This window comes from Lepus europaeus, chromosome 10 (assembly GCF_033115175.1).
Source record: "Lepus europaeus isolate LE1 chromosome 10, mLepTim1.pri, whole genome shotgun sequence".
Lineage (NCBI taxonomy): Eukaryota > Metazoa > Chordata > Mammalia > Lagomorpha > Leporidae > Lepus > Lepus europaeus.
In genome coordinates this window covers 44,108,301-44,252,479 of record NC_084836.1, presented here as the reverse complement: position 1 = coordinate 44,252,479, position 144,179 = coordinate 44,108,301, and the positions used below count along the sequence as shown (strand labels likewise).

At 39.1% G+C, this 144,179-nt stretch overlaps 1 protein-coding gene and 1 pseudogene across 3 annotated transcripts; one reads left to right on the top strand and one right to left on the bottom strand.

Annotated features, from left to right (window-relative positions):
• Positions 1 to 27,677: 27,677 nt before the first annotated feature.
• On the top strand, positions 27,678 to 141,945 carry ZDHHC17 (zinc finger DHHC-type palmitoyltransferase 17). Of its 3 annotated transcripts, XM_062203172.1 has the most exons (17): positions 27,678 to 27,828; positions 64,261 to 64,364; positions 75,536 to 75,658; positions 77,996 to 78,073; positions 78,622 to 78,766; positions 91,959 to 92,023; positions 92,600 to 92,762; positions 99,256 to 99,381; positions 120,598 to 120,740; positions 122,065 to 122,167; positions 129,508 to 129,630; positions 130,435 to 130,497; positions 134,343 to 134,436; positions 135,214 to 135,297; positions 136,608 to 136,765; positions 137,078 to 137,172; positions 139,147 to 141,945. In XM_062203172.1, the coding sequence occupies exons 1-17, from the start codon at positions 27,736 to 27,738 to the stop codon at positions 139,283 to 139,285; spliced, it is 1,899 nt and encodes a 632-aa protein (XP_062059156.1). In that variant the 5' UTR covers positions 27,678 to 27,735; the 3' UTR covers positions 139,286 to 141,945. The 3 variants fall into 3 exon arrangements, with proteins under 3 accessions (XP_062059156.1, XP_062059157.1, XP_062059158.1); XM_062203173.1 differs by lacking the exon at positions 99,256 to 99,381; XM_062203174.1 differs by lacking the exons at positions 91,959 to 92,023; positions 92,600 to 92,762; positions 99,256 to 99,381.
• On the bottom strand, positions 38,857 to 40,362 carry LOC133767434 (zinc finger CCHC domain-containing protein 17-like; annotated as a pseudogene).
• Positions 141,946 to 144,179: the final 2,234 nt, after the last annotated feature.

Sequence of the window (144,179 nt, the reverse complement as noted above, 5' to 3'; positions counted from 1 at the left end):
TTTCTTTTTCTGTTGTATCTTTTTCTGGCTTAGGAATTAAGGTGATGCAGGCTTCATAGAGGAGTTTGGGAGGATTTTCTCCCTTTCAATTGTTTTGAGCAGCTTGAGAAGAATTAGAATTAGTTCTTCTTTTTTTAAGATTTATTTTATTTTATGTGAAAGAGTTACAGAGAGAGGTAGACAGAGAAGTCTTCCATCCACTGGTTCACTCCTCAGATGGCTGCAATGGCTGGAGCTGCACGGATCTGACGGTCTCCCATGTGGGTGCAGGGGTCCAAGGACTTGGGCCATCTTCTGCTGCTTTCCCCAGCCACAGCAGAGAGCTGGATCAGAGGAAGAACAGCCAGGACTAGAATGGGCACCCATTTGGGATGCCAGCACTTCAGGCCAGGGCTTTAATCTGCTGCACTACAGCACTGGCTCTAGAAGCAGTTCTTTAAATATCTTGTAAAATTTAGCAGTGAAGCCATCCAGTCCTGTGCTTTTCTTTGTTGGGAGGGTTTTATTACTGATTCAATTTCCATTTTGGTTATTGGCCTGTTTAGGTTTTCTATGTCTTCATGGCTCATTTTAAGTAAGTTGTATATGTCCAAGAATCTAAACATTTCTTCTAGTTTTCCCAGTTTGTTGGCATACAGTTCTTTGTAGTAATTTCTGATGTTTTTTTTTTATTTCTGTGGTATCTGTTACATTTCCTTTTACATCTCTGATTTTATTGACTTGGGTATTTTCCCTCTTTTTTTTTTTTTGGTTAATTTGGCCAATGGTGTATCAATCTTAGTTGTTTTTTTTTTTAAAGATCTTCATTTCACTGATATTTTGTATTTTTTAAGTTTCAATTTCATTTGTTTATTCCTAATTTTAATTATTTCTTTCCTTCTATTAATTTGGGGTTTGCTTTGTTGTTGTTGTAGGTCCTTGAAATGCATTGATAGCTCACTTATTTGGTACCTTTCCAATTTTTTCATGTAGGCACCAATTGCTATAAACTTTCCTCTTAACACTGCTTTTGCTGTATCCCATAAATTTTGATATGATATACTGTCTTCATTTCTTTCCAGAATTTTTTAATTTCTTTTACAACCCACTGTTCATTCAGGAACATGCTTTTCAGTTTCCATGTGTTCACATAGGATCTAGAGATTCTTGAGTTGGTGCATTTCCAGCTTCCTTCCATTGTGGTCCCAGGAGATGATACATGGTATGATTTTAATATTTTTAATTTGCTGATACTTGCTTTATGGCCTAGTATATGGTCTATCCAAGAGAAATTTCCATGTACTGGTAAGAAGAATGTGTATTCTGTAACTGTGGGGTGAAAAGTTCTGTAGATATCAATTAGGTCCATTTGTTCTATAGTATCGATTAGCTCTATTGTTTCTTTGTTGGTTTTCTGTCTAGTTGATCTGTCCATGGATGAAAGTGGGGTATTGAAGTCTCCCATTAATATTGTATTAGAATCCACCCAAAACAAGTGGGATTTATCCCTGGTATGCAGGGATGGTTCAATGTTTGCAAATCAATCAATGTGATACACCACATTAACAGACTGCAGAAGAAAAACCATATGATTCTCTCAATAGACACAGAGAAAGCATTTGATAAAATACAACACCCTTTCATGATGAAAACTCTAAGCAAACTGGGTATGGAAGGAACATTCCTCAATACAATCAAAGCAATTTATGAAAAACCCACAGCCAACATCCTATTGAATGGGGAAAAGTTGGAAGCATTTCCACTGAGATCTGGTACCAGACAGGGATGCCCACTCTCACCACTGCTATTCAATATAGTTCTGGAAGTTTTAGCCAGAGCTATTAGGCAAGAAAAAGAAATTAAAGGGATACAAATTGGGAAGGAAGAAGTCAAAGTATCCCTCTTTGCAGATGATATGATTCTTTACTTAGGGGATCCAGAGAACTCTACTAAGAGACTATTGGAACTCATATAAGAGTTTGGCAAAGTAACATGATATAAAATCAATGCACAAAAATAAAAAAAATATTGTATTAGAGATTATGTCTCCCTTTAGATCCATAAGCATTTCCCTTAAATATCTAGGCACCCTGTATTTGGTGTATAAACATTTATTACAGTCACATCTTCCTGTTGAATTGATCTCTTAATCATCACATAGTACCCCTCTTTATCTCTTTTAAAAGTTTTTATGTTAAAGTCTATTTTGTCTGATATTAGGATGGCAACACCTGCCCTTTTTTGCTTTCCATTAGCATGGAATTTTTTTCCATCCTTTCATTTTCAGTCTTTGTTGGTAGGTATGTTTCTTGTAGGCAGCAAATAGATAGATGTTTTTTTAATCCACTCAGGAAGTCTGTATCTTTTAACTGGAGAGTTGAAGCCATAAACATTCAAAGTAACTATTGATAAATAAGGACTTGGCCCTGCCATTTTACCATAAATATTCCTATTGCTTACTTTGGATTTCTTTTGTACTTCTACGGGGGACTTTCTGCCTTTACATTGTTACATAATGATGGCTGTCTTTCTGTATTTCTGTGTGTAGAACATTTTTAAGCATCTTTAGTAAGGCTGGGCTAGTGGCAACAAATTCAATTGCTATTTGTTGTGGAAGGTCTTCATTTCACCTTCATTCATAAATGAGAGCTTTGCAGGGTACAGTATTCTGGATTGACAGTTTTTTCTCTCAAGACTTGTACTATATCTCACCATTCCCTTCTAGCCTGTGGGGTTTCTGATAAGTCAGCTGTGAATCTAATTTGAGATCCTCTGAAAGTAATCTGGAGTTTTTCACCTGCGCATTTTAGAGTCTTTTTTTAATGTTTTACTGTGGAAAGTTTGACTACAATGTGTCGTGGTGAAGATCTTTTCTTATCATATCTGTTAGGAGTTCTATGTGCTTCCTCTATTTGGACATCCCTTTCTTTCTCCAAATTAGGAAAGTTTTCTCTAATTTTTTCACTAAATAAACCTAGACCATTCTCTTATTCCACATCTTCAAGATCTCCTAAGACCCATATGTTGGGTAATTTGATAGTATCCCATAGATCTCCAACACTGTTTTTAAGTTACAGAGAGGCAGAGAGAGAGAGAGCAAGAGTGAGAGCGAGAGTGAGAGAGAGAGATAGAGAGAGAGAGGTATTCCATCTGCTGGTTCATTCCCCAATTGGCTGCAAGAGCCAGAGCTGAGCCAACCAGAAGCTAGGAGTCAGGAACTTCCTCTGGATCTCCCACGTAGGTGTAGGGCTCAAGAACTTGAGCCATCTTCTACTGCTTTCCCAGGCTATAGCAGAGAGCTGGACCAGAAGTGGAGTAGCTGGGACTTGAACCAGTGCCCATACAGGATACTGGCACTGCAGACAGCAGCTTTACTGGCTACACCACAGAGCTGGCCCCAGTGCTGTTAGCCTTAAAATTGCCCATCATGTAGTTCTTGAAAACAAGGGCTATTTCCATCTGCGAGTTCACCCCCCAAATGACCATAACAGCCAGATGTGGGCCTATCTGAAGCCAGGAACCAGGAGCTTCTTCCAGGGATCCCACATGGATGCAGGGCCCAAGCACTTGGCCAACTTCCATTGCTTTCCCAGACCATATGCTGAGAGCTGAGTCAGAAGAGGAGAAGCCAGAACACAAAATGATGCCCGTAAGAGATTCTGGTGCCATGGGTGGAGGCTTCTTGAAAACAATTCTATTACTAACCATAGTAAAACAAAATAAAAAAATTGATGCATAAGTATTGTCTAATCTATAGAATATATGAAAGTTTTTTAAAATTTTTTTTAATTTTTAATTTTTATTTTTTGACAGGCAGAGTGGATAGTGAGAGAAAGAGACAGAGAGAAAGGTCTTCCTTTTTGCCGTTGGTTCACCCTCCAATGGCCGCTGCAGCCGGCGCATCTCGCTGATCCGAAGCCAGGAGCCAGATGCTTCTCCTGGTCTCCCATGCGGGTGCAGGGCCCAAGGACTTGGGCCATCCTCCATTGCCTTCCTGGGCCATAGCAGAGAGCTGGCCTGGAAGAGAGGCAACCGGGATAGAATCCGGTGCCCTGACCGGGACTAGAATCTGGTGTGCTGGCGCCACAAGGCGGAGGATTAGCCTGTTAAGCCACGGCGCCAGCCTGAAAGTTTTGCTATTTGTCCCAATAATATCTGTTTTAGCAAAACAAAATACTGGATTTGGTGTTATTTTCAATTTTTATTTGACATGGAGCAATTCCTCAGTCTTTCAACACAGTGATATCTTCTTTTTTTTTTTTTTATTTGACAGGCAGAGTTAGACAGTGAGAGAGAGAGACAGAGAGAAAGGTCTTCCTTCCGTTGGTTCACCCCCCAAATGGCCGCTACGGCCGGCCCGCTGCGCTGATCTGAAGCCAGGAGCCAGGTGCTTCCTCCTGGTCTCCCATGTGGGTGCAGGGGCCCAAGCACTTGGGCCATCCTCCACTGCACTCCCGGGCCACAGCAGAGAGCTGGACTGGAAGAGGAGCAACCGGGACTAGAACCTGGCACCCATATGGGATGCTGGCGCCGCAGGCGGAGGATTAACCAAGTGAGCCACAGCGCTGGCCCCTGATATTTTTCTATAGTACTGGCCACACAATTTGTAGAACATCCCTCAATTTGGGTTTTTCAGAAGCTTCCTGATGACTAAATTTGGGATGTGGCTTTTAGGCAGGAGTATCACAGAAGGGGTGTCTTCTCAGTGCGTCACTTCAAGTGGCAAATTTATCTCCTGTCCCTCCTTTGAAAGTGTTCAGCCTCTAGGACAGATAATAGGCATGCAGAGCAATACTGGTGATGTGTCTGATAAGTACAATAAGAGAGGTACACACATATGTGTCTGACATCTTTTATTAGTTTCTGATCTCTCATCTCATCTTTTTGTGCCAATTTTTGCTGGTGCAGCCAACTATGCTATGATATTGCCTTGCCTCAGGTGTGTGGAGCCCCCCTTGCTTTCCACAGTAGGGCTTCTCTGGCACTACCACAAGAGAATGCCTGCAGAAGCTCATCTAGCTATCTTGTCATGGCTGGGAAGAGCAAGGGAGCTGACCTTGGGCAAATCACTGAAGGGTAGAACCAGTGAATCAATTGTCTCCTCTTTTGTTCAGACAATTATGACAATTCTGAGGCCTAATTTGCACTGATGTTCAAAAGGGCTCCCTGTAAGATCAAGCTCCAGTTGTCCACAGTGGTGCCCAGCTCAGTAACACTGGCCTTTTTCCCTTCCATTTACCATATCCCCATGTCTGGCCCCTGAAATCCCTTTCCACCTTAAATTAAGTGCAGTTGAACTTTTGTATCAGATTCTGCCTTTTTGGGGAAACAAAGATATTTGATGTCAGAATGAGATTTGGAAAGCACACCCTCCAGAAAGGAATTCTAGAACCAAAACACCCACCACTACAGTTGGAAAATATGTGGTGGCCGGCACCATGGCTTAATAGGCTAATCCTCCGCCTTGCGGTGCCTGCACACTGGGTTCTAGTCCCAGTTGGGGTGCCGGATTCTATCCCAGTTGTCCCTCTTCCAGGCCAGCTCTCTGCTATGGCCCAGGAAGGCAGTGGAGGATGGCCCAAGTGCTTGGGCCCTGCACTCGCATGGGAGACCAGGAGAAGCACCTGGCTCCTGGCTTCGGATCAGCACAATGCGCCGGCCGTGGCAGCCATTGGAGGGTGAACCAATGGCAAAAAGGAAGACCTTTCTCTCTGTCTCTCTTTCACTATCCACTCTGCCTGTCAAAAAAAAAAAAAAGGAAAGAAAAAAAAAGAAAATATGTGGCAACATCCCCTCACCTGAATTGGCACTGCTAAAGACATCCACTAGTAGATGATTGGGAGGAGATATAGGTAGAATAGGGATGGCTCTTGAACAATTTGAAGGCAATGATAATTGTTAAAATTGGCTCACTTCCGAAAAGGGTTCATTAAAATTTTGAACAGGGGCCAGCACTGTGGCATAATAGGGTAAGCCTCCACCTATGGTACCAGCATCCCTTATGGGCATCATTTTGTGTCCTGGCTGCTCCTCTTCTGATTCAGCTCTTGGCATATGACCTGGGAAAGCAATGGAAGATGGCCCAAGTGCTTGGGCCCCTGCATCCATGTGGGAGTCCTGGAAGAAGCTCTTGGTTCCTGGCTCCAGATAGGCCCACATCTGGCTGTTATGGTCATTTGGGGAGTGAACTCACAGATGGAAAATATCTCTCTTTATCTGTCAGCCTATTTCTCTCCCCCAATCTCTCCCTGCATTTAAAATAAAATAAAAATAATTAAAAAGATAAAAACTTTTTTAAAATGGAGTCACCTGTGTTCTGCATGTGTAGAGTGAATCATGCCAGTGATCAGACCCTGGACTGAATTATAAGGTAGCGTAGCTACAAAGGAGGCTGAATGCACTGCCTTGACAAGTCTTCTATGGCAAAGGCAAGGCTTTGTAGGGAGAAAAAAATGGAAACCTGAGACCTATTACTGCTGCATTTATGTGATCAAACCTGGAAATTTCCATCCTCTCATTCTTCTGAGCTCTGTGTTGGCACAAGTAGCTTGATGTGAATAGACTCCCCTTGTCCAGAGACCTTGGAGATGTCTAAGATGAGGCAACAGCTTATATATAACAAATAATGGTAAGACCTGGCTGATATTTAGCTGCAGGAATGAGAGCTAGCATTTACTTGAAGGAAGTAGGGATACAGGAGTGGAAGTAAGTCTTGAAAGTGTCAGACCACAGAGGGCAGAATCTAAAGGAGAACATGAGAGAATATCTTGACACTGGACAACACCTAGAGTTTCAACATATAGCAAAGACACATGGGGCCAGTGCCGTGGCTCAATAGGCTAATCCTTCACCTGCGGCACTGGCACACCAGGTTCTAGTCCCGGTTGGGGTACTGGATTCTGTCCAGGTTGCTCCTCTTCCAGTCCAGCTCTCTGCTGTGGTCCAGGAGTGCAGTGGAGGATGGCCCAGGTCCTTGGGCCCTGCACCTGCATGGGAGACCAGGAGAAGCCCCTGGCTCCTGGCTTGGGATCAGTGCGGTGCGCCGGCTGCAGCACGCTGGCCACAGCGGCCATTGCAGGATGAACCAATGGTAAAGGAAGACCTTTCTCTCTGTCTCTCTCTCTCACTATCCACTCTGCCTGTCCAAAAAAAAAAAAAAAGACACATGGTACTGGTCCTAATATAAATGTACTCCAAAAGTTTATGGAAAAATGAAATAAAAAGATAGCTTATTTTGGTCCCAAAATTTTGAAATTCATGCATAGTTTTTCCTTAATACACATTTCTTCAAACTTTTAAAAAAATTTGAGAGGCAGACACACACACACACATATACAGAGAGAGAGAGAGAGAGAGAGAGAGAGCTCACATCTGTTGGTTCATTCCCCTAAATACTGGCAATTGCTAGGGCTGGGCCAGGATGAATCTAGGACCTGAGAACTCAAACCAGGCACCCTACTTGATGTTGCAAGGACCCAACTATTTGAACTATCAACTATTGTTTCACAGGGTGTGCATTATCAATAACCTGGAATCACTGGGAGCAGAACTGGGAATAAGACCTATGCACTATAATATGGCATGTGTGAATCTTAACTGCTAAGTCAAATGCCTTCCCCTCTACCAACATTTTGAAGTAAATTTATACAATATTAAGATGGCTCCCTGGAGCTTGGAGATGACAAAGGCTTATGGAAAATGAAGAAGAGATTCAAGAAATGCCTTTACTGCCATAAGGAAGATGTCATAAGACTCAGGCAGTTAAAGTAAATTTATGAGACCTAAGAATCCACCATCTAACTGTGTCTTTGTAAAAGCCCAGAAGACATAGTTATCTCTAAGGTAGTAAGAAATATGCTGGGGAGGGTGCCATTGACACTGAGAAGTTAAGTGTAGTTGATAGTAAGAGATGCTGCTTTGGAACTAGATTTCCTAATAGAATTGAACTGATAGGTATCTAAAATAGCAGAGGTCAGACGGTAGCATTTGACTCCAGAAAGAAAGTGTACATAATTACCATAATGGGCTGCAAGGCCAGAGTGACAACCAGAATGCCTTCACCCACAGGGCTCTGTGGTAATGGCTAAAAGAACTTGGAGCAAGTTAAATGAACATACACTAGGATATTACTTTACTTATATGAATAGCCAGGAAAAAAATCAACAGATAGTGAGCAGAAGGCTGGTACTGGCTATCTCAATGGAAATTGCAATTGCAGTGACCTCCCAGATCCAGAGCTTATCATTTGATGGGGAAGACAAGTAAAAACCTTGCAATACTAGTGTAAGTATATACTCCATGTATTCCTCCAATGAGTCTCCAAAAGGACATACACTCATGTGCAGAGAAACAGTGTCCCTGACATTAATATCAGAAAACTAGAGGCATTATCATGATACCTAGGTTAATAGAATTTCATGGAGCCCAATGGCTCAGGTTTGCCTCATGGTGGTCCAGAAGAATCACAAATCCACGCTATGCTTATATCCTTAGTTGCTAATTGAACCATTGGATTGAATACACTTAGCAAGTGACAGAAACCTCAACTTGGCTTCTTGACATTATTGTAAGTATTATGAGAGGAAGGACAGGTCGAAGCCCCTGAAATGGTACACCCTCACTGATTAAGATAGTGAATCAGAAGGAATACAACATTCTGAGAGGAAATGCATAAATCAATGTCACCATGAAAGACTTAAAGGATATACACGTTTATATCTATCACATTCTTGTCCAACTAACCTATTTAGCCTGTTTGGCCGCTATAGAAACCAAATTCATCACAGTAAATGATGGTGGACTTAACCTAGGAATAGCTCCAAACACAGCTGCTGTTCCAGGTGTGATATATTCACTAACACAAAACAACATGGATCTTTGGCTCCTGGTATGCAGTTACTCCTTGAGTGAATGAATATGTTCTTCTCAATCCCATTAACAGAAAGTACAAAACCAGTCTCCTTTTATGTGGGAAAGAGAACAGCACACATTCATTGTCCAACCCCAAGACTATGTTAACTTTCCTGTTCCCTGTCACAAGATACATAGTCCGTAGGCCATATTGATCAACTTGATGTCCTGTAGAATACCATGCTATATCAGTGTCATTATGCCAATTGGACTTCTCAGTGCAACCAAGCCAGTATTAGCCAAAAATGGGCAAATGCAACAACCCTTGCTCAATAAGGTTCAAGTAACTAAGGGTTTCAGTCTCTCCAGTATCAAGAATTACAGGCAACTAACCCAGATCAAGTAGTAGTGGAATAGAGAAGAGAATGACTATCAACTATGACTTTGAGGTCCATTACAGCATCAGGGACAGTGTTCATTCCTCTTTTGTAGACACTGCTGTCAGTTGCCACCTTGAAGACTCTGTGCTACACTACATATAATACAGGCTATTAGCAGATCTGAGAAAAACATCCTATAGAGCATAACAGACATCTCGTGTTCATTTCACATCCATTGCTACCAACTGAGCCAAAGTGACCTCTGATAGCTGCACTAAGTACCTCTTGATTTCTACCCTGGGGCTTTTCTGTTGTGCAAGACTGGAAGTGTAAAGGTGTAGACACTCCCAAGGACAACCATACGTCCAAGGGGATGACAGTATCCCTTCTTCTGTGTCTCAGCAAATAATCCTGAATTCTGGTCCCTCAGAAGCTCTCCAGCAGGCCTGGGTCCTCAGAGTCTGTGAAGATAACCAGTTCAATAATGTCCCACTGTGTTGGTTTTCTTCTCATGTTTTGTTTCTGGTCTTCTACCCCCAACTTTTGGTCTATGAAATCACCTCTCAAAATAAATGAATTTAGAAAGCCCTTGTCTCAGGTTCTTCTTTTTAAAGAACGCAAGCCAAGACAACAAACTAAGAACTCCACACGTGGTTGCTTAAGTTTTTCAGAAGAAATGATGCTTAAGTATTAAAGTTGCACTTGAAAAGTTGCCCCAGTGGATAAGAAGTAAGAGTATTCACAGCAGAGGTGGCAGCATGGACAAAGGCAAAGATGCAGGAAAAGGAAAAGTCTTGGCAAATCTTGAGAATTTTAAATATTTCACAATGGAAGGCGCAATATAGTCATGTGCAGGAAGTGGCACGGGTTGCTAGAAAAGTAAGCAGGAGTCAGACATGGAAGACTTTGTACGCTACGCTAGTTGGAACTGCTTTTTGTCAACAGTAACAGAATAATTATTTTAATCCTTGTACCAAATATCCTGCTTAACCTGAAGCAATATCAAAACCACATCACTTTCCAACATTGAGACACCAATTGCTGTTACGTAGAAACTTTTAAAGATGAGTCTGTTCTCAGAAAGCTGATTGAAATTTCAAGAGAAAATGTGTGGTAATGCGAAACAGACATAGTTGATACTTATCCAAATCAATTCTGTCTCCCCTTCTCAATCTTTGCTGGGAAGAGCCTCAGTTTTGTTTATACTCACTGACCACAAGGAATTATGTTTAGAGGAGAGACTTCCTGGCCTCAGGTAATAGTCTAAGCCAGAGATTGGCAAACTTTTCCTATAAAAGATATTTTTAGGCTTTGTGAGTCATGTGGTCTCTGTACCAACTACTCAGCTCTGCTATTGTAGCATGAAAGCGTCTTTTAACAATATCTAAACTTTATTTATGGACACTGAACTTTGAATTTCATATTATTTTTCAGTGTCATAAAATATTCTTATTCCTTTGATTTTAGGGGAATTCTTTAAAAATGTAAAACCCAGAGTTCATGGGCCATACAACATAGGCAAGGAGCCAGAGTTGGCCCAAAAGCCATAGTTGGCCATTCCCTTATGGGTGATTGGCTTAGTATGAACATGTAGTTAAATCCCGAGCCATGTGACCTGCAAGTGTTCTCTGATTCAAAACAGAGGCATGTGAGGAAGAATAGCACTTTAAAAAATTATTTATAGTAGTAATACATATTTCAGGAGCTACAGTGTGACATTGTAACATGTCTGTTACCATGTATATGGATCAAATCAGAGTAATCAACATTTCCTTTATTAGAGACTTGGAACTCCTTTCTTCTATCTAGGTTATTGTGAACTATACTCATACCACTATGATGTAAAACACTAGGATTTTATTTATTTGATCTAACTCCAATTTGGTACCTATTACTCAAACTCCTGTTACCCCCTACTACCTCTCTCAGCCTCTAGTAATCACTATCATGTGTTCAGATTGAGTTTTTTTTAGCTTCCACATGTGGGAAAGAATATGCAGTATTTGTCTTTGTACATCTGGCTTATTTCACTTAACACAGAGTCCTCTAGTTCCATTCATTTTGCTGCAAATGATATGATCTCATTCTTTTTGTTTTTCTTTATGATTGAATGTTATCTCATAGTTTGTGTGTGTGTATGTATAATATTTTCTTTATCCATCAGTCTGTGGATGGATACCTTGGTTGATTCCATGTCTTGGCTATTGTGGATAGTGCTGCAGGGAGCAGTGATATCTTTGATACAATGATTTCATATCTTTTGGATATATACACGGTAGTGTGATTGCTGGAACATATGTTAGTTCTGTTTGTAGTTTCTAAAGACATATCCATATTGTTTCCCATAGTGGCTGTACTTATTTACATTCCCATGCACAGTGTTTAAGAGTTCCCCTTTCAGGAAATTTTATTAAGAGTTTTATTTTAAATGGCTTATAGATAAGATTGTCCATAAATTTAAGCTGCTAAAATCAATCAAAGATACATTTTAATTTGTGTGACCTGAATCTGTGTATCATATGTTTTAAACTTGTTGGTAGAAAGAAACTAAAAACATTTTAGATGGTTGTGCTTAAGTTTACTGGCTAAACAAACTACACCATGTTAGATATTTAAGAGGTGTTTTCAAATACATGATTCTTAAAATTTATAGAAGGCATTGGACCTTCTGGTAAATGTTTTCTTAAGTTGTTATCTAATGGTTGAAACGGTTTGCTAAGTATTCATGTAATATTGCTATTGTCAGCAAGCGATCTAGGACTTGCTCTCTCATTTCTCTATTCTAAGCCCAACTTGTTCTTTCATTTCTCTATTCTCTTCAAGGTAGGAAACTAATTCTATTATGAAGGAATCTGTAGGACACACAATTTAATCTTTAGACCTTATAAAAGAGATGGCTAACATTTTTCTGTAATAGCATAGCCAAAATAAGAACTTAAATAATAATCTCATAGCTAGATTCACTTCGCCATCAGCCAAGTATACAGTAAGTAGAAAAAACCTCCCTTTCAGACCAAAGGGAAAGAAAGTTTTAAAGTGAGAATATAATTTTCCTCATGGGCATTGTCTACCTTAGAAAAACTACTACAGAACATGCCTGTGACTATAGACTTGTAGTTCAGGCCACCGAAGATTAGAGATGGGACACGGGCACTCCCTTGACTTGCATCCTCTGGTCTGCTTTAACACAAACCAGGAAGAAAAGAAAGCTCGGCATCAGAAGCAATGGGTGGCAGGCCTATTAATGGCTGATCTGTACAGTGATCTGCCCTCAAGGAGACCCAACAGGCCAGTCCACTGCAGTGGCTTTCAATGTGGTAAGCCTGGGCTTCAGCAGAAGTCAGCTTGTGAAGAGCCCTGGCAGCTCTGCCAAGAGTTGGATCACTGGAAATGGACCTGCCCTGGAGTCGAAGGATGCCCAGGTCAGAGCCACAGATCTTATTGGCTCTAAGCTGAAAAGCCCTTCACTCAGCCCAACTTCCAAAGTGACCACTGCAGCTGAGGGGATGGTCAAGTAGGGTCAGCAACATTGCAGGCAGAACTGTAAATTTCTTGTTAGAGATGCCCCCTGCCTTTACCTGGCCAGCTCTCCTCCCAGGCCAGCCAAGTAATGAAAGTCAACAGAGTGCCTTCCCCTAGGAGGTTCACACCTCCCTTAGGATATACCCCATGTGAAGAGATAGGTAGGTCTGGGCCTCTGAATTTACAAGGCCTAAAGCCCACCAGATTATTATCAAGCCCCTTCTATCAGGTTCTATTTGCCTCTCAATCAGAAACTTAATTGTAGCTTAGACAGCACCTTTCTTAGCTCCTCTAATAATGACTCTGTCCTTTGTTCTAGATCCTGTCTAGCGTACTTGGGCCTCATTCCTTTGTAATCATAACCTCTACTCTACCACCAATGGCTCTACTCCCAACCTGTGTGTACTGATGGTCCTCTTCCCCACTTAATGCTGTATAATTGTTCAAACCTGGTAAATGCCACTCTTAGGATCATTGGTTACTATCCTCACTCTGTCTTTTATGACCTGGTCTAAATATGATCAGAGTCGGCAAACTTGGAAGGCTTCCATAGCCTTGGCAACTCATGACGACAGCCTAGGATGGTTACTGGCGCCATAAACTAGAGTGTCAATTTGTTGGGTCAACAACAGGAGCCACTGTGCAGTTGCTCCTCATGTGGGATCTCTGTCCTTAATATGCTGTACATTTTGATTTAATGCTATAACTAGTACTCAAACAGTATGTTTCACTTTGTGTTTCTATGTGGGTGCAAACTGTTGAAATCTTGATACTAAATTGATCTTCTGTATATAAAGAGAATTGAAAGTGAATCTTGATGCAAATGGAAGGGGAGAGGGAGCAGGAGAGGGGAGGGTTGCGGGTGGGAGGGAAGTTATGGGAGGGGGAAGCCATTGTAATCCATAAGCTGTACACTGGAAATTTATATTCATTAAATAAAAGTTAAAAAAAAAAAAAGAGTTCCCCTTTCAGACCAGTGCTGTGGCTTAGTGGGCTAAGCCACCTTCTGTAGCACTGGCATCCCATATGGGTACCAGTTCAAGTCCCAGCTGCTGTACTTCTGATCCAACTCCCTGCTAATGTCCTTGGCAAAGCAGTGGAGGATGTCCCAAGTGCTTGGGCCCCTGCACCCATATGGGAGTCTCAGAGGAGGCTCCCAGCTCCTGGCTTTGTCCTGGCCCAGCACTGGCCATTGCAGCCATTTAAGAAGTGAACCAGTAAATGGAAGATTTCTCTCTCTCCCTCTCTCTCTCTCTGCCTTTCAAATAAATCTTTTAAGAAAAGACAAAATTAAAAATATGCACAATTATTCTACCAGAATTAAAAAAAAAGATTTTATGAAAAAAAGAAATAAATTTAAAATGTTGACTTTCTGGATGGACAGTTACTTTGAATAGGTTCTGTGGGGATCTAGAAGTGGGACAACTCAATGCTGAGACCTAAAATGGAGTAAGGCCTTAAATTCAGGCAAGCAGTATAATTTTTGCTTTATTCTCATAATGTGATACCTTTAGCCGTACCATCATCTTTCTGCGTGGATTTAGAAAAGCATTGTATAGACTAGAATAACTTGAAACACCAGACATGGCACTACAACTGTTTAGCTCTTGTTCTCTCTGAGAGACAGGTGATATAATGGGCTGCCTTTGGAAGTTAGTACTGTGTGTTGGCTCATTTGAGTGTGCATTAATGATTTAGAAGTGAGAAAACAGATTTTCTACTAATGGAAGTTATTCATTGGATTTCACTAGTAAGATGTAATATTCCTAGCAATTATTTTGGTAACAAAGACACAGAGAATTTAATAAAGTTCTATGATATGAGGGGCCAGTACTGTGGCATAGCAGGTTAAGCTGCCGCCTGCAGTGCCAGCATCCCATATGGGTGCTGGTTCGAGACCTGGCTGCTCCACTTCCAATCCAGCTCTCTGTGATGGCCTGGGAAAGCAGTAGAAGATGGCCCAAGTCCAAGTCCTTGGGCTCCTGCACCCATGTGGGAGACCTGGAAGAAGCTCTTGGCTCCTGACTTTGGATCGGCTCAGCTCTGGCCACTGCAACCATCTGGGGAGTGAACCAACAGATGGAAGACTTCTTTCTCTGTCTCTCCTTCTCTCTCTGTGTAACTCTGACTTTCAAATAAATAAATAAATAAATCTTTAAACAAAAGTTCTATGGTATGAGGGAATTAGAGAAAAATCGGGAGTAAAAAAAATCTATTTATTTATTTGAAAGGCAGAGGTACAGAGAGTGAGGGAGAGACAAAGAGAAAGATCCATTCATTAGTTAACTCCCCCAAATGGCTAAAAGAGCCAGGGCTGGGCCAAGCCAAAGCAAGGAGTCTGGAACTCAATCCAGATCTCCCATGTGGATGCCAGTATATGGGTTATTGTCTGCTGCTTTTCCCAGGCACATTAACAGAGAGCTGAATGAGAAGTAGAACAGCCAGGACTTGAACTGGCACCCATATGGGATGCCAGTGTTGCAGGCAGTGGCTTAACCTGCTATGCCAAAACACGTGACCCAGGAAATAAGGTACTGTCATTTCAACACAGAGCAGAAGTTAATTGCAGAGATTGTGGACTTATCATTATGGCAGTTCAAAAGGAAATTATCTGTCTAGGATGGCATTATTATTATTAGAATCAGAGATGAAAGAGGCTTTGGAGGGCATCTATGTCATTTTACAGATTTTTACAGATAACAAAACTAAGGCTGAGAAATTAAAGTGACATGCATCACACAGGTAATTAGCTGTAGAACTAGAATCAGTATTTCGTTCAGGTTTTTTCTATACCATATTTACTGAGAATTTTGTTTGAAAACAGTAGGATAAACTAGATGACTTCCTAAACTCTTTTATAGATTAACTACATTAGTCATGAAGTAAAGCTATAATTTATCATAATCAGGGACTGCTTTATCACTTGGAGTCTATTGACCTTGCTCAGGGAGTCTCTGAACCCTCTAATATTTATGCAAATGTGTATATGTGTGTCTGGAAATCTGTATATCCCCAATGCCTTTCTGTAACGAACCAGCCTAGCAGCAAGTATCTCAAAAGCTGAATTTGCGATTAGTCTCAATTGAGATTGAAAATAGAAAACATCATGCAATGAATGAGGTAACCAGGTATAGAACAGACACACTGCAACCGTGAGGGGCAGAGGAGTTAATGAGACTCTCAGTTTGAGTGATCAGGTAATCTCTGGAGTATCTGATGACATCAGTATATCTAAAGCTGAGCAGAGATGGAGGAAAATTCACATGGTTGGAGGATTGCCTAGATGTCCAGGTGCCCAACAACAAGTGCATTACAGACTTTCTCTATCTTAATATGTGTTCAAAAAAATATGGAGTAAGAAATTCAGCAATTCTGCAAATATCCTTATCTTCTTTTTTAAAAAAAGAAGAAAAATAATATTGGCAGGCACAAAAAGACATGACACTCTGAAAAATAACAGAGAGGAATGAAAAGGCTTACTTCCTAGGGTTGCCCTCTCACTCACCTGCTTCGAGCTGTACTGATACAAATGCCAAAGTCTGAGAGTCACACAAATAGCCCCACATTTATAGAGAAGAAAATCAAGTCCATCTCTGCATTCTTCAGATTCTCACTGTACAGTACTGGAAGTGCCTCCAAGAAAGGCTGATGAAATGGTGAGCGTGAACTATGGGGCTTTCTCTTATGAAAGCAAAGGATTCAGGAATTCTCAATCAGATCAGGAAACCATGTGATATCTGAGGATAGTCCCCTCTGGGAACAAGATATGACTCTCACCAAGATGGAATGAACAAAAATTCAGCAGAGAGAGCAGGACCCACTTTTCTAATGCAACCAGTTTCTTACTTGCCTCAACTAAGTTAATCTCTACCTACCACTTTTCCTTGAGGCATATAAAAGTAAACAGAAAATAAAATACTTTATCTTCATATAGAAATTAAGAGTGGGAAGCAACTAGACTCAGATGTGGAGGAAAACAAAGTGAAATAGTCACCCATCTCATTTCGCAGTAAGTGGAAAGTCTATCAGAGCTTCGAAAGCATAAACAAGTGGGAAAGAAATGGAATGGTGACTGTACAGTGGCACAGCCAGAGACCTTATGTAACTTGCCTCAGGTCAGAGAATTAAGGTGATAGAATTGGGATTCAAATCCATATATTCTAACTTGAGAAATCTGGATAGACCTGTAAAACAGTGACCTCAAAAAGTCAAAGCAGTTGAACCAATCATAGTTAGATTTCCAATTCTCAGTTTGACTCTTAGGGGTAATAAAGGAATTAGGTTGAATTCCTCTAACAGGATCTTGGGAAACAGCTCAAGGACAGCAGGGCCGGGGATCATTCTGGAAGTAGCATATGAACATTTGGGGCCTACAATACCTCATATACATACATACTATCCTAATGAAGCCCTGAGATAAGTTTACTTTTAACATAGTCCTGTGTAGAAGCCTTGTAAGGGGTCCAGCAGAGCAAAGTTAAGGAACTTGTAGCACTAAAATTGTCACCCTTCTCATTCTAAGTTAATATTAGAGTTAGGGCGGGAGGATACTGAACAGAGGCCGTCAGAGCCACTTCCTCCTTGTTTCACAACTGCCAGATCGATAGCGTCTTTCCTCTTGGGCAGGAGGGGAGAGTGAACAAAGGTAACTGGGTCCACTTCCTTCTTCTTTCACAACAGCCAAGTCAATAGGCTTCTTTTTCTTTCTGAGACAAAGTGCAAAGAACACTTAGTTTATTGGCAATGTGAGTTTGGGTCAAGGAAAATGTGTAGAAGTTACTCTGGCCTCAGAATCAGCCCTCAAGGCATTCGGATCTGGCTGAAGAGCCCATGAGAGTATTGTAGGCATGGAAAGCCAAGATACCATGGAAAAGAAAAAAAAGAAGAAGACCTAAATGAAAGATCTCTGTGAGTGAGATCCCAGTGGAAAGAACGGGGCCATCAAAGAAGGAGGTACCTTTCTCTGAAGGGAGGAGAGAACTTCCACTTTGACTGTGACCCTATCGGAATAAGATCAAAGTCAGCGAACTCTAAAGGCTTCCATAGCCCTGGCAACTCATGACTAGAGCCTAGGGAGATTACTGACGCCATGAACAGGAGTGTCAAATTGTTAAGTCAGCAACAGGAGTCACTGTGTACTTACATCCCATGTGGGAACTGTCCTTAATGTGTTGTCTAATGTGCAGTGATGCTATAACTAGTACTGAAACAGTATTTTTACACTTTGTGTTTCTGCGTGGGTACAAACTGATGAGATCTTTACTAATTATATACTGAATCGATCTTCTGTATATAAAGATAATTGGAAATGAAAAAAAAAAAAACCTGGTGTTAAATTGGAAATGGCATAGAAAATTAATTAATCTTTAAAAAAATATTATGTAGGATCTCTGTCTTTAATGTGCTGTACACTCTTATTTAATGCTATAACTAGTACTCCAACAGTAATTTTTTTTTCACTTTGTGTTGCTATATGGGGGCAAACTGTTGAAATCGTTACCTAATATATACTAAACTGAACTTTTGTATATAAAGAGAATTGAAAATGAATCATGATGTGATTGGAAGGGGAGAGGGAGTGGGAAAGGGGAGGGTTGTGGGTGGGAGGGAAGTTTTGGGAGGGGGAAGCCATTGTAACCCATAAGCTGTACTTTGGAAATTTATATTCATTAAATAAAAGTTTAATTAAAAAAAAAAGAAAATGTGTAGAAGTTAGTCCTGTGGTCCAGTAGTCATTTTTACAATGACTCTAACTAAATGGCAGCATAGAGGGGAAATCTGGGGATGGATAGACATGTGCAAGGGATGTGGGAGGTCACTGAGAAAATGTTTTTGACTTTTCCTCATTTCTCCCTAATTTGTACAAAGGTCTGTGGTATAAAGCTTTTTTCAACAGCTTTTATTGCCTAATACACAATCTAAAAGTTTAATTTTTAATAAGCTCATTTATTTCCTCTTAAAGCTATGCATTAATTATAGGAACTATGTTGATTGCCAGTTATAAAAAGTTTTCTGGGATTGTTGAATTGTCCTAGAAATGCTAGTAAATAATATATAGTATTAGATCAGGGATGTAATTTTTTTTAATTAAAACATCTATTTACTTGAGAGGCAAGAAAAGAGAAAGAGAGAGAGTGGAAGAGAGGGGAAGAGAGTGGAAGAGAGAGGAAGAGAAAGGAAAGAGAGAGAGACCGAGATAGAGAATGTAAGTGAGCTCCTATCTGCTGGTTCACCACCCAGATGCCTGCCACAGGCAGGGCTGGGCCAGACTGAAGCCAGAAGTGGGAACTCAATCCAGGTCTCCCACATGTGTGGCAGGGACCCAACCATTTGAGCCATCATCTGTTGCTTCCAAGGGCCTGAAATCAGTAGCCAGAGCCAAGAATCAAATCCAGGCACTATGATATGTAATGTAGACATCTTAGCCATTGTGTTAGCCCCCAGACCATAATCGGCCCCAAAGAGGTAATCTTGCATGTCTTTTTATTTAGTCATATTAATAACCAATCAGTATATCTAACTTCATGGACTATTAACTATTGTCTGTATATTTGATTTTAGGAATTGTTGATGTATCATTAGGCCTCTTAATATGCAGAAGTCTAAGAATCTCTGTTGCTACCATGTTAGCTTACTGTAAGAGGTTAACTCCATTGTAAAAAAAAAAAAGATAATAATAGGACCAGTCTTATAACTTCATATGGGAATTAAGTAGAAGAATGTAAATGAAGCACCGGGCTGGCACATATGCACACACACAAATGTGTGTGTCAGTCAGAGCCCCTATGAAAGCAGAATTCCTGCCACATGGCTCAAAAAAGTGTTAGTGAAAGCACTACTTACAGTGATGTGCGTAGGGTCAAGGGGATGAACAAGGATGGTGAATACCCAGAGACTGCAATACTACATGGGCAGGAGAATATTAGAGAAGTTGGATGATAGCTGCAACCCTGAAAAAAGAATCTCCAGGTAAGTGCCACAGTCTCAGAGGAATGAGGCTGCTGATGGAGATGCTTCGTCAAAGAAGGGCGTGCCTTGAAAGAGAAATACCCTGACCTCTCTTCCTGCCCTTCTACCTCCTGTCAGTGCTCCCATTGGCCAAGCCCAAATAGCAGACACCTTGGCAAGGTGGGATCAAGATGCAGTCCCTGGGGATCAAGTTACAAGAGCATAGAGGAAGAAAAGAGCCAAGAATGAATTTGGGGCAACGGTTGTTGGGTATGCACCCCAAATTCTGGTAGCATATGTGGCATCCCAGATGGTGCTTCTGGGGAACTTTAAGGGGCCACATTTTAGTATAGATTTTAGGGGGTCATCTCAGATATCACTTCTATCTCCCACTTGCAGGTGCTTAGGGAGTCCCTTTGATACTGTTCTGCTTATTAATAACTTCCAATATTAATAAGCCTGTGGGCTCTTGCCACAGATTCAGAGAATCCTGAATACTGGCTCAAATAGACCAGAGAGCATGGTAAGTTTTTTAGGATTTTATCCAGTGAGAGAAATGCTCAGGAGAGTGAGGGCTTTATTTAGGGGAGAAAGAGAAGTCTAGAAGCTAAGTTGGGTCCATACCAAGCAGAAAGCAGGCCAGGAGCAAGCCAAGAAGAACAAGTGTGCAGGCAGGAAGGCAGAGAGCAGGCTTCCCAAAGGCCACATGCCCCAAGGCATGGGGCAATAAGGGAGGCTCCCCCACCCACCATGTTCCAGGCCTTTTGTCCACTTCCAAAGGGGAGTGGTTATATAGCCTGACTGGCAGGTGGGTGTACAGGTAGGGGCATGAGAACACACAGGGGTGTGGTGGAGGACGTGGTCATCCAGCTCACAAATCTAATCAATTTTATCTTATCTGCCCTGGAATATTGCAGAGGGTAAGGATCAAAAGGAAAGGACTAAAACCTAGTGGCAGTGACGGTCATGGCCACAACTTGAGTTACTTCTAAAGAGTAAAATGACAGAGTGCTGGTGCATCACAATGGAAATTTGCCACCACCAACCCCTCCACACCATATACACATACACAGCACATACAGAAAGAGGCAAGCACCTGGGTGTTAAGAGGGCTCTGACCCAGGAGGCTTCTCAGGAATCTTGCTCTTGCAGGGGAAACTTCTTTCTTGATGCATTTTCCCTACATTTCCTGGAAGCAAGATGCATTCTTAAACAAGTTCAGATCCAGTTCTCCATACTTCTGCTATTTAGACTTTCCCACTCTTTTAATATATACACTGTTGTTTCAAATTATCTTTATTTCTCAACCCAAAATTCCACTCTCTTCTCTTTCATGAGATATTTTGGCCTTTGAAGGCTGATTCCAAGTTATTAGCACTGATTTCTGTTAGGAAAAGAAGCACAGATTGGTGCCTCCTCACACAGAGCACCAAAAATGTTAGGTAAAAGGGCATAGAATAGAGAAGAAGCAGAAAAGAATCTACAGCCAGACCGAATTTATTCAGAGAAAAATTTTTAGAGGTGGGTGACCAACTGCCTGTGTGCACATTGATGGAACACACAAGAGAAGGCCTCAAACCCAGGGACTGGGCCTTTTTATATTTTAGGACAGTAAGGGATGGGGTTGGGGGTAGGGGGAAGCAGGCAGAGGGGATTTCCTGGAACTGGGCTTTCAGGTGGCCTTGTTGGGCCTTGGGAACCTAGAAAGAATGTGGGACAGGGTGGGGTATGAAGGCCATAGGGTGTGAGACCCAATTGAGATGCAAGGGCAGTTGTTTATCTATCTTTTGGATAATGAGGGAGAATGGCTAAGGCTTAGGTCTTTGTTCCATCAATTTCACTCTTGAGGGATATGAACAGCTCTGTCTTCACACATTCCCTGGAAAGAAGAAATTTGTGTATTACATCTCCCTCTCCCCCAACAGAAATAACAGCAAAATAGATTACACATTTCTTCTAAGGAAGCAAAACTTAGGGAACAAATTACTAATTCTATTAAGTCAAGTTGACTATTCTGATACTGCTGAATTTTTGTAAACATACAACTTTGTAAATGACTTGGGGCTTTTTGCATTGTATTACCTATTGTTATATAGCAAATTATCTCACATTTAGCACCTTAGAAAAATAAACACTTAATATTAGTGGATTGAGAACTCAGGCAAAGCTTAAGTTGGTGGTTCTGGCTTGGGATCTCTCACAGGCATGTGGCTGAAAGGTTAGCTTGGGTTGCAGCCATCTGAGTGATCCACTAGTAAGCAGCTCCCTCACATGCTGCCAAGTCCAAGTTTGATGTTGCAGGATGCTTTGGTTCCTTGCCAAGTGGATCTCTCCATAAGGGCTGTATCAGTGTCTTCATGACACAGCAGCCTGCTTCTCTTGTAGCTAGGGATCCAAGAGAGAACAAGGCTGAAGCTATGATGCCTTTCATGACCTGGCCTCAAAGGTCACACAGCTTTTTCCTACAATTTCTTATTGGTTACAAAGGTTAGCACTACTCAGTTGGCAAAGTGCAAATGTGTGAAATCCAGGAGATGACAATCATTAGTGGCCCTCTTGGAAGTTGGTGATCACAACAGTTTCCATGAGTTTCCATTAACTCTCCAGTTTGATTTTATCTATATAAATGACTCATATAGAATGAGCACAAAAAATTGAGCTCACTTCATTGAAATTGTATTGTTATCTGTACTTTTTTATGAACATAGCAACCACTTGCCTTATCCCAGTTCTAAATAGTTAGTAGTTTATTTAGTCCTAGAGTCTACAATTCCAATAAGACATAGAAATTTGTGAAAACCTTGTAATTAATGTACTTGGTTAGAACTGAAAGAACTGTGATTACTGAACTGTGATTAGCTGGGTCAAATAATGTTAGTGGTATCTTAAAAAGCGTCTTTATGTTGTAATTACTGATTCCAATATTTATACAAAACAAATATTTAATAAATAATTATTCTATGTTAGAATAAATGAAAACAGTAAAGTTGTAGGATGTAAAATCAACATACAAAAATCAATTGTGTTTCCATATACTAACAATGAACTTTCCAAAAAGAAAATTAAGAAAACAATTCCACTGGGGCCAGCACTATGGCGCAGCAGGTTAAAGCCCTGACCTGAAGTGCCAGCATCCCATACGGGTGCCGTTTCTAGTCCCAGCTGCTCCTCTTCCGATCCAGTTCTCTGCTATGGCCTGGGATAGCAGTGGGAGATGGTCCAAGTCCTTGGGCCCCTGCACCCACGTGGGGGACCCTGAAGAGGCTCCTGGCTCCTGGCTTCGGATCGGTGCAGCTCTGGCCCTTGGGCCATCTGGGGAGTGGATGGAAGACCTCTCTGTCTCTACCTCTCTCTGTAACTCTGTCTTTCAAATAAAATAAAATAAATCTTTAAAAAAAAGAAAACAATTCCATTTACAATGGCATCAAAAATAATACAGTTTAACCAAGGAAGAAAAAAATTTGTACATTAAAAACCACAAGTCATTGATGAAAGAAATTAAATAAGACAGAAGCAAATGGAAAGACATCCTATGTCTAGGGATTGGAAAAATTAATACTGTTACCAAAAGTGATCAGCAGATTCAATGCAAAATCATAATGTCATATTTTACAGAAATAGGAAAAAATATCAAAATTCATACAGGACCACAAAAGACCCTGAATAGACAAAGCAATCTTGAGAAATAATAAAGTTGAACACATCACACTTTCTGATTTTAAAATATGAGCATATTACAGTAATAATATAATATACATGTAACGATGTTTTAGTAATGATGGGCCACAGATACAATGGTGGGCCCATAAACTATATTGCCTGGTGATGTTACAGCCATTTTAGTTTATATAAGTCTACTCAATGATGAAATTTCTGAATAATGCATTTCTGTGTGTATCCCTGCCATTAAATGACACACGAGTGTACAAAGTCATAGTTATAACATTATAGCACTCATATAAAAGCAAACACAGAGACCAAAAGAACAGGACACAGAGCCTAGAAATAAGCTCAAACACATGTAAATCAGCTGATCTTTAAAAAGGGGTCATGAGTATATGTATACAATGGAAAAATTACAGTCTCTTCAATAAGTGGTGCCAGGAAAGTGGGTATCCAATGCAAAACTGATGAAATTGGGTCCTTGTCTGGCCCAATACACAAAACCAATTCAAAGGATTAAAGACTGAGTGTAAGACCTCGAACTCTAAAACTCCCCTAGGTGAGGGGCCGGCGCTGTGGTATAGTGGGTAAAGCTGCTGCCTGCAGTGCTGGCATCCCATATAGGCACTGGTTTGAGTCCTGGCTGCTCTGCTTCTGATCCAGCTCTCTGCTACGGCCTGGGAAAGCAGTGGAAGATGACCCAAGTCCTTGGGCCCCTGCACCCCTGGGGGAGCCCCGTTGCAGGCATCTGGGGAGTGAACCAGCAGATGGAAGAAGGACTTAAGTAGAAAGTTCTGCAAAGGAGGGGCCTGTGCTATGGTTTAGCCAGTAACCTGCTGTGCCAGAATCCCATATGGGTGCCGGTTCAAGTTCTAGCTGCTCCACTTCCAATCCAGCTCTCTGCTATGGCCTGGGAAAGCAGTAGAAGATGGCCCAAGTTCTCGGGCCCCTGCACCCGTGTGGGGGGACCTGGAAGAAGCTCCTGGCTCTTGGCTTCAGATTGGCCCAGTTCTGGCTGTTACGGCTGTTTGGAGAGTGAACCAGTGGATGGAAGATTCTCTCTGTGCCTCTGCCTTTCCATAACTCTGCCTTTCAAAAAAAAAAAAAAAAGTTCTGCAAAGGAGACATAGAAATGGCCAAGAGGTAAATGAAGATGTCCAACATCTTCAGGGAACCGCAAATCAAAACTCTATCACCTCACACTGTTAGGATGACTATTACGAAAAAAAAAAAATCCCAAAAGATAACAAGTGTTGAAGAGGATGTGGAGACATTGGATCCTTTGTACACTGTTGGTGGGAATGGAAATTGGTACAGCGTCTATGAAAAACAGTATGATGGTTCTTCAGTAAATAAAAATTGAGGCAGGTGTTTGGTGCTGCGCTTAAGACACTGTTCTGGCTTTGCTACTGATTCCACCTTCTGCTAATACATACCCTAGAAGAGAGGAAGTGATGGCTCAAGTAGGTGTGTCCATTTCACCCATGTGGGTTCCTTGCTTTGGCCTGACCCAGCTCCAGCTGTTGCAGGTATGGGATACTGAACTAGCGGACAGAAGATCTGTTTCTCTGCCTTTCAAATGAATAAACAATAAAGAAATAAAAATTAAAAATAGAACTTACATATGGTCCAGCAATCCCATTTTTGGATTTATAGCCAAACGAATTGAAATTCTAATCAAGATCTCAAAGAGAATATATACTCTCATGTTCATGTGATATTATTCAAAATAACCAAAGTATGGGGACAATCTAAATGTCCTTTGGCAGATAAATGGAAAAATATCTATCTATGTAACTCTCTCTAATGGGATATTATGCAATTTTTAAAAATAAAGAAATCCTGCTGTATGCAATATGGATGAACCTGGAAGAATCCAATCCCAGAAGAATGAATACTGTGATTCCACTTACATGAGGTATCTAAAATAGTCAAGTGGAAAGAAACCACAGATTGGTGGTTCCTAGAGTAAAGTTGGGAGACGGTAGGGAGTTGCTGTTCAATAGGTATAAATTTTCAGTTATGCAAGATGAGTTTTTGAGATCTTCTGTACAACATGGTTTCCGTGATGCTAAACTTTATTGTACATTAAAAATTTTAGGAACATACGCTCTTGGGGCCGCCGCCTGCAGTGCTGGCATCCCATTTAGGCACTGGTTTGAGTTCTGGCTGCTCCACTTCTGATCCAGCTCTCTGCTGTGGCCTGGGAAAGCAGTAGAGTATGGCCTAGGTCCTTGGGCCCCTGCACCCGCATGGGAGACCCAGAGGAAGCTCCTGGGTCCTGGTTCCTGGCTCTAGATCAGCGCATCTCAGGCTGTTGCAGCCAACTGGGGAGTTACCCAGAGGATGAAAGACCTCTTTTTCTCTCTCTCTGCCTCTGCTTCTCGCTGTGTAACTCAGACTTTCAAATAAATAAAGAAATCTTAAAAAAAACATACTCTCATGTTAAATATTCTTAAAACAATAATTCAGATGCATTATATAATAGTTCTCTGAGGATAAGTACAATAGAAGAACTATGTGGTGGGGGCAGAAGTAGTAAAATGTGAAAATTCAGGAGACTTCAGGACATCATCCTGCTACTGCTCAGTTCTGTGGCTTTTATAGGGTTTCTCAGGCTCCCCAGTTGCTTCTCCATCTGTGACAAGATGGAGGTAGAATTGGATGATTGCTAATGCTTTCACTTCTAATAGTCTCAGAAGTTACATATGAGACACTATGTTCTTTACAATGAATGCCTCATTCCTTCCAATCTACTTCTAAATCCATTGCACCATTCTTCCCTGACAAAGGTCTACTTTTCTCTTTGAATTTATTCTTGTAACCACTCTTGTACATTCCCCCGTAATTCTATACCTTTCTTTAGCTCATCTACCCAATCAGTGCATTTTCTTGGCTGTCCTTGAATAAAGTCTCAAGTTTGGGCTGTAGATAAGATCTACCCAGTTACGAACATGGACTCTGATTAAATATAACGAGTTGAGGTCTCAAAGCTAACAACTTTTTTCTCACCACCACACAGTAGCTAAAAAATCCCATATCAACCCCTCTTTGACCAATGACGGTAGTCTTACCAATGAGCATCAGGTGTCCTTGTCTATTTTCATTTATTACTGGGGGTATCCAATTCTGGAGTTGCCCTGGACTCAGGATAGCATCCAATCCATTCTTAATTTCCTTTTTTATTTATTCAGTCTTGGCAGATGCGTCCAATCCAGAACAGATCCCCATTCTCTTTCTAGACTCTCCTGATTCCTTTGGCAGGAACCTAAGCGCTTCTTAAGTTGCCTTACTCCTGCCATCTCCAGCGGCACACCAGGCTTCCCCGGAGCCCTCCCCCTGCAGATTGACAAGGCAGTCTGACGTTGGACTGCCGCCTTTGTCCCGGTGATCTTTGGTACATACGGCTTCAACAGGAGGCGGGTTAGTATCAACAGCTATAATAGCCGCATCGTTCTCTGAGCTGTTTAGATTGGCAATTTTCAGTAGCTAAAAACAAAGACAGTGCTTTCTAAAACTACCACACCAGCCTATTCCCAAGGACAACCCATTCCGCCCTCCACTCCTTCAGCCCTAACAACCTTCGAAAAAGGGCTTTAGTATGCGTTTCAAGTGAATTCCGTTTAAATGACTTTAATTTTGAATTCCTGAGTCATATCAAAATCTAACAGATAAACATGTGTGGGCTATGAGATCGCAATTTTTTTTAACCTAATTCAAGACCAACAAGGGCAAGAGTCGATCATTTTGAAAAGGCTTTCTAGGAGGAAGCCCCAAGTTTAATCTGTTTTTTCCCGGGCGCCCTCTGGAGTCATGGGTTGCGGGGTGACCTTTTTGAACATGGGGAAAAGGGGTTCTTTCGTCTACAGGAGCGATGCACACCCACATCCAAGCCTGAGAGCCCAACAACCTCCTCGCTGGAGCCTGGTCTCTGGGGAGAGACCCCGGGATCTGCGTGGGGGGAGCGGCGCTGTCGGTCGCCTGGGGCTCCCCAACTTGGACCCGCCGGTCGGCAGCTCGGCTCTCGCTCCCGCGCCACGGCTAGGTTTCCCGACCGAACCCATCAGCGGCACAGCCAGCTCCCCCAGCGACCAGCGGCACACATCTGCCTCCAGCCGGGACCCACCCTTGAGCCGCGGCGCCCACGCCCAGAGCCCTGCGCCCGCAGCGGCGCAGTGCAGCAGAGCGCGCTCGCGTACGGGCCCGGGCCGTGCTTGCGCGCACGCGCGCAGGGACCCGCGCCCTCCGCGGGGGGAGGGGGAAGAGGGGGCGTCACGGGGGCAGGGGAGGAAGGAGGAGGCGGCCGCGTCGCCTCTGGCGGGGCTCGCGCTCGCCCTCGCGCTCGCCCTCCGCCTTGCCCGAGCCCCGCGAGGGTGAAACGCTTTCTCCCGGCATGCAGCGGGAGGAGGGATTTAACACCAAGATGGCGGACGGCCCGGATGAGTACGATACCGAAGCGGGCTGCGTGCCCCTTCTCCATCCAGAGGTGAGAAGCCGCGCGAGGGCATCCTTTGCCCTGCGACCCCCGACCTTTCTCCCCCAGACACGCAGAGGGCCGAGGCCTACGTGTGTTGGGGTAGTGGGACGTGCCGAAGTTGGGGAGGGCGGGGAGGCGAATCCAGGCCCGAGCGCGGCTGCGAGCGGATAGCGGGGGAGGAGATAGCGGGGCGGGCCAGACCGGGGCGGGCTCTGGGCCGCAGTCCCTGGCCGTGCCTGGAGGACAGAGGTGGAGATACTGATGGCTGTGCCCTGTGGCCGCGCAGTGTGCGGGTGCAGAGGTGGTGCGGGCCTGATGCCGTTGTGGAAGCGCGGCTCAAGCCCCTAGCCTCACTCCAACCCCCTCGGGGGCTAGGGAGGAAGCGCGTCTGCTTTTGATTTCCTCCTTTCCTGTGGTGGGATGAATGACGGGGTCTGGTCCTTCCATTTAACTCCCTCCTGGGGGGTGAGGGCACAGGTTTCTTGGACAGTTTTCCAGGTTATGCGATAGGCAGCACCTCGGGCACCTTGTATCCGGTGTCCTTCTGTGATCATTTGTCTTTAAGCGATGAAAAAAGAGAGGTCAGAACTTTTGGAAATAAACCCACTCCCAATTAGCTTGTCAAAGTACTGCTTTTTCTTGGGGCCTTGGGAAGGACGGCGCAACACATCTCCCATCACAAACGCTTGAGGGTCTTCCCCATGTAAGCGAACAGTGGCCCGCTCCCGCATCAGTCACATTCTGTGCTTGTTTACTTCTTAGTTTGTGGCGGAGCTGGTGCATGGTAAGGCCTGGGAAGCAATTCTTCATGCTTCCTGGCTTTTCATGATCCTCGGCGAAGTGTTGATGGGGCGGCACACAGCTGCCTGAAGAACTCAGGTGTTTTAGATGAGGTTGAGGGGTGAATCTGTGTGTGTGTGTTGTAGGGGGAACAGTCAAGGAAGCCTCCACCTGGTTACTGTGCCTTCAAATGGTTGTCTGTTTCTGGATTTTTGGTTCGGAGCGTGCTCGTATTCTTTTAGTAAAATGTGGATAACAGCAACCACTCTGTCCTGCGGTACAGTACGTTAATGTAAATGCGCAGCCACCCCTCATGCATCACTTTGGTTTGTCAAAAACAGATGAGCCCGTTCCTTATGACTGTACACCTGGGCCAGTTTCAGTGGAAAAGGCCACTTTGGACTTCTGATAAACAGTGCAGCAAGACCAAACTTTGTGAATCAAAGCGGTGGCATTTTCAGAACTGGCACTGGAGACATCTCTTGTGGCTTACCCCTAGGCCCTAAAAATATGTCAAGAAATACAATAGTTTTCAGGTGATGCCTTGAAAATGTTGAGGAGTATTTCTCTTCGTCTGTTCCTGTGAATGTATTTAAGATACTTAAATATTTTTTCTGTGTACTTTCAACGTGCTGTTATTCATAAGCCCTTGCTTTACAATATGTTGCTTGCTTGCTACTTTAAGAAGAATTTTTTAAAAAAGATTTATTTATCTGAAAGAGTTGAAGAGACAGAGCTTCCCTCTGCAGGTTCACTCCCCAAATGTCTGTAATGGCGGGAGCTGGACCAGGCTGAAGCCAGGAGCTGGGAGCTTCCCCCTGGTCTCCCACATGGGTGCAGGGCCCAAGGACTTGGGCCATCTTTTTTTTTTTTTTTTTTTTAAGATTTATTTATTTGAAAGACAGAGTTAGAGAGAGGCAGAGGGAGCTAGAGAGAGAGAGAAGTCTTCCATCCACTGGTTCACTCCTCAGATGGCAGCAACTGCTAGAGTTGAGCCCATCTGAAACCAGGAGTTTCTTCCGGGTCTCCTACGTGGGTGCTGGGGCCTAAGGACTTGGGTCATTTTCTGCTTTTTGGGCCATCTTTTGATGCCCTCCCACGCCACCAGCAGGGTCCTGGATCAGAAATGGAGCTGCCGGGATTCAAACCTGCACCCATAAGGGATGCCGGCACCGTAGACTGCTGCATAACCTGCCACACCACAGCCCTGCGCATAGAATAATTTTAACTAGTAAAAAGTCCAGAGATGGCTTGGTCTAATACGGCCAGTAGGTTTGAAGTTTAGAGACCAGTCTTGAGGTTGCCAGTTAATAGTAGTATTACTAGAAAATCAACTTTCTCATCATCGAAAATTGGCGTTGGAGTAAATGATACGGTACCATTCCTTTGTACATGTGAAATACAAGGTCTGATTAGTAAATGTTTTGCATATTAAGCTCTTAATTACTTTCTTGCTACTTTGTTTTTCTGTGCCTGCACCTGGTGTGGACCTGGTATAGTTCTGTTACTTTCCAGCAGGGTGTTCTTGGGCAAGCTACTTGTCTGAGTTCTAGTTTCACTGTTTATAATAATGCAAGAATAATATAATTCATAACTAATAGGCTATTAGGAGGATTAAATGAGGTTATGCATTTTTGTTGTTAGAATAAGCAGTGTTTTTGGTCTCCCTTGGAAAGAAACACTTTTGTTGTCTTGGAGAGCAATGAAATAATAGTGCATTTAATCCCATTTTGGAGAAAATAGGCTTTGAGTCAGACATACTTGGATTCCAGTTCTGGATCTTCAGTAACTTGTTAAGTGTCCTTTGACAAGTATTTAATTTCTTTAAGCCATAGATTGTTCATTGGAAAATGGAGATGTTGTCCAGTTTACTTGGCTGAAAAGGGATTGAGACTAACATTTAAGTTCAAGAAATGGCACATTATAGGTGCTCCAGTTAATGTGGTTTCTTATTAAATGTTTGCTGAACAGATTAATTATTTGCAGAATAAAGAATTTAGCCATTGCTTAAAACTTGCCATTGTTAAATCTTAGAAGAATCTGTAATTAGATGAACAAGGAACGTTTCTGGTTTTGGGGTAGGAGAACCTTACTTTTTAAGGAATTAAATAATCCATTCGTTTAGTAAGTTGTTTAAATATTTGTTAATGGTGTGTGGTTCAGGCAAGGTGCTGGACTCTGTGGGACTTTGTGATTTTTGTGGTAATTAAATGAGAGCGGCAATGTAGGATACTGATTATGAGTCAGAGTTCTGGTGATAAACCAGGATTCTGGGTTTTGCCGCTGAGTGTCATCATGGTAAAATTATATTTTCTTCTTTTGTAAAATTGGGTGAGTAGTACCTGTGTTTTAGAATTATTGTTAGTATTGGTGATTATTCCTTTTATCATAATGTAAGAATTAAATGGTATTTGGAAAAAGATGAACTGACTCTCTGGGACTTAAGGTGTAGCCTTAGCTCTGTGCCATTGAGCTAGTAGATATTTAATTATTGTTAGTTTCTTTGCTTTTAAGATAAAGAGGCTAGCCTAGGTAATCTCTAAGGTTTCTTCTAACTCTAATACTGTGATTGTAAGTTGTTATTTTTCAATATAATGAACTTGAGCATCTGTTTACGAGGTATATAGCACTGTGTTAGGTTATATGGGTTAAAATAAAATAGAAAAGATTGCATGTGTTTTTCGGAAGGTAATGATGTAGTTGGGGAGATATATTATATGTAGGATTCCTGACAGAATCTAAGTGCTGAATTGAATAGTGTTGCCTGTAAGCCGTGTCAGATTCCCGTCATTTTATAATGGTGAGAAGAAGGGCTTAGGTAGAGGGACAAAAGTCTACAGGTCTGGCACACTTCAATCTCTGTCTTCCGTTTCACCTACTCTTAAAGACTCAGAATGTTGTCTCTGCTTTCTCAATGGAATGAGAGCGCAATACCCCCTCTGCCAGGGTATTGTAGGGACACCGAGTTTGAGAAAGATCTGACTCAGAGCTTTGAACTGGATTGCCTAGATTATCTTGGCCTTTCATCTCTGGCTTGCTTCCCTTTTTTCTCAATTGCAAAACTTCTGTTATTGCCTCTTTTCTATTATCCCTTTCTTAAATGGTAACTTTTGAAAAAAATCTCACATTCATTTTATCCATACTCATGCTTCATGATTTTTCTCTTAGACTATTAAATTGAAGTATTACCATATCCACTCTTTTCACAGATTTTCTAAAATGTACTTTTAAAACTTTTCTTTATGGCCGGCGCCACAGCTCAATAGGCTAATCCTCTGCTTGTGGCGCCGGCACCCTGGTTCTAGCCCCGGTCGGGGCGCCGGATTCTGTCCCTGTTGCTCCTCTTCCAGTCCAGCTCTCTGCTGTGGCCCGGGAATGCAGTGGAGGATAGCCCAGGTCCTTGGGCCCTGCACCCGCATGGGAGACCAGGAGGAAGCACCTGGCTCCTGGCTCCAGATCAGCAGCAATGCACTGGCTGTAGCAGCCACTTGGGGGGTGGACCAACGGAAAAAGGAAGACCTTTCTCTCTTTCTTTAGTGAAAATGATTTTGCCTTTTTCCTTTCCTTTTTTTTTTTCACTATTGTGTGTGTAGAGATTTATGCACATAGATAAACTCATTTGTGATAGTTTATTGGCAAAACTCCTCTTTTGGCCAGCGCGTGGCTCAATAGGCTAATCCTCCGCCTTGTGGTGCCGGCACACCGGGTTCTAGTCCCGGTTGGGGCGCCGGATTCTGTCCTGGTTGCCCCTCTTCCAGGCCAGCTCTCTGCTGTGGCCCGGGAAGGCAGTGGAGGATAGCCCAGGTCCTTGGGCCCTGCACCCGCATGGGAGACCAGGAGGAAGCACCTGGCTCCTGGCTCCAGATCAGCAGCAATGCACTGGCTGTAGCAGCCACTTGGGGGGTGGACCAACGGAAAAAGGAAGACCTTTCTCTCTTTCTTTAGTGAAAATGATTTTGCCTTTTTCCTTTCCTTTTTTTTTTTTCACTATTGTGTGTGTAGAGATTTATGCACATAGATAAACTCATTTGTGATAGTTTATTGGCAAAACTCCTCTTTTGGCCAGCGCGTGGCTCAATAGGCTAATCCTCCGCCTTGTGGTGCCGGCACACCGGGTTCTAGTCCCGGTTGGGGCGCCGGATTCTGTCCTGGTTGCCCCTCTTCCAGGCCAGCTCTCTGCTATGGCCCGGGAAGGCAGTGGAGGATGGCCCAAGTGCTTGGGCCCTGCACCCGCATGGGAGACCAGGAGAAGCACCTGGCTCCTGGCTTTGGATCAGCGCGATGCGGCGGCCATTGGAGGGTGAACTAACGGCAAAAAGGAAGACCTTTCTCTCTCTCTCTCTCTCACTCTCACTCTCCACTCTGCCTGTCAAAAACAAAACAAAACAAAACAAAAACAAAAAAAAAACAACTCCTCTTTCTACAGTCTTTAGGATCTGATGCTTTTTTTTTTTTTTTTAAGATTTATTTATTTGAAAGTCAGAATTACACACAGAGAGGAGAGGCAGAGACAAAAGAGCAGAGAGAGAGAGGTCTTTCATCCACTGTGTCACTCCCCATTTGACTGCAATGGCTGGAGCTGGCCGATCCAAAGCCAGGAGCCAGAAGCTTCTCCAGGTCTCCCATGCAGGTGCAGGGGCCTAAGGACCTGGGACATCCTCTACTGCTTTCCCAGGCCATAACAGAGTTGTATCAGAAGTGGAGCAGCCAGCACTTGAACTGGTGCCCATGTGGGATGTTGGCACTGCAGGTGGAGGCTTTACCCGCTATGCCACAGCGCCGGCCCCCAGTGCCTTTTTTTAAAAAAAAAAATCAAAATGCTGTTGTTCATATGATTGTAACTTAGATTTTTTTCTTTTTTTTTTATTTGACAGGTAGAGTTTTAGACAGTGAGAGAGAGAGACAGAGAAAGGTCTTCCTTCCAGTGGTTCACTCCCCAAATGGCTACCATGACCGGCGCTGCGCCGATCTGAAGGCAGGAGCCGGGTGCTTCTTCTTGGTCTTCCATGCGGGTGCAGGGGCCCAAGGACTTGGGCCATCTTCTTCTGCACTCCCGGGCCACAGCTGAGAGCCAGACTGGAAGAGGAGCAACCGGGACTAGAACCCGGTGCCCATATGGGATGCTGGCGCTGCAGGTGGAGGACTTTCCAAGTGAGCCACGGCGCCGGCCCCTGTAATTTAGATTTTAAAATACCATATCTTTAGCATAGTAACCACTGAATGAAAATATGTATACATATAATTAAAGTTGGGGCTTATTTGTGACTTCATGAATTGTGGTGAAGTCAAAGTTGACAATTACTGATGTATAGGTTGAGAAAATTGTATTTTACTGTTGAGAAATGCCATTTTCTTTTTTGGTTTATTTATTTAGCTCATTATTTTTATTTACCTTGAGAAAATAATTTCAAAAGTATTAAAAACTGGACTGTGGGGGGTGGTGGCTATAATAGCATATAGATTAAAAGTATGAGCAAGTGGTTTTAGGGTCCTTGGATTCAAATCTCCATTCTGCCATTAGCTTTGCGGCCCTGGGTAAGTTACTGAACTCTGTGTCCCAAATTTACAAGCTAAATTGGGGTATAACAGCACCCACTTTATGAGTTTGTTGTAAGAATCAAATAATTACATGCTAATTGCTGTTTTTGGCAATTAGTAAATGCAGTGAATGTTAGCTATTAATGGTGTGGTAAGAAATCAGTAATATCTCAGTTTGGTAAATAAAGCAATACTATATGTATATTGGATATGGAGGCAGCTGTCTAAAATAATTAGTATTGATTGTCTTGATATTAAAAAGAAGAAGAGCAGAGGACTTTTTATTCTAAAATTCTTTTGTACTGTGTGATTTAAAAGTTCTGTACTTTGAGATGCAGTGTTTTTTGAGCATGTAAGTGTAGTATTAATCCTTTGATAGGCCACAAAATAATTTGATTTACAAAATAGCACCTTTTAAAATGATAAATGATTGATTTATTAATGTCCTTCAAATACCTTAGGGTAAAGGTGAGTGTATGAGTCTATTTCCTGTTACCATAACAAAATACCAGAGGCTGGGTATTTTGTAAAGGAAAGTGGTTTAACTCATCGATTTGGAGACGGAAAGTACCAGATTAGGTAGCCTCGTCTCTTTGGACTTTGGGCTGGGCCTCCTGGCAGAAAGATGGTTTCATAGTGGCGACTGTGCATGAGGAAGAGAGAACATGATGGACAAGAAGTCAGAGGGTGGGAGGGATGTGTTTTTTTAACTTAAAAAAAGTTTATATATGTATTAATTATATAATTAATGGACATGTAGTAGTTGTACATATATATGGAGGACAGTGTGTATTTCAGTACATGTGTAATGATCAGATCAGGGTAATTGACGTATTTATCATCTTGGACATTCATCATTTCTGTGTGTTGGGAAGTTTTGCCCTTTTCACAACCACTTGATTTCATAAGAACTCGGTCCAGAAGATCTCACTAATCCCTTCTGAGGTCAGCACTCTTGGTGACTTAACCATCTTTCCCTAAGCCCCACCTTCTAAAGCTGCTACCACTTAATACCACCATGTTAGGGACCAAGCTCTTAGTGTATGAACCCTTAGGTTACAAGCACCTCCAAACCATAGCACTCTCTCTCTCATTCTCTGTGTGTGTGTTTATTTTTTTAATTAAAAATGAATTATGCCTCTCCATTGTTGTAGAGACCATCCTAAGGTTCTGTTAAGATAAGTTTGAACAGTTAAGGTGTCAGAGGCAGAGTTACAGAGGGAGGGAGACATAAACAGGTCTTACATCTGCTGGTTCACTCCCCAAATGGCTACAGTGGCCGTAGCGGGGCCGATCCGAAGCCATTTTTTCTGGGTCTCTCACATGGGTGCAGGGGCATAAGCACTTGGGCCATCTTCTGCTTTCCCAGGCCATCAGCAAGGAGCTGGATTGGAAGTGGAGCGGCTGGGACTCAAACTGGTGCCCATATAGGATGCTGCTACTGCAGGCAGATGCTTAACCTACACCACAGTGCTGGCCCCAATGGAGTATGCTTTTAACAGAACCTCCAACAGTCACATGATCCAAAAAGGAATTTCACCATGAAGTTATGTAAAGTTTTCTTTCAAAGTGTCATTTAATTACAGTGTTATTTCATGATTATATTTTATTACAGATGGATAATTTAAGAGTAAAATAGCAAATATTTTAATTTTGAAGTTTGTAAAGTCATGATTCAAGGCAGTATTTATATGCACAAATAAAATTTATACCCAGTGGAATAATTATCCAGTCCTAGGATAATATCTTCTTGGAAAAAAAAAGCTTTAAGCAGCTAATTTGCAAATTACAGTGAAACTTCAGCCTTCTTCAAAGGAGATAATGTGAAGAACTTAAATATCTTGAGTTATGGCTGGTTAAACGGAGTACCTTTTTTTGTTTTAATCCTTGTTGAAAATTTGCCAAATGAATTACTCAACTTGCTAAGATTAATGAATATTGAATATAATACAGTCTATCTTTGATGAATCAGGATATTGTCATATTTTAGGATATTTTACTGATTATCAGTGATATTGTTGAGGATGTGGAGATGATAGAACTAAATGTGCCTGAAGCATTTTTTTAAGATATGCCAGAAGGCTTTTTTTTTTTAAGTCAGTTTTATTGTAAGAAAAAAAATCAAGTGAACCAAACTTCTGATGGAGATGCCACTACACATCATTGTGTGAGTTTAAAAACTAAACTAAATAATGAGTTTAGTTTTTTGATGATGAGCACTTAGTAATTTAGGAAGGATCCACTGAGACACCAAAACTATCCCTGAGGTGAAGACAGGAGTATCTTGTTAAAATTTTCTGGTTGCAAATGTCAGCAGCCTTGTGAATTTACTATCTCAAATAACCCAAACACAGGATGGCAGGGCTATAGTGATTTAGGGTATGCCTGTTATCTTGGTAGTAGCACAATGATAGGGCAAGCTCATTTGAATGGAGTTAGGGGAAGGATAGTTTTATTTGGAAAGGAACAGAGATTGCAGAGAGAAAGAGAGACAGACAAAAACACGCGCGTGCGCGTGCACACACACACACTCACTCAGTGAAAGAGAGACCTTGCATTCATTGGTATGCTCTCCAGATGACAACAATGTCTAGGGCTGGGCCAGCCAGGAGCCTGAACTCCCATCTGTGGGTGGTAGGGTCCTAATAGTACTTTGGCCATCTTCCGCTGCTTTCACTTTTGCATTAGCAGAGAGCTGGATCTGAAGTGGAACAGCCAGGACAAACTGGTGCTCAGATGGGGTGCTGGTATTGCAGGTGGCAGTTTACCCCATTGTGTCACAACACTGGCCCCTTGTCCTCTACATTCTTATGGGAAGAACTGTCGTATTTGCTTTGCTTCTAACTTTCTAGATTGTTTTTTTATTCTTTTATACTTTAAGAGATGTTCTAATTACATCAAACCCATTTATTTCTCACAATATATGTTTTAGTTTGAGCTACTGAATAACATTTTTTGAATGATTTAGATCAGGAGTTGGCAGACTTTCTATAGAGGGTCAGGTAGAGCTTTGTGGGCCATATGGTCTTTGTAGTAACTACTCAACTCTGCAGTTGTATGAAAGCAAGCAGCCATAAGCAATGTGGAAATGAATGGGTGTGCTGTGTTCTCATAAAACTTTATAAGATCAGGGGTTGGCAAATTATGACCTGTGGGCAATAATTTGTCATGCCCTAACCTGGACAATATGTAAAAAACAGAGTTGATTGAATATTACTTGTTAATCACTAGTTAGCTATGGTTGCAGATGTCCTCGTTTATGTTTTGTTTTTAAATTTTTAATAGTTTTTTTTTTTTTTTGAGTAAGCTTAGGTTGATGGCAAAATGGAGCAGAAAGTACAGAGAGATCCATTTACCTCATCCCTACACATGCATAACCTTCGCATTAACATCCTGCACCAGAGTGGTACCTTTGTTACAAAAAATGAGGCTTTGTCATCATCTGAACTCCATATTTTATGTTAGGACTTATTTTTGTTGCTGTGTGTTCTGTGGATTTGAACAAATGCCTAATAACACATATCTACCATTCCAAATGTTCTCAACTTACTATGGTTTGACTTAGTGAGTTTTTGACTTTATGATTGTGTGAAAGTGGTGGGCATTCAGTAGAAAATGTATTTGGAATCATGATTTTGATCTTTTCCTGGGCTAGCAATTTACATCAAGATACTCTTCTTGTGATGCTGGGTGGAGGTTGGGAGCCAAAGCTCCCAGTCACCTGTGTGATCATGAAGGAGAACAACCTATACTCTGCAGTAGGTATAGTAAAGTGCATTTCAGTTTACGATGTGTTCAGTTTGCTGTGACTTCATGCAGATATGACACCTTCATAAGTCAAAGGACATCTATATATTGTCTTACAATGTAGTTTACTATTGTAAAATTCCTCCCTGCTCTGCATATTCACCCATCCCTTCCCCCTAAATTGTGGCAGCCCTTGATCGATCGTTTTACTGTCTTGGTAGTTTTGCCTTTTCTAGAGTGTCATAAAGTTGGAATCATACAGTATGTAGCTTTTCATACTTCTTTGACTTGGTAATTTTCATTTAAGTTTTTCATGTCTTTCATGGCTTGACAGCTCATTTTTTTTGTCACTGAATATTTGAAGGTACTTCAAAAAATTTTGGAAAAGTGGAATTAAAAGATGAGTGCAAGATTTTTTGAAGTCCATATATACTCACATAGTTTTCTGTTGTGTGTATTTGCCACAGTTTATTTGTCCATTCACCTAGTGAAGTACATGTTGAGTGATTCCAAATTTTGCTCATTTGTTTTTCACAGTAGTTCTGGAAAGTATGTGTTGTTGAACTATTTACAGATTAGGAAACAGAGAGGTCAACTCATTAATAAATGAGTTTACATCTATAGTAGTTGGCAGAGAGTTTGTATTGGAACCTAAATTCTGACTCTCAAACCCATATATACTTTGCCATATAGGGTCAAAATGATTTATTTCTAATTTTAATTTTTTTATAAAATGTAGGGGAAAATCTCCACCAGTCACCATCAGTTCTTCCTTAATTTTTTTTTTCTTTTTTTTGCAGCTGCTTTTGAACTCTTAACTTCCAAACCTGCCTGCTTCATGGGGAAAGCCATCTCCCATGGGAGCAGAGTCAGTGGGGTGGGAGGCCACATTAAGTTTCTCAGGACCCTGGGCTCATTGGCACTAGGCTCCTGGTTCCTTCTTCTCAGCCACCCCCTCTGCTCTTCCTAGTATCACTCCTTATGCTTCTTCTTCTTTTTCTTCTTCTTTGCTGCCTTGCTGTGTTTGGGTGTGTGCCTGGCCCTCTTGCCTGCATCACTGTCAGAGTCTGAGCTGTCAGAGTCAGATGACTTCCTGTCCCTATCTTTCTTTTTCTTCTTTTCTTTCTTTCTTTTTCTAGAAGAATTCTTTCTGGGGTCAGGCTTCTCAAATTCTTCTGACTTTTCCTCTTCCTTCTCTTCTTCCTCATCAGGTATCAGAGTATCTGGTCCCACCTGGCTGCATGAAACAATCTTTTGCAAAGTGACCTTTACAGCTACACTTGCAGGTAGTGTTCAGAACAGTCTCAAGGGTATTCTGCCCAGTGTAGTCCTGGAAGGACCGCCTCCGCCTCACTTCTTGCTTAGTGATAACGTTGTTGGGATCCAGGTCTTTCCCAGTTCCTTGGTTGACAACTTTCATGGAGAGAGATACTTTTATCCTATTATTTTTCATCTCTTTTTTTTTTTTACTTATTTTTTAACATTTATTTAATGAACATACATTTCCAAAGTACAGGATATGGATTACAATGGCTCCCCCCCTCCATAACTACCCTCCTACCTGCCACCCTCCCCTTTCCTGCTCCCTCTCCACTTCCATTCACATCAAGATTCATTTTCAATTCTCTTTATATACAGAAGATCAGTTTAGTATATATTGAGTAAAGATTTCAACAGTTTGCACCCACATAGAAACACAAAGTGAAAAATACTGTTGGAGTACTAGTTATATCATTAAATCACAATGTACAGCACATTAAAGACACAGATCCTACACGAGGAGTAAGTGCACAGTGACTCCTGTTGTTGACTTAACAAATTGACACTCTTGTTTATTGCATCAGTAATCACCCTAGGCTCTTGTCATGAGATGCCAAGACTATGGAAGCCTTTTGAGTTCACCAACTCTGATCATAATTAGACAAGGTCATAGTCAAAGTGGAAGTTCTCTCCTCCCTTCAGAGAAAGGTACCTCCTTCTTTGATGACCTGTTCCTTCTACTGGGATCTCACGCAGGGAGATCCTTCATTTAGGTCTTTTTTTTTTTTTTTTTTTTGCCAGAGTGTCCTGGCTTTCCATGCCCGAAATACTCTCATGGGCTTTTCAGCTGGATCTGAATGCCTTAAGGGCTGATTCTAAGGTCAGAGTGCTGTTTAGGACATCCGTCATTCTATATTTTTCATCTCTTGACCAGTAAGCTTCACCCACACTTTGTCTCCAACATCTACTATCTTTGAGGGCTTATCTACCCAACAGGATGACATGTGAGTTCGATGGACCAGGCCTTGCTTCCGACAGCCTGGGATTTTGATAAAGGCTCCATAGTCTGTCACCATAGCAACTTTTCCTTGGAAAATAGTGTAGAGAGCAGGCAAGTTTTCCATGGTTTCAGGCCTCCCTGAATTCATTCTTATTGCTCTATGGCTCCTCCATTTCTCTTCTGCTAGAGCTAATTCAAGTGTCTTGGCATCAGCTTCAGGTCTCTCCTAATTTTTTTTTTTTTTAAGATTTTTTATTTTATTTGAGAGGTAGAGTTACAGAGGGAGAGAGAGAGGTCTTCCTTCCATCGGTTCACTCCCCAAATGGCTGCAACAGTCGGAACTGTGCTGTTCCAAAGCCAGGAGCTTCTACCAGGAGCTTTTTCCCACGTGGGTGTAGGGGCCCAAGGACTTGGGCCATCTTCTACTGCTTTCCCAGGCCATAGAAGAGAGTGGGATTGGAAATGGAGCAGCTGGCGCCCATATGGGATGCTGGCGCCGCAGGCAGAGGATTAACCTGCTGCGCCAAGGGCCAAGGCACCTGCCCTTTTCTTCCCTAGTATTACAGGAGTTAAGGGAAGACTGATTTTTGGTGTCTGCTCTACTGCGGCTTAATTAACCCTTTGACTTCCTTAAAGATCCTCCTTTACAAAATTTCCTTTTATTCAGTTGGTTCTTTCTCCTGTTTGGTATCAGTTAATAATCATTAATTCTTGGAAAGGAAGTGCCTTCCACTGAAGTAACTATACGTGTAGATGAGGTTGGCAATAGAGACTCTCAGTTTTATGGTATCTGTGGAACTTGCTAGTGATAAGATATGAAGAAGTGCTTTGGGTCCCACTATCATTTGTATTATTTGTGCAGGGCCACATTTTCCTGCTTAATAGGGGCATATTTCAGGGAAAATAATGTAGTGCAAATGCTACAACCAGCAGATAGTAGTGGTATAATCTCGGGCAAATTACCCTCTGGGTGTCAGTGTTCTTATCTGGAAAATGGGAATAATAATAGCATCCACCTCTGGTTCTTTTGAGGTTAAATTAGTGCATTTTGTAATTTAAACATGCATGTATTTTGCATCTTAATATCTCTGAAATTGGGATTTATGCTTTATGGTTAATGATGCCTGTTGACTTGGCCAAGTGTCAGTAGTAATAAATTGTTACTGTGTATGCGTGGGGTTATTCCTCATAGCATGATTGTACCTGCAAAGACACCATTTCATCCAGCAATCTGTTTAGGGAACATTTGAGAAAGAATTATGTTTCATAGTTAATTTATTTGTGAGTAATGTCTGGTGAAATCAAAAAAGTACACCATCAAAACTAGCCAAATATATGTAGTAGCTAAGAAGGAAATATCAGAGATAATAGTGACAGAATCTTTTTTTTTTTTTTCGTATTATTTATTTGAAAGGCAGAGTTACAGAAGGAGAAAGAGAGAGAGAGAATGAATATGAATCTTCCATCTGCTGTTTTGTTCCTCAAATGGCCTCAATGGCTGGGCTGGATCAGGCCAAAGCCAGGAAGCCTGTAACTCCATCTGGTCTCCCACTTGGATAGCAGTGGCCTAAGCACTGGGCCATCTTCTGCTAGTTTACTTTGCACATTAGCAAGAAGTTGGCTCTTTTTTTTTTTTGGACAGGCAGAGTGGACTGTGTGTGAGAGAGAGAAAGGTCTTCCTTTACCATTGGTTCACCCTCCAATGGCCGCTGTGGCCGGCACACTGCGCTGATCTGAAGCCAGGAGCCAGGTGCGGGTCTCCCGTGCGGGTGCAGGGCCCAAGGACTTGGGCCATTCTCCACTGCCCTCCCGGGCCAGAGCAGAGAGCTGGACTGGAAGAGGAGCAACCGGGACAGAATGCGGTGCCCCGACTGGGACTAGAACCCAGTGTGTTGGCACCGCAGGCGGAGGATTAGCCTAGTGAGCCATGGCACCAGCCAGAAGTTGGCTCTTAAGTGGAGCAGTTGAGACTGGAACTAGCACTCAGATGGGATGCTGGCTATACAGGTGATGGCTTAAACCCTTGCACCATAGTACATGCCCCAATCACAGATTCTTTTTTTTTTTTTTTTTTTTGACAGAGTGGACAGTGAGAGAGAGACAGGGAGAAAGGTCTTCCTTTTCCATTGGTTCACCCCACAATGGCTGCTGCAGCCAGCGCACCGTGCTGATCCGAAGCCAGGAGCCAGGTGCTTCTCCTGGTCTCCCATGCGGGTGCAGGGCTCAAGCACTTGGGCCATCCTCCACTGCACTCCCTGGCCACAGCAGAGAGCTGGCCTGGAAGAGGAGCAACCGGGACAGAATCCGGTGCACCGACCGGGACTAGAACCTGGTGTGCTGGCACCGCAGGTGGAGGATTAGCCTTGTGAGCCACAGCGCCTGCCCAACAGATTCTTTTAAGAAAAGTTCTGTGCTCCAGTGTTCTTGGTAGTTCATGAAGAATACTGTGATAAAACACAGCGGCATTGACCATTCTAAACTGAACTGTGATTCAGAAGAGGCCAACCTTCAATGAAGGTTTAGGTATTAAATAACCAGTTTACTTATTTATCTACTTTTTAAAAAAATTATTTATTCAAAGAGTTACTAGTTTTTTAAAAATATTTTTGACAGGCAGAGTTAGACAGTGAGAGAGAGACAGAGAGAAAGGTCTTCCTTCTGTTGGTTCACCCTCCAAATGGTCGCTATGGCAGGTGTGCTGCGGCTGGGGCACCGCGCTGATCCGAAGCCAGGAGCCAGGTGCTTCTCCTGGTCTCCCATGCGGGTGCTGGGCCCAAGGACCTGGCCATCCTCCACTGCCTTCCCGGGCCAGAGCAGAGAGCTGGACTGGAAGAGGAGCAACCTGGACAGAATCCGGTGCCCCAACCGGAACTAGAACCCTGTGTGCCGGCGCCACAGGCGGAGGATTAGCCTAGTGAGCCGCAGCGCCAGCAAAGAGTTACTACTTTGATACTACCAAAAGAGTAATGTATTACAAAAGCCTATCTAAATAAGACTATGAAAGATCTTTTATTGGTATAAATAATCCTCCAATTAATGTAAATAAAAATTTTAGGGGATAAGAAAGCATCATATAGCAATTTGATTGACATTGTTTTCTTGTTAGTGGTAAATACATTACCGGTGTATGTTAACTCACAGCATCTATGATTCTGAAATTCTTGCTCTAGATGAAGTTTAGATCAATGGTAGGCAAGTAGAGTTGGTGATTAGTGTTTTATGTTCTATGTTTTCTACAGTTCAGGATTATGAAGGAGCACATGTATCATTGTTAATCCTGCTTTTACCTTGGAGATTTTATCTCTCTCTTAGCTATACTGAAATTATAGATACTCGTTATCTTTACTCATAATTGTATAAGTAAAATCATGAATAAATTGTAAGCATTGTATTTTATGGAAATTTTGCTTTCTGTTTGGACACCTGTAACATAAATATTCAAGATCTTCCAGCTGTTTGTGAGAAATTAATTAACTTGATTTCAGAAGTTGTCAGTATTTAAACTTATTTTTCCTTATTAATGTCCTTTTTTTCCTGTGGATAATTGAATTTAACCAAGTACAAAAAGAAACAAATTTGAGGCAAAAAAAATTTGGCAAACAGAATCCATCCAGCCACCGCATCTAGGGTGGCTGACCAGATATAAACTTAAACCTTCTGAATTATTATTGTCCTATAACCTGATACTATTGTTAAATAGTACAGTCATCCCTCGGTATCTGCAGGGATTTGGTTCTAGCAACTGCAACGTGGAAACCAAAATTTCCTGATGCTCAAGTCCCTTAATTGAAATAATAAAATATTTGCATATAACCTAGGCACATCCTCCTGTATACTTTACATCATCTCTAGATTACTTATAATACTTAATACAAAGTGAATGCAAATAATTCGTTGTTATGCTATATTGTTTAGAGAATAACAAGCATAACTGTCCAGTACAGTTGCAGTTGTTTTTCCCCTGAATATTTTTGACATGTGGTAGGTTGAATTTGCTGCTATGGCACCCACATATGGAAGGCAGGCTGTATATGAGTTTTCAAGATATCAGAAACTTAAGCACCAGCTTGGATATTGTAGTCTTTAAAAAGTGATATGATTATTGTCAAATTTAAATAGTACTGTAGGGTATATAGAAGATGAAAATCTCATAGCTCCTCATTCCCTGCAAACACATAATTTCAGTTCTCAGAGGTAACAATACTTTTGAATGCGTTCAGAAGTTTTCTATGCCTATATAAATGTATATTTTATGTAAGTACTTGTCTGTACTTAATTCCTTGTACTTTCATTATGTAAGTGGTATATGTTATAGAATTTGTATTTTTTCTTAATACAGTTTGGACATAGTTCTGTTTTAGCACATGAATGTTTTTCATTCTTTGTGATGATGTTGACATGCATTGTCCAATTATGTAGTCACCAGTGATATGTAGCTGTTTAAAACTGCTTAAAATGAATAAAATTGAAGATTCAGATTCTCAGTCATACTAGTTGGATTTCAGGTGGTTATTAGCTGTGTATGACTAGTGGCTCCTGTGTTAGCACAAAATTAGAGGAAATGTCCATAGCAGCAGAAAATTCTTCTGGACAACATCAGCAGTTTTTAAAACAAATTGTCAATCTTTTAAAAAATCTTTTGAACTCTAACTGCTTATTGAAACATATAACTTTGATGTGTATTAACTTTATATGTAGTTTACATATTTTAAATGTTTAACTTGATAAATTTACAGAGAATTGTAGAGCCAGAGAGAGAAAGAGAGGTCTTCCATTCCGCTGGTTCACTCCCCAAATGACCACAACGGCCAGAGCTGAGCTCATCCGAATCCAGGAGCCAGGAACTTCTTCTGGTTCTCCCACATGGGTCCAGGGGCCCAAGGACTTGGGCCAACTTCCACTGCCTTCCCAGGCCATAGCAGAGAGCTGAATCATAAGTGGAGCAGTTGGGATTCAAACTGGTGCCCATATGGGGTACAGGCACTGCAGGCCAGGGCTTTAACCTGTTGTGCCACAGCGCTGTTATTTATTTTAAATAAAGCTGCTTTAAACATTTGTGTACAGGTGTTTATGTCAACATAAATCAATTTCTCTGGGATAAATACCCAGGAGTGCAATTACTTTGTCATATGGTAATTATATATTAATATTTTTAAGAAACTGCTGAGCTATTTGCCAGAGTGGTTGGATGTTTTACCTTCCACCTAGCAGTGTATGGGTGATCTGATTTGTATTCACCCTTACCAGCATTTGTCATTTATTTTCCTATGGCTATTATTATTTTGCTCTCCTTTTTTTGTAAAGTTTTATTTATTTAAAATTTAAATTTATTTATTTAAAGTTTTATTGTACTTTGAAAAGTACAATGAGAGAAGAAAAGAGAGACATACACAAACAGGTATCTTCTATCTGCTAGTTTACTCCCCAGATGCCTTCAATGGCCAGAGCTTGTTTGGGCGGAAACCAGGAGCCTGGAGCTCCATCTGGGTCTCCCACATGGGTGACAGGGGCCCAAACACTTGGGCCATCATTCACTGCCTTTGCAGTCATGTTAGCAGGAAGCTGGATTGGAAGTGAAGCAGCTGGGACTTGGAACTAGAACAGGCATTCCAATGCCAGTGTTGCAAGTGGCAGCTTAGCTCATGCTGCAACACCAGCCCCTACTCTCTCTCGCTAATTTGGTCCTGAAGTCTTTCTTGAGAGTGGCTATAATTCAATTAGTCACACTCTAGAAGAACCTGAGCAAGGAATTTAGAGGCCGGTAGTTAGATTCTGGTGTGTGTATCACATGAGGAAGGGCACCCAAAATACATCTTGTTAGGATAATGATAAGAATTCGATTAAACTTAAATATTCATTTGGGGAGAATTGACTTTTTACCATGTTGAGTCTTTCAGTTCATAAATATGATGTGTCTTTTTAGATCTTTTGTTTTTTATTAGTGTTTGTAGTTTTCAGCATGAAAGAATTGTACATGTTTAGTTAGACGAAATTCTGTCCCTTCATGCAAATATAAGAACTTTTCTGCTGTTAATCTTTTGTCAGTTTTTGGCTCTACAAGATAATTTCTAATAGTAAATATTTCTCTCATCTTAAAGCAAAACATCATATTTTTGTTTGATAGTACTTTATTCTGGCTTTTGCCCTATTTCTTGCTCTTTTTTATAGCAAGGGTCCTGAAAAGAGTTGTCTGTACTTGCTTTCTTCAATTCATTTCCTACCATCCTTTCCTAAATCAACTTCAGTCTGGCATGCGCCTCTAATTCATAACGTGACCTTTAGATTGATAAATCCAATGGTCGTTCTCATTCTTCTGGACCAATCAGCAACATTAATATAATTGATCTCTTCTTGCTAAATTGTCTTTGCTTCATGGAAATACAGATGAAAACTAGATAAAAGTTGATACCTATCATGTCTTTCCAAATTATGAAATCTAGTAAATCTCAGTGTAGTGAAAAGAAAACCATACATTGCTAATGAAAATGTAAATTAGTACTACCAACTTGGGAAGCAATTTATTGACTGTAAAGTTGAAGATACTCAGTCTTTTTATCCATAAGTTCCATTACTAGATGTTTACCTTAGAGACACTTAGAGATGAGACTTTTATAAGACTGTTCGTTGCAATATGTTTTACGGTAGCAAAAAGTCTGAGCAAACCTGTCTCTTAGTAGAGGGATATATATGGCTTATTCATGTAATGAAATACCATTTAGTGATGATCATGCATAAATTAGAGGGCTACAAAAATCGGCATAGAAAAATCTCAAAAATATAATGTTAAGTACAAAATAATAGATGTGAAAGTATAAGTATTGTGTGATACTGTATATATTTGTATGTAGCAGGATAGTGAATAGAATGTTTCTTGGATTTCATCATTTTTCCTTGAGCACAAGGCAAAGGATAGTAGCTGACAAAGGATCTCTGTTTTATAAACAGAGAAGCTGAACTTGCTGGGAAGTGGCCAGTTTGTCCTAGAACTCTTTTATCACTTCCAGCCTATAACAGGATAAAGAGAATTTAATGTGAGGGAAGGTTACTTGAATCATTATCAGTCCACTAGGGAGTGCTGTAATCTTTATCTTGTTCTTTCTGTGAATGGAAAACAGTTGTGTGAGAGACTGGGAAACTTTGCAGGAGGGAAGATGGCTCTCTGGCTGGATGCCAGTCATGAGTTAGCCCTCCCTTGGAGTGGACTGTCAGAGAACTCTTGGAGAAGTGTGATTGGGGTCCTCTGCTGGAGTCTGCTACTGCATTCCTGGAGAAGCATAAATGGAAGAGCTATATAAAAGACATTTACAGAGAGCCAGAGGAGAGGGCTTTTGTGCCATGAACAGCAGTGAGTCAAAGGTATTTCCTTTGGGACACTTTAGAGGCTAGATAGGATAGCGCCATCTTGAAAAAACTTGTCAAGGAGAGTTAGCTGCTCAGCAGAAGCTACCCCAGGTATGTACCACTGGAGTAGGAGAAAAGAAGGAGTATTAAGGAATGAACTGGAGAATGTCCCTTTTGATCTGATGGGTACTGACTTACTTTATTTTACATTCTTCTAATTGTTTGGGATAAGTTCATGAAAGGTTTTGTTTGCTAAAATGTTTTCACTTTATGTGTATGATTTTAAAATTTTAAATAAGGGAAAGATAGGGATAGTAATATGAACAGAACATTTGAGAAGATATTATAGGTAGGGCCAGCGCTGTGGCATAGAGGGTAAAGCCACTGCCTGTAGTGCTGGCATCCCATATGGGCACCGGTTTGAGTCCCAGTTGTTCCACTTCTGATCCAGCTCCCTGCCAGGCAGAGGAAGATGGCACAAGTATGTGGGCCCCTGCATGCATGTGGGAGACCTGGATGAAGCTCCTGCCTCCTGGCTTTGGATTGGCCCAGCTGTGGCTGTTGAGGCCATCTGAGGAGTGAACCAGCAGATGGAAGATCTCTCTTTAACTCTGCCTTTCAGATAAATACATCTTAAAAAAAAAGGGGGGGGGGGAGTACAGAGAAAGGAACTTAGATTTGTTTGGAGGAAAGTAATGAGACTTGTTGATTAGTTCATCAGACCTGAGGATGTGGGGTAAAGAATCTAAGTTGATTGATTTTTCTAGCCATTGACATTTTGATAGTTAGAAATGCCTTTGGGGCTGGTCCTGTGGCGGACCGGGTAAAGCCGCCACCTACAGTGCCGACATCCCATATGGGCGCAGGTTTGAGTCCCGGCTGCTCCACTTCCGATCTGACTCTCTGCTGTGGCCTGGAAAAGCAGTAGAGGATGGTTCAAGTCCTTGGGCCCCTGCATCCACGTGGGTGAAGAAGCTCCTGGCTCCGGATCAGCGCAGCTCCGGTCGTTGCAGCCATCTGGAGAGTGACCAGTGGATGGAAGACCTATGTCTGTCTGTCTCTCTCTAACTATACCTTTCAAATAAATAATAAATAAATAAATCTTTAAAAGAAAAAAAGGAAATTTATTTAAAGGGCTAGTGTTGTGGCCCAGTGGGTTAAGCTGCTGCTTGTGGACACCAACAGGCCATATCCAAGTGCTGGTTTGAATACCACCTACCCCACCTCTAATCCAGCTTCCTGCTAATGTATTTGGGAAGGCAGTGGAGGATGACCTGGGTACTTGATTTCCTGCCACCTCTGTGGGAGAGCAGGATAGAGATCCTGGCCCAGACCCTGGTGTTGTAGCAATTTGCAAAGTGAACCAGTAGATAGAAGATACATTTCTCTTTCCTTCTGTCTTGCCCCTGTGCTCTATTGATCTACCTTTCAAATCAATCTTTTTTTTTTCTCCCTTGAAAGAAAATGCTTTTTGATAAATAGCATAGTAACGAGGAAGAGTAAGTCATAGAGGTGGTAGAGAGACAGAAATCATTAGATGATCCTTAAAAATTGCATATTTAGAGGCAAGTGTTTGGCCTAGTAGTTAAGATGCCAGTTAGGGGCCGGCGCCGTGGCTCAACAGGCTAATCCTCCGCCTTGCGGCGCCGGCACACCGGGTTCTAGTCCCGGTCGGGGCACCGATCCTGTCCCGGTTGCCCCTCTTCCAGGCCAGCTCTCTGCTGTGGCCAGGGAGTGCAGTGGAGGATGGCCCAAGTGTTTGGGCTCTGCACCCCATGGGAGACCAGGAGAAGCACCTGGCTCCTGCCATCGGAACAGCGCGGTGCGCCGGCCGCAGCGCGCTACCGCGGCGGCCATTGGAGGGTGAACCAACGGCAAAAGGAAGACCTTTCTCTCTGTCTCTCTCTCTCACTGTCCACTCTGCCTGTCAAAAAAAAAAAAAAAAAAAAGATGCCAGTTAGGATACCCAAATTCCATATTGGAGTGCTTGGGTTTGATTTCTGCCCTGGCTCTAATTTCAGTTTGCTGCTAGTGCAGTGTCTGGGAGGCAGCAGGTGATGTCTCAAGTAATTGGGTCCCTGTCACCCATGTGGGAAACCTAGTTTCTGTCTCCAGCCCCTGACCCAGCTCTGGACGTTGCAGGCATTTGGGAAGGGAGTCAACATATGAGAGCTCTCTTTTTGGTTTCTGTTGTCTCTGTTCCTATCTCTTCTGCTTTTCAAATGCTTTTTTTTTTTTTTTTTAAGATTTATTTATTTGAAAGCTAGAGTTACAGGAAGGAGAGGCAGAGAGAGACACAAACCTGAATAAGTTTTAAAATTAGGAGTATGTTGATTTCTTAAAATGAGTTGGAAAGCATTTGATCATTCTTTTTTTTTTTTTTAAAGATTTATTTATTTATTTGAAAGGCAGAGTTATGCAGAGGCGGGGGTTGGGGGAGAGGTCTTTCATCTGCTAGTTCACTCACCAATTAGCTGGAACGGCTAGAACTGTGCCGATCTGAAGCCAGGAGCCAGGAGCTTCTTCCATGCGGGAGCAGGGTCCCAACGATTTGGGCCATTTTCCACTGATTTCCTAGGCCATAGAAGAGAGCTGAATTGGAAGTGGGTTAGCCGGGACTTGAACCAGCATCCATATGGGATGCCGGCACTGCAAGCAGCAGTTTTATCTGCTATGCCATAGCACCCACCGCTCTTTATTTTCTGAAAGAACATACTGTGCTATTACATCTAATTTAAATGTTTAGTACAATTCACTAGTGAAACTATTTAGGCCTTTAGTTATATCTAGGGGAAGATTTTATAAATTAATTTCTTTCACACACACAAGGTTCAGAAATTTTTTTCTTTACATGTCATTTTTCTGAATTTGTGTTTTCGAAGAAAAACATGCATTTTATTAAGTTGTGAAAGTTGTTATAAACTTATTTGACATTCTTAATGATCTACTGTCTCGGTCTTCACTGGCTATTTGTGTTTTAATTACTTCTGTCAGTGTTGCTAGAGTATTATTGAAGTGTTTAGCGAGAGGCCTAAACACTTTAGGATTGGCCCAGTGTTACTGCTTCTTGGGATACCTGCATATCATGTTGGAGTGTCTAGTTTGAGTTTCAGTTGCTACACTTCTGATCCAGTTTCCTGCTAATGCACATCCTGGGAGGCAGCAGAAGATGACTCTAGGAGTTGGTTCTTTGCCTCTCCAGTGGAAGACCTGGATTGAGTTCTGGACTCCTCCTGGCCCAGCCTGGCTCAGCCCTAGCTGTTTCAGGCATTTGGGGAGTGACTTAGCAATGGAAGATCTGTCTCTGCCTTTCAAATAAAATGAGAATTCTCATTTAAATATATATATATATATATATATTTTTTTTTTTTTGGACAGAGTGGATAGTGAGAGAGAGAGACAGAGAGAAAGGTCTTCCTTTTTGCCGTTGGTTCACCCTACAATGGCTGCTGCGGCCGGCACATCGTGCTGATCCGAAGCCAGGAGCCAGGTGCTTCTCCTGGTCTGCCATGTGGGTGCAGGGCCCAAGCACTTGGGCCATCCTCCACTGCCTTCCCGGGCCACAGCAGAGAGCTGGCCTGGAAGAGGGGCAACCGGGATAGAATCCGGCGCCCCAACCGGGACTAGAACCCGGTGTGCCGGCGCCGCAAGGCGGAGGATTAGCCTGTTAAGCCATGGCGCCGGCCATAAATATATTTTAAAAACTATTTGGCTTGGTTAATGCACTTACAGATTATGTATAATATATATATATCTACACATTAAAATTTTTTCATTACACACAAAAAACCAGAATGTGCCCTGCAGTAAATCTAACAAAAAATGTGTAATACCTTTATGGAGAAACCTATGAAAATTTATAGAGGGACATAAAGAGAAACCTGAATAAATTGGAAATACATCTTATTCATGGATGGGAAGGCTCACTTTAACTTTGGTACTTACTAACCATGTGACCTTGGAAATTTGTAAAATCTTAATGTGAGCCCTGTTTTCTTTATGTAAAATGAGAATAAAATCTCCTTTTAAAGAAATTTTTGTTTTTAAAAGTAGTAGAAGTAAGTGGCATTTTTAGGACACCTCAAAGTTACACACAATATTTTCTTCTAAATTTTTATTTTCTACTTGAAGGGCAGAGAGACAGCTTCCATTCATTGGTTCACTTTCCAATGCTTGCAGCAGCTGGAACTGGGCTTTGGAACCAGGAGCTGGGAATGCAATCTTTGTTTCCCATATGGATGCAGTAACCCAATTACTTGAGACATCACCACTGCCTTCCAGGGTCTGTATTGGCAGGAAGCTGGCATCAGGAGCTTAGAACAAGAATTTAACCCAATCACTTTGATGTGGGGTATGGACATTTTAACTGCTAGTCTGAATGCCCATTTCATGTGATTTTTTTAAGACTTATTTATTTGAAAGAGTTACAGAGATAGAAGGAGAGACAGTGAGAAGAGATGTTCTATTTGCTGGTTCACTCTCCGGATGGCTGCAACAACCAGGCCTGGGCCAGACCAAAGCCAAGAGCCGGGAGCTTCATCCAGGTCTTCTACCTAGCTGGCAGGAGCCCATACACTTGGGCCATCTGCCACTGCTTTTCCTACATTAGCAGAGGGTTGGGTCAGAAGTAGAGTAGCTGAGACTTGGACCTGTGCCCATATGGGATGCTGGTGTCTCAGGCAGCGGCTTTACCCACTTTGCCATAGCGCCAGTATTTTTAATTGTACAAGTATATGAATGTAGTTGCACAATGAAAGGCATGAAAGAATGCACACAGAACATAATAGTGGTTACCTGTAAGAACTTAAGAGGAATGTCAAAGTTCCATTATCTGTAATGTTTTAATTATTTTTAAAAGGAATTTATTAATACTTTATATGATTTTTAAAAAAATTAAAGGAAAATTTTAAATGAAATTCCATGTGGATTTTTTTATACATAATGTATTTATAATTAAATAAATGAATTAACTGCAAATAATTTAGTAAGTTCAATCACTTGGCTATTTTTTTTCAGATGTATTTGTTTATTTGAAAGTCAGTTACAGATCTTCCATCTGTTAGTTCACTCCCCAGATGGTCACAATGGCTAGCACTGGGCTAGGCCAAAGCCAGGAGCTGTGAGCTTCTTCCTGTCTCCCATGTGGGTAGCAGGGACCCAAGCACTTACGCCATCTTCCACTCTTTTCCTAGTCCATCAGCAGGGAGCTGTATGGGAGTGGAGCATCCGGGACACAGAAACTGGCACCCATATGGGATGCTAGGATTTCAGGCATCCATCATACCACCCCGCTGGCTTCTGAATGATCCTACCATGTGCTTGAGAAAAGAGCCAGAAATATTTGATGATTACCACTAATAATTACTGTAGTATTTTTTTTTTTTTAAAGATCTACTTATATGAAAGAGTTACACAGAGAAGGAAAGGCAGAGAGAGAGAGGTCTTCCATCTGCTGGTTCACTCTCCAGTTGGCTACAACGACCAGAATTGAGCTGATCCGGAGCCAGGAGCTTCCTCCGGGTCTCCCATGCAGATGTAGGGGCCCAAGGACTTGGGCCATCCTCTACTGCTTTCCCAGGCCGTAGCAGAGAGCTAGATGGGAAGTGGAGTGGCTGGGACTCAAACCGGTGCCCATATGGGATGCCGGCACTGCAGATGGCGGCTTTACCCGCTATGCCACAGTGCCGGCCCCAGATTACTGTAGCATTTAAGTATAAAAATTAAGACTTAACAAAAAGGGTAAGGATTAATGTATATCACTTTGTATATATGTTTCAGAGTGTGATCTCTGAAATATTGGAAACATAAATTGGTAATTTTTAAAAATAGAACAGAACTGTAGACAAGTAGGAAAATGTTAATATCTAATCTTGTATGTACATAAACGTCTAATTCAAATATATTCAGTAAATTTCAAAACTTAAGTAAAATAGCCAAAAGATATGAATAAAGAGTTCTCAAAGGATGAATCAGAAAATAAATTTAAAGTCAAAATTACAAGTATTACTTTGTTTAAACAAGGGAAAATTTAACAGTAATACCCAGTTCCATTGTGTTTATTATGAAATGAATAATCATTCATATATTGCTAATGAGATTATAAATCCTTTTGCAAAACAGTTTAGATACTGTGTCAAGAACCATGAAAATGATTATACCCTTTAGTTTAAAAGCTCCTCTCTAGAACGTTTACCTCAGCAAACAAGAAGAAATGTTAAAAACTGTTTTTCAGTAATGAGGAAAACGTCCATTCTTTATTTTCACTGAGAATGTGTTAAACTTTGTTTTAAGCGTTAGTGGTACACAAATATTTCTGGGCCGGCTGTGGCATAGCAGGTAAAACCGCCTCCTGCAGTGCCGGCATCCCATATGGGCACCTGTGCCCGCTGCTCCCCTTCTGATCTAGCTCTCTGCTATGGCCTGGGAAAGCGTTAGAAGATGGCCCAAGTCCTTGGGCCCCTGGACCCACGTGGGAAGACCCAGAGGAAGCTCCTGGCTCCTGGCTTTGGATCCATGCAGCTCTGCTGTTGCAGCCAATTGGGGAAGCAGATGGAAGCAGATGGAAGCAGATGGAAGACCTCTCACTATGTAACTCTGGCTTTCAAATAAATAAGTAAATCTTAAAAAAAAAAGGGGGGGGGGTCCTGTCCTGTCATGGCTTAAAGTCTAATGGTGAAGAGATTGTTACTGGAAGGCAGAAGAGAGATAATAACATTAGTTAGCACATGTAAGGATAACCTAAATGTTCAGCAATTAGGTAGTGTTTCAGTCAGTGTTAATATGCGCAAAGTTAAAAACAGTGCTTACAAAACTATGTGTAATGGCATAAGGAAATGTAAAGGGAAAGAATCTAAAATATATGACTACTATGAATACAGGCCATGTAAAAATATATAAGCATTTAAAAATTTTTAGCAATGTTGAAAAAAATTTGCAAAAACAGTTAAAAACAGTTCCTTCTCAAAACATAGCTGCTGTCTAATAATGAGAAAAACATCAGACAAATCCCAGTTGAGGGTCATTCTACAAAATAACCCAACTAGTTATCCTCAAAATCATCAAGATGATCAAAAACAGGGAAAGACAGAAAATGTCACAGCCAAGAGGAGTGTAGGGAAGTGAGACAAAAATTGTGTCCTGGATGGGATCTTGGAACAGAAAAAGGGCATTACATTAAAAACTAAGAAAATATGAATTAAGTACTGATTTAAGTTTATTAATACTAATTCATGGCCGGTGCCGTGGCTCAGCAGGCTAATCCTCTGCCTTGTGGCGCCGGCACACCAGGTTCTAGTCCCGGTCGGGGCGCCGGATTCTGTCCCAGTTGCCCCTCTTCCAGTCCAGCTCTCTGCTATGGCCCGGGAGTGCAGTGGAGGATGGCCCAAGTGCTTGGGCCCTGCACCCCATGGGAGAGCAGGATAAGCACCTGGCTCCCGGCTTCGGATCAGCGCGGTGCGCCAGCGGCAGCACGCCAGCTGCGGCGGTCATTGGAGGGTGAACCAACGGCAAAGGAAGACCTTTCTCTCTGTCTCTTTCTCTCACTGTCCACTCTGCCTGTCAAAAAAAATAATAAAATAGAATACTAATTCATTCATTACAACAAATGTACTGCACTAATGTTAGATGTCAGTAGAGGAAATACAGAGTACTGTGCTCTTTGCACTGTTTTTGTAAACTTAAAACTATTCTTAAAAAAGTTTATTATTTTATTTTTTAAAGATTATTTATTTATTTATTTATTTGAAAGGCAGAGTTACAGAGAGGCTGAGGCAGGGTGGGGGTTCTTCCATCTGCTGGTTCACTCCCCAATTGGTTGCAGTAGCTGGAGCCACGCTGATCCGAAGCCAGGAGCCAAGAGCTTCTTCTGGGTCTCCCATGTGGGTGCAGGGACCTAAGGACTTGGGTCATCTTCTACTGCTTTCCCAAGCCATAGCACAGAGCTGGATAGGAAGTGGAGCCGCTGGGACTTGAACCGGCACCCATATGGGATGCTGGCACCACAGGCGGTGTCTTTGCCACCACACCACAGCACTAACCCTTTATTTATTTATTTTTAAAGATTTATTTTATTGGGCCGGCGCTGTAGCTACTTGGCTAATCCTCCGCCTTCGGCGCCGGAATCCCATATGGGCGCCAGGTTCTAGTCCTGGTTGTTCCTCTTCCAGTCCAGCTCTCTGCTGTGGTCCAGGAAGGCAGTGGAGGATGGCCCAAGTGCTTGGGCACCTGCACCCGCATGGGAGACCAGGAGAAAGCACCTGGCTCCTGGCTTCTGATCGGCATAGCTCTGGCCGTAGCGGCCATTTTGGGGGGTGAACCAACGGAAGGAAGACCTTTCTCTCTCCCTCTCACTGTCTGTAACTCTACCTGTTGAATAAAAAAAAAAAAAAAAAAAAACTAAAAAAAAAAAAAACACCAAGATTTATTTTATTTACTTGAAAGACCAGGTTAGAGAGAGGTAGAAGACAGAGACGGTATCTGCTGGTTCACTCCCCAAGTGGCTGCAACAGCCAGAGCTGAGCCAATCCAAAGCCAGGAGCTACTTCCGGATCTCCCACACAGAGGCCCAAGGACTTGGGCCAACCTCCACTGCTTTCCCAGGTGCATTAGCAGGGAACTGGATTGGAAATGGAGCAGCTGGGACTTGAACTGGTACCCATATGGGATGCTGGCACTGCAGGACAGGGCTTTAACCTACTGAGCCACAGCACCGGCCCAAAAAGCTTTAAAATCTTAAGGAGACACATTTCTTTTTAATTTTTAAATTTAATTTAATTAAACAAATTTTTTTATTTGTTTTAAAGCTTTATTTATTTGAAAGTCAGAGATACACAGAGAGAGGAGAGGCAGAGAGAGAAAGAGGCATCAGCTGGTTCACTCCCCAGTTGGCCGCAACGGCACCGATCCAAAGCCAGGAGCTTCCTCGGGGTCTCCCACATGGGTGCAGGGGCCCAAGGACTTGGGCCATCTTCTACTGCCTTCCCAGGCCATAGCAGAGAGCTGGATTGGAAGTGGAGCAGATGGGTCTTGAACTGGCGTCCATATGAGATGCGCTACAGCACCGGCCCAGGAGACACGTTTCTATGTAAACATTTGCTTCATTGTTTCTCAAATGTCTGTGGAAAGAAAAAGGCCAAATTTATATTTACTTATATATATATATTTAGTTACAAATACTTGTGTATATGGGGATTAATGCTAAAAGCAAATGAAGGGAAAACAGTTTCAAAAGAAGTCAGAGGTTGATGAACATTTTCCTGTTGTAAACATTTGTATTTTTACTTAAAGTACCCATGTATTTTTTCAGTTAGCCAGATCTTGCTGTCCAGTCTTACACTGGACTTACTTACAGCAAGTAGGTTAGTGAAGGATTCTGTGTGGACTGTAGTGCCATCTGCTGGCACTGTAAGTGGTAACATTTTAAAAGTTAAAATTCTGTAGTGGCAGCTGTTCATTGGTGGTTTGGTATAAGAATATGTTTTATGCCATTCCCTTTTTATATTAAGTAACCAATATTCCTTTTAGAATTTTTCAATAGTATCTTTAGGATTTAGTTCATTACCACCTCAAGTGTTTTTCCTTCCTTGCCTTTTTTTTTTTTTGCTTATTTGTATTGCTATGACAGAATTCCTTTACTTTTTAAATATAATTTGGAGTGAAAGGTTTCTTTTTTAAGACTTACATGTTTGTGCTTTGTATTTCATTTTGTCTTTAGGTCTCACATTTGCTTCAGTATTAGTTAGAACTTAAATCTAAGTCAAGTACTTATAGAGACTGTTTTTCTTTCTTATTTTGTCAGCAATGCTTTATAGTGCTCTAATCATCTTATAAATGTGATAGAATTAAATTTGAATAATGCAGCAATGTGATTAAATTCATTTAGAGTTTGGATTCTGAGTTCAGCTTGTCAGAATGATAACCCAACAGCATTTTCATAGTGTAAGTCATAAGCATGTGCTTGGGGCCGCCGCTGTGACATGGTGGGTTAAAGCCCCGGTCTGCATCTCATATGGGCAGTGGTTCGAGTCCTGGCTTCTCCACTTTTGATCCAGCTCCCAGCTAATGCGCCACCTGGGAACGCAGCAGAAGATGGCCTAAATCCTTTGGGGAGTGAACCAGTGGATGGAAGACCTTCTTTCTCTCTCTCTGTCTCTACCTCCTCTGTAACTCTTTCAAATATATAAAAATAATCTGAAAAAAAAAAAAAAAGGAATTTAAAAGCATGTGGCTAAGTGCTTTGGACTTGCTAATTCACCTGTGATTTGTGCTCTAAAGGCAGGCAGCTTGTGTATTGTGGGTAACAGGTACATGCCTTAGTGTTTCATTGAAATGTCTCTCTCCATTTGGAAATGCATTTGTTTAAATATTTTAGTTACAGAATCTTTTCATACATGTATTTGCTGTTATATTTTCCCTTTTTGAATAATCTTTATATTCTTTGCCCACTTTTCAAATATGTGATTGATGCCTTTCTTAGAGCTTTTTTTTTTTTTTTTTTAACACTAGACTGTTATTGCCAAATTCTTTACAATTAAACCTTTGACCTAGCTGGAAGTTATTCTGATAAAAGGATTGATTCTGGAATCTGTAGGAAGAACCTTTCAGCAGACTCAGCCCTCCTAGTGGATAGTAACATTTCTGGGAAGTGTGGGAAATTAATCTTAAATTTACCTTCTCATCACATTTGAGAAGTCTTGGAGTGAACACCAGGCACACAGGCAGAGTCTCTAGAACAGTCAAAACAGTTCAGGGGACACAGAGACTTCCAGGAACAGGAGGGTACATCTTCTCTCTCCAAGAGGATGGTGTCATAGGCATCCCTTTGTTCTCATGAAGAACATGAGGGACCTGGAAACCCCACTTAGGAGCCTGCTGTCAATCAATATTTTGTGCACATTCACAGGGCTGCTCTGAGACAGTGGAGCCTCTCACAAAAGTGAAAATCAGTGACTGATGCTGTCTGTATTTAAACTGTCGATGTTTGGTTCATCATGGAATCCTTTTTTTTTTTTTTTTTTTAAAGATTTATTTATTTGAAAGTCAGAATTACACAGAGAGAGGAGAGGCAGAGAGAGAGAGAGAGGTCTTCCATCCGCTGGTTCACTCCCCAATTGGCCACAACGGCTGGAGCTGCGCTGATCCGAAGCCAGGAGCCAGGAGCTTCTTCTGGGTCTCCCATGCTGGTGCAAGAGGTCCAAGGACTTGGGCCATCTTCCACTGCTTTCTCAGGCCACAGCAGAGAGCTGGACTGGAAGAGGAGCAGCCAGGACTTGAACCAGCACCCATATGGGATGCCGGCGCTTCAGGCCAGGGCGTTAACCCGCTGCACCACAGCACTAGCCCCGGAATTCCTTTTCTATACATTGATTTTGATTTTTGATATTTCATTAAGATATTTTTAAAGTTATGACTACTGGCTTTTTGATATTCTTTTTAAACCTTCTATTAGCCTCATCCTGTCCAGGTCCCAAATTGCAGTAAACTGTAGAGAAGTTTATGTATAATAGGAGCTTGATATGTGTTTTGATGGAGTTGTTATTTCATTCATCTTGAAAGCTATAAGTTGAGGCCGGCGCCGTGGCTCAACAGGCTAATCCTCCGCCTTGCGGCGCCGGCACACCGGGTTCTAGTCCCGGTCGGGGCACCGATCCTGTCCCGGTTGCCCCTCTTCCAGGCCAGCTCTCTGCTGTGGCCAGGGAGTGCAGTGGAGGATGGCCCAAGTCCTTGGGCCCTGCACCCCATGGGAGACCAGGAGAAGCACCTGGCTCCTGCCATCGGAACAGCGCGGTGCGCCGGCCGCAGCGCGCTACCGCGGCGGCCATTGGAGGGTGAACCAACGGCAAAAGGAAGACCTTTCTCTCTGTCTCTCTCTCTCACTGTCCACTCTGCCTGTCAAAAATTAAAAAGAAAAAAGAAAGAAAAAGAAAGCTATAAGTTGAATTTTATTCTCTTTCAGAGGTCTTAGTAGTCCTAAGGAAGTGACAGTTTTATTTTTAAAGATTTATTTATTTGAAAAATTTAGATCTTCCATCTACTAGTTCACTCCCCAAATGGTTACATCAGCCAGGGCTGGGCCAGGAGTGAGCCAGGATCCAGAGCTTCATCTGGGTCTCCCATGTGGATGCAGGGGCCCAAGGATTTGGGCCATCTGCTGCTGCTTTCCCAGATCATTAGCAAGGAGTTGGATCAGAAGTGGAGCAGCCGGGACTCGAACTGGCGCCCATATGAGATGCTCATGCCACAGGGCAGCAGTTTAATGCACAACACTGGTCCCTGGAAGTAACACAGAAGATTTAGAATATTTTCCTGTACTAGGGACAAATGGAATCAATCATAAGGGGCAGACTTTGTGGCTGAGCCGGTAAAGCTGCTGCCTGCAGTGCCGGTATCCCTTATAGGAGCTGGTTCATGTCCCGGCTACTCCACTTCTAATCCAGCTCTTTGCTAATGGCCAGTGAAAAGCAGCAGATGATTGCCCAAGTGCTTGGGTCCCTGCCACCCATGTGGGACACCTAGAAGAAGCTCCTGGCTTCAGCCTGGCCCAGCCCTGGCTATTTCAGCCATCTGGGAAATGAACCAGTGAATAGAAGATTCTCTCTGTGTGTGTGTGTGTATCTCTGTATCTTTCTTTCTCACTTTGTAACTCTGCGTTTCAAATAAATAAATATTTTAAAAAAAGAAAATGAAATAAAAAATAAAGTTGAAGAGGATGCAAGTGTTACAGGCCTAAGAACTATCTTTTAAAGAGATTTATTTATTTATTTGAAAGGCAGTGTTACAGTGAGGCAAAGGCAGAGAGAGAGAGATATTCCATCCATGGTTCACTCCCCAATGGCTGCAACGGCTGGAGCTGGGAGTCAGGAGCTGCTTCTGGGTCTCCCATGTGAGTGCAGGGGCCCAACCACTTGGGCCATCTGCTGCTGCTTTTCCTAGGCCATAGCAGAGTGCTGGATCGGAAGTGAAGCAGCTGGGCCTGAAACCAACATCCATATGGAATGTTGGAACTACAGGTGCCTCAGCCACTGTGCCATAGTTCGGGCCCCAGAAGTTCTTTCTTCACCTCACTCTACTGTGTGTAGAGCCTAGAAAAGGTGACAACTGAAAATCAGTGGAGAAATTAAATAGAAGAAGCTTAAAGAAATTAAATGGTGTTGTGCCTAAGCGAGTGTTAACAGAGGAATGCCACACACTGGTAAATTTTAGAGTCTTTTATTGCCTGCAGCTGAGAGCGGGCTCATGCCCCAACAGGGTTTATAAAGGCAAAAGCCCCAAGATCGGGGGGAAATAAATGGTTACTGGTGTCAAGCTAACCTAAAACCTGTGCAAAACTAATATCAATTATAATCTTAACAATACCAGTTACCATCTTAACAATTTCAGTTATAATCTTGACATTAATCCAGGTATTGGCTTAAATCATATGTAGGCCATAGACAAATTACATTTTTTTGAAGATTTATTTTATTTATATGAAAGACAAGAGTTACAGAGAGGTAGAGACAGAAAGAGTGGTCTTCCATCTGATGGTTCACCAGCCAGATGGCTGCAACAGCCGGAGCTGTGGTGCTCCGAAGCCAGAGCTTCTTCCGGGTCTCCCATGTTCGTGCAGGGGCCCAAGGACTTGGACCATCTTCTACTGTTATTCCAGGCAATAGCAGAGAGCTGGATTGGAAGAGGAGCAGCTGGGTCTTGAACCGTCGTCCATTTGGGATGCTGGTGCTTCAGGCCAGGGCTTTAACCCACTGCGCCACAGGCAGAGTTAGACAGTGAGAGAGAGACAGAAAGGTCTTCATTCCATTGGTTCACCCCCCAAATGGCTGCTACGGCTGGCGTGCTGCGCTGCAACAATCCGAAGCCAGGAGCCAGGTGTTTCCTCCTGGTCTCCCATGGGGGTGCAGGGCCCAAGCACTTGGGCCATTCTCCACTGCCTTCCTGGGCCACAGCAGAGAGCTGGACTGGAAAAGGAGCAACCGGGACAGAACCGGCGCCCCAACCGGGACTAGAACCCGGAGTGTCGGCGCCGCAGGAGGAGGATTAGCCTAGTGAGCCGTAGTGCTGACCAACAAATTACATTTTTAAAATTAACCCAGATGCAGCCTATTGGCTTCCAAGCTTGAGCAATCATGCTAGGGGGTTTCTATGCTTTGCCAAGTGTGATGTAGTAGACTGCTATTGTCCAACTGTTTTAGATCATAGTTTCAGACTGGACTCTCAACGGTGGAGGGTGCCTTCCTAGGATGTAGTCTCAGGTGCTCCAAAATGGAGTCCCTACTGTCAAGGTTTTACTTCAATGGATAAATCTCAGGTGTCAGTTTGCCTTATCACTTATTCAGATGGTTTATATGCCCCAAATATTATACTTGTCCATGTTTTAGTTTAACCAGTTCTATTTTATTAAGTTCAAGAACAATTTTTTTAAGATTTTTTTTGTTTAAGTTATATAAGTTTTCTATATTTCATATATACCAATTTAGGAATTTAGTGCAATCCCTCCTACCCCCCCCCCCGCCCCGCTCCTCATGCCCGTGTTTCAATCCTTCCTTCACTTGCTCTTAATTTTTACAGTGATCTATTTTCAGTATACTTAATAATTATATAGTTATCTCTGCTCTAAATAAGAGTTCAGCAAATAGTATGAAGAGAGACAAAACAAAATACTGTTCCTCAATGGAAGAAACAAGGGCTATAAACAATCATGGATTCTCTAAATGTCTGTTTCACTCCAATACGTTACTTTTCAGATACTCTGTTACCTTGGATCAGGGAAACGTGATATCTGTCTCTTTGGGTCTGACTTACTAATGGTTTCCATTTACAACCATAGTGTTGCAAAAGACAGGATTTCTTTCTTTCTTTTTTTTTTTTTTCTTAAAGTTGTGTAGTACTCCGTAGTGTATATATATCATAATTTCCTTATCCAGTCAACAGTTGATGGACATCTGGGTTGATTGAAGAATAATCTCTTAAAAATCATGTAGGGGTTGGGTGTCGTGGCACAGCTGGTAAAGCCATTGTCTGCCATGCTGGTGTGTCCCAGTTGCTGCAGTTCCAATCCAGCTCCCTACTAATGGCCTGGGAAAAGCAGTAGAAGACGGCCCAATTGTTTGGGCCCCAGCCATCCACATGGGAGACCCTGGTGAAGCCCTTGCTCTGGCCTCAGTTGTGGCCATTTGGGGGGTGAACCAGTAGATGGAAAATGGCTGTCTCTGTCTCTCCATCTCTGTAACTCTGCCTTAGAAAGAAAGAAAGAGAGAGAGAGAAAGAAAATTTTGAAAAATCAGTTAAATTCTCAGTAGTGTATTGTGAATCTTGTCTTTAGAATGATGCACGCTTCCTTTTTTCTGCTGCTGTGGCTATATGATTTTTACTGTGGTATTTTGATATCAGCAATAGCATTTTATAAGGAATAAGCATTTGTCCCTTGAAAGGTTAAATACTAAGCAGAATTTGCTTTTGTGAAATTTTATTTCCCTTTTACTGACAATATTCAGATTGATTTCTAAATTTATGGCTCAGCGACATTAGTTTTGAATTTCTCATGTAATGTGGCTAGAGAAGCTAAAGCTCCAGTAAAGTGTGCATAACTTTGTATTAAATTTAGTGGTAGGTAATGTGACCAGAGGCAGGAAAGCATAAATCATTTGAAGGATTTCTTTCTTTTTAAATATTTTATTAGGATAGGCCTTCTAACTTATATTTGTAGAAAAAATGAGAAACAGCAATTTGAACTGATGACATTAGAGCTGAGTATACTCAGTTTTTCTGTTTTCATGAAAACAAACCATTGTATCTTAGTGCCATATTACATTGGGTAAGCTGACAATATATAGCAGATTTGACATTTCTTTATGTGTTTGAAAGAAGAGTATGAGTTTGAGAGACAGAGGAGTCTTCCATCAGCTGATAAATTCCCCAAATGCCTATAATAGCTTGGGCTAAGCCAGGAGCCTGGAACTCATTCCAGGTCTCCCATGTAGGGGCCACGGACCCAAATGAGCCCTCATCTGCTACCACCTAGGGTGTGTGTTACCAGGAAGCTGGATTGGAAGCACAGCTGGGAGTTGAGCATAGACCACTTGGATTTGAGATGTGGTCATCCTAAGCAGTATCTTAACTGCTGTGCCATCTGCCTGCCCTAATTTTATGTCTTAAATAGAAAATTACACACAGCATTAACTTTGAATGGATGCAGTATTCTGTAGAACTGTGATTAATACTTCATATAAAAGTTTAGTATCTTGAGGATATTGACATTTTTGAAACATTTTACATTTGATCAGAGTAGCTCCATTGTTCCTTATTTGTTTAATAGAAGATGTTTAGCAAGTCCTCAGTGAGGCGTGGAAGAAAAGATAAAATCTGAGAATAATAGAATAATAATATCCTTGGGTTTCTTTCATAACGTCTTTAGAATTTATTTGGTAAACAGGATGATGCATGTGATGAAAGTTGTAAAGTGTAGTGTTAGAGCTAGGTATTTTGCAGAATAATAGGAAAGTTTGAGTGAAGGAGAGTTGATTTGATTTAGAGGTAAGAGAGTTCTGTGGTGCTAATTCATCAGTAATTTCTAATAGCTTTTTTGAGAGACTGCACAAGGTGTGTATCTACTTGAGAATGTTTTTTCCCTAAAGAGTATGGATTTCAGAATAAGGCAAAACCACTCATTTTGCCTCATGAACATTCTTCAGACAGCACAAAAACACTGGTGTAAAACACTCAAATATTCTACTTATTCTCTTTTGAAAATTCTTGACTGTGTGTAATTTTGTCTTTAACAGGAAATCAAACCCCAAAGCCATTATAACCATGGATATGGTGAACCTCTTGGACGGAAAACTCACATTGATGATTATAGCACATGGGACATAGTCAAGGCTACACAGTAAGGTTTTTATTATAGTTGTCCTGTTCTTTGAAATCTGCATTTTAAGTGAAATATGAGTCTTAAAACATTTGGTAGAAAAATCAGTATCTTAAGTAAATTTGGTTGTTTCCCATTGGTTAAATAAATGGTTCTATTACCTTTTGGTAATTGCTGATCTTTACGAGATTTATTATTATGCCCTTAAGAATATTAAGATTGGTTATGGGAATCAAAAAATATTAGTATTAATACTTTTAATGAAGAGCATTAGTATACAACCAATATTCCTCTCCCCCTCAACTAGGTTCACTGATTATAAATAAAACATAGTTAATGTCAAATACATATGTTTATATGTATATTTGTGTCTTTGGGGGATTAGTTCCAGGCCCCCCCAAAATCCATAAATGCTTAAGTTTCTTACATAATAGTATCATAGTATTAACATACAACTTAGGTATATCTTCCCATGTATCTTAAATCATCTCTAGATTATTTATAACACCTGTCACAATGTAAATCTTTGTAAATAGTTGCTACATGGTTTAGGAAAAAAAATGATTAATACAGGTTTTTTCTCCAAGTATTTGTGGTCCATGGTTGATAAATTTGTGGATATGGAGGGCCACACACATACACCCACACACACATGTTTATTTAACCTGTGCTGAGGGAAAGATTACAAAGTTGCCTAACATAATGACCTTTAGAATGCCAGATTATAAAGTTATTTGAGATAGGCCAAGGAAAAAGAGTAAATCTAAGAATATTTTAATGCAAATCTTATAAAACTTGAAATACAAGTAGATATTTTTATCTGCAAAGAAGAGAAACTGTGTTTAGTTCACAGGTTCTTAAGAATTGTCTGAAGTTTGTTGCATCTGGCAGAGTTAATATATTCACAATGGAATTACTTAAGGTATATGTTTTTATTGGTCTTGATGATCATCTGTTCATTGACATGGAGTGATATGTTATACCAGCAAGTAAACTAAGTAAAACTGAGACGCTTTTAGCTTCTTAATGTTTATTACATGGAATGATGGAAATTGTGACACCTCTCAGTGAAAAACAAATTTCAAAACAGTGTGGCCTTTATTAATACTTGTTTAGAAGGTATACATTACTTAGCATCCTTTCCTGCGTCCTAGGAAGAATTTTAGACTTCCCTTGAATCCCTTGATTTTCCTAGAATTGTTTGCCAAAGTTTGTTTGTTAGATCATTTTTTTTGGGTAGAGTCTTATGACTTTTTTCTTTAAAAGATTTATTTATTTATTTATTTGAAAGTCAGTTACACAGAGAGAGGAGAGATAGACAGATGTCTTCTATCCACTGGTTCACTCTCCAGTTGGTCGCAGTGGCCGGAGCTGTGCCAATCCAAAGCCAGGAGCCTCCTCCGGGTCGCCCATGTAGGTACAGAGGCCCAATCTTCTGCTTTCCCAGGCCATAGCAGAGAGCTAGATGGGAAGTAGAGCAGCTGGGACTTGAACCGGCACCCATATGGGATGCCGGCACTGCAGGTGGTGACTTTACTTGATATGCCACTGCACTGGCCTCAAGTTTTATGACTTTCAAAGGATCCTGTGAGTCCCATGAAAGATTAATAATAGTAGATCTTTATGATTTGATTATTAAGTGATTTCATCCTTTGCATGGACTTTAAGTAATACAACATAGAGAAACTGTAAAAAATTATGTTTGTTTCTTTTTGTGTTTAGGTGTGAATAACCTATCTCTCCTAAGTACACATTTTAAAATTTGAATAACACATGTAGTCTTGTTTTCTTTATGCATACAACAACAAAACAAAGCTCTTAAAATTTCTTTTATCACAACACAATTAATTATGTTCATAGTACTCTCTTCTTACTTGATATTTACTTGGAAATTGCTTATTACAGTAGAAAGAAGCAGCAGAATACTAAATTTCGGTATATAAATTCAGTTCATGTTAAAATTACATGAACCTCGGTGCTTTCTCCAGTTACTTTAGGCCTTTGTACATTAAGAAAATATTTTGTCAAACAGCTGAAACTTTTTGACCTGGGGGCCCTTGAAAAAAAAAAAAAAACCTACAACAAAATACTAGGACTTCTAGTTAATTTTCAATTTCAGATAAACAAGGACTAATTTTATTAATGTAATTGTTCTGTAGTACATGATAGCCCTGTTAATTGAGCCTTTTATGCTTTGTAAATTCCAAGTTTAATTATCTTTTATATGTTTTGACATGAGATACTATCCCTTCTAGTCTTGCACTTACTTGAATTTTAACTGTTTAATACATTGAAGATACTCTGAGTGGAAATAGGTGCTTTATCTAAAAATAATTATTGCTGTTATTTTTCTCTACAGTATGTGCACTGTTTTCTGCTTTCTCATATTTCTGTCCTCATGTCTGTTCCCTCTTTTGTTTTCCAGTTTTCCTTCAGCTCAGTTTGTGCTCTAGGTCTTGTAGTTGGAACCAGTGAATAATTATTTACCCCCCTGATCTGGTGAGGATAGGTCACAGAGGGAGAAGCTGAAGAGAAAGTTGAAGAGTCTTGACCAGTTAATGGTAGCAGTAGTAGTTGGTTCGGAATCTTTTCTGCTAAGGAAAGATCCTACTTCTTGGTAATCATGAATAGGATACTCATTTAACAAAATGATTGGTGTGATTCCAATATGAAAATAGCTAATGCATAACAAAAGTGCTGTGTGCTTAGGAGATTGTAAATACTCTCTGGAGTGTTACCTGTTACTTTTTTATTTTTTATTGTTAAGATTTATTTATTTACTTGAAAGGCAGAGTTACAGAGAGGCAGAGAGAGAAAGAAGTCTTCCATCTGCTGGTTCACTCCCCAAATGGCCGCAATGGCTGAAGCTAGGGAACCTTTTCCAGATCTCTCACATGGGTGCAGGGTCCCAAGGACTTGGGCCATCTTCTACTGCTTTCCCAGGCCATAGGAGAGAGCTGGTTCAGAAGTGGAGCAGCCAGGACTTGAACCAGTGTCCATATGGGATGCCAGCACCACAGGCAATGGCTTTACCCACTATGCCACAGTGCCAGCCCCAGCCTGTTACTTTTTTTTTTTAAGATTTATTTTATTTCTTTGAACGTCAGAGTTACACAGAGAGTAGAGAGAGAGAGAGGTCTTCCATCCACTGGTTCACTCCCCAATTGGCCGCAATGGCCGGAGCTGCACCGATCTGAAGCCAGGAGCTTTTTCCGGGTCTCCCACATGGATGCAGGGGCCCAAGGACTTCGGCTATCTTCTACTGCTATCCCAGGCCATAACAGAGAGCTGGATCAGAAGAGGAGCAGCTGGGACTAGAACCAGCACCCATATAGGATGCTAGCACTTCAGGCTAGGGCGTTAACCCACTGTGCCATAGAGCTGACTCCTGTTACTTCTTGATTGAAGTTGATAGGGATCTACCCTAAGATTTTTCAAAAGTTGTTCCTGCTTAAGGTGATTTAGCACCTATAGGCTCCCCCCACCCCCATTAGGTCCTTGTTATCCCCAACTGTTAATATTTTTTAAGGTTTATTTAATAGAAAGTTGGAGTTAGAGACAGATCTTCCATCCATTGGTTTACTTCCCAGATGGCCACAACTGGGCCAGCCTGAAGCAAGAAGCTTCATCTGGGTCTCTGACATGGCCCAAGGACTTGAGCCATTATCTGCTACTTTTCCCAAGCCATTAGCAGGAAGCTGGATTGAAAGTGGAGCAGCCAGGACATAAACTGGTGCCCATATGGGATGCTGGCATTGCAGGTTGTGGCTTTACCTACTCTGCCACAGTGCCAACCTGGTAGACTTGACCTTTATGTTAGGGACTGTTTTCCTATTTCTTTCAATTTGAACATTTATAGTAATATTCATTTTATTAGTTGTATTGCTCTTAAAATATAGACTAAAAATGTCTAAATTTTTATTTCTGAAAACATTTGGAAATTCTCAGAAAATGTCATCTGTATAAAGATTAAAAAATCTTGGAAAATATTTGAAAATTTAAAAAAGAGACAGATTTATTCCATATTACTAGCCTAAGAAGTACAGGTAGCAGTTTCATAGTTGTATAGGCTGTATGTACAATAATAGTCTTGTAAGGTTATGGTGTAGTTGAAAAATTTCTGTTGCTTAATCAGTTATCTTAATGGTATTGCACAGTATATTACTGACATGTCTTGTAATGATACTGATAATTGCACTGCCAGTTATATAAAAGTATAGTGCATACAGTTATGTACAGTAAACAATACTTGGTAATAAATGATTATGTTACTAGTTTATGCGCTTACAATATTATACTTTTATCATTATTTTAACATATATTCCTACATATATTAAAAAAAGTAAACTGTAAAAGAATCTCAGGGAGACCTTTGAGGTGGTATTCCAGAGGAAGACATTGTTAATTATAGGAGATGACAGTTCCATGTGTTATTGCCCTTGAAGACCTCCCAGTGGGACATAGTATGGAGGGGGGGGGACACAGTGATATTGATAATCCTGACCCTGTGTAGCCTCTTCTAATGTGTGTTTGTGTTTTACATTTTAGCAGAAAAGTTTGGTTTTTTTTGTTTGTTTGTTTGTTTGTTTGTTTTTTGACAGGCAGAGTGGATAGTGAGAGAGAGAGACAGAGAGAAAGGTCTTCCTTTACCGTTGGTTCACCCTCCAATGGCCACTGCAGCCGGCATGCTGCAGCCGGCGTACCGCACTGATCCGAAGCCAGGAGCCAGGTACTTCTGGTCTCCCATGCGGGTGCAGGGCCCAAGGAGTTGGGCCATTCTCCACTGCACTCCCAGGCCAGAGCAGACAGCTGGACTGGAAGAGGGGCAACCGGGACAGAATCTGGCGCCCCGACCGGGACTAGAACCTGGTGTGCCGTCGCCACAGGCAGAGGATTAGCCTATTGGGCTGCGTTGCTGGCCAGCAAAAAAGTTAAAAAAAAAAATAAAGAAAATTTTAGTGGAAAACTTATAGATTAAGGATAAAAAGACTTTTTTTGTACAGCTATATAGTAATATATGTTTTAAGCTAAATGCTATTGGAAAAGCATTCAGAATAAGAGGATTAAAAAACTTAAAAAATGGGGCTGCTTCTTAAAAAGTGGCATAGTGGGGGCCGGCGCCGCGGCTCACTAGGCTAATCCTCCGCCTTGTGGCGCTGGCACACTGGGTTCTAGTCCCGGTCGGGGCACCGGATTCTGTCCCGGTTGCCCCTCTTCCAGGCCAGCTCTCTGCTGTGGCCAGGGGGTGCAGTGGAGGATGGCCCAAGTGCTTGGGCCCTGCACCCGCATGGGAGACCAGGAGAAGCACCTGGCTCCTGCCTTCAGATCAGCGCAGTGCACCGGCCACAGTGCGCTGGCCGCAGTGGCCATTGGAGGGTGAACCAACGGCAAAAGGAAGACCTTTCTCTCTGTCTCTCTCTCTCACTGTCCACTCTGCCTGTCAAAAAAAAAAAAAGTGGCATAGTGGTAGAGCTGCCATCTGCAGTGCTGGCATTCCATATGGGTGCCAGTTCAAGTTCTGGCTGCTCCACTTCTGAGCCAAACTCCCTGCTAATGCACCTGGAAAAGCAGTGGAAGATGGCCCAAGTCCTTGGGCCCCTGAACCTATGTGGGAGACCCGGAAGAAGCCTCTGGCTCCTGGCTTCTGAGTGGCTCAGCTCTGGCGGTTGCAGCCCTTTGGGGAGTGAACCAGCAGATGGAAGATTCTCTCTCTCTCTTTCTCTCTCTGCCTTTGCCTCTCTAACTCTGCCTTTCAAATAAGGGAGGAGAGAACTTCCACTTTGACTATGACCCTATCGGAATAAGATCAAAGTCAGCGAACTCTAAAGGCTTCCATAGCCCTGGCAACTCATGACTAGAGCCTAGGGAGATTACTGACGCCATGAACAGGAGTGTCAAATTGTTAAGTCAGCAACAGGAGTCACTGTGTACTTACATCCCATGTGGGATCTGTCCCTAATGTGTCGTCTAAAGCGAAGTGATGCTATAACTAGTACTGAAACAGTATTTTTATACTTTGTGTTTCTGTGTGGGCACAAACTGATGAGGTCTTCACTAATTATATACTGAATTGATCTTCTGTATATAAAGAGAATTGGAAATGAAAAAAAAACAACCTGGTGTTAAAAAGGAAATGGCATAGAAAATTAATTTGAAAAAAATTATGTAGGATCTCTGTCTTTAATGTGCTGTACATTGCTATTTAATGCTATAATTAGTAACCCAATGGTAGTTTTTTCACTTTATGTTGCTATATGGGCAAAATGTTGAAATCTTTACCTAATATATACTAAACTGATCTTCTGTATATAAAGAGAATTGAAAATGAATCTTTACATGAATGGAAGGGGAAAGGGAGCGGGAAAGGGGAGGGTTGCGGGCGGGAGGGAAGTTATGGGAGGGGGGAAGCCATTGTAACCCATAAGTATACTTTGGAAATTTATATTCATTAAATAAAAGTTAAAAAAAAAAGAAAATAAAAAGAAAATAAAAAAAAAAGAAGAGAAAAAACTGATATTCACTATCTCAAAATTTAAAAAGAAAAGAATTCAATAAGCTAAGGTTAGATTATTGTTGGACAAAGAAAATTTTTCATAACTTTAGCCTAAGTGTACAGTGTTTGTAAAGTTCATAGTAATGTCCTAAGCCTTCACATTCACTCACTCACCCTTAGCAACTCTAGCCTATAAGCTCCATTTATGATAAGAGCCCTATACAAGTGTACCAACTTTTATCCTGTATGAAGTATTTTTACTCTTAAGTTGTCTATGGTTAGATAAGTTGAAATACATTAAGTACTTAGCTCTGTGTTAAAATTGCCTACAGTATTGAGTACACAGTAGGATGCTGTACAGGTTTGTGGCCTTGGAGCAATAGACTTAAACTGTCTAGCTCAGGTATATAGAGGGTCAGCCCATCTAGATTTGTGTAAGCATGCTCCGTGATCACACAATAATGGAACTGCCTAATGACATTCTTCTCAGAACACATTCCTATTGGTAAGCGACTTACAACTATAATTGTTTTATTAAGACATTTAAACATTTTTTAAATTGTGGACTTTTTTCCCCCCCTCTTTGAATATACATATTGAACAATAATCCTTAATGTTCAGCTGTAACAAAAATCTCAAGAAATCTACATTCTTGTAATTGGAGGAATTAATGCATTTACATGTAATGTAATTAGTGATGCGGGCCAGTGCTGTGGTGTAGTGGGTAAAGCTGCCACCTGCAGTGCCGGCAAGCCTTATGGGCGCAGGTTCAAGTCTTGGCTGCCCCACTTCAACCCAGCTGTCTGCTGTGGACTGGGAAAGCAGTAGAAGATAGCCCAAGTCCTTGGGCCCTTGCACCGCGTGGGAGACATGGAATAAGCTCCTGGCTTCAGATTGGCACAGCTCTGGCTGTTGCAGCCAATTGGGGAGTGAACCAGCGAATGGAAGACCTCTCTCTGTCTCTGCCTCTCCTTCTCTCTGTGTAACTCTGACTTTAAAATAAATAAATCTTTAAAAAATGTAATTAGTGATGAAGTAGCAATTGTATCTACCATTTTATTTCATTTCTTCTATATATCTTTTGTCTTTATTAGTCCACAATTCCTCTATTACCTGTTGAGAATTCTTTTATGTGATGACTCCCCCCTTTTTTTTCTTTCTTGGCCTCTGTTAAAATTCCCTTTGGTTTTTAACAGTTTGATTTTGATGCCTAGTTTTAAGTCTCCAAATTTCCTGCTAAGATTAGCTAATCAAGCTTCCTAAGTGCATAGATTGTGTGTGTGGAGATAATATGTATGTATGTGTGGATCTTAGATATATAGATTGATATTTTGCATTCAATTTGGGAAGTTTCTTGCTGTTATGTCTTAAATGTTCTTTTTCCACTTTTTCTCCTTTCTTTCTGTATATGTGTGATGATGGCTCTATTCATTTTGTGTGTGTGTATGTTTGTCAGACAGGGCGACTTTAGTTAATTCATCATTGATTTTTTTTTTCTTTTGCCTGCTCAAGTATGTTTTTAAGCTCCTTCATGAATTTTTAAAAAAATACTTGTTTTTATTTATCTGAGAAGAAGAATGTCAGAGAGGGAAAGAGATCTTTTCATTGGCTGGTTCACTTACCAAGTGGCTACAATACCCTTGGCTGGTCAGGCTGAAAGCAGGAGCCAGGAACCCCATCTGAATATCCAATGTGGGTGGCAGAGGCCCAAGTACTTGGGCCATCTTCTGCTGCTTTCCCAGGTTCATTAACAGGGATCTGCAGTGGAAGTGAAACAGTCTGGACTTGGACTTGTGCTTCAGTAGGGGTTGTTGGCATCACAGGCAGCGGCTTTAAGCCACTACACCACAGTGTTGGCCTGCTTGATGAATTTTTCATTTCAGTTACTGTAGCTTTCACCTCTAGAATTTCTATGAGCCCCGTTTATAATTTCTCATTACTGATAGTCTTCAGTAGGTGAGATGTTGTTTTTATACTTTGCTTTAAGTTCTTTAGATATGATTTCCTTTAGCTCTTTAGTATTCTTCATAGCAAGGTTCTCTGGGTTTTTGAGAACATTTGAGTAACGTCTAGAGTTTTGGAAAAGTTAATTCTGCAAATTTTTGCCAGTTTTTCATTGCTTTTGCAGAGTGACAAACTTTTCAGAAGTTTTTAGTCCTCTGATGTAATCTTTCATTCTTCAATGTTTTATACAAAGTTCACTTGTTCCAATTGCATTTAGTAAACAAATTGCCTTATTCTACTTTATTTCAAGGAACACTCATAGTGAAAGTTTATAATTATGCTTTATTAATTACATATGGAAGTAACCAAAAATTTGAAGCCTTTTTCTTTGAATCATGTTTTTTGTAATATAATGGGTAGCATGATACCAGTGTTAATAGTTATTAAGCAGATATTTACACATTAAGTAACTTTGTATTTTTCTCTTATGCCAGGTATCATAAATGCATGTCAGGTATCATAAATGCATGTCAGATTTTATGGGACTTCATGAATAGTTGTTCTTATTTAGTTTATTTATTTTTTTTTTTTTTGATAGCCTGTTTTCTCTGACATTACATATTTGGACAGTTAAGTACCTCATCTCCTGGATTCACATCCTATTACCAATTCTGCACACCTGTCTATCAAGTGGTTCTTTTTCTTATTCCCAGAGTCCACTTTTTATTTTGAGACTTTGCTCCTTTTGCTAACTTCTTTCTTCATCTTGTCATTAATCTCTCCCACCCTAATTCATTATTTCTCATCAAAAAATGTATTCTAGCATCTTCCATCTTCCAACATCTTCCATCTTCTTTATCACTCACATACCATTCTAGTTATCCTATGTGTTATACCAGTAATTTCTGGTTTTTTAAAAAATTAAATTATGAAACATTTTAATCCTATAGCTGAAGCCAGTAGCCTGCAACGCCATTTGGGTCTCCCAGGTGGGTGTAAGGGGCCCAAGTATTTGGGCCATCCTTCACTGCTTTCCCAGGTATATTAGTAGGGAGCTGGAGCTGAAGACGAGCAGCTGGGGCTAGAATCAGTCTTCATACATGGTTCTGGTGTTGTAGGCAGTGGCTTAACTTGCTATACCCCAGTTCCAAACCCTTCATACTCACTTTTAGGTGTGTAGAAAATAACCTTTGATTCTCTGTATTGTTAAAAAAGATTTGCAGAATCATTACTATCTTATTTGAATTGTCAGGAAGATTCTGGGTTGGTTTGTTTATCATTTCCTTTAAAGGCAGAGAGATACATAGAGATCTTTCCTCCACCGATTGTCTCCCCAAATGCCTGCAACAGCAGGAGCCTGGAACTCTACCTGGATCTCCCATGTGAGTGTCAGGACCTATGTACTTGAGCCATATCCTACTGCCAGGAAGCTGGAATCAGAGGTTGACTGGGACTCAAACTTAGGCACTGTTATGTGGGATGCAGACATCGCAGATGCTGTCTGAATTGCTATAGCAAACACTTGCCCCAAGATTCTGTTTTTAAGGTATGGTTAGTTCACATAACGATACATGTAAACAATTTTCTGAACAAGGCAAATAGAGGTACCGTTCTCATCTCCTGTGATTTGTGAAACTCCTGCTTTTCCCTTAGATTGATTATCCTGTGTGTGTGTGTGTGTGTGTTTGTTCACAGATGCAAAACAGAACCAAGAAAAGTATAGCAGAATGAAATGTTAGTAATGGGGGAGCTGTTTCTTGCAGTGGCTTAAATGTTTATTGGGATGCCCTCATCCCATATCAGAGTGCCAATTAGTGGAGGATCCTCTCTGCCTCTTTATCTTTGAAATAAAATGAAAATAAATAAAAATTAAAAGAAAACATTGGTGAATATTAAATATTAAATGTTAGTAAAATGAATTTCTCTGTTAAGTAAGATATGAATATAGGTAGAAGTTCTAATGTTTGCTTTCAATGTGATGTGCCCACCCCCATTTTAGAGGCTACTCTGAATAAATTAGAAATCTCACCAAATTTATTTAAATTTGTTTTTGTGTCACGTGTTTCCAAAGACTCAGTATTTTGCCTTGGATACAGTTGATGGTGGTTGTGGCTCAATGATAGGTCATGTTTTATTGTACTATTCTTTCTACTTCGGTTTATGTTTGAAAATTTCCATAATTATTAAGAAGTCAAAAAAATAGATGCCACCACATTTTTTCCCTCTTATTTCATTGGCTTGTGCTAAGTCAGAAGATTTTTCTTCTCACCCCACTTTGTACCCTACCTCACCCTTTTCTGTTTGCCTTCAGAAAGTATTAATTCCAATGCTAAATTTGACAAAAGTGAATCCTGGAACTTGTGAAAAAAATTCTCTTCTAAATCATTTTTTTCTAAATCATTGTATGTTCCTTTCTGCTAATTTTTATATATTTAATATTTTAGCATAGTTATTTTTATAATCTCACAGTGCTTTGTGATGCAAATGGTGACATAAAGAAAAATTAGCAGCTCTTTGAATATTATTGTTGATATACTTTTGCACCTAATGAGATTTTACAGTCTTGTAAATGAAGCATTTTAAAAGTAAAAATGGATTAGTGAAAGCTTTTAGAATACTGATAAAGTCACTTTTATGTTAAAAAATGTTTTAATTTTCATGTATTAATGTAGCATTAATTTCTTTGGAAAATATTATTTTCAGCTTTAAGTTTATTAAGTGGTAATAACAATGCTTTATTTTCTTTCTTTTCAAGATACGGGATATATGAACGTTGCCGAGAATTGGTGGAAGCGGGCTATGATGTAAGGCAACCAGACAAAGAAAATGTTACACTCCTCCATTGGGCTGCCATCAATAACAGAATAGATTTAGTCAAGTATGTGTTTCCTGTATATTTAATGAGTAGTTGTTTTTTTATTATAAATTATTAAATAATTATAACATAATTTCTAAAAATTCATGGCTTTTAAAATATTAGATTTTACGTACCTTTTTTTCCTGATGAAAATTGCTTTTAATATGTATTGATTGCTTTTCTGAGCCATGTATTGTAATGAATACTTTTATTTCCTTTAATCTTAATTCTTGAAGTAATCCTGTGTAAAATACAGCAGTTACTCTGTCCTACTGATATGGAAACTAGAGTCAAAGAGGTTAATTTGAGTTGGAATTTTTAAGAAAATATATTTTTCTTTTATTTTTTAAAAATATTTATTCATTTATTTGAAAGTCACAGTTACACAGAGAGGGGGGGGGGTGTCTTCCATCTGATGGTTCATTCCCTAATTGGCTGCAATGGACAGAGCTGTGCCGAAGCTGTGCCGATTCGAAGCCTGGAGCCAGGAGCTTCTTCCAAGTCTCTCACATGGGTGCAGGGGTCCAAGGACTTGAGCCATCTTCTGCTGCTTTCCCAGGCCACAGCAGAGAGCCGGAGTGGAAGTGAGCAGCCGGGTCTTGAACCGGCACCCATATGGGATGCTGGCGCTTCAGGCAAGGGCATTAACCTGCTGTGTGTCACAGCGCTGGCCCCAGGAAAATATATTTCATACAAAACTAACTTCTCTTTCGTTCTAGTATAACTGTTCACAAACAATTTTCAGCGTTATATAATGTCTTTCAGGGTATTTTAGGAACCAATTTATGAATAGTTAAATAGTTTGTGTTCTTTATAGTTTGATATTCTGGAAATACTTTGTTGCTTTGAACTATTTTGCATAATAAGTGGAGTTGGCCCTTTATTGTATAATGTTTTAAAAGCACTGCTGTAACAAGTATTTGTATGAAGCACAAAACTTCTGAATTAAGCATGAGTGTATTCAGCATTTAAAATGATGTACACTAGAAATAGTAATCTAAATCATTAATCACTTAAAACAGCTTGAGAGCTTAAGTGATCAACGTATGCCAAGTATTTGACATCAAATGCCTTTTTAAAAAACTATTTACTTATTTGAAAGCTAATGTAACAGAGTAAATAGTCCATCCACTGGTTCACATTCCAAATGACTGCAACAGCCAGGTCTGGGTCAGGCCAAAACCAGGAGCCAGAAACTCCATCTTGGTGTTCCATTTGGGTAGCAGGGGTCCGAGTACTTGGGAAAGTTTCCTATTAGCAGGAATCTGGGATCAGAAGCAAAGAATCTGGGATTCAAGCCTCTCTGATACAGGAGGAGGCCAGTGTTGCAAGCTGTAGCTTAACCTACTGAGCCAGAACAGCAGCTCTGTTAATCAAATGCCTTAAAATAGTTTATGCTCAAGATTTAATGCATTGACTAGTTCCAGAGAAAGTATTGTATTAAACAGCTAGATCTCATTTATTTCAGAGGATATCAAGATATTATGATGTTATTAAGCAATATGATAGCTATGTCTTTTTAAAGTATCATAACTTTAAAAGTATAACAAGGCTTAATGAAGAATATTTATAATTTAAAGTTTATAAAATATTTCATTGTTTGATTTAACCTATAGAAAAGTAATGTTTAAAAAGCTGAAGTTACTGGCCGGCGCCGTGGCTCAATAGGCTAATCCTCCACTTGTGGCGCCGGCACACCGGGTTCTAATCCCGGTCGGGGCCCCAGATTCTGTCCCGGTTGCCCCTCTTCCAGGCCAGTTCTCTGCCGTGGCCCGGGAGTGCAGTGGAGGATGGCCCAAGTCCTTGGGCCCTGCACCCCATGGGAGACCAGGAGAAGCTCCTGGCTTTGGATCAGTGCGGTGTGCCGGCCACAGCGGCCATTGGAGGGTGAAGCAACAGCAAAAAGGAAGACCTTTCTCTCTGTCTCTCTCTCTCACTGTCCACTCTGCCTGTCAAAAAAAAAAAAGCTGAAGTTACTCAAGGTAGACCATATCTTGCCTAATTTATAGCTGTTCTAATTTGAAGATTGTATGTTCCTATTTTAAATCTTTATGGTTTTTTGACTACCTTTTTTATTTATGTCATTTCTATTCTTTATGTCATTTCTGTCATTTTCTTCTGTTCTTTGTCATTTTTGTCATTTTTCTGTTCTTTATATCATTTGTTTTTGTTGCTTTTAAAGCTATTTTCATTTTACTTTTTGAACAAAATGGTCTTATTTTGATACTAAACCATAAAAATATTTTTTTCTTCAAAGGTACAAACTAGCATGAGATTAAAATGGAAAACTTTGTATTTCACATAATTTCTTAGAATTCAAAATAAAAAGTTAAATTATCAAAAAAATTTTTTTTGTAGATACTATATTTCGAAAGGTGCTATTGTGGATCAACTTGGAGGAGATCTGAATTCAACTCCATTGCACTGGGCCACAAGGTTTACATTTATTTATTTGTTTTTTCTGTTGGTTCCTTTTAATAACAACTAAGCAGCTTCTTTTTAAAAAATGATAGGCTACAATTAATGAGACTTACTATACTAATAGTTAGACTGTATGGTTTTACCTGCCTTGGAAACAAAATTTGTGTTCCAAAGTATCCTTAGGGAATTGGCTATGGTGATACTTTTCCAGTCATAAGATTGGATTAGACTTTGGATTTGTAAATGTAATACTTTTGTAGCTTATATTACATTTGCAGTTAAAAAGCCAGTTCAGTTATTGGGATGATTGAGATTGTATTGCAATAAAATAGAATATGATACTTATTATATATTTAAATGTTATATCTCTGTCAGTTCATCAGCTATCCAATTAAGACTTTTTAAGAAAATTCTAAAAAGTCTTGACATATATCTATTTTAAAATAACTCCCCCAAATTTGTGTAATCTTTCTACCATTACTTAGTTTTTTAAAAGAAATTTTTTCAGAAGATTCTCATTGAAATAACTTATTTATTTAAATGTTTATTCTTCTATGTTTTAGACAAGGCCATCTATCCATGGTTGTGCAACTAATGAAATATGGTGCAGATCCTTCATTAATTGATGGAGAAGGATGTAGCTGTATTCATCTGGCAGCTCAGTTCGGACATACCTCAATTGTTGCTTATCTTATAGCAAAAGGACAGGTAAAAATTATCACGATGGTGTGACTTTTAGTTAGATGTTCTTAGTTTAAATGCCTGATATCATTGGTGCTACCTGTGTAACTACTTGGTGATATTTAAATGGTGTTTTCTGTTGGATAAAGAGAATAGACAAATACATAATTGGTATTGACTTACTTATTCTACTTATCGTAAAAATACGACACAATCATGGATCAGATAATGATCTATTAAGTTAGGTTTTTATTTCAGAATGTGATGGAGATAAAGGAGGAAAATTAGGTATTTGTTCCCTGAATGTGTTTTTTGAATATAGTATCTGGATTCACCTATACATTTTTTAATTTATTTGTTTAGTTGAGAGTCAAAGTTACACAGAGGGAGGAGAGGCAGAGATAGAGAGAGAGCTTCCATCCGCTGGGTCACTCCCCAGTTGGCCGCAGTGGCGGGAGCTGCACCAATCAGAGGCCAAGAGCCATGAGCTTCCTCTGGGTCTTCCACTGGGGTACAGGAGCCCAAGGACTCGGGCCATCTTCTGCTTTCCTAAACCACAGTAGAGAGCTAGATTAGAAGTGGAGCAGCTAAGTCTCGGACCCACACCCATACGGGATGCCGGCACTGCAGGCAGCAGCTTTACCTGCTACAACCCAGTGTTGGCCCATCTATACATTTTTGAACTTTTTATTTTCTCTATTAAGTACTTCTTGAAGGGGTTATGGTGTTTAAAATCAGTTTCTCAATTTCTGCTAAACAAAATAATGCTACTTTATTGTCAGGGAAATTTGTTGTGGTTCTTAATATTTCCTGAATGTGCAGTAGCCATAATCACACTAAATATTTCCAGTTTACATTACCATGTTTTTTGTAATAAGTGTATTTTGTTAAAAGTACTGTCACTCAGTTTTTCTTCCATGTATATTTTTGGGGGGCTATATTTAAACATGTTATAACTAAGGATCTGATCACAAGAGTAAGATAAATGAGCTTAATTCATTGCTATTGACATATTTACTGTTATTCAAATTGAAATTTTTCATTTATAATTTGAAAAGCATTTTTTTAATGACTCTTAAGTGTTTGTTGGAGCATCAAGCAGTGGCGATGTACGTTGTGTATTAAATCTTTTGTTTTTTTTAACTTTTATTTAGTAGATATAAATTTCCAAAGTACAGTTTATGGATTACAATGGCTCCCCCCCCCCATAACTTCCCACCCACCCAAAACCCTCCCATCTCCCGCTCCCTCTCCCATTCCATTCACATCAAGATTCGTTTTCGATTATCTTTATATACAGAAGATCAATTTAGTATATATTAAGTAAAGATTTCAACAGTTTGCACCCACACAGAAACACAAATTGCCAAATACTATTTGAGCACTAGTCATATCATGAATTCACATTGAACTACACATTAAGGACAGAGATCCTACATGGGGAGTAAGTGCACAGTGACTTCTGTTGTTGACTTAACAAGTTGACACTCTTGTTTAAGGCGTCAGCAATCTCTGCAGGCTCTAGTTATGAGTTGCCAAGGCCATGGAAGCCCCCTGAGCTTGTCGACTTTGATCTTATTTCTACAAGGCCATAGTCAAAGTGGAAGTTTTCTCCTCCCTTAAGAGAAAGGTACCTCCTTCTTTGATGGCCCGTTCTTTCCACTGGGATCTCACTCGCAGAGATCTTTCATTTAGGTGGTTTGTGGTTGGTTTGTTTGTTTGTTTTTTTTTTTTTTTTTTGCCAAAGTGTCTTGGCTTTCCATGCCTAAAATACTCTCATGGGCTCTTCAGCCAGATCCAAATGCCTTAAGGGCCGATTCTGAGACCAGAGTGCTGTTTAGGACATCTGCCATTCTATGAGTCTGCTGTGTATCCCGCTTCCCATGTTGGATCGTTCTCTCCATTTTTAATTCTATCAGTTAGCATTAGCAGACAATAGTCTTGTTTATGTGATCCCTTTAACTCTTAGACCTATCATTATGGTCTACTGTGACCTGAAATTGATCACTTGGACTAGTGAGATGGCATTGGTACATTCAACTTTGATGTGATTGTATTGGAATCCCTGGCACATTTCTAATTCCACCACTTGGGGCGAGTCAGCTTAAGCATGTTCCAAATTGTACATCCCCTCCCTCTCATTCCCACTCTTATACTTAACAGAGATCACTTTTCAGTTAACTTTAAACACCTAAGAATAATTGTGTGTTAATTACATAGCTCAACCAATGGTATTAAGTAGAACAAACAAAAATACTAAAAGGGATATAGTATTAAATTGTACATCAACAGTGATGATAAGGGCTGATCAAGTCATTGTTTCTCATAGTGTCCATTTCACTTCAGCAGGTTTCCTTTTTGATGCTCAGTTAGTTGTCGCCGATCAGGGAGAACATATGATATTTGTCCCTCTGGGACTGACTTATTTCACTCAGCATGATGTTTTCCAGACTCCTCCATCTTGTGGCAAATGACCGGGTTTCACTGTTTTTTTTTTTTTGTTTGTTTTTTTTTTACTGCTGTATAGTATTCTATAAAGTACATATCCCATAATTTCTTTATCCAGTCTACTGTTGATGGGCATTTGGGTTGATACCAGGTCTTAGCTATTGTGAATTGAGCTGCAATAAACATTAAGGTGCAGACAGCTTTTGTGTTTGCCAATTTAATTTCCTTTGGGTAAATTCCAAGGAGTGGGATGGCTGGGTTCAATGGTAGGGTTATATTCAGGTTTCTGAGGAATCTCCAGACTGACTTCCATAGTGGCTTAACCAGTTTGCATTCCCACCAACAGTGGGTTAGTGTCCCTTTTTCCCCACATCCTCTCCAGCATCTATTGTTGGTAGATTTCTGAATGTGAGCCATTCTCACCAGGGTGAGGTGAAACCTCATTGTGGTTTTGATTTGCATTTCCCTGATTGCTAGTGATCCTGAACATTTTTTCATGTGTCTGTTGGCCATTTGGATTTCCTCTTTTGAAAAATGTCTATTGAGGTCCTTGGCCCATCTCTAAAGTGGGTTGTTTGTTTTCTTGTTGTGGAATTTCTTGATCTCTTTGTAGATTCTGGTTATTAATCCTTTATCTGTAGTATAGTTTGCAAATATTTTTTCCCATTCTGTCGGTTGCACCTTCACTCTCCTGACTGTTTCTTTTGCAGTACAGAAACTTCTCAATTTTATGTAATCCTAGTTGTTAATTTTGGCTTTGACTGCCTGTGCTTCTGGGGTATTTTCCAAGAAGTCTTTGCCAGTGCCTATATCTTGCAGGGTTTCTCCAATGTTCTCTAATAAGTTGATGGTGTCTGGTCATAGAATTAGATCTTTAATCCATGTAGAGTGGATTTTTGTGCAAGGTGAAAGGTAGGGGTCTTGCTTCATATTTCTGCACGTGGAAATCCAATTTTCCCAGCACCATTTATTGAATAGACTGTCCTTACTCCAGGGATTGGTTTTGGATCCTTGATCAAATCTAAGTTGGCTGTAGATGTTTGGATTGATTTCTGGTGTTTCTGTTCTGTTCCACTGGTCTGTCCATCTGTTTCTGTACCAGTACCATGCTGTTTTCATTACAACTGCCCTTAGTATGCCCTGAAATCTGGTATTGTGATGCCTCTGGCTTTGTTTTTTTTTTGTTTTTTGTTTTTTGTTTTTTTTGTTTTTTTTTTTTGTTTTTTTTGTTTTTTTTGTTTTTTTTTTTTTTTTTTTGACAGGCAGAGTGGACAGTGAGAGAGAGAGACAGAGAGAAAGGTCTTCCTTTGCCGTTGGTTCACCCTCCAATGGCCGCCGCGGTAGCGCGCTGCGGCCGGCGCACCGCGCTGTTCCGATGGCAGGAGCCAGGTGCTTCTCCTGGTCTCCCATGGGGTGAGGGCCCAAGGACTTGGGCCATCCTCCACTGCACTCCCTGGCCACAGCAGAGAGCTGGCCCGGAAGAGGGGCAACCAAGACAGGATCGGTGCCCCGACCGGGACTAGAACCCAGTGTGCTGGCGCCGCAAGGCAGAGGGTTAGCCTATTTAGCCGCGGCGCCTGCCCTCTGGCTTTGTTTTTGTTGTACAAGATTGCTTTAGCTATTTGAGGACTCCTATTTCTCCATATGAATTTAAGCATCATTTTTTCCAGATCTGAGAAGAATGTCTTTGGTATCTTGATTGGTAATGCATTGAATGTATAAATTGCTTTTGGGAGAATGGACATTTTGATGATATTGATTCTTCCAATCCATGAGCATAGAAGATTTCTCCATTTTTTGGTATCCTCTTCTATTTCTTTCTTTAAGATTTTGTAATTTTCATCGTAGAGATCTTGAATGTCCTTGGTTAAGTTTATTCCAAGGTATTTGATTGTTTTTATGGCCATTGTGAATGGGACTGATCTTAGAAGTTCTTCCTCAGCCATGGCATTGCCTGTGTATACAAAGGCTGTTGATTTTTGTTCATTGATTTTATATCCTGCTACTTTGCCAAACTCTTCTATGAATTCCAATAGACTCTTAGTAGAGTTCTCTGGATCCCCTAAATAAAAAATCATATCATCTGCAAAGAGGGATAGTTTGAGTTCTTCCTTCCCAATTTGTATCCCTTTAATTTCTTTTTCTTGCCTAATGGCTCTGGCTAAAACTTCCAGAATTATATTGAATAGCAGTGGTGAGAGTGGGCATCCCTGTCTGGTACCAGATCTCAGTGGAAATGCTTCCAACTTTTCCCCATTCAATAGGATGCTTGGCCGTGGGCTTTTCATAAATTGCTTTGATTGTATTGAGGAATGTTCTTTCTATACCCTGTTTGCTTAGGGTTTTCATCATGAAAGGGTGTTGTATTTTATCAAATGCTTTCTCTGTGTCTATTGAGAGAATCATATGGTTTTTCTTCTGCAGTCTATTAATGTGGTGTATCACATTGATTGATTTGCAAACATTGAACCATCCCTGCATACCAGGGATGAATTCCACTTGGTCTTGGTAGATGGTCTTTCTGATGTGTTGTTGCATTCTATTGGCCAGTATTTTATTGAGGATTTTTGCATCTATGTTCATCAGGGATATTGGTCTGTAATTTTCTTTCAATGCTGCATCTTTTTCCGGCTTAGGAATTGAGGTGATGCTGGCTTCATAGAATTTGGGAGGATTCCCTCTTTTTCCATTGTTCTGAGTAGTTTGAGAAGAATTGGAGTTAGTTCTTTAAATGTCTGGTAGAATTCATCAGTGAATTCATCTGGTCCTGGGCTTTTCTTTTTTGGGAGGGCCTTTATTACTGTTTCAATTTCTGTCTCAGTTATGGGTCTGTTTAGGTTTTCTGTGTCTTCCTGGCTTAATTTAGGTAGGTTGTATATGTCCAGGAATCTATCCGTTTCTGATAGATTTCCCTGTTTGCTGGCATACAAGTCCTTGTAGTAATTTCTGATGATTCTTTTTATTTTTGTGGTGTCTGTTTTTACATTTCCTTTTTCATCTCTGATTTTATTGATTTGGTTCTTTTCTTTTTTTAGTTAGTTGGGCCAGTGGGGTGTCAATTTTTTTTTTTTTTTATTCAAAAAACCAGCTCCTCGTTTGGCTGATTTTTTTGTAATTTTTTTTTATTCAATCCTATTGATTTCTTCTCTGATTTTAATTATTTCTCTTCTCCTGCTAGATTTGGGCCTGGTTTGCTGCAGTTTTTCTAGATGCTTGCGCTGCATTGAAAGCTCATTTATTTGGTGCCTTTCCAGTTGCTTGATGTAAGCACCTATTGCTATAAATTTGCTTCTTAGCACTGCTTTTGCTGTATCACATAAGTTTTGATATGTTGTGCTGTTTTCCTCATTTACTTCCATAAAGTTTTTGATTTCTCTTTTGATTTCTTCTATGACCCAGTGTTCATTCCAGAGCATGTTGTTCAATCTCCATGTGTTTGCATATGTTCTAGGGATTCCTAAGTTGCTAATTTCCAACTTCATTCCACTATGGTCTGAGAAGCTGTATTGTATGATTCTAATTCTTTTGAATTTGTTGAGATTTGCTTTATGGCCTAGTATGTGGTCAATCCTAGAGAGGGTTCCATGTACTGCTGAGAAGAATGTAAATTCTTTACGTGTAGCATCAAAATTTCTATAGATATCTGTTAGATCCATTTGGGCAATAGTGTTATTTAAATCCACTCTCTCCTTGTTGATCTTCTGTCTGGGTGATCTGTCTTTTTCTAAGAGTGGACTATTGAAGTCCCCTAGTACTATTGTATTGGAATCTAATTCTCCCTTTAAGTCCCTTAACAAATCTTTTAAATAAACCAGTGCCCTGTAATTAGGTACATATACATTGATAATTGTTATATCTTCCTGTTGAATTGATCCTTTAATCATTATATAGTGCCCCTCTTTGTCTCTCTTAACAGTTTTTGCGTTAAAATTTATTTTTTCTGATATTAAGATGGCTACGCCCGCTCTTTTTTCATTTCTGTTGGCATGGTATATCTTTTTCCATTCTTTCACTTTCAGTCTGCATGCATCTTTGTTGGAGAGATGCCTTTCTTGTAAGCAGCAAATAGATGGGTTTTGTACCTTAACCCATTCAGCCAGTCTGTACCTTTTAACTGGACAGTTCAGGCCATTAAAATTCAATGTGACTATTGAGAAGGAGTAACTTTGCCCTGCAATTTGCCAAAGGTATTTTCTAATATATATGCTTTGAGATTACTGTGATCTTTTGCTGTGAGGTTTCCTTCCTTTACCTTCTTTCATATTGGTGATCGTGTTTCTGTGTTTCTGTGTGTAACACATCTTTAAGCATCTTTTGCAAGGCTGGATGAGTGGTGACGAATTCTTTCAATTTCTGTTTGCTATGAAAGGTCTTTATTTCACCTTCATTCACGTGAGAGTTTTGCAGGATATAATATTCTGGGCTGGCAGTTTTTCTCTCTTAGTACCTGGGCTATGTCTCGCCATTCCCTCCTAGCCTGTAGGGTTTCTGCTGAGAAGTCTGCTGTGAGTCTAATTGGAGATCCTCTGAGAGTAATCTGACATTTCTCTCTTGCGCATTTTAGGATCTTTTCTTTATGTTTCACTGTAGTGTGTTTAATTACAACATGTCGTGGTGAGGATCTCTTTTGGTCATTGTTACTAGGGGTTCTATGAGCTTCCTGTACTAGGATGTCTCTGTCCTTCTCCAAACCCAGAAAGTTCTCTGCTAGTATCTCACTAAAAAGGCCTTCTAATCCTTTCTCCCTCTCCATGCCTTCAGGAACTCCTAGAACTCGAATGTTGGTTTTTTTAATAGTATCCTATAGATTCCCAACAATATTTTTTAGATTTCTAATTTCCTTTTCTTTCCTTTGGTTTGACTGTATACTTTCCTGTTCTCTGTCTTCTAAGTCCGATATTCTCTCTTCTGTCTCACTGACTCTGTTTTTAAGGCTCTCTAATGTGTTTGTCATTTGATCTATTGAGTTCTTCATTTCATTTTTATTTCTCTTCACTATCACACTTTCCTGTTCTACTAATTTCTGCGTTTCATTTTGATTCCTCCTTAAGATTTCATTTTCACAAGAGAGATTTTCTATCCTGTCCAGTAAGGATTTCTGTAGTTCAAGAATTTGTTTTTGAAAACTTCTAAATGTTCTGATCATAAATTTTTTAAAATCCGTATCTTGCATTTCTTCTAACTCATCATCTTCATAATCTTGGCTTGGGGTGTCTTGTTCATTTGGGGGCGTCATCATGTCTTCCTTGACCTTGTTCCCTTGGTTTCTGTGTTTGTTGCTTGGCTTTGTGGAGATATTCTTTGAATTCTTCTTCCCTCGCGGTTGTGTTATTTTCTTGTTATACTATGACTATATGAGGCTTGAGGTGGGTGTGGCCAGAGAGCTTTGCTTGGTTTTTCAGGGTTAAGGGTGTGCCAACGGTGACACACTCAGGTTAGGTGTGGTAAATCTCTCTCTCTCTTTCTCTCTCTCGTTATTTATTTATTTATTTATATATATTTTTTTTGATTCAGGAGGGAAGTAATACCGCACCGCTGAGTGGAATTGAAGGTAGTCAGCTTCCGATCTCTGCCTTCTGTGGGTATATATATCATTCGTCTGCTTCCCCCCCCCCCCCCCTCCCCCGAGGACCACACAAAGAATCTGTGCTGCCCTCAGTGTGGGCTCAGATTCTCCTGCAGTCTCCCACCGGGTTGCCAAGGTTACCGAATTGTAGCATCTCTGGAGAGTAGTCACGTGAACTCCATGAGTTCTCTTGCCCACCGTCTCTTTTTTCACTGCCTCAGTTCATTAGCTCCACCCATTCACGAAGTCCTAACCTCCTGTTATTTTACCCCCCGAGAGTCAGGCTTTTCTGTTTGACTGGGGGTGGGCCCAGTTCTGAGGTCGCACACAGCCATGAGGTCCAAAATGGCTCCTGCTCTTTGTCTCCTGCTCACCTTTGCGAGGTGGGCTGAGAGAGACCTTACTGGTCCTTTTTTTTCTTTTTTCCCCCTCTCTCCTGTAGTTAGCCTGGCGAACATTCCCCAGCGAGGTTTCAAGCCAATTTCCCTGCCAATGTCTCTGGTTACAGAGCTCACCTCCCCTTCCAGTGCAGATGTGTAGACTCCGCTGTTGGGCTTCGGAGCCATGGGCGTCCTTGCTCTCCCCGCAGGTTGTCCGTGTCACATCCACTAGATCCAGAAGAGTTTCCTCTGCAGTTTTTTCCCCGAGCCTTTCACTGAGATTACCGTAATTCCACTTTTATTAACCTATCTTTTCCCGGACTATCAGTGCGTGTCCTCTCTATTCCGCCATCTTGGCTCCTGTGTATTAAATCTTAAGAGGTATAGACTATTAATTGCTGGAAGAGGGGGTTTCTTAACTATTACCTTGATAACAAACTGTTCTCCAAAGGAGTTAAGAACAACACCGGCCTTTTCCTTTTATCTTACAATTCCATGAATTGACTTGGCTTGGCTGCGTGGGTCTTTTAATAAGGTTGGGAACTACAGTCCTCTTGGAACTTGACTGTTTTGGAGGATTGGGTCACTTAGGTATCTTCTGCCTTAGTAGGAATGGATAAACAATCATGCTTAGCTGGGATGCTAGCATAGCTAGGCTTCTCTTTCTCCATACAGTGCCAGAACTTCTTCACAATGCAATACTATGTGCTTTGTAGCAGGAGAAGTAGACTTCTTACACAGCAGTTCTGTGTTCCCAGAAGAACAAAGGCAAAAGTTTCAAGTCTTAGGTCTTGAAGTGGCGTGAGAACATTTCTGTTCTGTATTGTCTGTTATAATGGGTAACAGGGCTAGCCCATATTCAGGGCAGGAAGTGTCAGCACAAATACGTGAGTACAAGGAGGTGACATTTATTGGGTGCCCTCTTTGCAGACCAACTACCACAGAAGATTGTCCTGTTCTCCCATAGTTTCTTTTGGACCTAAGTTTGAATCAGTACATAGTGCTTTAGCATGTGACAGTGTCTTCAGCATTTTTTCTAATGCAGATATAATTTACAATGCATAGTCACTTTCTTACAATTTTTATCTGCAAAAGAAAAGTAGTGTAAATATTAGTCTTCATGATATTTTTATTAGCTTAATGATTCTGGAGGTCTGATAATCTCAGTCATTTTAACTTTGGTGTAGTATGAATATATAGGGTATAATATTCTTAGGGTAGGATTTCTGCTTATCACAATGCATTTATACAAAAAGCATGATTACGATAATAAATGTATGACAAATTAATAGTTTTCTATGAGTATTTTACTACATACAAAAATATTATCTTACTATTCAAATGTAATAGAGTGTGAGTTAGAAAATGAAACCCCAATTCTATCCGTGCCAATCTCCCACTGAGATCGCTTCCTTTAACAGTTTAGTGTATACTTTTCAGGAATTTTCCCCCATCTCTACACCAAAATATTATAAAAATACTTTCAGCACATGTTGTATCATAGTTTGGTATCCAAAGTCATCTTCTGCTTTCCAGAGTACTTGTGTGGTCTAGTCCCTGGACACCTCCTGTGCTCTTCTTCTCTTCTCCCCCTCATCACTCTGCTTCAACCACACCAATCTTGATACTCCTTGAGCTGCTCTGGCAGGCAAATGTCTTAGGGTTCTTGGTATTTCTACTGCCTATATTTTCTTTCCTCACTTAGCACATAGTCCTTTTTCTTTCTCTTTAGTGAATGTTTTTATTAGTTTCAATAGTTACCAGGTATCAGCAATGTTATATTTAGTATATTTTAATTTCTTTCCTTTCTCTGTTTCACTGGTTTTAGTTGGTGGTACTGTTTTTCTTAGTGTTAATTTTGCTGTGACAGATGAAACTGCATTTCTGTGACTTGAGATTTTTAGCTTCAGATAATATCCCTTGACTCATAGCTATTGCAGATGAGGCCGGCAGCATACTTTCTTCTCAACTTTCTTCTTTTTTTTTTTTTCCTTTTTTTGTTAATACTTTCAGTTTTACATTGTTAGGGCATAAACATTTCCATTCAGTTTTGTCATTCTATTCTTCATAGTTGTTTCATTTTGGTTACACTGTTAAATATATTCAGTGCTCACTGCCAATTCTTTTGGATGATCTTCAGAGGACGATGCTAAGTTTTGGAGCCCTGTTAATCATAGAATTTCCATAAGCTTTTGTTCTGGGCTTGTTAATTCTTCCTAATAGAGAGTAACCATATGTCTAGGCTGAACTTGGAAAAGAAGTACCAAGTTTTACATCTTGACCCAAAGAGAGAGAAGGTTGAATTTGATTTTTCTTTTAATACTCTAGAAATACAGTATAATTTTACATTTTTATTTATTGATAGATTTATAACTATTTTTTAAAACAACTAAGAAGAAACTTAAACATAATAATTCATGTTTGCTTTAATTAGACATCAGATGTGATTGCACTTTCTTGAAACCAGAGCAGTAAGATATAAAATGTTAGAGTTCTGTTGCCTCTTACATAAGAAATAAGGAACTTCGTCATTTCTTCAGAAAAAAAAATTTTTAAGTCAAATAATTTTTTAAAAATCATTCTGAATATTGGAAATGTTGAGTGAGACTACAGAAGATACATTTTTTTTAAGATTTTATTTATTTATTTGAGAGGTAGAGTTACAGACAGAGAGAGAGAGAAAGGTCTTCCTTCCATTGATTCACTCCCCAGATGGCTGCAATGGCTGGAGCTGTACTGATCCGAAGCCAGGAGTCAGGTGCTTCCTTCCGATCTCCCATGTGGATGCAGGGGCCCAAGCACTTGGGCCATCTTCCACTGCTTTCCCAGACCACAGCAGAGAGCTGGATTGGAAGAGGAGCAGCTGGGACCCAAACCGGCGCCCATATGGGATGCCGGCGCCACAAGTGGAGGATTAACCCACTGCACCACAGCACTGGCCCCTACAGAAGATATTCTTATTTTTAAATTTTATTTATTTATTATTTTTTTGACAGGCAGAGTTAGACAGTTGGAGAGAGACAGACAGGAAGGTCTTCCTTCCGTTGGCTCACCCGCCAAATGGCTGCTATGGCCGGTGCGCTGCTGCTGGCGCACCGTGCTGAACCGAAGGTAGGAGCCAGGTGTTTCCTTCTGGTCTCCCATGTGGGTGCAGGGCCCAAGCACTTGGGCCATCCTCCACTGCCTTCCCGGGCCACAGCAGAGAGCTGGACTGGAAGAGGAGCAACTGGGACAGAATCTGGTGCCCCAACCGGGACTAGAACCCAGGGTGCCAGCGCTGCAGGTGGAGGATTAGCCAAGTGAGCCGTGGTGGCGGCCAGAAGATATTCTTAACAACACTATAAAAGGAAATCCAGAAGTGGATTGGTAATAGATAAGTCCTCACATTTTCTTGTAGTATTCATGATGAGGGCTAAAACTAATGACATCCAGAAATAAACTCTAATTCTTTAACATAGTGATTCTCAGCTTTTATCTTCCTGCATTGTTTTGTTTGCATTGTCTTGTTTGCATTGAGGTGTATTCCCATCAATAATAGTGGCTCACAGAGAATTGCTAAATAGAGATAGCAGTGTTTCACAATGAATTTACTATAATCCTGTCCTCTCTCTTGATTGGCAAATTAGGTTACACAGCTTGGATTAGAACTGCTTGTTTAATATGATCTAAGAATGGGTGATGGGGTAAGGAAGAAGAAGAAACATTTATTGAATGTCAGTTGGAGACTTATGGACCGGGTACCATGCTCATATTATTTTGTTTAATAATCACAGGCATCTTAGGAAGTCATTGTTTGTGTTCACATTTTTTAGTGAAGAAGCTGAGGCTCAGAGAACTGAAGTATTTTTGCCCTTTATTTTTTTAATGATTAAGTAGGATAAGTAAAACTGTAAAATTCTAGTGGAGAGTTTTGGGATAGTAATTGGTAGTTTTAATTTTAATTAGCTAGCAATCTAAGCAAAAGAAGGGACAAGAAAGTTCCAGGAAAGGAAATCATTGGATAGAAGAGGAAAAATAATCATTGTTTACTACATGATTTGGCAGGAAATGGCATTTGTACATATTTATAATAATATAAATATTAAATATGTAACTAGAATTGCAATAGACCTCTTGAGAGGAAAGAATAGGAAATGTACAATTTTGTGATGGAAGAGGGAGAGAAGGAAGAGGAATTTTCAATTTTTATTCTATGGTGTTTCAGAAGATAATTCCTGAAACTGAAAAAAACCAGCAGCAAAATTCATGTATCTTATTTACATATGTGGAGATAAATACCAAAATAATGTACTTTAAAAAGGTGGAAAGTAAGACAGAATATTGCTTTATCACATTGCTTTTACCTTGGAAACACTGCAGAATTACTTAACTAAAAATGTACATGTACAACAGTGAAATAATAAACTTTTGAGATTTAAAAAAATTTTTTTTTGAAGTCAGGTCGCTTCATTCTTTGTTTTGAAACACCTGGTAATAAACAGTTTATCATGTATTTTAAGTAAAGGTTTTAAGATATTTAAATCACTTAATCTGTTGGTGGCTGAAAGTTCAATATAACTCAAGTTCTTTAAATTTAAAACATTGCAAGTGTGATTAAGACATCTTAAAAGGTAGAACTATAAAAGATTATTATATATAATTAAAATATTCAATGGAAATAGTAGATAATAAGTTTACTTTAAAGTTAAGGGAAATTTTCATAAATCATCCTTGACTGAGTAGTACTCTGTTGGCTTCTATGATGTGCAGATTAGATCTTTCTAATTAAATTTGGTTAAGAACTTAACACACTTTCACTGTCTGACTTTTCTTTTTACACTATCAGGATGTAGATATGATGGATCAGAATGGAATGACACCTTTAATGTGGGCAGCTTATAGAACACATAGGTATGTAAGCATTATAAAATATTCAGCTCATTTTTATCATAATTTAGTGGAACAAGTGATGAGAAAAAGCAACTGGTGTTATATTTACTAATATGTGACCATATTTTATAACATAAATTCCCTTTTTGGGTGTTTAAATGTCTCTCTTTTACCCTGCTTCAATAATTGTAGTTTCCCCATCTATTCCTCTTTTAACAATTTCTAAGACTGGAACTTGAGAAGTTATTTTCTTTAAGAGTATTGCCAGGTTTAATATGTTAATTAGTAAGTTGTTCAAATGATTTTGGAATAATCTAGATTTAAAGTAAAACACTTTTTAAATTCAGTTCCTAGTGAAAAGTAGAAAATGTTAGGACCAAGGGTTTTATCCTTGTAACTGTATGACTTTATATGATACTGTACATGTCTTCATTTTAGACTATCGTCTTGTTATTGATTGAAAGGTTATTGAATAGGTTAGAATAGAAGTGTGCCAGTATGGAATGTGAATTCAACCACAAACAGCTTAGTATCTGTAATGATTTCTATAATTGAAATTAGGGTTGTTGTTGTTGTTGTTTTTTTCTTCCTTTTCAGTGTGGATCCAACTAGATTGCTTTTAACATTCAATGTTTCAGTTAACCTTGGTGACAAGTATCACAAAAACACTGCTCTGCACTGGGCAGTACTAGCAGGGAATACCACAGTCATTAGCCTTCTTCTGGAAGCTGGAGCTAATGTTGATGCCCAAAATATCAAGGTAAAACTATATTGATGATGTTGTACGAAATGTGGCTATTCTTATAAATTCCCTGATAAAGTTTTTCATAAACTATCAAAATTGAAAAAAAACCTATTTAAGCTCAGTCCTTTGTTTCCATACAGTAATTTGTTTGAAAATGGGTTTATTACCTTTCATTTTACAATACTGAAGTAATTTTTAGATTTTAGGGAACTTTTCACTTGTGAATTCCTACTGGTTTTGGGAAATTATATGATTTGTATTTTTGTAAGTGGTGGGGATAACTTTCTGGTTCCTTCAGAATTGTTACAGAGAGTACAAGCATGTAGTTAGTCCATATTAAGCACAATAAATCTTAGTCTTTGACTTGGTCATTTTATTCTTTTTTTTTTTTTTAAAGGTTAGCACTTCTAAATTTGATAAATTCCTTTATGATGTTTATAGGGGAACCTCCAAAGAGTGGACTAATCCAGGAAAACTATGTAAAATTATCTAAGAGCCAAAACAATTAGCATTTATACCCTAAGCATTTAGAAATTTATAGACATTTTATGCATGCATGCAAGAAGATCCTATGGGTAGTCTCTTTTTGGTTAACTCTTTTCATATTTAAGGCTTCAAGATCTATCACATCTTTCATCAACAGACTTTCTGTGAAATAATTTTAAAAAATCTTTTGATGTGCATTCAGAAATAACTGCTTATCAACATGCTATTTAATTTGGTCTGTAATTCAGAGTGTTATCTAAGTCATGTTTCTTAAATTCCTAAGGGAATGTGATAATTAATATGAAGAGGATGCAAGCCACATATTAATATGAAATGGCCAATCAAAAAGTAGGTTATCTCCTGCTGGATCAGGGCATCTCTTTATATTCCAATAAGTAGTTCTTTGATTTGGTTACTTTAAGCAGAGAAAGGTAAATGGCTAAAATAAAGTAGTTTAGAATATAGTTATATGGTGCATAATTTATTTTAAGTTTATAGCTGATTTTTATAAGTATGTAATTAGTTATTAGTTTAAAGCAAATGTCTAATATTGGAAAATGATAAAATTGATAAAATCATGTTTTCTTTCATCTTAAAAATTTTAAGTTATTTTGACCCTACACAAAGTTACTAGAATGGCCAGTATCTGCCGCTAAACAGGGGAAGAGGAAAATTGGCAAACCACGCATAGTACTTGACACTCAGTGGACACTCTAAGTATTTGTTGACTGAATGAAGATGTATTTAGTCTTGAGATATACCTAAGCTAGATTTCATTACTGCTGGTCAATCTCTCTGCCACTTCAGAATTTATAGGTAGTAGTTTTGTTTCCCCAAATGTTTTTTTTTTTTTTTTTTTTTTTTTTTTTAATTTTTGACAGGCAGAGTGGACAGTGAGAGAGAGAGAGAGACAGAGAGAAAGGTCTTCCTTTTGCCGTTGGTTCACTCTCCAATGGCCGCCGCAGTAGGCGCGCTGCGGCCGGCGCACCGCGCTGTTCCGATGGCAGGAGCCAGGTCTCCCGGTCTCCCATGGGGTGCAGGGCCCAAGCACTTGGGCCATCCTCCACTGCACTCCCTGGCCACAGCAGAGAGCTGGCCTGGAAGAGGGGCAACCGGGACAGGATCGGTGCCCCGACCGGGACTAGAACCCGGTGTGCCGGCGCCACAAGGCAGAGGATTAGCCTACTGAGCTGCGGCGCCGGCCTTCCCCAAATGTTTGAAAGTAGAACGCTCTGAAGTTTATAACATTGGAATTAGTAAATTAAGCTAATCTCAGACCTAAAGGGAAAGTTAAGGAAGGAGGAATTTGACCAGCCTAATAAATATCCTTGTTAGAAAATATTTACCTCATGGTTTATTTTCTAAATGGCTCTTGAATGTTATTTTGCTACCAGATAGCCGTTCTAAAATGATCATTGCCCAGGAATGCATTTTGAGATATTTAGTATTATGTTATTGAAAACTAGAACCAATGCTGGTATGGCAAATAGTCTCCACAGACTTTCTAGTATACTGACATTGTAGTAATACCAAACTATTGAGGCAATAAGATGACTACATAGTTCTGGAATTTTAAACTAATTATGTTTTCCATCTATATAAAATATTAGTTAACTGCTCTTTGATCACCATCATTACATATATAAGGTGTGGTTTGTAAGTTTAGCATCTTTTCAGGTTATGAAGTCTTGCTCATTAACCATTGTATAAAATTTGGATTAATCTTAAATAATCTATGATGAATTTCATAGAAAGGAAATTGTTAAGAGTAGAGATATTTGAGATTCTTTAAGTTATTTTTGAACCTTGTTATTTTCAGTGTTTAATAGGTTCAGGCATATCAGACATTTTGTAACAAGCTAGGATAAAATGGAATGTGGCTTTGTTAGTGCAGTTCATGTGAATCTTCAGGAGTATCTAATAATTGAGCTGAGTATTGTACCTGTAAAACTTTTACTTAAATTTATGTTTTTTTCCCAGTAGTTTTGTTTTGTTAATGATTATGACACATATAATCAAGGTTGATTATTGATCAAAAACTTATTTTAAATCTAATTTTTAGTAACTTCTGGAAAGACATTACTTCTAAAGGAAGAAATAATGTATAAGCTGTTTCTTTTGCTCAGGGGACATTTATACTTTAAGGGTAAAATTATCTTTTAATTCACATTGGTAAAAATAATTTTTATTTTAAAATGAAATTTTTGTGTATTTCAAAGGACGACATATGTATCAGATGCCTTTCTACTTGGATCTAGCATTTCCAGTAAAATATAGTCATACTTTATTCTAATAGAATAATATATTAATAATAGAAATAATATATTCATTCATACAACAGGTATTTGTTTTCTGGTGGAGAGTTACAGTATTTAAGATTTATAAGGTCCTTATTCTTTCAGAACTTTCCTTCTGTTAGGAAAAAGACAATAAGTTTTTATTTTATTTTTTATTTATTTTTTAATTTTTTGACAGGCAGAGTTAGTGAGAGACAGAGAGAAAGGTCTTCCTTTTACCTTTGGTTCACCCCCCGCAAATGGCCGCTACGGCTGGTGCGCTGTGCTGATCCGGAGCCAGGTACATCCTCCTGGTCTCCCATGCGGGTGCAGGGCCCAAGCACTTGGGCCATCCTCCACTGCCTTCCCGGGCCACAGCTGAGAGCTGGACTGGAAGAGGAGCAACTGGGACAGAACCGGCACCCCAACCGGGACTAGAACCCAGAGTGCCGGAAGACAATAAGTTTTTAAAAGAAAGCAACTGTGATAGAGGGACAGGACTGGGAAGACTACGTCAAGTGACAGTGGTTTGGGAATGCTTCTGAGGCGATGAGGTTTGCTTTGGGAATTATATCATGAGAGGGGTCAGTTATACAGATAGATGCATGGAAAAACTTTGTAAAGGCACGCACAGGTGCATGATCCTAAGCAGAATAAACTTGATGTGTTTGATGTGCAGAAAGAAGGACAGTGAAGAAGGGGAGAGAAGTCATTTGAGATGGGCTGGTGCCAGGTCTTGTATTATCAGTGATGGGAGGCAGTTGAAAGAATGTATGTAGGCTAGTTATGTGATCTGCTTTTTGTTTTAAATATTAATAAAACATGGGTTTGGTTGATGTATGGAGAATGCATTGAATTTTAAAAAGGTCAGAAATGAAAAGGTAGATGTGGGAATGAAAGAAAACACGATTGATGACTTAGGTTTCCTTTCAGTAACTATCTTGTGATATAAGTTGAGGCTTTGAAGATTGAAGGCAAAATGCTTTTTGGGAGGTAAAGTTGATAGTAATTGTTTCTGTTTTGTAATATTTAATTTGAAGTGATGTCTTGCTATGTGGAATATTAAGATAATTAAGCAACATAAATTTCAGCAAATTTTGAAAAGGAAAAATTCATTAAAAAAAAACCTAGAATCTTTGTCTAGGAATTTGATAGTTTATTTATACCTGTATATTTTTTCAGTTTTTATTTTAAGTCATAGGAAAAAGTCTTGTAAATAAATGTGAGTTAAAACAATAAGGAGGTAACCTTCAGATTTGGTTATGACTAATAGTATAAAAAGATGTATTCAAAGAATATGAAAAATTATGCTTTGTGTTATGATAATTATAAAACTATTTGTTGATCCTACTTCTAAAAATAACTATTAAATAAGAGTAGGCTTAACTTTCTTAGAAATCTCTCTTTATGTGAACTAAGGATTTACCCTTGTTATTTGAGTAAGGTGTTCAATTATTTTAATATAAAAACAAATGATTATTCTATTAGACTAAGAAGAACTTATTTTGAAGACAGTTCATACTAAGTGATAGGTAACTTTAAAATAGCTGGTTTTATCCTTAGTATGAATAGTATGTTTTGATCCTTAGCCACTTACCCTGGATTAGAGGCTCTTATTCTGGGGTCCACTCCTGGATTTTGTTTTTCATGGAGTGGGTCCATGGCCTCCTAAAATTGCTAGGAAAAAAGTTACATGGATCAGCATTTTGGGGGGAGATGATGATCAATATTTTTCATCAAATATGACTTGAAAGAATTTAAGCTCTGTAGCCTTAGATAATAGTTACACAGAATAAAGTTGAATCTTTTCTTGTTAAGTAATACAAGGTGGGATGGGAATAAGTGATTTAGGATACTAAGAACAAAAACCAAAATAATGGTCTATGTAGAAATCTCTTTTTATGATAGCATCTTGTTTGTGAATTCTTAAAAAATATTTCACCCCTTGGCTTATGTTTTTAGTTATACAAGTAAATTTAGGTGAATTGTCCTTGGGGAGAACAACCTGAAAGATCTCTTTGGAGCTTATTGAAATGCAGTAGGAAACATCTTTCAGAAAGTAGTATTTTACTAAAGACCTGACCTAGATGGTCTCCAAGGGAGAATTTTCCTTAGTTTTGATAATGAAATTCAACCTCACTTAGGCAGACTTCAAACAATCTTCTGTAGCCATAATGTTTGACTAAACTCTTTGAAAGCTGTTGCTTAGTCTACAGATACTCCATGTAGATTCTTGCTATTAGGCATTTTTATTATTTTGGTTGAGACATGGAGTGATTAAATATGGACTTGAATTAGAGCCCTGGTTTTAGTATAATTCTTTAAATTAATTGCTTATGTATTTTACCAGCTGAATAAAAGAACTCTACAAAAAATAGTCAGATGATTAGAGGAGTAGTTGAAAGATTTCTTAAAGCTCCCTCAATCTTTTTGTCTAGGCAATCCTTAGGTGTCACATGGCCCTCTAGTGGAAGGGATGCTCAGCTGGACCGAGGCAACTGCAGGATATTCTCTGGGAGTTGTTACCCAAGGGATTGCTTTTATTCAGGTAATCTTTATAGTTTGGATTAAATAGCTGGTTCTGACAACTTAGGTGATGGAATTTTGGAATAGGTAAGGAGACATTTTAAAGTAATTATTCCTATTTTTGAGAGACTCAGATTCCTTATTAAATACCGTTGATCTTTATATTAAAAGATTGGTTAGCCTTTTTGTTAATTGTTTTGTAATAGCTGTGCTGAAGGTGGTAGTGGTATGTTTTATTTGGTTTGTTTTTTAGTTATTTACTTTTCAGTAAACTGTACTTTAATTTTGACAAGTAATCGTCCTTCATAAGTAAGGCACACCGAGTTTCCTTATTATTTTATTCCTTTCAGCTAGTCTATTGAAATGAAAATCTCATCTTTTTTATTTTTAAGAGTAATTTCAGATATTTATGTGTAGATTTTGAAATTTTGGCAAACATTTTAAATTTTGGTTTTCTATTTAAAGAATTGTTGGAGGATGTTCAATAGAATGGAAATGTAGATATATGACAAATTTGCAAAAGGAGACATAAGGTTTTTAATTAGCAAAGGCATGAAGTAGCATAGATTTAGCTTATTTTTCTTATCTTCATTTAATATATTTTAGTCTTGTTCACTTGTACTCCTTGGCTGGCTTTTTCTTGGGACTAAAGGGTTTCTCAGATTTGTTACTTGAACTTCTCTCTCTCTTTTTAAAAATCATTTCTCTTGTCCTCTAGAAATTACGGTATGAGTGAATAAACATAGGTCAAGAATGCCAATATGTTAGTAGTAGAAGTAGAAGCTGCATTTTCTTTTTCTTCTCTGTTATCTTAAGACTCTTATCACTGAAATAAAACTGAGATTTCTGGCAATTTGGTATTATAGCAGCATGTTTTATATCAATAACTATTACTAATAAAATCTTTAAAAATGTGAAATAACTGATAAACTTACTGATAGCCTCTGATCCAGCAGGTACTAAAATGCCTACTTTTTGATTTGCTCTCTAATATGTCAAATGCAAAAAAAAAAAAAAATAGAATCTATAGAATGCAATGAGGAAATTTATTGTATTTTGAATAGGAAAGCATAAGAAATATGTAATAATTTAGGTTCTTTAATAATTGACTTTACCTAATGTCAGAGCAGTACTATTGAATCAATAGTGAAGTGTTTTTTATGAAAGTTCTTTACAAGTAACTAAAATACTTTTTCTTTTATTTTTAATGTGCTTATCAGGGCGAATCAGCTCTTGATTTGGCAAAGCAGAGGAAAAATGTGTGGATGATCAACCATTTGCAAGAGGCAAGGCAAGCAAAAGGATATGACAATCCATCTTTCCTTAGAAAGTTAAAAGCTGATAAGGTAAACCCATTACTGCAGATTTTCAGTAAGATTTATAAGCGTACTTACTTTTTTTTTTTTTTGACAGGCAGAGTGGACAGTGAGAGAGACACAGAGAGAAAGGTCTTCCTTTTTTTGCCGTTGGTTCACCCTCCAATGGCCGCCGCGGTAGGCGCGCTGCAGCCGGCACACCGCGCTGATCCGATGGCAGGAGCCAGGTGCTTCTCCTGGTCTCCCATGGGGTGCAGGGCCCAAGCACTTGGGCCATTCTCCACTGCACTCCCTGGCCACAGCAGAGAGCTGGCCCGGAAGAGGGGCAACCGGGACAGGATCGGTGCCCCGACCGGGACTAGAACCCGGTGTGCCGGCGCCACAAGGCGGAGGATTAGCCTAGTGAGCCGCGGCGCTGGCCATAAGCGTACTTACTTTGAAGTAAGATTCATAGGCATACTTATTTAGCATAAATATTTACAGCCTTTACCATTGATATTGTTCAATCTAATTTTTAAAATGTAATTCACCCATATAAAATAATAGTGTTTCTCAGCACCTACTTAGATGGTGGCCTATCTGGGTTATCTGATTATTAAGAAGAATGGCCATATATGAAATTACTTAAAGCATCATAAGTTATTAACATAAATTTTAGTTTATCAATTCATCTGGCGTTTGTTAACTAATAGATAAAAATAAATGTTTTTTCCTGTGTGTGTACATTTGTTAATATGATACTAAATTGTGCATCTAATGCATCTGTTTCTCTTTTTTAAAAAACAAAAGTTTATTTATTTGAGAGGCAGAGTTAGAGAGAAATTGAGATAGAGCGAGGTCTTTCATCTGTTGGTTCACTCCCTAAATAGCTGCAATGGCCAGGCTGAAACCAGGAGCCAGGAACTTCAACTGGGTCTTCCATGTGGGTGGCAGGGCCCCAACCAGTTGGGCAGTCTTTGGCACTTTCCCAGGTGCATTAGCAGGGAGTTAGATTGGAAGTGGAGCAGCCAGGAATTGAACCAGTGCCCATATGGGATGCTGGTGTCACAGGCAAGTGGCCTAACCAGCTGCACCACAAGAGTAGCTCCCATATCTCTTTCAGCAACTCACAACTTAAGCTGTCATTAATTAGAGCTTTTCAGTTTTTGTGATTCATTGTAATGCTTTTTAGAGAAAAAACTTAATTCTTGATTTTTCTATGGAAGGTTAATTTTAGATTGTCCATATACGTTCAGTTTTAAACTATATGACTAGTGGTTTAATTGCTTAATTATTATAGTATGATTTCTAGATTTAGAGCATTTCGTTAAGGGGAAGTGTCTAGCTCGTTAAAAATTATTTCTATTAAGAAACGAAAAATTGGCTGACCAACAGTTTGTTTTTATACATTAATAACTGAGAAGGTACCTGTTAACTTATAGATAATCACAACTTGAGTGTCATTAGGCACTGAGTACCATTTTATGTATGTCCTACCTATGCCATTCTAGTGGTGATACTAATTGCTTAAAGTTAGCTATGGTCTATCTGTTATCAATGTAAAGGAGTGCCTCATTTATTTATCAGAGTGTAGACTCCTTTAATGAGCTGTCAAGATTTCTGGTCCCTTATTTAGACATCAGAAGAATTAGATCTGTAGTTTTATAGACTTGCCTATTTACAACCTTTTGGCTGAGAGTAATGAACATGTTTTGGCATGTCTTAACTTTTTCATTTAATTACTAGGTATGATATACAAAATAATTTATTTGCTTTTATTTTCTGTGGTATAGGGTTTTGAGTAGTTCTGTTCAGTGGAGTGAAAAATGGCTAATGTCTCATGATAATTAGGATAGTGACAAAAATGTCTTGCATTATTTTGAAAATCTCATAATCTTCGTTTTTTCGTGTTGTTGAATGTAAATATTTTGAAGTTTTTTTATTTCTACATATGAAAATGACTTCTAAATTCTAGATGCTGTATTAGTAGGTAAAAATACTTATTACGGGCCGGCACCGCGGCTCACTAGGCTAATCCTCCGCCTTGCGGCTCCGGCACACCGGGTTCTAGTCCCGGTCGGGGCACCGATCCTGTCCCGGTTGCCCCTCTTCCAGGCCAGCTCTCTGCTGTGGCCAGGGAGTGCAGTGGAGGATGGCCCAAGTGCTTGGGTCCTGCACCCCATGGGAGACCAGGAGAAGCACCTGGCTCCTGCCATCAGATCAGCGCGATGCGCAGGTCGCAGCACCAGCTGCGGCGGCCATTGGAGGGTGAACCAACGGCAAAAGGAAGACCTTTCTCTCTGTCTCTCTCTCTCACTATCCACTCTGCCTGTCAAAAAAAAAAAAAATACTTATTACAATATTAGTGAACTGTATCTCAGGTTTTTGTATTTGGTTAAGTTTTTTTTCAGGATTTATTTGAAAGAGTTACACAGAGAGAGAAGGAGAGGCAGAGAGAGAGAGGTCTTCCATCCACTGATTTCATTCCCCAGATGGCCACAAGAGCTGGAACTGCGCTGATCCAAAGCTAGGAGTCAGGAGCTTCTTCCAGGTTTCCCACATGGGTGCAGGGGCCCAAGGAATTGGGCCATCTTCTGCTGCTTTCCCAGGGCGCAGCAGAGAGCTGGATCAGAAGTGGAGCGTCCGGCAGTTGAACCAGCGCCCATATGGGATGCTGGCACTGTAGGCAGCAGCTTTACCCGCTATGCCACAGCACCGGCCCTCAGTTATAATTTTCAGTAAGAGAGCTTCATAAAAAGTTTAGTGCAGTTTTACTGTTTGTACATTGTTGTGATAGGTTCAGAAGTTGAGCTTTTCTTCTGTTTTATATTTCCATAGTAACTTTAAATATTAAAAAAAATTAAAGTTTATAAAAATGCTGGTTGATGGCTGTGTAGAATTGAACAGCTATTATGTAGATGGTATTTGTTAGAAAAATTATGAATATGATTTGGTTTGCTATACTTTAGGGATGTGCATTTAAAACTAAATGAGATGGGGGCCAGTGCTGTGGTGTAGCGGGTTAAGCCTTGGCCTGCAGTGCCAGCATCCCATATGGGTGCCGTTTCAAGTCCCAGTAGCTCCCCTTCTGTTCCAACTCTGTTATGGCCTGGGAAAGCAGTAGAAGATGGCCCAAGTCCTTGGGCCCCTGCACCCACGTGGGAGATGCGGAGGAAGCTCCTGGCTCCTGACTTCAGATCGACATAGCTCCATCCATTGCAGCCAACTGGGGAGTGACCCAGTGGTTGGAAGACCTCTCTCTCTGCTTTTCCTTCTTCCTCTCTGTACTCTTTCAAATAAATAAATAAACCGTAAAAAAAAAAACAAAAACAAAAAAAAACAACGAAATGTGAAAAAACAGTGATACCTCAGATTCAACAGTACTTATTTTATACAAGGTTATGCTTAAAGGAGAGTGGGCAGGATACTTTTGAGCATTGCTAGTAGACAGATATGGAGAGAGTCTTGATTTCACAAAACTATTTTGAAAGCTCTTTGATTGTTTTTGTTTTTTTTTTTTTTAATTTTTTTTATTTTTTGACAGGCAGAGTGGACAGTGAGAGAGAGAGAGAGAGAAACAGAGAGAAAGGTCTTCCTCTGCCGTTGGTTCACCCTCCAATGGCCGCCGTGTCTGGTGCGCTGTTGCCAGCGCACCACGCTGATCCGAAGCCAGGAGCCAGGTGCTTCTCCTGATCTCCCATGGGGTGCAGGGCCCAAGCACTTGGGCCATCCTCCACTGCCTTCCCGGGCCACAGCAGAGAGCTGGCCTGGAAGAGGGGCAACCGGGACAGAATCCGGTGCACCGACTGGGACTAGAACCCAATGTGCTGGCGCCGCTAGGCGGAGGATTAGCCTGTTGAGCCACGGCGCCGGCAAAAGCTCTTAGATTCTAAAAGGATTGTAAATACACAAATTAATGTTTAAGTGTTAACTGCTTAATAGTAAGTTGCAAGGCTTCTCTAAATTAGTATTTTTCAATAATTTAAAAAATCCCATTTGTTAATGATAAAAATACTATATGTCTTCTTTTTAAATGATTGAAGATGGAGTAGTTGTTTTCCTATTCCTCTCACTGAATACAACTAAAAACTCTGAATATTATATATAAAACAAATGTCCTCAGACTCTGAAAGATGGAAAGAAGAGGGCAGAGTAGGTAGGGATGGAGCCTAGAACCTGAAGAATGATATGATGAATTCCTGGGTTTTTGTTTTGTTTTGTTTTGGCTCCTATTTCTAATATATTCCAGAATAGGAGTTGATAAAGCCAGCAACCCAGAATCTTAGCTGGGTGCAAATAAAAGGTCCAGACAAAAGCCTGTTTAGCCAAATGACCACAAAAGACAGTATAGCTGGAGAGAAAAGTTTCAGAAAACAAACTACTATACTATAGCCAAACAGTATAACAACAGCAATAACAAAAATGTGATCCCATTCGACTCACATCAGGTGAGCCTGCCTAGAGGCTGTCTTCCTGGGTTCCAATGAGGTGTGCCCCAGCTTCTTTCCTGGGTTAGTGCCAGAGAAGGCTAAGTAGAAATTTGGAACTAGGGCCAGCGCACTGGCTCACTTGGTTAATCCTCCACCTGTGGCACTGGCATCCCATGTGGGCGCCGGGTTCTAGTCCTGGTTGCTCTTCTTCCAGTCCAGCTCTCTGCTGTGGCCTGGAAGGGCAGTGGAGGATGGCCCAAGTGCTTGGGCCCCTTGTACCTGCATGGGAGACCAGGAGGAAGCACCTGGCTCTTGGCTTCGCATCTGCGTAGCTCCAGCCATAGTGGCCATTTTGGGGTGGGGGGGGGGTGAACCAATGGAAGGAAGACCTTTCTCTCTGTCTCTCTCTCTCTCTGTCTAACTCTGTCAGATAAATATAATAATAATAATAATAATAATAATAATAATAAAGTTGGGACTTTGATTTGTACTAGCTGTTAATGAGGTTCCACCCTCCATCCCCCTTGTTTCATTGGGTGCCAGTAGGGAACAGAAATGAAATACTACTTCCTTTCCCAGTCCTGGGGAATTCTCAGCAGAGGTATAGTGAAGATGGATGTCTGAGTCTTGCCTAGCAATAATGAGAAGCCATCTCTTGTTAGTGATGGCTGACTGAGAATTCTGGACTTCTAGCTTACCTAACTTTAGTGAGGAGGTATCTCTCCCCTCTGCTCACCAAACTGTACCAGAAGAATTATTTAAGAGAAGATTTGGGTAAGATTCAGTCTCAAAATACCCAAAATGTCCATATTTCAAGTGAAAATCACTTGTTAAACCAAGAATCAAGAAGATTTGAAATTGAATGAAAATAAGAATAATCAATAGATGCCAATACTATGATGACAAAAATTAAAATTTCCTGGTGACAAAAGATTTTAAAGTAGATGTCATAAAAATATTTCAATGAGTAATTATTAATGTTTGAAACATTAAAAATAGAATCTCAGAAGTAGAAATAGATAATAAAGAATCAGATAGACATTTTAAAACAAAATTATAGGAACACCAACAATAAAACCTCAATAGGTGGACTAAGCAGCAGAATAAGAAAGAAAAAAAAGAATCAGTGACTTTGAAAATGCAAAACCACAAATTACCCATTATGACCAACAAAAGGAAATAGAATGAATAAAAAAATGAACAGTTTTAGATACTTCTGGTTCTAACACAAGATCTAACATTAATGTGATTAGAGTCCTTATAGATACAATGGCTGAAATAAAATTTCAAATTTGTCAAGATACAAACCTACAGATTAAGCTGAGCAAACTTCAAATAGAATAAACTCAAAGAAATCCTCACTGAACACACTGGAACCAAACTTCTGGATTTGAAAGACTTTTCCCCAATGAGGTATCTTAATAAATAAGGGAAGAACAATTCAAATGACAGATCTCTCATCATCAACCATAGAAGCCAGAGGGAACTGGTACTTTTTTAAGTACTCAAAGAAAAGAACTCTTAACCCCGAATCCTATGTGCAGTGAAAATATCATCCAGGAATGAAAGTGAACTTAAAATATTCTCAGATGAAGGAGAGATAAGAGGATTTGTTAGCTGCAGTTATGCCTGAGGGAATGGCCAGTGGAAATTCTCTATTTTTTTTTTTTAAGTTTTATTTTTATTTATTTGAAAGCAGAGTTAGGGAAAGGAGAGTTGGAAGGAGAGAACAGAGATAGAGACCTTCCATCCACTGGTTTATTCCCAAAATGGCTGCAACAGTGGGAGATTTTGATGTACTTGATTAAATTTATTACAGGGTATTTTATGTTTTTGTAACTATTATGAATGGGAAGTTCTTTCTCAGCTGTGGTATTGTCTGTGTATACAAAGGCTATTGATTTTTTTTTATTGATTTTATATCACTTTACCAAACTCTTTTATGAGTTCCAGTAGTCTCTTTGTGGAATCTTTGGGATCCCATATATATAGAATCATGTCATCTGCAGTTAGGGATACTTTGACTTTCTCCTTCCCAATTTGTATTCTTTTGATTTCTTTTTCTTGCCTAATGGTTCTGGCTAAAACTTCCAGGACTATATTGAATAACAGTAGTGAGAGTGGGCATACTTGTCTGGTTCCAGATCATGGTGGGAATGCTTCTAACTTTACCCCATTCAGTAGGATGCTGATCGTGGGTTTGTCATAAATTGCCTTGATTGTGTTGAGGAATGTTCCTTCTATCTTCAATTTGCTTAAGGTTTTCATCATGAAAGGATGTTGTTTTTGATAAAGTGCTTTCTTTCATCTGTAGAGATAATCATTGAGTTTTTGTTCTTCAGTTTGTCAATTTGATATATCACCTTGATTTATTTGCGAATCTTGAACCATCCCTACATACCAGGGATTAATCCCACTTGGTCTAGGTGAACAGTCTTTATGATGTATTGTTGAATTTGATGGGCTAGTATTTTGTAGAGGATTTTTGCATTTATATTCATCAGGGAAACTGGTCTGTAGTTCTTTTTCTCTGTTCTTTCTTTTTCAGATTTAAGAATTAAAGTGATGTTGGCTTCATAGAAGGAGTTTGGGAAGATTCTCTTCATTTCAGTTGTTTTGAATCACTTGAGAAGAATTGTTGTTAGTTCTTTAAATGTCTGGTAGAATTCAACAGTGAAGCCATCCTGTCCTGGGCTTTTCATTGTTGGGAGGGTCTTTATGACTGATTCAATTTCTGTCTTGGTAATGTGTCTCTTTAGGTTTGCTATGTCTTCATTGCTCAAGTTTGGTAGGTTGTATGTGTCTAGGAATCTGCATTTCTCCTAGGTTTCTTGATTCATTGGCATACAGCTCTTTGTAGTAAGTACTGATGATTCTTTTTATTTCTTTAGTATCTGTAATTTCCCTTATCATCTCTAATTTTATTGATTTGCATCTTCTCTGTTTTTTTGGTTAGTTGGGTCACTGGTGTATCAACTTTGTTCATTTTTTCAAAAAACCAACGTTTTGTTTCACTGATCTTTTATATTCATTTTTTTTGGTTTAAATATTTTAATTTCTTCTTTAAATTATTTTCTGCTACTAGTTTTGGGTTTTGTTAGTTGTTGTTTTTCTAGAACCTTGAGATGCATTGATAGCTCATTTATTTGGTGCCTTTCCAATTTTTTGATGGCGGCACTAATTGCTATAAGCTTTCCTCTTAATAATGCTTTTGCTGTATTCCATAAGTTTTGATATGTTGTATTGTTGTCTTCATTTGTTTCCAGAAATTTTTTGATTTCTCTTTTGATTTCTTCTGTGACCCACTGTTCATTGAAGAGCATGTTGTTCAGACTCCAAGTGTTTGCATATGTTCTAGAGTTGCTGATTCCATCTTCACTGCATTGTGGTCCAAGAAGATGCATGGTGTGATTTTAATTTTGTTTGAATTTGCTAAACTTGATTTATGGCCTAGTATGTGGTCTATCCTAGAGAAAATTCCATGCACTGATGTTAAGAATGTGCACTGGATGGAAAGCTCTGTAAATATCTGTTAGGTCCATCTGGTCTATAGTATCAATTAACTCTGTTGTTTCCTTGTTGATTTCTGTCTGGTTGATCTGTCCATTACTGAAAGTGGGGTATTGAATCCCCCATTACTATAGTATTGGAGTCTATGTCTCCCTGTAGATCCATTGTCATTTCTTTTAAATAGCAGGTATCCTGTAATTGAGTGCATATACATTTATTATAGTCACATCTTCTTGTTGAATTGATCTCTTTATCATTACATAGTGCTCTTATTTGTCTTAACAGCTTTTGGATTAAAGTCTATTTTTCTGATATTATGATGGCTACACCAGCTCTTTTTTGATTTTTGCTAGCACGGAATATCTTTTTTCATCTTTTTACTTTTTTTTTTTTTTTTTTTTTTTTAATTTGAGAGGGAGAGATAGACAGAAAGGTCTTCTTCCGTTGGTTCATTCCCCAGATGGCCGCAGTGGCTGGAGCTGTGCTGACCCGAAGCCAGGAGCCAGGTGCTTCTTCCTGTCTCCCAAATGGGTGCAGGGGCCTAAGCACTTGGGCCATCTTCTACTACTTTCCCAGGCCATAGCAGAGAGCTGGACTGGAAGAGGGGCAGCTGGGACTAGAACCAGTGCCCATTTGGGTTGCCAACATCACAGGCAGAATATTAACCTACTGCACCACAGCACCGGGCCCTGCATCTTTTCGCTTTTCAGTCTGTATGTATCTTTGTTGGTGAGATTGTTTCTTGTAGGTAAGAAATAGATGGGGCTTGCTTTTTAATCTGTTTAGCCAGTCTGTATCTTTTAACCGGATAGTTGAGGCCATTTATATTCAAGGTGAGTATTGATAAGTAATGACTTGGCCCTGCCATTTTTCCATAAATGTTCCTACTGTTTACTTTGGATTTCTTTTGTTCTTTCACTAGAAAATTTTCTGCCTTCACATTCTTTCAAAATGATGACCATGTTTCTGTGCTTCTGTATGTAACACATCCTTAAGCATCTTTGGTAAGGCTGGACGAGTGGCGACAAATCCTTTCAATTTGTTTTTCACCGAAGGTCTTTATTTTACTTTCATTCATAAATTAGAGCTTTCCAGGGTGTAGTATTCTGGGTTGACGGTCTTTTTCTCTTAAGACGTAGAATGTATCTTGCCATTCTCTTCTAAACTGTAGGGTTTCTGATGAAAAGTCAGCTGTGAGTCTAATTAAAGATCCCTTGAAAGTAATCTGGGGTTTCTCTTGTGTACCTTTTAGAATCTTTATGTTTTACTGTGGAGAGTTTGACTACAATGTTGTGGTGAAGACCTTTTCTCGTCATGTCCATGAGGAATTCTGTGTGCTTTCTGTACTTGGATGTCCCTTTCTTTAGTATCCCATGAGTCGCCAACACTGTCTCTAATTTTTCTAATTTCTTCTTTTTTTTTGTTCTGACTGTAAAATTTCCAGATATTTATCTTCTCACTCAGATATTCTTTCTTCTGCCTCACTGATTCTGTTGTTAAAGTTTTCCAGTGCATTTTTTATTGATCTAATGAATTCTTCATTTTTATATTTCATTTTGGTTTCTCTTTAAGAGCTCAGTTTCATGGGAAAATTTTCATTCATGTCATGTATGGATTTCTTTAATTCTTGCATTTGCTTCTGATTACTTAGTAATTCTGTGATCTATTTTTTTGAATTTCGTTTCTGGCATTTCTTCAACTCCACATTCTAGTATTGAAGTTTTATTGTGTTGCTTTGGGTGTGTCATGTTGCCTTCCTTATTCTTTTTTGAATATCTGCATTTATTTTTAGGCATTTGTTGAGATGCTTGTTTTTTAATTTTATTTTCTTCCCCCTGTGATGGGTTATCTTTGCACTATGTCTCTCTGGCTTAGTGGAGTGTCTGCTCTTTGAGTGAATACCCAGAGGTTTGTGCTGGTTGTGTCCAGGTGGCTCTGTTAAGTGTTCCAGGGTGAGGGGAGTATCCAAGGTGACACCCAAGTTGGGTTTGGTCAATCTTTTTCATCAGAGCAGAGGGTTTGATTAGCTCTGTTGGCATAGCCTCATGTTCAGCTCCTCTCCTTCAAGGCTACTGATCCCTGGGCATCATCCCTGAAGGCAGAAAATATGGCCCCAGGGAATGCCATATTCATCCAGAGCCACACAAAGCAGTGTGAGCACAGATACCTCAAAAATGACCCTCCCCAGGCAGTCAGTGAGCCACAACCATGTGCAGCCACCCACAGCAACTGCTCACAGACCCAGCCACACCAAGTACCCTCCCACGCAGCCACAGTGTTTTCACAGTCCTAGCAGACTAGGCTTCCACAGTCATGGGCACCAATTTTCCCAGCCAGACTCAGGCATCACCTGTCAGCTGGTTGCTTTTGCTCAGACACAAGCTGGCCCAGCTGTTACATATGTCCAAAATGCTGCCTGACCTCTCTTAGCTAGTTGCAGGATGCTTTTGTCAGGTGATTGGGGAGAAAGAAACATGCCCCCTCTTCTTCCTCTAGGTTAGCAGATACCCTGTCCTCCACAGGGCTTCAAGCTGGACTCATGCCATTCTCTTCCTGCAGTTTTATTGCTAGTGGCTTGGGTAGCTGCAGTCTGGTCTCACCTCACTCTCCAAATGGTGCTGAGGCTAGCTGCTGGGGTTCTGTGTTGCGTCTTTGTTTGTCCACACCCTCCAGGTAGATTGCTAAGTTGCATGGAGTTTCCACTGCAGTTTTCTCCCTAACTCTTCCTTGAGTCTGCACTCCTTCCACTTTTTTTTTTTAAGTGTCTTCCCCTAGACTAGTGCAGTAAGGTCTCTCCCTATTCCACGATCTTGAAATCTGCCAGTTATTGGGTTTTTTGATTCTGTTAGTGCAAATATACTAGTCCAGAAGACTAGGGAGTGTTATGCTCATTGGAAATGACAGAAGATGGACTTTTATGACAAACCAATCATATTGCTTTACCAGAGAAATGAGTGCCCTGGTTGCTGTGGGGTTCTGATGGAGCTCCATTAGGGAGTGTTTTGTTTTTTTTTTCCCCCAACAGTATTTTGCCTACAATTTGAGCTGTGGCTCTTTGGCATGTGGATGTTTCAACTGAATAAGAAATCTATAAATCATTACTAAAACACGTTTGCGTCCTCGGGCTGGGGATAATTTGATAAAGTCTAGTTGCCAAACTTCAAAAGGGCTGAAAAGGAGAGGAAAATTTCCCTAAGAACTGTGGTTATTTGGGTGATGTTTTAGGCAGATATGGCACTTTAACTGTACCTTTTGAGCAGTTCCTGGAAAGTGTTTCTAGTTTAGTACTTTTTACTGCAAGCTATCATTTTGTCTGGGCGCCAGTGAGATAGGTCTTTTGCATGTACTATACAAAGATCATTTATGAGCCCTCAGGGAGGGGTAGGTCAGCCATTTTAGACTATTCCTTAAGTCCTTTTCTGTTTTGAAAGTATACCCTTGATGTACCCAGTTTTTCTGTTTCTTTTTTGGGGCTGCTGTTTGTGCCTTTTTGGTAGATCTTATAAGAACATCTGATGTCATGCTACTAACTTTAAAAGAAAACTGAAGGAGACAGATAGGGTCTTAAGGCAGTACTTTTAGAAGAGACATCAGCAAATTTGATTTGGAATGCCTAGAAATTTTTATAATGGCCTTAGATCTTGTTTCTTGAATGACTTCCAAAGGGTATGTGTTTGTTGGATGTTTTTAATAGACTGGAGGAAGTTAGAAATCCTCATTATTCCACAGTGTACCAAAATCATGAGCAACCTCATAAGTATTTAAGAGATTTAAAACGTGGTAAAATAGGATCACTATGAAATACTAGTAAAGCTGAAGTAGCAACAAAATGTAAAGGCTCAGAACACGTGAAGTTACAGATTATTTGTTTTCTGTGCCACTTACGTACCTCTAAGATAAACTATACAGTTTCGTGTTTGGAGCAGTTTAGTGCTCCAAGAAAACTCTGCCATTCAAATGAAGGGGATCAAAAGTTTTTCACCAGTGTACTTTTCACAATCAGTGTTTAATCTCTAGGAAAACATACATGATAAACAGTTTCCAACTTGATCACACAAAAAATCTTTCACTCCTTTTCATAATCCTTTAATAGATTAAATGTTTCACAACTTGTCTAAACTCTTAAATTTATGTACTATACCCTTCTTTCCTGTTTTGAAGTAGTCATTTTTAGGACAACATTTTTTCTTTTTCCCTCAACATATCCTTATATTTCTTAATTTCTTTCATAAAACATTGATCACTTACAGAGTTTTTTTCTTCTGCTTACCAATTCCTAGCAATTGTGAACCACCATTCTGTAGACTAACACCATTTTAGAATTCTTAGGAAAAATGTTTTAAAATATTGTGAAAACAGGACATACTTAAATGTGTGTATATATGTGGGTACATTTTGTATATCATAAAAAATGCTAAAGTATATATACTTTAGCCTTCCATTTAGTAACTGATATTTTAATAGTTGAACTTATGGAGAGTTCATCAGTGTAAATTAGTACCTTGGAGAAAAGTTGGAAAGTTTTTTTTTAAAAACAAACTAAACATGCAGTTACTGTGCAACCCAGAAATGACACTCTTACACTTTCATCCAAGATAAATGAAAACTTAAGTTCACACAGATTGCTGTATGTTAATATTTATAACACCTTTATTCATAATAGCCCCAAATTGTAAATACCCTTGTTGTCTTTCATTGGGTAAATGGCTACATGAAGTATGGTACATCTGTACCATGGAATCTCCTCAGCAGTAAAAGGAATGAACTAGTGATTTACATGTTAATCTGGATAAATCTCCAGAGAATTATGTTGTGTGCAGAAGCCATTATCATGGGCTACATGATATATAATTCCATTGAACAGAATTCTTGGGGCTGGTGCTGTGGTGTAGAAGGTTGAGCCTCCATCTGCAGTGCCAGCATCCTATATGGGCATCAGTTCGAGTCCTGGCTGCTCTACTTCCAATCCAGCTTCCTGCTAATGCACCTAGGAAAGCAACGGAAGATAGCCCAAGTTCTTGGACTCCTGTACCCATGTGGAAAACCTGGAGGAGGCTCCTGGCTCCTGGCTTTGGCCTGGCTCAGATCCGGCCATTGTATCCAGCTGGGGAGTGAACCAGTGGATGGAAGAACTAGCTAACTAAGTAACCAACTAACTCTCTCTCTCTCTTTTCTTCTCTCTGCTTTTCAAATGAAATCTATTTTAACAAAAAGAAAGAAACAGAATTCTTGAAATTCTAGAAATGAAGAACAAATTATTAGTAGCCAGGTATTAAACAGGGGATGGAAATAGGAGGGAAGTTGGCTATAAAAGTGCAGTATGAGGAATCCCTGTAGAGATGAAAGATGGTCTTGGTTGTGATTATTAACTTGCTGTTCTGCAAGATGTTACTATTGGAGGAACTTGGATATAGAGTACTCAGGATCTGTCTATAGTATTTATTAAAATTGTATTCAGATCTGTAATTATTCCAACATGGAAAGGTCTATTAAGAAATAGGTTACTAAATGGTAGAGTCTTGGTGTTAGATATATGAGTATTCACCATAAACTTCTTCAAAATTTTCTATATAGTTGAAAATTTCCGTAATATAGATTTCTCATCTCTATATAGCAATGTGTCATTATTATTACACCTTTATAAAACCACCATATATATGTTAAATGACGGTTTGGAAAGAAAAATTTAACCCAAAAATCCTGTAAATATTTATCCAAGTAAAATATACTTAGGTTCACTATGGAAGTCTTTGTAATAACTTTATCCATATCTCATAAACTGATAACAACTCTAGTTTGGCAGGTCAGGAATGGATAAATTTGTAGTACTTCTATATGGTGGAATACTACTCAGTATTTAAAAAGTGTCAAATTTGGGCTGGCATTTAGGTACTATCATCCCATATCAGAGTTCTGGTTTAAGTCCCGGCTGCTCTGCCTCTGATCTGACTTCCTGCTAAAGGGCATGGGAAAGTAGCAGATGATGGCCCAAGTGCTTAGGCCCCTGCCATCCATGTGGCAGATCAGGATGGGGAGTACCTGCCTCCTGGCTCTGGCCAGACCCAGCCCTGACTGTTGCGGCCATTTGGGGAGTGAACCAGTGCAGGAAGATCTTTCTCCTTCCCAGGCTGCTCTTCAAATAAGTAAATACATACATGTTTTAAAAACCTTAATCACAGGATATGAAAAGAAAGTGGCAAACTGCTGATAGGTGCAGCAATATGGATGAATGTCAATTATGTTTCTTAAGTGAAAGAAGCCAGACTTCAAAGGATACATTCATTATGATTCTATTCATGTGAAATCACTGCAAAGAAAAAATTACACAGAAATCAGATTGGTATTTATGCAGGACTGAGACTGTAGGACATGGAGTAATTTTCAAGCTTTATAGAACTGTTTGATATCTTGATTTTGGTACTCGTCATGCAACTATATGTTAGTCAAAACCTGGAGAATGGTATATATAAAAGTTAATTTTATGACATATGAATTATATCTTTTTAAAAATGAAAAGATATGGCCACTGCTGATGGAAAATAAATATTTTGACTAAAAATACTGCAAGTTAAACATAATTTTAGAAAGTTTTCAAATAACAACATGGCTACCTTCTTCCTCTAGCACTTATAATACTCTATCTTGTGAGTTATATATACTTTTCTTTTTTTTTTTTTTTAATTTTTGACAGGCAGAGTGGACAGTAGAGGGAGACAGAGAGAAAGGTCTTCCTTTTTTTGCCGTTGGTTCACCCTCCAGTGGCCGCCGCGGTAGCGCGCTGCGGCCGGCGCACCGCGCTGTTCCGATGGCAGGAGCCAGGTGCTTCTCCTGGTTTCCCATGGGGTGCAGGGCCCAAGAACTTGGGCCATCCTCCACTGCACTCCCTGGCCACAGCAGAGAGCTGGCCTGGAAGAGGGGCAATCGGGACTAGAACCCGGTGTGCCGGCGCCACAAGGCGGAGGATTAGCCTACTGAGCCGCGGCACCGGCATACTTTTCTAAATATTGAATAAACGCTACATATACTAGAAATGAGTAGATTAGTTTTCTTACTACAACATAAAATTGAACTGATATTTAATTTTAAATATTTCACATTATAATATGTTACATTTTACATCATAACTAAACATTTCACATTTTAGCTAAAAAAGTAAATTACAGTGGCCAAACTTGGAAAATCATGAACATTATGTGAAAAACATACTTTTTTTACTAGAAGCCAGCAGCATGAAAAGGGTAAAATACATATATAATTTTAGTGTTCAGGAAGATATTTAGTGAGGAAAGTAATACTTGCATTCTAAGTTTTGTTACACTCTAGCTGGTATAGCTTACATAGTTTTGTCATCTAAGATAACTCAAGAGAGGCTTGATACCTGCCTGTAAATTTATGAAGGACAGTTATTTGGAAGAGGCAACAGTACTTTCTGTGTTGCTCTGAAGATAGAATTATGATAGAAATATATACAAGGAAGTGTACACAAGTGTATTACAAGTATGGATTTTTTTGTTTTTGAAAATCCAGCTTTTTTTCTTATTTAAAAATATTTATATTAGGTGAACAAATTTCATGTACTTCATATATACAGATTTAAGAGCATAATAATTCCCATCCTATCCTCCCTCCAGCCCTTGCTCCCACCCTCTTTCTTCCTTTCTTTTACTTTTTACAGTAACAAATTTTATTTATATGCATAGTTTATTTTGTAATCACAAGCTTATCGACCCACAGAGTAGTAAGTAGAAAAAACACTGTTCCTCAGAGAGTATAGACAAGGGCTATAAACAATAATCAAATCTCAAAATGTCAATTTCACTCATAAATTACATTTTAATTACCACAAATCAGGGAAAACATATTTATCTTTTGGGGTTTGGTTTATTTCGCTAAGTATAATGGTTTCTGTTTGCGTCCACTTTATTGCAAGACGGGATTTAATTCTTTGTTATGGCTGAGTAATAATTCATAGTATGTATATATATATACACCACATTTTCTTTATTTAGTCATCAGTTGGTGGACAACAACTTGGATATTTTGAATTGAACTGCAATGAATATGGGGGTACAGATAATATTTCATATAGTGATTTATTTTGTTTGGGTAAAGTCCCAGGAATGGGATAGCTGGGTCATATGGAAGATCTATTTAAAGATTTCTGAGGAATCTTTATGCTGTCTTCTATAATGGCTGTACTAGTCTACCTTGGTGGTACCGTTTCCCTTCATCATTGTTGTTTGTTGATCTCTGTAAGAGAGCCATTCTAACCGGGGTAAGGTGAAACTTCAATGTGGTTTTCATTGTTATTTCCATGATGGCTAGTGATCCTGAGCATTTTTTTGAGTGTGTGTGTTTGTTAGCCATTTGAATTTTATCCTTTGAAAAACGCCTGTTCATATCCCTTGCCCATTTCTTACCTGGAGTCTTTGTTTTGTTGGTGAGTTTTTGAGCTCTTTATAGATCCTGGATATTAATCTTTTATCATTTGCATAGTTTGCAAATATTTTCTACCATTCTGCCAGTTGCCTTTTCCCTTTGTGGAGTGTTCTCTTTGTAATGCAGAAGCTTCTTAGCTTGTTGTAATCCTATTTGCCTATTTTTGCTTTTTGTTGCCTGTACTTTTGAGGCCAAGAAGTCTTTGCCTGTGCCAATATCCTCCAGAGTTTCCCTGATACTCTTTAATAATGTGATGGCATCAGGTCATAGATTTAGATTTGGATTCATTTTGAGTTGATTTTTGTATAATAAGTAGGGGTCTTGTTTCATATTTCTGCACATGAAATTTTAATTTTCCCAGTCCCACTTGTTAAAAAAACTATCCTTTCTCCACTGATTGATTTAGCTTGTTTGTCAAAGATTAGTTGGTTGTAGATATGTAGATTAATTTCTAGGATTTCTGTCTGTTCCATTGATCTGCATATCTCTTTTTATATCAGTACCAGGCAGTTTTGACTATAACTGCCCTGCAGTATATCTTAATCTCGTATTGTGATGCCACTGACTTTGTTTGTGTTAAGACTGCTTCAGCTATTGACAATATCTTGTATTTCCATATAAATTTTTCATTGTTTTTTCTAGATCTGAGAAGAATATCGTTGGTATTTTGATTGGGATCACATTGCTCTCAGTAGTAAGGATATTTTGATGATATTAATTCTTCCAATCCATGAATGTGGAAGATTTTTCCTTTTTTTTTTTTTTTTAATGTGTGTGTCTTCTACTTTATTCTTTAATGTTTTGTGACTTTCATCATAGAGATCTTTGACCTCCTTGGTTCAATTTATTCTAAGGTATTTACATTTTTTTGTAACTATTGTGAATGACACTGATCTTAAAAATTCTTTCTTAGCATAACATTGTCTGTATATTCAAAGGCTATTGATTTTTGTGTATTGATTTTATTTTCTGCAACTTTACCAAACTCTCTTATGAGTTGCTATAGTCTCTTAGTGGAGTCTTTTTCTTTCCCTTTGTATAGCATCATGTCATCTGCAAACAGGGCTAATATGACTTCTGCCTTTCCAATTTGTATTCCTTTGATTTATTTTTCTTGCCTAATGGCTCTTGCTAAAACCTCTAATTCTATAGTGGACAGCAATGGTGAGAGTGTGCAACCTTGTCTGGTTCCAGATCTTAGTGGAAATGCTTCCTGCTTTTCCCCGTTCAGTATGATGCTGGCCATGAGTTTGTCATATACTACCTTGACTGTGTTGAACAATGTTCCTTCTATGCCCAGTTTGCTTAAGGTTTTTGTCAGGAAAGGATGTTAGTTTTAGCAAATGCTTTCTCTGTATTTATTGAGATAATCATATGGTTTTTATTCTACAGTTTGTCAGTGTGATTTATCACATTTATTGATTTGTGTAATTTGAACCATCCCTGCATACCAGGGATATCTCACTTGATCTGGGTGAATGGTCTTTCTGGTGTGGTTCAATCCGATTAGCTAGTTTTTTTGTTTTTTTTTTTTTTTTTAATTTTTGCATCTGTGCTCATCAGGCATATTGGTATATAGTTATCTTTTTAGTCTTTTTCTAGTTTTGGAATTAAGGTACTGCTGGCTTCACAGGAGTTTGGGAGGGTTCCCTCTCAGTTGTTTTGAATAGTTTGAAAAAATATTGGAATTAGTTCTTCTTTAAAGTTTTGGTAGAATTCAGCAGTGGAGCCTTCCATTCTTGGACTTTTCTTTGTTAGGAAGGGTTTTATTACTAACTCCATCTCAGTCGTGGTTGTCTTTTTAGATTTTCTGTGTCTTAATGACTCAATTTTTGTAGATTATATGTGTCTAGAAATGTATCTGCTTCTAGATTTCCCATTTTGTTTGCATATAGCATTTTTTAGCATCTACTGATGATTCTTTTTATTTTTGTGGTACCTATTGTAACATCTCCTTTTTTTTTTATCCATGATTTTATTAATTCAGTCTTCCTTTTTTTTTTTTTTTTTTTGGTAGAGCTAATGGTATATCAATTTTATTTTTCTAAAAATAGCTCTTTTCACTGATCTTTTATATCTTTTTTTGGTTTTAAGTTTGTTTATTTCATATCTAATTGTTTCTTTCCTCCTAATTTTGGTATTGGTTTGTTCCTTTTTCTGTAGGTCTTTAAGATATATTGTTACATCTTTTATTTGATTGATTTCCAGTTGTTTCATGTATGCAGTAATTGCTATAAACTTTCCTCATAACACTGCCTTTGCTGTGTCCTATAAATTTTTTTTTTTTTTTTTGACAGGCAGAGTGGATAGTGAGAGAGAGAGAGACAGAGAGAAAGGTCTTCCTTTTGCCGTTGGTTCACCCTGCAATGGCCGCTGTGGCCGGCGCATCTCGCTGATCCGAAGCCAGGAGCCAGGTGCTTGTCCTGGTCTCCCATGCGGGTGCAGGGCCCAAGGACTTGGGCCATCCTCCACTGCCTTTCCGGGCCATAGCAGAGAGCTGGCCTGGAAGAGGGGCAACCAGGATAGAATCCGGCGCCCCGACTGGGACTAGAACCAGGTGTGCTGGCGCCGCAAGGCGGAGGATTAGCCTGTTAAGCCATGGCGCCGGCCTATGTGTCCTATAAATTTTGATGTGATACGATGTGTTTCGTATTTATTCATTTCCAGAACTTTCTTTTCCCTTTTGATTTCTTCTGTGACCTGTTCATTCAGGAGCGTGTTCAATCTCCATGTGTTTGCATATTTTCTAGAGTTTCTTAGGTTATTAATGTCCAGCCTCATTCCATTGTGGTAAAAAAAAATACATGGTATGATTACAGGCTTTTTTTTTTTTTGAGACTTGCTTTATTTGTAGCACATCCTTAAGTATCATTTGTAAGACTGAATGAGTGGTGACAAATTCTTTCAATTTCTTTTTGTTTTAGAAAGTGTCTATTTCTCCTACATTTATACTTGAGAGCTTTGCAGGGTACAGTATTCTTGGTTGACCATTTTTTTCCCTTAAGACTTGGACTATGTCTCTCCATTCTCTCCTAGCTTGTAGGGTTTTTGATGAGGAATCAGCTGTCAGTCTAATGGGAGATCCTCTGAAGGTAATCTGCAATTTCTCTTGTGCACATGTTAGAATCTTTTATGTTTTACTGTTGAAAACTTGACTATAATGTTTCATGGTAAAGATCTTCTTTGGTCATGTCTGTTAGGAGTTTTGTGTTCTTCCTGTACTGGGATGTCTCTATCTTTCTCCAGATTGGGGGAGTTTTCTGCTATTATTTCACTGAAAACATCTAATTCATTCTTTTTTTCTACACCTTCGGGAACTCCTAGGACCCAGTGTTAGGTCGTTTGATAGTATCCCACATATCTTTGACACTGATTTCAGTTTTCCATTTTTTCTGCTTTTTTTTTTAATCTGAGATATTTCCACATATTTGTCTTTTTATCTTGGGTATTCTTTCTTCTGCCTTACCAAGTGTGTTGTTAAGGCTTTCTACTGTATTTTTTATTTTATCTATTGAATTCTTCATTTCTAATGTATCAGATTTATTTCTCGTCAGTATCTTTTCATAATGTCATGATATGGGATGCCAGCACTGCAGGCGGAGGCTTTACTTGCTACGCCATAGCGTCAGCCCCTTGAGTAATTCTATGATCATTCTTTTGAATTCCTTTTTCAGGCATGTCATCAATCTCTTTTCCTTCACATTATAAAATCGAAGTGTTCTTTCGGGGGAGTCATATTGTCTTCATTGTTCATGTTTCTTGTACTTCTGCTTGTGTTTAGACATTTGTTGATGGATTTGATAGATCTCCTGTATTATTAGCAGGGGTTCAGTAGGATCACATCAGTTGGTATGATCACTGTCTCACCACCTCTCTGCCAATGTGATCAATTCCCAGGGCAAGCCACAGTTCATATATACCCCACCCATGTAGGATCTGGATGTTCCTCAGTGTGAGCACACAACCCTGTGCATGATCTGCCTCGAGCACTTAGGGTACTCTGAGCCTTTGAAGCCAGACACTTTGATTGCCCAGAGATCCAGCTACACCTCAGTCTCTATCGTGCAGTTACAGAATTCCCACAGTTACAAGTATCAGGGGTCCACTCTCTAGTGAGCTCTCCTCCATCCATGGAGAGAGCTGAGGTGTTCCCAGAGCCTACTGCCTGTTGGTGTTTCATGTTGGCAGTGTGAATAAGTTTGCCTGTGATAGATTAAGGGGAGTGGAGTGCCTCATATACTTAAGTGGGTGCCCTACCACCATCAACACAGGTATGGACTTTCTAACAGCCAGACCAGTATAGAAACAAAATGGAATAATTTCTGGAAAATTGAGCACTCTGTTTGATTGCTCTTCAGAGGCAGATGTCTCTGTTTTGTGGACTCTGGGAGCCTAGAGAGTGATTTCATTCTTATCACATTTTCATGTTTTAATATAGTGTTTATATGCATTACTCAAAATTTTTCTCCAGTGTGGCCATCTTCAGCTTTCTTTACCTGTTATAGTTCTTAATCCATCAGTTATTCTAATCATCTTGTAGTTATCTATGCCCCTGTAAAAGGGGGACACTAAAACAAGCTATTATGAAGCATTTTCTTGCCAGTCTACATGTTACCAGGTAGTCCTGCTGTCTAATGTCTCTGACCATTTAGAACCCATTCTTAGAATGTCTGTTCTCATTCTCCTCAATTTTAACAAAGTTCTTTTATATTGTTCAGTGCCTATGTCAGTCCAGAAGATAGAGTCTAACACCTTGAATATTACTGCACATAGTAGGCATATTTCAAAGAATGAATTTCACCTCCTGTTCATACTTTCAAAAAATAAGACTTTCAGATAGAAGTGATTTGAACATGCAAAAGCTTTCTAATTGTTTGTTTCTCTACAGGAATTTCGGCAGAAAGTCATGCTAGGAACTCCTTTCCTAGTTATTTGGCTGGTTGGGTTTATAGCAGACCTAAATATTGATTCTTGGCTCATTAAAGGGCTAATGTATGGTGGCGTTTGGGCTACAGTACAGTTTCTTTCAAAGTAAGTGTGTTGTTTTTAATTATTTTGAACTGTATATGGAAAAATATAATTCGTACACTACTATACAAAAATTAATGGAAGTTTACACTGTCTTTTTATGGTTTGATCTTAATTTGTTATTTAAAGAATTTTGAGAAGTTTGTAAATTCTGATTTTTTTTAGCATTCTAATGTGATTCTAAAGTTGACAGTCTTTACTGACAATAATTTATAGCCTATAAGTTTTAAGGCTAAAATACAATTTTCAAATTATTCGATAAGTTTCAATAGAAGTCAACTGAAGTTTCTGAACTCTAGGTGTAGTATATATTGTCTATTTCTGGTAATTATAATATTTGAGCTCACCTTTTCATTGAAATTACATTTTCTTTGGTCATTGGCAGCAAGGAAGAAGAGGTTTTATTTTAAGTAGCAGAGCAGACTCTAATTATGAAATAGGCTCAGTTTTTTTCGTTGTTTCCTTTTCTTCATTGAATATTGTGACCATTCCTTTTTCCTCATCCCCGTAGATCTTTTTGCCCTAAAGTTGCCCCAGCCAGCGGACGTAGGCAGGTGTTTACTTCCCATCTGAGTTCCATTCTGTTAGTATCTCATTTTCATCTGAATTTCGAAACGGAGTTCTTAAAATCAAATTCACCCAGATGAGAATGATTAGTAATATGCTAATGTGTGTTTCTCAAGGAATGGCTTAGTTCTTGTTAATTGCATTTAGTATTTATACGAGTTCTAAGAGATAGTAGAAATAGAAAGTCATCAAGGCTTCCTACTTAGCCTGCATAAACATAGAAGTCTATGTATAATGCAGTTTATTAATATTTATTTTTCCTTTAAGTATTATAAATATAAGCTTCATTTCCCCTAAATTAGCCAGTTCATTGTATTTGAAAAGATGAACCCTCACCTTAACTGGAGTATAAAAGTAAGGAGAAGTGATGATAAACTGGAAAAACTTGGTTTATTTTGTACTCTTTTGTCAAAATAGCATGTCTTTGTTGAATACTATGCTGAAAGAATACTATATATAGTAAAGTGAATTATTGATTTAAGAAAATAAGAATATACTGAGATTCTGAAGTTGAAGAGTACATGGAATATAATTTTAATTCTTGATGAATTAAAAGAAATTTCAGAGTCTTAGCAACTCATTCTGCTGTAAAGTCATTTACTATTCATTACCATGAGAACTCTCTTAGGTTTTTAAGCATATCAAATTTCTAGATTCTGGTTAAACAAGTCCTTACTCTGAAGAATGTATGTAATTATCATTTTAATGAACATTCACTTTTATAATATAGAACTTATTTTACAAAACTTCTGTTTTTCAGATCCTTTTTTGATCATTCAATGCATAGTGCATTGCCCCTTGGAATATATTTGGCAACCAAATTCTGGATGTATGTAACGTGGTTTTTCTGGTTTTGGAATGATATCCTTTTAAAGATCATTTCTAGCACAAATTTGTTTTCTAATCAAATGTTTGCTAATAATTTCACAATAGGACTGAAGTACTCTTGATTTGATGATGTAAAACAGTATTCTTAGAAAAATAAGTATGAACTAGAAATAATTTTTTATGTTTCATATTTAATAGACTGCCTTTGAAAGCTACCTTTAATAGCATAAATAATAGTAAAAATAACTACTACTTATTGAATGTTTAAGAAGCATTTTCTTTAGTATTCATTGAACTCACATTCTTTAATTTAGTACCAGTTGAGAATCACTGATCTGAAAACCCGAAATCCAAAATGCTCCAAAAACTGAAACCTTGAACACCAACAAGTACTAATCAAAATTAAATATTTACATGTAAAGTGTGTACTAAGGTGTCCATCTTCTCAAGAATTCTGTGAGACAGATAGCTTTAAAACTTAATATTCTCAGACTACAATTTTTATTTGAAGAGTGTTGTTAAATTAACAACGAGAGTCACTGTGCACTAATTCCCATGCAGGACCTCTCTCCTCAATGAGTTGTATTCTGAGAGTTGCCAGTAAAACTTATTCTCAAAAAAAAATTAGATGAACAAGTTACTCGATTTTTTAAAAAATATTTATTTATTTATTTGAAAGAGTTACACAGAGGAAAGACAGAGAGACAGAGAGAGAGAGAGAGAGAGAGAGAGAGAGGTCTTCCATCCGATGGTTCACTCCCCAACTGGCCACAACGCCTGGAGCTGCGCCGATCTGAAGCCAGGAGCCAGGAGCTTCTTCCAGGTCTCCCACGTGGGTACAAGGGCCCAAGGACTTGGGCCATCTTCTACTGCTATCCCAGGCCATAGCAGAGAGCTGGATCAGAAGAGGAGCAGCCGGGACTAGAACTGGTGTCCATGTGGCCATGATGTTAACCTGCTGTGCCACAGCGCTGGTCCCAAGTTACTCAATTTTTTTTTAAGACAAAATATATACCAGTGTAATTTAAAGGAAGAATTATTTAAACAGAAATTAAATAAACCTGTTCTGGCCTGCCCTTCAAAATCTACCTTTTTGGAACTGGCACTGTGGCGCAGTGAGTAAAGCTGCGGTGTGCAGTGCTGGCATCCCATATGGGCTCCAGTTTGAGTCCCAGCTGTTCCACTTCTGATCCAACTCCCTGCTAATGCACTTGGGAAAGGAAGAGAGGATGGCTCAAGTACATGGACCCCCACACCCATGTGGGAGACTGAGAAGAAGCTCCTGGCTCTGGTTTGGCCCAGCCCAGGCTGTTGAACCATTTGGGTAGTGAGGCAGCAGATGGAAGATTGATAGATCTGTGTGTGTGTGTGTGTGTGTCTCCCTCCTTCTCTCTCTAATTCTTTCAAATAAATTTTTTTTAAAAATCTACCTGTCATATTTTCAACTTTTGTAAGCTTGCATAGCTATATTACTTTCAAATAAATAGAAAAAAAAAGATTCCTATGCCACTTTATTGTACTCTGCCACTAAGTTTTCATTATTTGATAATAACTAACTTTCCTGCTTTTTCCACTTTCACATAGCAGATTAGGAGTACATTACAATTTAAAATTATTTCTGGATATGAATTCGAACTTTTTTTCTTTGAAAATAAATTTTAATGTCCACTTTAGGAAATATAAAGTTAGAAAGTATGTCTAGAAATTGAAAGTCATTCCAGAGGTCATTTCTTTTTATAAGTATGAAATAATGAGGTACTGAAAGTAAGCGTATCTGTTCTACTCATACTTCATGTCCCAATGTGACTATTCTAATGCTTAATGCATAAGAGTGAACACTAAATTTTGAATCAATATACTTGTAGATTTGTGCTTACTTATCTGGTCTGTTTCTCCAAGGACTCGCTTATTCTACCAAAAGCTCAACAAAGCCTTTAACTTTTAAAAATTTTACTCAAGAAGACATTGTTGTTGAGACTGAAAAGTACCTAATATGTTACAGAGGATGCTGATTATTGCCCCTCAGATTTTCCTAATACACAGGATGTCTTTTCATTGTAGAGATAATATATTATATATACACAATATTAAAAATGAAGGTTTTTCTTCAGTTCTTGGGAATTTTTCTAAATTATGATCTCTGAATTCTATTTGTGGTATTGCCCTCTTCAGGGATAACATTGTCCTTATGTTGAATTATCTTTGGCTGTCATCTGTCTTATCCTTTGGTCTCTAATTATTATTTTGTCTTTTTTCTCTTTATGTATTGTGATTGCCTTACTCTTTTGATGCTCCCTCTATTCATCTTCATGAAATTTTATTTCATATATAATGGTTTAGTCTTTGTTTTCTGATTTCTAGAGGCACCCTTTTCATCTGGTTGTTATTGTTTTATCTTAATTTTTAAGCTCTTACTTTGTAGGATTTATATTTTAATTCAATTATGAAACATCTTTGGTTAATTCGCATTTTTCCTTGGGTTATGTTTCCTTCCAGACTGGGTACTTTGCTTTGTGAATACTGTGTACCTATTTTCTTCCTCTTCTTTTTTTTAATGTATGCTAGTAATGTTGTTAGACCATTTCTTTTCATCTTTCATCTTGTTCATGACTAACTTGGGCAGATTCATTAAGACTTTCATGCTTCCTCTGATGTATTATGAATTCATTCTTGAACTTTTTTTTCTCCTGAAAGGTAGTAGAATAAATATCTCTTCAGTGTTACAGTCTGGCTAAATTTCTATCCATTTTTTCTGTATCCTGAGGATAAAAGAGAGCTCAGTTTTAAGTTCTTGGCTCAGGACCTTGGGTTTAGCTATTTTAAGATCTTAAAAGTTCTGCCTGTGATTCCATTCTATCCAGTGTTAGCCATGGATTGATGTTAGCATTATCCCCCATAGCCACTCTCTCAGTTTATGTAAGATAACCATTTTGATGACAAACTCTGGTATTTTTTGATGCTTAGTGGAAACCACACAGTGGGATTCATAGACTTATATTCCTGAAGGGGTTTTTCTTGGCTTACCTGTTCACTGCTTCATCTTTTTCCTTCCAGTTGATTGGAGCTGAAGGATCCTGTTAGGTATTAGTCAGCTCAGGCTGCTTTAACAACACACTGCAGACCAAGCGCTTTAACTGAGAGTGATTTTCTCCCAGTTTTCTGGTGATGACTTTCTTCCTTGCTTGCAGAGAACTCTTCTTTGTGTATCCTCATGTGACAAGGAGAGAAAGTGAGAAAGTTCTTCCTCTCCCTCTCCTTATAAGGCCATAGTCCTTTTGTTTTAGGACCTCACCCTTATGATCCCATTTAACTTTCTTTTTTTTTTTTAAAGATTTGTTTTTATTTATTTGAAAAAGTTATATATAGAGAGAGACATCTACTGGTTCACTCCCCAGATGGCTGCAACAGCTGGAGCTGAGCCATTCCAAAGCCAGGAGCCAGCAGCTTCTTCCAGGTCTCCCATGTGGGTGCAGGGGCCCAAGCACTTGGGCCATCCTCCACTTCTTTTCCCAGGCACATTAACAAGGAGCTGGATCGGAAGTGCAGCAGCTCGGCCGAGACTCGAACAGGCAGCAGGGCTTTAACTTGCTGCACCACAGCGTGGGCCCCAACTTTAATTACTTCATTTTTTAAAGATTTATTTATTTATTTGGAAGTCATAATTACACAGAGAAGGAGAGATAGAGAGAGAAAGTTCTTCCATCCTCTGGTTCACTCCCCAGTTGGCCACAATGGCTGGAGCTGCGCCAATCCAGAGCCAGGAGCTTCTTCCGGCTCCTGAAGTGGCTGCAGGGGCCCAAGGACCCAGGCCATTTTCTACTGCTTTCCCAGGCCACAGCAGAGAGCTGGATCAGAAGTGGAGCAGCTGGGATGCTGGCAGTGCAGGCGGCAGCTTTAACCCACTGCACCACAGCGTCGGCCCCAACTTTAATTGCCTTCCAAAACTCCAGATATCATTCCATTGAATAAATAACATGAATTTTGATAGGAGGTTGAGGGTCACACAACTGTAGCAGAGGGCAGACCTGGGTTCTCAGGTCTTCTCATTGGCAGTTTTTCATAGTACTTACGTAGGTAGAGGCAGGAGTAAGAGCTACCCCAAGCAGCCTGCCTCACCAGAATCCTCTGCTTCTCTTTACCTTCAGTTTTGAGTTTCCTGGTATAGAATAGCTTATCCTTTTTGTGAAGTTGCTGATTTGTTTGATTAACTTTTTAGTTCATTTTCTTGATTGTTATGCAGAAGAAATTTAGTAGATGAATTACACACTTTGACCTTCGAACTTGAAAGTCTTACTCAGATATGTTTCTTTAAATATAATCAAATTAGAGCTTTAGGTGTCAAAATAATATACAAATATTTTAGAGTTAAGTATTAATAATGATTCCATAGCCACTTAAGTGAAAATATTGATGACAGATTTTTATTTTATCTCTAATGGGAGTACTGTTGAAGCATAAAAACATAAATGGAAATTGAAGCAATAAAATAATTGTTCTTTTGCCTCTAAGATTGTCAGTGGTAATACATATGTACTAATTAAATATTTCCTGCTAGTGGGTATAAATTGGTATATCTTTCTGGAAAACAAGTCTGACGATATAAAAGATATCAAGCCTTTTTTTATTATTATTATTTTTCTTTTTTTTTTTTTTTCTTTTTTTTTTTTTTCTTTTTGACAGGCAGAGTGGATAGTGAGAGAGAGAGAGACAGAGAGAAAGGTCTTCCTTTTTGCCGTTGGTTCACCCTCCAATGGCCGCCGCGGTAGCGCGCTGCGGCCGGCGCACCGCGCTGATCCGATGGCAGGAGCCAGGTGCTTCTCCTGGTCTCCCATGGGGTGCAGTGCCCAAGTACTTGGGCCATCCTCCACTGCACTCCCTGGCCACAGCAGAGAGCTGGCCTGGAAGAGGGGCAACCAGGACAGGATCGGTGCCCCGACCGGGACTAGAACCCGGTGTGCCGGCGCCGCAAGGCGGAGGATTAGCCTAGTGAGCCGCGGCGCCGGCTATTATTATTATTTTAAAGAGTTACACAGAGAAAGAGAGGTAGAGAGAGAGAGGGGGGAGGGGGTCTTCCATCTGATGGTCCACTCCCCAATTGGCTGCAATGGCTGGAGCTGTGCTGATCCTAAGCCAGGAGCCAAGAGCCTCCTCCAGGTCCCCCATGTGGGTGCAGGGACCCAAGGACTTGGGCCATGTGCTACTGCTTTCCCAGGCTGTAACAGAGAGCTGGGTGGGAAGTGGAGCAGCCAAGACTCAGACTGGCACCCATATGGGATGCAGCACTGCAGGCAGTTGCTTTTCCTGCTACTCCACAGCACCGGCCCCAGTATCTAGTCTAGTAAAATCTGCACACACTCCCCCCTTCCACCCCAGGGACATTGTTTCCATAATCTTGGACTACTTAGCTTCCTCCTCGGTTTTATCATGTCAAGTGAGGATAGCAGCAAGATTTACAATAGAGTTTTCATATACCTTGAATGGTGCATTGTCAGTGATCAGTGTTACTTACTTTGTTAACCTTAAATACACTATGATGCCAGTTATCATTAAAAATGCATGTTAAAAAGTTATCTCTGGATTGTGGAAATCATTTTTGTCTATTTTTTCAGTGTTTTCTGATTTTCTCTAAAAACTACATTAATAGTAAAAATAACCATGCCATTTGTAGAGTGCTGATTTCACTTAAAATTTTTAAATTGGCTTGTCTGACCTTTTGCTAAAACTAAGTTCAAAATGCAATTTGAAGACATCTAATCTCCTTACATTTAAAGAGCAAGCAGAAGAATTCTTTATCTGATATTTAAATTCTGTATATCATATATATATATATATACACACACACACATATGTGTGTATGTATATATTGTCAAAGGAAATTTGATCCTTTAAAAATATTCACTGAATTTTAATGTATTTGCTGACTTTTAAAGGGTTGGATAACTTTACTTGATTTAAGGTTTAAAGAAGTCACATTTTTACTTTTTATATTTAGTTGTAAACATGGAGAAATGTATCTCTATATGTGTATATATATGGTGTTATGTGTTGAGCTGCTAGTGGCCCTCTGCAAATTTAATCCAGGCTGTACGAGCCTGACCTATTTATTTACATGTAAACAACTTTTTGAAACTGTTTTAAGATTTAACCAAATAGCAAGAAAGCATGATGAAACTGTTGTAAATAAGTAAAGATGCTGGCCAGGAATTCTGTGTTCTTTGCACATTTAAGAGATCTTTAAAAAGTTCCTAGAAAGTTTATATTTTGAAAAATAATATGATTTCAAATATTTTGGACAAAAATAAACTTATCTCTTAATTATATTTTTCTACAGGCTTTTTGAGGCACCCTTATACATTTACCCAACTTCATTCTCAGGAGATTTTTTTTTTAGCTGTCAGACTAGCAGATAATTGATTTATTTACTCTCCGCTGACAGTGTATTTTGTAGAACAAAATTAAAAAGTTGGGGGGGTATAGATGACTGGCAAAAAATAGTGAGGTTACTTTTGAATATAACAAGAAATAATTAGCTAATTTTTTCCTTGTTTCCCCTGTGTTTTAAAGGTTTTGTTTAGTGTTTTGGTATGTATCAAACAGATACAGGAAGATTTCACTCAAAACTGTTCTTTTTCTTTCTTTGCTTCTCAAGAAATATGGACAGCATATACACATTATAATATTACAAAATTTTGTGTGATACTTGTATCCACAAAAAATGTGGAAAGTGGCATTTGAGTATACCAGATGTTCTGTGTCTCAGAAGTCTATTGCTTTCTCAGCATTGCTTTTATTTTTCATAGTATTATTTAAAATAGTGTTTTAATTATGTATAAACACCTAGTACATTGCTTTGGTTTCATTAGAGGAGATGTGAAACCATTAAACAGGATTATAAATTACCTTTTCTAAAATTAAGGCCAACTTGAGTGTCATCAAAAAAGACAAAGCAGAAAATATTTTTTCTTCCTTTTTTTACTTTTCTATAGTTAATCTTCTAAATGTCTGACACTGATTATATAATGTGTTTGGTAGATTATATAATTTTAATGCATTTAGATGAAGTTTATGTTAATATTTTTAAACACAAGAAATCCCTTTATTATAAAATAATTTGATCCTTTAAAAATATTCACTGAGTTTTCATGTATTTGCTGACTTTTAAAGGGCTAGACAGTCCTGCCTGATTTAAGGTTAAGAAAAAGTCACATTTTTAATTTTTATATTTAATTGTAAACACAGGGAAGAAATGTATCTTAATAAAAATGTTACATTTTTTGATTCATGGGTATTGTGTGGTAAGATTTTGTGGATTATAAATTTATATAAAATTACTCATTTATCATTGCTTCTTTAGAGTCCTTAACTTTAGACACATCTTAACTTTTTATTTATCCATCTTCCATTCCTCGCCAATAGTGTTGCACTTTTCTACAATTTTGGAAAATCTTGGAAATCAGATCCAGGGATTATTAAAGCTACAGAAGAACAAAAGAAGAAGGTAGCAAAATACAATCTAGGTCATATATGTTCAACTGCCAGATTGTCAGTATTTATATCAAATATTAGAAAGTACCAAAGAAGATCCTGTCTTTTGGCATACATAAAGTTTAATTGTATATCAGAATTATATGTAGTTTACTGGATATTCATCCTTGGTGCTTTGTGATGCCTATCTTTAAACTCTGATGGCATTTCATAATTTCATGTTTCTACCCATTTTAAGACAACAGTGACTACTTTCATAGGTGAATGTGACATCTTAAACATCTCTGAAAATCCCCAGCAAATAAATGTATTTAGTATATTTTTGTAATATGGCTGTGTAAGACAGAAGGCCAATAGTATAGATACACCTTTCAAATAACAGAAATATTACCATATACAATCCTGGGTATTCATTTTCTATAGCTTAGGTACTTAGGAAAACAAATTCATAATCTAAATATGTCAGATAAGAGGAGAATTGGACTAGAGGTATTTTAGATCATTTTAAGAGCTGTTTTATCCAGTCTGTGGGGAAAAAAAAATAGCAAATCCTGATGAATTATTCCTGTTCACAGTAGGCTAAGACAGTGGCAGATTATCAAGGTCTAATCCCCTGTTTCCTGGGCAGAGATTTCTATGTTGGTGTTACTCATGATTCTTATTATATTGAAATAATAGAAGTAAATGAACAAAAGGTCTTCTTATTTTGAGCTGAAAATATTGGTAAATTAAAGATGAGCATCATTTATTAATTCATGCTGATGACAAGAATTGAACACTGTTCAGTTTTGTATAAAATATTTTTTTAAATTTACAGACAATAGTTGAACTTGCAGAAACAGGGAGTCTGGACCTCAGTATATTCTGCAGTACCTGTTTGGTAATATTTTCTTCTTCGTTCTTCCCTCCCTACTTCCCTGACAGTGGAATGGCGTAGAGAGTGTGGGGAACAAGGAGAATTTCTTTCCCTGAGCACATTTTCAGTGTCCTGCCCCTAAGTATCATTCAGACTGTGGTATCAAAGAAAAGATGATAAAATGATGTCTCTTCCCCAGTGTTTATTCTCCCTGATAGTAGACCTTGACCATGCTTTTCATTCAGAAATGCCATTCATTTGTATTCTGATCCTTTTTCTCTCTATAAATGTAACTCAATAATTAAAAAATAATTAAAAATAAAGTATTTAAAAATTGAAGGTTTACTATAATTCCCTAAAAGATTTTTCTTGCCTACATTTTAAGAAAATTTCTAGGGGCTAACGTTGTGGCATAGCTGGTTAAGTTGCTGCCGCCTGCTATGCCAACATCCCATATGGGCACCAGTTTGAGTCCTTGCTGTTCCATTTCCAATTTAGCTCCCTGCTAATGTGCCTGGGAAAGCAGTGGAGAATGGCCCCAAATACTTGGGCCCTTGATACTCTTTGTGGGAGATCCAGATGGAGTCCCAGGCTCCTGGTTTCAGCCTGGCCCAGCCCTGGCTTTTGCGGCCATTTGGGGAGTGACCTCTTGGATAGAAGAACTCTCTCTCGCTCTCTCATTCTCTATTTACTTTGCCTTTCAAATAAATAAATAAATCTTCCCCCCAAAAAGAAAATTTCTAATAATATAGTCACAATAGGAAAAAATCCATTTGATAACTTTTAAGACAATGTGGCCTACAAACAAGTTCAGTTTTAATAGTATTCGCTTTTATTAAAGTATTTGTGTAAGTCTGAACAATATCTTATTGATTTTAAAGCTGGTCATCTTCAACCAGGTCATGGGGGAGATATATACGTGTGTGTGTGTGTGTGTGTGTTTAAGTGGTTATTTTTTTAGAGTTGGGTATAAGTAATAGTGAAGTCTGTTTTATAATTATAGATGTCAGTTTTCTGTAAAGTAAAATTTTTATATTTTAATTATTTATTGCTTTATTTTTATACTAGTAATTTAGAGACTGTTCCCCTGTTTTGTTTTGTTTTTTTTTTTTTTTCTGTATGGAAAAAAAAAGTTTAATTAATTTATTTGAAAGGCAGAGTTACAGAGAGGCAGAGGCAGAGAGAAAGAGAAAGATCTTCCACGTGCTTGGTTCACTCCCCAAATGGCCTCAGTGGCCGGAGCTCGGCCGACCCGAAGCCAAGAGCCAGGAGCTTCTTCTGGGTTTCCCACATGGGTGCAAGGGCCCAAGCACTTAGGCCATCTTCTGCTGCTTTCCCAGGCCATAGGAGGGAGCTAGATCGGAAGTGGAGCAGCCGGGACTTGAACTGGTCCCCATATGGGTTGCTGACACTGCAGGCGGTAGCTTTACCCACCATGCCTCAGTACCAGCCCCAAAAGTTTAAATATTCCTAGTTTCATATGTGAAACTAAATGTTCTTTTGTATTTTTATATGCTGCAAATGAATTAATGTCTAACATTTTACTAGCAATAAAATGTCTTAGTTAAGGGCTATGGGTGTATTTTGTTTGTTTTTAGACAGTTTTTAATTTGAAAGGTAGACAGTTATTCCACTCCCCAAATGCCTGCAACAGTTGGGCCAGGCCGAGGCTAGAAGCCTGGAACTCATTCTGGGTCTCCGGCATGGGTGTCAGGAGCTCACGTATGAGAGCCATCTACTTCCCAGGAAGCTGGACTAGAAGCAGAGCTGGGACTCAAATCCAGTATGGGATGGGAACGGCGCAAGTGACAATCCCAGGCCAAACACCAACAACAGAATGAGTTTTTGAAGTAGAATTCTAATTCTACAAATTTTTGTTGTTTCACTTTGACTAATTATGATTTTGAATATTCAAAATATAGACCGCTTTATTTTTGGTAGAACTTTATGGAAGTGACTGGATTCTTTTGTATGTTAGGGCACTTTTTAACAAAGTTTTTGGTTTTGTGCTTTACAGTGGGTAATTTATATGATTGACAACTTTCCTTAATATTTGGATTGTTTGACACCTTGCTCTTCTGTGAAAATTTTTTTGTTACACAAAATCATGTATGAAATGCTGTGTACATGCCACAAGGAAATCAGATTATATAGTCACTCAAAACACAGATCAGTTTCATTGTTGGGGTCTGACATTGTGGTTCACAAAGTTAAGCCACCACTTGGGATTCTTGCATCCCATATCACATTGCCTGTCTCATGTCCCAAATTCTTTGTGCTTCCAGTCCAGCTTCCTGCTAATCTGCCTGGGTTCCTGCCACCCAGGTGGCAGACTTGATGGAGTTCCTGGCTCCAGGCTTCAGTCTGGCCTACCCCCAGGCACTGCAAGCTTTTGGGGAGTGAATTAGTAGATAGAAGATAATTCCCTTTTCTATTCCTTCTCTCTCTGAAACTCTGCTTTTTAATTTTTTTTTTTAAATTTAATATCTGGTGGTAGGAACAAGATACCATAGTATAAATGTTTTATTGTATATTATAAGCTAGATACTTCTGAATAAATAATTCCTTGAAGTAAAGAGCATATTCTGTTACAACTCAAATTGACAGGGGTAGTCTTCCGTATATGGGTATGCTGCATCTTGATAAATAGGTCCCTAAAAAGACACACATAGATCAAAGTAATTATCCAAGTAGACTGTTAGTTCACAGATCTTGAAATCAAAATCACCTCTTCACGAGTTAGTCTGTTAAGATTTTGGATTCACCTTGCCCAAAGTCAAAATGTAGCTGAGGGGTAGAAGCTGTTTGATATATCCTACCGCTTTCTCCAAAATATTGTTTACCACAGAGGTGAAGAATAACTTACCTTTTCTTTGGCCCACAGATCGTTTTAGATTTAAGATCTATACAGTCCACCTGTTCCTTTTCCTTGGTATCACAAAGTAGTCTAAGACTTTATGAGAATTGATTGAAAGGTGGAAGTGCTTTGTTGAACCACCAACATAAGATATTGTAAATTTTATCTCTAGTGCGGGTTGTTAACTTTAACTCTTCAGATATGCAGTCCTTTGGAGGTCACCAATGAGTTTTTGTGTTCACCTGGCTGTTTTAGAGTACTTTAGGGTAAGAAGCATTTCAGAACTTAAAACAGACCTCATAAACTTGAATTCTTCTTGGGAAGAGTTTAATAGTTGATTTTAATTTTTTGCAAGAAATATTGACTAAAGTTCCTAAGAATATTCTACCCTCGTAGTGGTAGTCATGCATTCCAGCCAGAGATATGCTGTATCTTTTAAGGTCTTAGGAGGCACTTAGAGAAGGCACTTAACTGTTTTTTTTTTCTTTTTTTTTTTTGCTAGATTTGTTAATTTGGGGAAGACACATATATTTTGTTAGTGATTTTGGTTTTTGAAAGATTGTTTGAGTTCCAACCTGATCTTCCATTTACTAAGGAACAGTTTTATTAAGAGCAACCAGCATCATGACCATTGAGTATTCATTTAGAAGCCTTGAAAGTAATATAGTATTTAATTTGAGGAATACAAATTAAATACTGTATCATTCATCACAACATCACACTGATCTGTATTCTTGGTTGTTATTTTTGCCAATTGTTGGTTCTGTTCCATTCTTAAGAGTTTATATTCTCTAGTAGCCTTATCCATTTTGTCTTCATTGTTGCAGTTGAAATTGTATTAAGTAAAACGATGGTAATTCTTGTTTGGTTTTAATTCATTTGGAAACCTTGGTCCTGTTTTATTCAAAAAATATAGTTTTATTTTTTCATGATTGTATTTTGAGGAAATAAGTGTTCAGCTTTTCTCTTAGGTTTAATGCCTTCCATAATCCTTTACCATGCCTATTAACAGATACGGAAACCAGTGAGATCCAAACATTGTGGTGTGTGTAACCGATGTATAGCAAAATTTGATCATCATTGCCCGTGGGTGGGTAACTGTGTAGGTAAGTTATATTAATAATTTCCAAGAATATTGTTCACTTAAGTAACTTTAGGTAATTTATTAAGTACTATGTTAAATAGATAGTAGAAAGTTAATTCCTACACTACTGTGCTCTTTCATTATCTTCTGCTTGACAAAAACAGCCATTCAATTGAGAGTTACAAAATCAGTATCTAGAGGAGACTAGTATCATTTCTCCACCAGTTCTCTCACTTGGCTACTCTTTCCTACTTTTTCCATTGGGGTACTGAAATTAAGAAGGCTAATAATAATATTTTTTAATTAAAAGAGTGAAAGTAAGGCAGTAGTATTTGAAATTATGTTCTATTTAGAGGCAGAGAGGAATAATGGAACTGTACACACCTCAGTGTTCCAAGAGTAGAGATGAACTTGAGTGATCGGGTTTGGAGATAGGAGGTGACAGAAAGGAAACTTTACAAAGATTGTGACTTTTAGGGAGAAGCCTTTGAAAAATTGTATTGTAAGGTTTATAATTATAAAGATAAAAATAAGTTAAACCTCACAAAACTGTAGGATTGAAGGTTGGAATTGTGATTTCTTTGGAACGTCATTGCAGTCATCAACATCTTTGTGTATAGCTATAAGCATTCTTATTTTAAGACTTTTATTAAAACATTTATTTTCTTGAAAACCATTTTATAAAATAATGTATGTTATTACTGTCCAAGTTGTCACCTTTCACAGCATATTCCCTCAAAGGTGTATTACCAGTTGTTTTTTCTTAGCTGAAAAAAGTTGCTTCTGTGTTGTTCTTTAGGTGCAGGCAACCATAGATACTTTATGGGCTACCTATTCTTCTTGCTTTTTATGATCTGCTGGATGATTTATGGTTGTATTTCTTGTGAGTACAATTGGTTTTTTGCCTTCTTAAAACATAGTATGTTTGTATACTCAGATTATATTTGTTATTTTACAAATTATAATGACAAAAAGTCTTTTACCTAAAAACTATGGCTCGGGGCACCTTACAAAGCATAAAAGAAAAAAAAAATAAGTGTAGATCTGCCAAATATGTTCAATTTAGAATAAGTAATCAATTATCAATTAACCACCCTTATATTAATTTGTGTCCTCTGTAAAACATGTTAGTTTAATAGGCTTTGAAAAGCTTCTGGGTAAAATACACCAACATTTTTCACATCATGTGCTTGCTTTACCCCAATGGTTTATAGACTATCTAGTGACTGTGCCAGTTACTCTTTCTTACCAAACAGTTGGGAAAATATACTTAAATGCACAACATTTGAAATATAAACATAAAGGATAATTATTGCCTATTAAGGAATATTAACAAGTATCAGAAATAACCTTTTTTTTTTTTTTTTTTTGACAGGCAGAGTTAGACAGTGAGAGAGAGAAATAACCTTTTTAAGAATATTTTGTCATTCATTTGGTCATGTGTTTAGGACCTTAGAGGAAATGATGGATTCTTATTGAATTAAGAAGAATCTGGAGGAGTTTAAATGAAGATACTAGTAACTGTGCTTTAGGTACTGGTGGTACTTAGCATAAAGAAGTATTAGACTCTGGTTTAAAAACAAGTCTTGAAAGGGTGATTTCCTTAGTTTTTCCACTACAGATATTAAAAATAATTAATGTTATTTTGCTAATGAACAAAAAGGAAGCTTCTTCCTCAATTTGAAATTAAAAGAAATATTTGATCAAAGAGCTTGGTCTAATTTCTGTCCCAGCATTCCTGAGAGAAAATACTTTTCTGCCAGTAACAGTGATTCTTCTTGACAGCAGCTCTCAAGGAGCGTGGGATTTTATATTAGCAAAAGCCCTCTTCACCAAGTAGATCCTGTTGTTATATACGCCCCTGCCCTCCAAAAAAACTCGCTCACGTGTACTATCTTCTCTTGGTTTAAAGAAAATGCTCTTTTCTGTATCAATCAAAACTATTTACTCTTAAGGCACAGGATTTTTTCTTTTTTTTTTTTAAGATGGGCTGCTGCTTTTCCATTATTGTCTGTGATACGTTTTTTCACCAGTGTATAATGGAGTTGTTTAAGAGAATAAAAACATTTACTTTTGATTATAATCAATTAGACTGCTAGATCATATTTTCTAAATGCTGCCAACACAAATGCCTACATGAAGTGTTTGGATGATAATTGAATTAATGTGGATCACTTCTGTTCTGCTTTACAGACTGGGGACTCCACTGTGAGACCACGTACACCAAGGATGGATTTTGGACCTATATCACTCAAATTGCCACATGTTCACCTTGGATGTTTTGGATGTTTCTGAACAGTGTTTTTCATTTCATGTGGGTGGCTGTATTACTTATGTGTCAGATGTATCAGGTATGTGCAATTACACCTTTGTTCTGTGTAGTATGCTAACTGAAAATGCTTTTAAAATTTCCCTCTTTGCCTAAAAGGTGATAATGTATTCTCTTCCTAACCACTCCTGCTTTTCAAGTACGAATTTAACTTTTCAGTGTACTTTACTTTTCTACCCGTCTCTTCCTCCTCCTCTTCATGTTACACAGGTAATACTTCTCTCAACAGAAGTTTTTATTTGTTGTTTCTGATTCGAAAGTCCTTCTGAGAAACGTAGGGATATTTTAAGGGTTCCTTCAGGATAAGTAATGGTTGGTTTCTCTTCTCTCTTAGATATCATGTTTAGGTATAACTACAAATGAAAGAATGAATGCAAGAAGATACAAGCACTTTAAAGTCACAACAACATCTATTGAAAGTCCATTCAAGTATGTTCATATTTATAAATTTAGTATTTTCCTCTATCGTAGACATTTCCTTATATAACTTAGAAGTTATTTAGTACATACATCAAAGATAGTATATGGATATTCAATATTCTATTTGGTGATATATAAAAATAGTTAAGTCCTACTAAATTTAAGGTTTCTGAAGAAGTAGCAATGGCTAGTTCACCATAATGTAGAATATAGAATTCATCTCATTAACGGTATGTAAATTTGTGATGTCCCTTTTTATATACATACACACCCATACCAGGGTACTTCAAAAAGTTTGTGGAAAAATAGAATTAAAGATACTTATTTTGGTGCAAAGAAATTTTGAAATGTTTGCATAGTTTTTTTTAATAATGCACATTTTTTCATGAACTTTTTTCTGCTTACAAGCAACAATGTTCTAATTAGATGAGGCACTGGAATTACTATCTACTTTTTTTAAGCTATAGAGGTGGGGATGTGTGAGGGAGAAAGCTACTTCCCATCTACTGGTTTACTCCCCAGATGACTGCAATGACTAAAACGGTGCTTGGTTGAAGCCAGGAGCAGGGAATTCGATCCAGATCTCTCATGTGGGTGGCAGGAACCCAGTTACTTTGAGTATCACCATTGCTTTCCATAGTCTGCATTAACAGGAGGCTGGAGTCAAGAGCTGGAGCTGGGGATTCACTCAACTATCAAAATACTTTTAAGCTTTTCTGGTGCTATTAATTATTCACACTTCTAGAAAGCAAGCAAGCTTTTCCCTAAGAATAGTCAGCTAAGTAGTTTGGAGAATTCTCCCATAGGTACAGTAACCAAGGTATAAAATTGATTGCTTTATTCAGAGGCATCATTAAAGTTAAAATGTCCTGAAAATATCCTTGATAAATTTTTGAAAATATATATTAATTTGAAAGGCTGAATCTCAAGAGGGAGGGAAGGGGAAAGAGAGACAGTCTATCACTCTCCAAATGACCAGAGAAAGAGTCTGTCACTCCCCAAATGGCTATAACAAGCAGAGCTGGGCCAGGCTGAAACCAGGAGCCAGAAACTCCATCTGGGTCTCACACTCGCATGGCAGGGACTTAGGTACTTGGGCCATCTTCCACGGCCTTCCCAAGTAGTAGGAAGCTGGATTGGAATCAGAGCAGCTGGGATTCAAACCAGCACTCTGTTAATAGGATGCTGGCGTTGCCAACAGTGGCTTAACTTTCTGTGCCACACCACCAGCCATCTTTGATGTTTTTAATTGTTACTTTTAGCTCTACTTCCAAATTCATGCTATTTGTAATTATTTGCCTTTTTTTCTTTTTCAACTTTGAGATAGTTTGTCTCCTTGCCGAAGAGCCACTATTCAAATTTGAGTAACTATAAAATGTAATTGTAGGTGTCAGCATTGTAGTATAGTGGGGCAAACCTCTGCTTGCAATGCCAGCATCCCATGTTGGTGTGCTAATTCAAGTCCTGATTGCTGTACTTCCATTCCAGCTCCCTGCTAATGTGGCTGGAAAAGCAGCAGAATATGGCTCAAGTAATTGGGCCCCTGTGACCCACATGGGAGACTGGAGTGGCATTTCAGGCTTCTGGCTTTGGTGTGGCTAAGCCACAGCCTCCGTGGCCATTTTGGTAGGGAACCAGTGGATGGAAGATATCTCCATCTATCTCTGTCACACTGCCTTTCAAATAAAAATAAATCTTAAAAGTACGAGTGTTTGTGTGTATAAATAATTGTGTGTGTGTGTAAATAATTGTATAACCCCCTTAAATTAGCAAGAGAACATCAGTGATGGCAGACTGGAGATCAAGGAATATACATGTATGTTTTACAGTTATAAATTGATTCTTCTGTGCTAGCAACCTGAGATTTAAGTTTAGAAAAAAATATATTTATGCCAACATTATATTTATGCCAACATTATGTTGAACTTGTGTTGAATAATGTTTACTAATTGACTTTTTTTTTCTTTTGGGGAACGATTTTAGCCATGGATGTGTAAGGAATATTATAGACTTCTTTGAATTTCGATGCTGTGGCCTCTTTCGTCCTGTTATCGTGGACTGGACCAGACAGTATACAATAGAATATGATCAAATATCAGGATCTGGGTACCAGCTGGTGTAGCAACATCTTTATCCTGTGAAGCATATTGCTGAGTGGTGCCTGAAAATTGTGTCTGTCCGTGTCTCTCTCTCACTCGAATCCACATCCTTTGAACAATAGCATGCTATATGTAGGGCTAACAGTGAACTTCACGCTCTTTTTTTTCAACATTTTTATTAACAAAAGTTAACATGGACAGAACACTGCCACTTCTTGGAAAGAATAAAGATCGTAAAAAGAATTTTAATGGTTCTTAATGTGGGAATTCACAACATACTCAACTTCTTGATTTTGTTTTCATAACATTTTTCACCAGAAAATAGCAAACTTACTCTGCTGACAGATGTGATATACTGATCAGAAATGTTCAATTCTAACTAAAACTAATTTGACTAAATCTTATGATACAGTATATGAAAAATAATTCCAGGAGAATCGTCTTGATTGAGTACTATTGTGTACATTTCAGAATGTACATGTAAATACTGTGATGAAAATCATGTGATTTCATTAGCGATCTAATGTTTCTAAAAAGGCTTGAGAAAATAATGTTCACAAAAAAAGTGCTAACAATATTTTGTTTCTCTCAGCTGTTGCAATGCTGATATATTTCTAGTTCAGTGAAATAATTTGTAGTAACCTTGCTCTGAGGTTTCATGGTCTGATAATAAAGCACTTGCATGAGTAAATAGTAAGTCATATTACTTTGAATTTAAAAGCCCTACTAAGTGCATGAAACACTTAAGAATGTATACTAGCTGATACTATCCATTGAGGCATAAATTAGAACTTTGATGTGTAAACAGTCCAGTTTTTAAGAATTGAGGTGGTATTTTCAAGAAAAGGCGGAATTTGATACAAAACTTTCCGTGAGAGGTAAATGTGCTTTTAAAATTCTGAGCTGCAAAATAAGTTAGCTAAAGATGGAGCATGATCTCTGTATATAGCACATATGAATAAAAGAAAATGATATATTCTGGTTTTTAAAAAATGACCTATCAGAAAGTAGAATTTAATCCCCAAGATTATTTCATTGTTCCCAAATATTGAAAATGTTTCAAAATTTGTTAATGCTGTTTGAAACAATTTCAGAATGATTTTCTTGTTAAATGTGATGCACTGAAAAATTTGTTACAGCATTTCCATACACTCATGGTGAAATACTAGTCACTGCTTCCATAAATATTGTTTACAGAGTGAGACTTGGTTTAGTCCTCTTAAGTGCTGTAGCAAACTGTGGTTCGAGCGACCTGTGGTAAACCTGTGAGAGGGAATGGTGTGAGAGGAGGGTGGGGGTAGGGTGGTCAGACCGATAAAAGATCCTAGACCACTGTAAAGAATGTGTATCTGTATATAAATAATTTATCAAATAGTTTCCTCTTTGTGTCCATATGTGTTAGTGTTTTTAAAGCTGCTCATTTCATTTTATCCAACCAAAAAGAAAAGGGAGATAACTAATGAGCTTCTAGTGATGTTCAATATTGCTGTTAATAGGCGTTATACCCTGCAAGTTCACTGCATGTCTGATGCTTGGTAACATTAGTATTTCCTGTATAATACAGATTATTACAGGTATTAAAGCAATCTAGTGGTATACCCGCCCCTTGGCCTTAGGAAGAGGAGCAGTGAATGTGTATATAGTTGATGTTCAGTATTTCCAAGTACTACCATTTTTATATAGTAATTTCTTTGATCATAAGTCACACATCAAAAAAGATCACTCTTAATGTACCTGAGTGTTTTAATATTAGAAAATTGGCATATGTCCTTTATTTTTGAAAAGGGAAAAGATGGGTGTGGGGTGGCAATAGCATTGTGCCATTTTGTCATAGACTGTACAAAATTGGTTAACTTTACAAATGTCTCTGCTAGTTTTGACTATTAATTGGGGGAAATTTTAGATAATTTTTAAATTTAAAGTTATTTATAAAATGCTAGAATTTGTTTTAATTTTTTGTACTTTAATTCACTTCACATGACGAATCAGTTGCAGTTTTTATTGAATACATTTTTGTCAACAGTTGAAGAGTATAGTCATTTTATCAGAGTTTGGATAAGAATGTTGTTACCATGTTTTCTGTGTGGTACAATATTCTCTTCAGTGCAGAAGTTAAATAGACAAAAGGGGGGAAAAAAGCCCTTTAAATGTATAATTGACATGGAAAATACTAGAACTAGTAGATGCTTTAAATAGCAATGTAAATGCTAACCAAACCATTTCATCCCAATAGAGGACTCTAACTCAGAAATGGTCAGGTGGTCAGGAGCCAGCTATACAGCAGTGGACCTGAATGTTCAATTATTTTGTAGGTCATCCTATGAAGGTGGACTTTTGGGAATGGTTCTGATCAGCCTAATTGGATACTTTTAGTAAACAGGAACTCAGTTCTCAGCTCTAAACATGAATTATTTCTTTGGAGTTTTTTTTTTTTTTTCTATTATTTTTGTTTCCAGGGATTTCTTTTAAGTAATTAATAAGTGTAAGACAGCAGCATTATACTTAAGCTATGGAATTTTTATTTTGTATTTTATTTATAACTGTGCCAAGTATTATTTTGCTACTTATTGTGTTACTCTGTGGAAAGAAAAACCTGTAAAGTGTTTAATTAATTAGCTCTCCTTACATAAATTAAATGTCAAAATTTTGTAAAATATTAATCAGAATAAATATTGACTCTTAAGTGTGTGCTTGTTTTAATTTTGTTGAATTCTTCAAGAAATTGATGAAACTGTGATAGTGGGACCTAAGATACAAAAAGATTATTTTGTATATTTATATCCTGGTCCACTAGGAGTCAAGTGGCATATGAGTCTTGGAATTCACAAAAGTAAAAAGGTGGTGTTAATATTTTTAAAATTTCCAATGCTAAAATCTCTAGTTCTGTATGAATTAGTGCATAATTAATGGAATTTTTAAAATAGTAAATTTTTCTTTTAAGAATTTTGGATTCCATGGAGTGAATTAGGATACCCAGGAATCGTGTGAATCTCCAAGTTTTAAATGTAAGTATGTCTAAACATACTGTAGTATACGTTTAAATAGTTACTTGAGAAGTTATTGTGGCTTTGTTTTATGTGAGGGAATTTAAAAGCAAAACTGATGAGAAGGTTCTTTTTTGTTGTCCAGGTGGTTATTTATATTTTGAGAACTTAGTGACTAAACAGGAATGTTGTCATACCTAATACTGAATTCATAATTATTTTATGATGTTGAAAAACTGCCCCAAAGCTGTCTGAACATCTAGTAACATATAAAAGTTACTATATATTTTACTGTAGTAAAATATACTTTACTATATACTATATAGCTAAAAAAAAAACTATAATGAAGCCCTCAGTTTGCATTCTATTTAAGTACTTTCCTCCTCCTCTTCACTATCTCCCTGTTTTCTTTAAGTACTTGCCAGGTTGGAAGACTGTACCTAAGATGATTTGGGTATCTGCTTCTAGGAACTGAGAGGTGGTCGAAAACAATTAGTTCAATTGGGATAAGTAAATCTTCGGTTTCATAAAATGCTTGTTACAAGTGTTTTCTGTGTGATTTGTGGCTTTAAAAAAAAAAAAAAAACTAATTCCACACTGGACATCCAGAATGTTTTATTCTAAGTGAGCTAAGTTCAAACTCCAGGACACCAGATGTGGCTCTTAGAAAATGTTTTGACTCTGAATTGGATTTGAATGTTTCTGCTCAAATTTTACTAGAATGTTTGTCAGACATTTACTAGAACTGCTGCATTTTTTCATAGTTAGAAATGTTTTTAGTACTCAGATTATTTCTTATGTAATTTTCCTCTTCCTTTTAGGAAAGAGACTCTATTATACATAGATTTGGCCACTTGATATTGTCATAATTATAGCTCACTGATGCTCATCGTCCCCCTCCCCACCTGTGTTTACGCTGGATAGTTTGTGTCTTTTAGTTCATCCGTGTTGTTTTTCCCCAGTGCCTAGCCTGACGTGATCTGTGTATTTTCATCTCACACTTTATAAGTTTTCATCTAGTGTTTGATTTAGACCTTTTGTAAAAAAACACATATCTTCCTTACCTCTACTTTGTGAAAGTATGTGGTAGTAAGAACTTTTAATAAACTTACCTAATTTTCATATCGGTGCCAGTTCTGGGTTGGTCTTGATTTTTCATTATGTATCCTTTTCTAGCTGTCTTGTATGCCTGGTAATTTTTGGTTGGTTATCACTTTATGAACTAAGTTTTAGATATTTTTGCATTCCTATAAAAATTATTGGTCTTTGTTCCGAGATGCACTTGGAAATCGTGATCCTTTCAGGTCTTGCTTTTAAGATTTGTTAGCAAAACCAGAGCAGTGCTCCATTTAGGGCTAATTATCTCCATTCCTGAGGTAAAATCCTTCTGTACTGTTATGCAGAGCCCCAGGTATCATGTTTCCCAGTCTCACTGGTAGTCTCACTGCTGTTCAAAGTGTTCCAGATGGTTCTTTATCTGGCCTCAGGTAGTCACCTACCATGCATGTTCTGTCAGAACTCATCTGAATACTTGGAAGACATCGTTGGGTGAGGCTCTTTTAGAGTTCTTTCTGTGCAGCTCTCTCCATTCCTTTGAACTCCAGCTGCCTTGGTCCCCCCTCATCTTTCAGCTGTCTCTTCAACTCTAGGAGCCTCTTAGCTCCACCTTCTTGCAGAGTAGTCCAGAAACTCAAAGCAGTAAGCTTTAGTTATCATTAAAATTGGTCATTTTTTTCCCTTGTAAATGTCTTTTGTGGCCTAATGTCCTGGTGTCACTAAATTTTTCATGTAATCTTTGTTTCCAATGAATCGGTAAATCTAGTATTTCGTCTTGGCTGCAAACGCAAGTTTGAACTAAATTTCTAACAATTTTGTTTGATTTATAATATTGAAAATATTGAGCTACAGCTGTCTAACTAAAGCACTTTGGGGT

Coding starts and splice junctions, on each gene's coding strand:
- ZDHHC17 (XM_062203172.1), top strand. CDS start 27,736: ATGCAGCGGGAGGAGGGATTTAACACCAAGATGGCGGACGGCCCGGAT. Junction 78,074..78,621: donor CCATTGCACTGGGCCACAAG/GTTTACATTTAT, acceptor TCTATGTTTTAG/ACAAGGCCATCTATCCATGG. Junction 122,168..129,507: donor TTTTCTGGTTTTGGAATGAT/ATCCTTTTAAAG, acceptor CTTTAGACACAT/CTTAACTTTTTATTTATCCA.